Source organism: Lactuca serriola, chromosome 8 (genome assembly GCF_051521515.1).
Source record: "Lactuca serriola cultivar US96UC23 chromosome 8, Lser_US96UC23_V15, whole genome shotgun sequence".
Lineage (NCBI taxonomy): Eukaryota > Viridiplantae > Streptophyta > Magnoliopsida > Asterales > Asteraceae > Lactuca > Lactuca serriola.
Window position 1 is genome coordinate 115,975,031 of NC_136415.1, and position 121,873 is coordinate 116,096,903.

At 37.6% G+C, this 121,873-nt stretch overlaps 4 protein-coding genes and 3 long non-coding RNA genes across 8 annotated transcripts; 4 read left to right on the plus strand and 3 right to left on the minus strand.

The window, feature by feature from the left end:
* Window positions 1-11: 11 nt before the first annotated feature.
* Window positions 12-9,741, plus strand: LOC145071498 (uncharacterized). The gene is made up of 3 exons (XR_013690511.1): window positions 12-571; window positions 967-1,069; window positions 9,564-9,741. It is a non-coding gene; the product is annotated as an uncharacterized LOC145071498 (long non-coding RNA).
* A 15,997-nt stretch (window positions 9,742-25,738) lies between these two features.
* On the plus strand, window positions 25,739-60,899 carry LOC145067321 (L-ascorbate peroxidase, cytosolic-like). Its single transcript, XM_079014487.1, has 10 exons — window positions 25,739-25,791; window positions 26,657-26,722; window positions 26,811-26,864; window positions 28,924-29,016; window positions 29,293-29,467; window positions 29,548-29,610; window positions 60,015-60,229; window positions 60,305-60,407; window positions 60,498-60,556; window positions 60,638-60,899. Exons 1-10 carry the CDS (start codon window positions 25,739-25,741, stop codon window positions 60,651-60,653), a joined length of 897 nt encoding a protein of 298 aa, XP_078870613.1. The 3' UTR covers window positions 60,654-60,899.
* Window positions 53,622-55,036, minus strand: LOC145066244 (uncharacterized). Its single transcript, XR_013688671.1, has 5 exons — window positions 54,940-55,036; window positions 54,738-54,848; window positions 54,183-54,267; window positions 53,967-54,099; window positions 53,622-53,866 (listed from the first exon to the last, which is right to left on the minus strand). It is a non-coding gene; the product is annotated as an uncharacterized LOC145066244 (long non-coding RNA).
* On the minus strand, window positions 55,131-56,033 carry LOC145066245 (uncharacterized). Its single transcript, XR_013688672.1, has 4 exons — window positions 55,875-56,033; window positions 55,492-55,797; window positions 55,357-55,411; window positions 55,131-55,279 (listed from the first exon to the last, which is right to left on the minus strand). It is a non-coding gene; the product is annotated as an uncharacterized LOC145066245 (long non-coding RNA).
* Window positions 60,900-85,649: 24,750 nt separating the features above from the next.
* Window positions 85,650-88,051, plus strand: LOC145068430 (L-ascorbate peroxidase, cytosolic). Of its 2 annotated transcripts, none has more exons than XM_079015391.1 (8): window positions 85,650-85,782; window positions 86,380-86,509; window positions 86,795-86,969; window positions 87,058-87,123; window positions 87,217-87,431; window positions 87,516-87,618; window positions 87,719-87,777; window positions 87,865-88,051. In XM_079015391.1, the coding sequence occupies exons 2-8, from the start codon at window positions 86,391-86,393 to the stop codon at window positions 87,878-87,880; spliced, it is 753 nt and encodes a 250-aa protein (XP_078871517.1). In that variant the 5' UTR covers window positions 85,650-85,782; window positions 86,380-86,390; the 3' UTR covers window positions 87,881-88,051. The 2 variants fall into 2 exon arrangements, with proteins under 2 accessions (XP_078871517.1, XP_078871518.1); XM_079015392.1 differs by having other exon boundaries at window positions 85,668-85,782; window positions 86,375-86,509.
* A 20,049-nt stretch (window positions 88,052-108,100) lies between these two features.
* On the plus strand, window positions 108,101-110,705 carry LOC145071087 (mitogen-activated protein kinase 3-like). Its single transcript, XM_079018009.1, has 6 exons — window positions 108,101-108,435; window positions 108,564-108,693; window positions 109,193-109,330; window positions 109,500-109,832; window positions 109,910-110,093; window positions 110,171-110,705. Exons 1-6 carry the CDS (start codon window positions 108,278-108,280, stop codon window positions 110,338-110,340), a joined length of 1,113 nt encoding a protein of 370 aa, XP_078874135.1. The 5' UTR covers window positions 108,101-108,277; the 3' UTR covers window positions 110,341-110,705.
* A 1,366-nt stretch (window positions 110,706-112,071) lies between these two features.
* LOC145071086 (F-box/LRR-repeat protein At1g67190-like) lies at window positions 112,072-114,316 on the minus strand. Its single transcript, XM_079018008.1, has 2 exons — window positions 114,008-114,316; window positions 112,072-113,535 (listed from the first exon to the last, which is right to left on the minus strand). The coding sequence occupies exon 2, from the start codon at window positions 113,489-113,491 to the stop codon at window positions 112,232-112,234; it is 1,260 nt and encodes a 419-aa protein (XP_078874134.1). The 5' UTR covers window positions 113,492-113,535; window positions 114,008-114,316; the 3' UTR covers window positions 112,072-112,231.
* Between the last annotated feature and the right edge of the window lie 7,557 nt (window positions 114,317-121,873).

Consider the following 121,873-nt stretch of genomic DNA (forward strand, 5'->3'; position numbering starts at 1 on the left):
AGTTTTGAAATTAATGAGAACTCTTTTTGGCTTTCCTTCGGAAGGACAAAATACTTGAGGGTTGTCAACAATGAATAACGAATCCATCGTTCACATTCTTCATCTAGATCCACAGGTTTAGAGTGAATACACCCAAACGAATTGGGAATGTTGGTTCATTTCTGTAAGAAAATCGACGATCAGTTGTCGGAATCAAAGATCTTTACATTTACATTGCAGTTACCAATGTACTTATCTGATTCCTTCTACTCTTCTTGAATCAGAAGTAAAATAAGGAAATCCAAACCCTAGGATGACGAATCCATCTTCTGGAGCAATCAGTGCAGCCGCTAGATCACAGAAGATAAATGTTGATGATCGAATTTCTCTTCGTTGCTACTACTGTCTTGTTTTTCGACTTGCTTTTCAATCACCGATGAAGATGGGGAAGGAGATGTACAGATTAGTCTCGATTATGATTCTTAAATGATGCAATTCAAGATCTTGATGTTAGCAATTGCGAGCTCAAGCTCTACATGTTGAGAGTCTTTTGTCAGATTTTTCGATGATGATGTTCAAGTTAAGGACGAAGGTCAGATTTACTTTCATTTTCATTTTATTAAATTGATAGCAATTAAGAACTGGTAACTCGTTTTCGATTTTCATTTTCTAATATCAGATGGATTTCAAAAAAAAATGTAGTTAAGAACATATGTTAGCTTTTCAAAAAAAATGGAAGAGTTATCTTGATTAGAAAGTTGTGTAGGCTGATGGATTTTAGTGTATCTACAAAAATGTAGTTACTTTGAGTTAGATGAACTACAAATGAAAACATAGACTAATTAGGGATTTCAATATGTCTAAAAGTGTAGTTAGTCTATCTGGATTTTGTAGCTTGTATACATGAAACTTTCAACTTTCAATCTAGAGTTGATAGTTTAAGTTTAAGCTCAAACAATTTTCTTCTTCATATATCTTTTCCTCTAGATTAATCCACTGATGCAGATCGTGGGGATGTGCAAAAAGGAAGTGCAGGGATATTTTTATATAAGTAGATTTATGGAAAGAGGATGCGGCTCCACTTGTCTTTGTAAGTACCTTCTAAAAGGTACTCTGTTTCCTTTTTGTGTTAAATAGATCTTCATGTCACATAGGACACTTAACTAACAATGTTCTTGCTTTTCAACATTAAGTTGCTATCAAAAGGCTACATAGTTATTTATATATTCTCTGTTATTTTTGCTCCTTTTTTCATTACTTGTTTCCACCTAAATTTTTCTCTTTGATACAACCTAATGTTGTCTTGTGTCACACCCCCAGCCGACGGCAGAATCGTTGGGCGAGTGACGAAAATCGAATATCACAAACATAGTATATATCAAACATTAAGCAATCACTTAGAGTTTTACATCACATACGACATAGTTATATCTTACTTTGTTACATGTTTCATGAGCAATCTTCAACGACTCAAAAAGAGGACATAAAATGTAATTTATAACAAAAACATAAGACAATGATTCCATACTCCTCGCGTGGATTTCTTGCCTTAATTTCCTGAGAATACATGCTACAATATGTCAACATTAATGTTGGTGAGTCCTACAGGTTTTGACTCCGCATATTCTTAAAATAACATAAGATTTTTATAAAAAGAAATATAGAGATAGAAACCTTTATCCTTTTCAAAACATATTTAGACAAATTTTCACCAAGAAATGATCATTTTATTGTTGTATAGGTTGTACTAGCATTTCTAGTAAATGAGTCTCTATTTGTCAATTTTTCAAATGATAATCATTATTATCGGTTGTCATTTTATTAATCTAAAAACCAAAGGAATATTAAGTATGTTAAGATTTCTCTTATATATCTTATCTCTCTAACCAAATTACGATGGCAGTTAATCCCTGAGTGGACTGTAACATCCGGATTTCCAGGGACATTATCGTGTATGTTATCCTTGAGATTAAAGGAGGGACTCGACGAGTTGAGGGACCAACTCGCCGAGTCGATTCGAGTTGATCGCGTGAATTTAATGAATGGACTCGACGAGTTAGAGGAGGGACTCGCCGAGTAGATTATGGGCAGAGAAACCCTGATTTCCCGGGTTTGAGGCCTATTTAAAGGAACTTATAGCCTCATTTGCGGCTACCCTTCTTTGAGAGCAAACCCTAAACGTGTATGGAGAGCCATGAGAGTCTTAGAAGCTAAAACTTGGAGTAAACTAGTGCATCTCTTGAGGAGAAGAGGAGATCACCCATCAAGAGAGCTAGAGAATCAGTAGATCTGGTGTAACTTCGTGCAAGGGCTTGAGTAAGAGGTAAAGCTTGCACCTTTCTTGTTATTTTTCTTAGATCTTGTAGATATGGAAGATTAGGGTTTCTTCCACCATAATTGGGACTTTGTATGCATAAGGTCTCTCATGAGGCCTAGACTTCGGATCTGGACCTTGTAAGGTCCAGAGAGTCCAAAGATTATAGCTTTAGTTAACCATTGAAGAGTTATTGTGGTTAATCATCCTTGTTAGAGTTATATTGGCATTGTGAGCTTTATATGTCATGTTTAAACGTAAAGCTTGCAGCTTTACGTGACAATCGACCCTCAGGATGGTAGATCTAGTGTTTGGGGTGATGGATCTGCCTTAAATCGTCTGAATGAACTCGCCGAGTCGATGAGCCGACTCGACGAGTTGGTTAGGGTTTGTCCTGAGGAACTGAATCAGGCGATAGCTTGACGAGCTGAGCTGGACTGTCACGAGATTGCTGAGGAAAGTAAGTGGACTCGACGAGTCGCAAGGGTGCACTCGGCGAGTCGGGTCAAACATGGACTGTTGACTCGAGTTTGACTTCTGTTGACTTTGGGGCTTTGACCAACATAAGTAGTAGAGACCATGGAGGGGTAAAGTGGTCTTTTATCCACTTCAAAGAGTTAAAGAGAGGAAGAATAGCCTTCGGTCGTTAGAGTTGTGATTAGAGTATCACTTAGAGATATTCATCCCTTGTGTTAGGCGGAGGCTAGTTCAAGATTCGGGAGCGGGGTCTTTACTTGCTGCTAGTCAGGTGAGTCTTCTCACTATACTTTACCTAGAGTGGTAATTAGAGTTATATGACAGAGTATCTTGTATGCTATGTATGTGATTGTGATACAGTGCGTTATTTCTATGTGATTTATGATGTGTATGTTCCAGAGTTTACAAAGTTAGAACCGGAAGGTTCATAGAGTTAGGACCAGAGCGTCCACAGAGTTATAACCGCGACTGGCTAATATGTGTTATATGTGGTATTTTGGGGAACCCACTAAGCTTCGTGATTACCGTGTATTGTGATATGTGTCTCAGAGGATCGCGGGAAGGCACCGGCTTGATTGTACACACCAGAGAAAGAGTTATGTTTTGAGGATCCTGGATTATTAATGGAGTTGTGTTTTGTAATTTGAATAAACATTATTTCCATACAAAATGTTATGAAAAGTATGCGCTTTTAAAATGAAAAATTTGTTTGAAAAATTATGGTGTTACAAGTTGGTATCAGAGCCTTGGTTTGAGGGATTCGGACGCGCCTTCTGGTAAATCTGGACTCAAACTGAGGATTTGAGAAAAAATTTCAAAGAAATGATTTTTCTAAAGCGGACAAGAGTTTCTAAGAGAAAACAAGAAGGAGCAGTGTGTACAATCAGCCAAAGCCCGAACGGTGATTTCCCAAAATACCCTTACGTTTGTGTTATGAGATATTTATGAGATATGCTATGAGATATTATGCATGATAGAGATAGGCTAGGTATTTCATATGTTAGGACTAGAGTGGCCTGATTTGTGATGCCTTAGCCTAGGAGTTACTGTTATCTGTAATGTGCTTTTGAGTATGTGTTGATTAAGAGTATCTAGCAGGAATCCTTTTTAGAGAGGGATTTGAGTAGAGGAGTAATCTAGGAGAGATACCTAGATGAGCATTTGTGGAGTCTACTGAGAGGGTAGTCAGATGCCCACGTGGGGGTGAAGTCGCTTGAGTTCGGTGGTATCCTACATGTAGGAGGAGAGCAAGTAGGATAATAGCCTATAGTGGTTTTACATGTTGGTAGAGATTATTCGATGCCCGAATGCTGCTTGCTTCGTGCTTTGTGGACTCTTGATGACGAGAGTCAGCTACTAAGTGAATATGACGATATTCAGGAGGTAGATGGTTGGTATCATAAGGAGTTCTTCAGCTGCTGATGGCGGAGAAGTGTGAGAACCCAGGAATAGCCTAGGAAAGGGTGATCTTAATCAGATGAGTACACTAACCGAGTTGGATAATCCGCAGAGGAGCGAACACGCATGACGGGGTTGGTGATTGAGAAGGTCGAGCAGCTACTTAGGGACTCAGGGATGGTCCGTGTGGAAAGTATGGGTAGATGTGGCAGGTAGTATGGGCCCGTACTACTGAAAGCAGAGGACCCATACTCGATACAGGGAACATTCCGGAGGTTTGAAGTAGCAGATCGAGAGGTGATTTCATGGTTCGAGTACCATGATTTGCAGCAGATCGAGAGGTGATTTCATGGTTCATGTACCATGATTTGTAGCAGATCGAGAGGTGATTTCATGGTTCGTGTACCATGATTTGCAGCAGATCGAGAGGTGATTTCATGGTTCGTGTACCATGATTTGCAGCAGATCGAGAGGTGATTTCATGGTTCGTGTACCATGATTTGCAGCAGATCGAGAGGTGATTTCACGGTTTGTGTACCATGATTTGTAGCAGATCGATAGGTGATTTCATGGTTCGAGTACCATGATTTGCAGCAGATCGAGAGGTGATTTCATGGTTCGTGTACCATGATTTGCAGCAGATCGAGAGGTGATTTCATGGTTCGTGTACCATGATTTGCAGCAGATCGAGAGGTGATTTCATGGTTCGAGTACCATGACCCGTAGCAGTTAGTGTTATTGGTTCTACCAGTTATTCTGTGGTGATTGGTTAGACCGAGATCAGATGTGAAAGATTATGGGGCCAGAGGGCCATGAGGAACAAGTTTTAGTGGAGCATCCATTAAAAGGGAAATCGAGTTAGCTCCGAGGGATTGTTGGTGAGATGCCAATTGGAGTCACAAGACTCCGGAATGAGTAGAGATGGCGGTTGTGGAGGATTGTGGCATGAGTTGAGCAATCAGCCGATGGTGGAGATGTCACTTTCTGTGACCTGAGTGGTGCTATTTCTGTTCCTATGGGAAACACAGGAGGTATTGAGATTTTTGGTTTCCATGGTTAGGGGTGAGCCTTGTGGGGTAGCTTTGGTTACGATCTTTCATTAGAGTATTTGGGCAGTATATCTGCCGAGAGGTAATGTTAGAGCCTGAGCAGGTTGTCAGCGGGGACTGAGATGGTTAAGCACAAAGATACACCCTATCTGAGCATAGTAGGGCATGTATTAGCTGCAGCGGCAGACGATCAAGAAATGGATATTGGGGCGGTGGCTCTTATTGTCTATGATGGGTATCGAGTGTGGTAACGATGAATCCACTCTTATTACAACCCACATGATGGAACGTTGGTTGAAGAGTCGGGGATGAGGAATATGTTAGTTCGTTATTTTCAGACTGAGAGCCATGGTTACGAATGGACAATTGAGATGTCTGGTAGTGGGATGGTATGAGATTCTGAATGACTAGAGGTAGTGATGATGAGAAGTTTCTGAGGATTTCATCGGAGATTCGGAGTATTTGGAATTGCTTGACCTCCATCAGGGAGATCATCAAGCATTGCGTATCACCTTCCAAAAGTAGGTGTGATGTTATTGGTAAAACAGTCTGTGGGTTAGATTGTTGGCGAACCAATTGGTGATGGATCGAACCCTGAGTGGGGGAGAACCGGCTACTTTTGAGGAGATCAAAGAATTGTTCAAGAGCGGTTAGAGAATTGGATAGAGAGGCCTACGGTGCAAATTCCTGAGACCAAGGTTATTGGTGGTCAAGGAGAGGTGCAGAGCGAGATAATACATGTGGTACGTGTTTGAGAAAGGTTGAGTGTCTCCATGGCAAGTGGCCGTTGGTCGGACGCCTTGTGGTGGTAAGGAATCCTTCAAGTTTAAAATGGTGAATTCGAGGTGGTTGGCTTGCGAGGTTAGTTCGGTGGTTGAGAATTTCTGGTTCAGAGTATGGGCTATTATATGCAGTATGGGAAGGGAAGAAGTTGATTGGGCAACCAACTTCAGGGTCGTTATCAGTATTCTTGCATGAGCTTTGAGAATTAGAGGAGGAAGTTTCGGATTGTCATCTTCATGTTCTGAGTCGTTGGTAATTTCTCCGTGTTTTAATTTGGAAGATGGAGTATTCCGGTGTTACAACAAGAGAAAGATCGGTTGCGAGATTTCGAGGAAGCAATGCGGTATCTGAGTATGATGCCATGTGTATGAGATCAGTGGTGGAGTCAATGCACTGCGAGGCGTTGTGATGGTATTCTGGGGTATCTGAGTTTAATGTCCTAAATCTCAAATTATTTTGAGTTTTGAGTTTGAGAGGACGAGTGGTGTATCAAGTGTCTATGGTTCCGGTGGGGGCCCTTAAGCCAATTGACACCAAATGGATTTATATGAGAATGTGAATTGCATCGAGGAAAAGAGGTTTTGTCATGACGGTGGTTGTCTAATGTAGTGATGCTTAGTTGGATGGGTGTGTGTACCTATCTATGTTGGGCCGCAGAGCATGAGTTAATGATCGCGACGTGGTGTCAACCTGAGGATGAGATTGTGAAGTGGTAAGAGTAAATGCGGTAAGACTGTAGGGAGTTGCAGTTTCAATAAGTCAGTTCAGAGAGGTTGTGGTGATGCTACGGGGAGCCGTAGTACTCACTATTCAGGGAGGGGTGTGGTGATGCTACAGGGAGTCGTAGTACTCACTATCCAGTGAGAGGCTATGGTGATGCTACGGGGAGTCGTAGTACTCACTATTCAGTGAGGGGTGTGGTGATGCTATGGGGAGCCGTAGTACTCACTATTTAGTGAGAGGTCGTTATGATACTACGGGAGCCGTAGTACCCACTAGTCAGCGAGAGATTGTTGTGATGAAGTGCTCTCTGATCAGAGCTTGATGCAGAAGAGTCTTAGGCTTGGGTAGCCCTAATATTTGACTTGTGGAAGCCTGGGGTCGAACCAGGGGAGAGACTGGGGTCTCCATGTTTGTCGGAAGTCGTTATATTCCAAATGGAGTAGAGGTTTTCGTAGCCAAGGAAGTGAATTAGTGAGGTACGCATGGGTTGCGAGTCATGATTCATAAGTTGAGTGGTTCATTGGGGCGAGTGGTTCCAGCCCTGGGTCAGATCAAACTCTCGAGTTTGAGTTTGGCTCTGGTAGTGCGTTGAGTAGGTAGAATGAGATTCCGGATTCAGAGCTGAATCTCATTTGGAAGGGGGTATTGCTTCCATCTGGCGCCTTATACCTGAGTGGGTCAAGTTGTTGGTGTGAGAAAACTGCGAAGCGAATGGGACTAATGAGTAGTAGACAACAGAGGTCGAGGGTGATACGAACTCCGTATTCGCTCGAGGAAAAGTGAACTTCGTGACTAGTGTGTCACACTGGGCCGAGTGAGCTAGTGTGGGAAGGAAGTCAGTGAGACATGTTGAGGTATGCAATGGGTAACCCTCAGAGGATCAACTGCTAGGTCGGGAGATGACCTGGTACTTAGTGTTCAAAGGGATTTTAAGAAGGGAGTTGGGGTTTGATTATGGTTCAGTGGATGAGTCCCCGGTGTGATGAGATTCTTCCATTCCTTGATATGTGATCTAGATTGTTTATCATGTCTGGGACGAGTGATCGGTAGCCAGTCGGGGCATGGACTTGTTTTATCAGTTCCCACTAGAGAATCAGAGGGGCAGTAAGCTATCGGGGTTTGTTATTCAAGGAGCGAATAACGTGGAGACGTCTAGAATTGGCGGTCTGGCTGTGTGTCAGGCTACTAGAAGTTCCAGATTCTAGAGAGTCGGAAGGGGTAGCATAGGGCAGATGGGTCTGTCCTTTTCCAGGGAGGAGTTCCTGTTTGGATTCGGGTGTCCAGAAAGGAAGATATTTGTGTGGTAAGAGACCCTTTAGATGGTGTTGTTTGGTCATTTGATTAGATCTATATGTTGTGGAGGAGCGATTTCGAGGGAGAAATCTAATTCAAGTGGGGGAGAATTGTAACATCCGGATTTCCAGAGACATTATCGTGTATGTTAACCTTGAGATTAAAGGAGGGACTCGACAAGTTAAGGGACCAACTCGCCGAGTCGAGTCAAGTTGACCGCATGAATTTAATGAATGGACTTGACGAGTCAGAGGAGGGACTCGCCAAGTAGGTGCTGGGAAGAGAAACCTTAATTTCCCGCGTTTGAGGCCTATTTAAAGGAAATTATAGCCTCATTTGCGGCTACCCTTCCTTGAGAACAAACCCTAAACGTGTATGGAGAGCCATGAGAGTCTTAGAATCTAAAACTTGGAGTAAACTAGTGCATCTCTTGAGGAGAAGAGGAGATCACCCATCAAGACAACTATAGAATCAGTGGATCTGGTGTAACTTCGTGCAAGGGCTTGAGTAAGAGGTAAAGCTTGCACCTTTCTTGTTATTTTGCTTAGATCTTGTAGATATGGAAGATTAGGGTTTCTTCCACCATTGTTGGGACTTTTTATGCAAAAGGTCTCTCATGAGGCCTAGACTTCAGATCTGGACCTTGTGAGGTCCAGAGAGTCCAAAGATTATAGCTTTAGTTAACCATTGAAGAGTTATTGTGGTTAATCATCCTTGTTAGGGTTATATTGGCATTGTGAGCTTTATATGCCATGTTTAAATGTAAACCTTGCAGCTTTACGTGACAGTCGACCCTCAGGATGGTAGATCTAGTGTTTGGGGTGATGGATTTGCCTTAAATCTCTGAATGAACATTTGGTCTGAATGAACTCGCCGAGTCGATGAGCCGACTGGACGAGTTGGTTAGGGTTTGTCCTAAGGTACTGAATCAGGCGATAGCTCGACGAACTGAGTTGGACTGTCACGAGATTGCTGAGGAAAGTAAGTGGACTCGACGAGTCGCAAGGGTGCACTCGGCGAGTCGGTTCAAACATGGACTGTTGACTCGAGTTTGACTTCTGTTGACTTTGGGGCTTTGACCAACATAAGTAGTAGAGACCATGGAGGGGTAAAGTGGTCTTTTATCCACTTCAAAGAGTTAAAGAGAGGAAGAATAGCCTTCGGTCATTAGAGTTATGATTAGAGTATCAGTTAGAGATATTCATCCCTTGTGTTAGGCAGAGGCTAGTTCGAGATTCGGGAGCGGGGTCTTTACTTGCTGCTGGTCAGGTGAGTCTTCTCACTATACTTTACCTAGAGTGGTAATTAGCGTTATATGACAGAGTATCTTGTATGCTATGTATGTGATTATGATACACTGCATTATTTCTATGTGATTTATGATGTGTATGTTCCAGAGTTTACAGAGTTAGAATCGGAAGGTTCACAGAGTTAGGACCAGAGGGTCCACAGAGTTATAGCCGCGAGTGGCTAATATGTGTTATATGTGGTATTTTGGGGAACTTACTAAGCTTCATGCTTACCGTGTATTGTGATATGTGTTTCAGGTATCTCAGAGGATCGCGGGAAGGCACCGGCTTGATTGTACACACCAGAGAAAAAAGTTATGTTTTGAGGATCCTGGATTATTAATGGAGTTGTGTTTTGTAATTTGAATAAACGCGATTTCCATACAAAATGTTATGAAAAGTATGCGATTTTAAAATGAAAATTTTGTTTGAAAAATTACGGTGTTTCATGGATATTTTTCCGATTTCTTGTAAGATGTTGGGAATTTCTGGGATTTTAAATATGTTATAACCAAACTCTTGACACTGAACTTTATTATCGCACCGGCTCCATAATAGGGCATGCTAATGTCATTCACCCCATTGTAACTGATGGGTTTTATGCATAAGAACAATCTTATGTGCTCATACAAACCCTAATGCTCGGATCTAGGTTTCTCTATTGTACATGCTTTGAATTCAAGACTTACAAACCTAGATCTATCATATATAATTCGAAATTATCATTAAGAAAACAGATCTAAGTGTTTTACCTCTTTCAAGTAGCCTGAAATCCTTGTAGTCTTCTTGATCTTGAGCTTAGAGTCACCATTGTAACTCCTCTAATGGTTCACAAACCCCAAAAGCAAGAAGGCAATATGAGAGAGGGTGAGAGATGCTAAAAATCAGCCCTAGGGTTCTCTTGGAATCAAGTGTAGCCGATTTCCATAGCCTAGAGGTCTTATTTATACTGTTGGCTGCTAGGGTTTTAGTCTAAACCCTAATGGTCAGCTTAATCACGAAGCAGCCCATAGAACCTTCTAGATTAGGGCCTTTGGATGAAAATATGATGGATCGCCATCATAATTTCGTCCCCCCCCCCCCTTAGTCCATTAGGTTTCCCAGCCCAAAACTCAACTATCATACATTTGACAGTTTATACCCCTTTATTTAATTAATCTCTAGTCACCAAATTAATTCCTAATTAATTTATGACCAATACTAATTAAATAAATATGATTTCTCCTTTAATATATTATTCTTATAATATTAATAAACCACAATATTCTCTCTCTCCTTAAATTACATTATCAAGTTGCTTTGGAGAAGGCAACCCAAAAGGACCATGCACAACCGGGTCAAGTACATACCAAATATAGTCATAGCGTACATGATAGAGCCTATTGTAGAAGCATAAGGTACTCGGCTCATATCAGCTATCTCTGCCTCTACACTCAGGCTCTGAGTCTTACTCAACTTGTTATTGCTTTGGATTGGCAACTCCGCTTTCTTGGAATTTTCCATACTAAAACGCTTTAGTACCTTATCCAAGTATGTATCCTGACTGAGTCCTATCAGTCTCTTTTCCCAATTTCTTACTATTCTTATTCCCAGAATATAAGCTGCCTCTCCGAGGTCCTTCATAGCGAAACATTTCCCAAGCCAGGACTTGACCTCCTGCAAGGTTGGGACATCGTTCCCTATGAGCAGTATGTCATCGACATACAATATGAGGAAGCTCACTATACTCCCACTGGCTTTGACATATACACAAGATTCATCTTCGCTTCTTAGAAAGCCAAACTCTTTAACCTTCTCGTCAAAACAAAGATTCCATCTGCGATATGCTTCTTTCAATCCATAAATGGATTTCTCAAGCTTGCATACTCTATTTGGATGCTTCGCATCGACAAAATCCTCTGGCTGATTCATGTAAACATCCTCAGCCAACTTTCCATTAAGGAAAGTGGTTTTCACGTCCATCTGCCATATTTCATAATCATGAAACGCAACTATTGCAAGCATTACCCTAAATGACTTTATCTTCGCAACTGGTGAGAAGGTCTCATCATAGTCAACACCGGGAGTTTGAGTAAAGCCCTTCGCAACCAATCACACTTTATAAGTATGCACTTTCCCATCCATGTCGGTCTTCTTCTTGAAGATCCACTTGCACCCGACTGTCTTACGACCTGGTACATGATCAACCAAATTCCAAACTTGGTTGTCGTACATGGACTGAATCTCGCTGTCCATCGCCTGTATCCATTTCGCAGACTCCGGGCCTGCCATGGCATCCTTGTAGCTGCTAGGTTCGTCCAAATTTACTAGTGTACTATCATTAATAAATGTATCCCCTTCAGTAGTAATATGAAATCCATACAACTGGGGTGAAACACTAGCCCTAGTGGAACGTCGAAGAGGTAAGGACTCGTCAACAGGTTCAACAGGAGTTTCCTCCTCAAGTTGGGTGTCGGTGTCAGAGGTTCCTTCATTGCTTTGATCTTGAATCTCTTCAAGTTCAATTTGCCTCCCACTGTCTTCTTGGCTTATCAATTCCCTTTCTCGGAAAACTCCTCTTCTAGCAACGAAGACAACATTGTCACTCGGTCTATAGAAAATATAGCCAAAAGACTTATGTGGATAGCCGATGAAATAACACTTCTCACTACGAGGTTTGAGTTTGTCGTGAGTCTCTCATCTTACGAAAGCCTCGCAACCCCAAACCTTGATATGTGCCAACGAGGGAGCTTTCTCTGTCCATATCTCGTGAGGAGTCTTGGTAACCTTCTTGGTGGGAACTAAATTGAGGATATGGGCGGCAGTATCTAAGGCATACCCCCAAAAAGCTATTGGTAACGAAGTCCGACTCATCATAGAACGAACCATGTCCAACAAGGTCCGATTACGTCTCTCAGCCACACCATTCAATTGTGGCGTCCTCGGAGGCGTCAATTGCGAAACAATTCCACATTCCTTTAGATAGTCATGAAACTGAAGACTTAGGTACTCTCCTCCTCGGTCTGACCGAAGCATCTTGATTTTCCTGCCCATCTGATTCTCCACTTCATTCTTAAACTCTTTGAAATTTTCAAAGGTTTCTGAATTTTGCTTGATTAAGTAGATATATCCATATCTGCTATAATCATCTGTGAAAGTCACATAGTAGCAACAAGCATCCCTTGTGGTGGATCTAAAGGGCCTACACACTGTTGGATTAGTGTCTAAGTCCATAACTATTTTGGTATGTACTTGACCCGATTATGAGCATGGTCCTTTTGGGTTGCCTTCACCATAGCAATATGTAGGATGATTTAAGGAGAGAAAGGTTTAAATATGATTTATTAATATATTATGAGAATAATATATTAAAGGAGAAATCATATTGTTTAATTAATATTAGTCAAGAATTAATTGTTAATTAATTTTGTGGCTAAAAGAGATTAATTAAACTTAGGGGACTGAAGTTGTAATTATAAGATAATTATAATTGGGCTATGGATCACCTAATAATATATAGGTTGGACGAATTCTATGGGAAGCCCATTAGAAATCGTCCAAGGGATATGTTTAAGGAGTCCATGGGCTGCTTAGGGCCTAAGCAGTCAAATTAGGGTTTCCTAGTTGTAAACCCTAATAGCCTACATGTATATAAAGGGCCCCTATGCCCCAAAAACGTGGACAAGTCTTCCATTAGGGTTTCCAGCCGTTTTTGGGCAGCCTCTCTTCTCCTCCTCTTCATCCAAGTTGTATATGGTGTTTGTGACTCCATTAGAGGTGCAGCACTTGAGGCACTAAGCTTTCTAAGGCCAATCCAAGCAAGGAATTGATTGTTATTGCTATATAACAATTAAAGGTAATTCTATAAACCCTAATTCAGTTTATAATATGTTAGATCTAAGGTTATTAGTCTTGGATTCAAAGCATGTACAATAGAGAAACCTAGATCCAAGCATTAGGGTTTGTATGAGCACATAGGATTGTTCTTATGCATATAACCCATCAGTGGTATCAGAGCCTTGATTGGTTTCAGTTGTATGTGATGCTTAACTGCTTTATTTGCTGAAAAATCGTTTTTTGGCCTCTGCCCGACCTGACTCGGCGAGTCAGTGGAGAACTCGGCGAGTCTGTCCTTAACTCGGCGAGTCCAGTCCCTGACTCGGCGAGTCCAGGGGTCAGACAGAGGGAATTCCGGGTTTTTGCTGCTTTTTTGACTTGGATTTGATACCTAATTCGTTTTTTTGAAGTTAAAATCCGATTTTTTATCTTAAATTAGTGAATATCCTTGCCAAAACAATGGATAATTTCAAATCTTTTAAATATTAGTTGTTTATGTGATAAATATGGATTATTTAAAGTTATTTGGTAATTATCTAATGACTAAAATAAGATTAGGTCAAATATAGATAATGAATAAATTAATTGTTTAACTTATATTATTTGTTATTTGATCCCTTGTGATGTGAAAAAGTTTCAATTGCACCCTTTAGGTTTTATAGTTTAAATTTGAACTTAAAAGTTTTGTTTATGAAATTTAAATAAGCTAAACCCTAATGTTTTGAAATGTTTCAAAAACTTGTCCTCAAGTTTTGGAATTTTAAATTTGATTAAAAGTTTAATTTTGAAATGTTAAATTCTAAGGCCCTAGTAATTTGAAAAAATTCAAATCACACCCTTATGGTTTTATTAATTAATTAAAGTGTATAATTAAAAGTGATTTAATAATCCCATAAAGTTTTTGGTTTACATTTAATTAAATTAAAAGTATAATTTTACTAAATTAAACCATCTAGTATTTTAAAAGTGTAAAATACACCCTATACTATATATAACATTAAAAGTTTAGTATTATATATGTATGAGTAAACAGTCAGTCTTACCGTTAGTAGGCCTCATTCACGAAGCTGGTCTATAAGGGGTGTTTAAGGAAATTGCCTATAAAATGGCGATTGAATGGGTATCCACTCTTACCCACCGCACTCTTGACTAGTGGAGGGTCGTTAGCCGAACGGGTAGGATAGGACAGAAACCTTCCATTATAAGTATAATGAAGTACAAAGTAACTAAATGCTTTTTCAAATTCCCAAATCATAGTTACTTTAGGCAAAATGTGAAATTGCATGCTAACCCATGGAATTACACTTCGTACCCTTGTCAAACGTTAGTGGAGCGTGTGTGGTTAACCGGCACACTAATTTGGGGATGACATTGGTGGCGGAGGGTGGCTCGATGCTTCTCACAGATCAATGGAGCGTGTGTGGCTAACCGGCACATTGATTAGGTGATAGTAGCATTGGGTGCACCCCGTGATTCGTATGGTTATTCACACCTTGTTTGTGATCCTCGGCATCCCAGTCACAAATAGTAGGGCATAATCGAGATTAAACATGCCATTGAAAAGTTTAATGAATCTCAAAAGATCTAGGAGTTTCAATTCATTTAAAACTTAATCTTCCTTTTCGTTTTTCATGGTGGAAATTGGTAAATCGTCATTTACCTACCTTCAAATATTCTGCAACTAGATTACGGCATCCCTCTTCTAGGTTGTAGAGTATTGTGTTGGATCCTAGCTTGATGTTTCATTTGGGTGTTACATCAAGAATTCTAATCAACATAACTTGAATTTTCTCCCGTTTTGTAGATGTCTGAATCTTACAGTGGTCTTCCCAAATCCTTTGGAACAAGCTTTCCAAATGAAGATGACGTTCCGAGATACGATCAAGGAAATGAGAGTCATGCTTCACTTCCTCCACCTCCTCCAATTGTTCTCCCTGACCCACAAGTTCAAAGGCTTGAAAAGTTCAAGCTCACTCAAGCCCTTTTGGCAAGTAAACACGAAGATGGGAAACCTGTGTGTGCGCACATCTTAGAGATGAAGTCACACATTGATAGGTTAAACATGTTGGGTGTCGAGATTTCAAGTGAGTTGGCTGTTGACTGGGTTCTTCAGTCACTTCCTAAATCATATAGTGAGTTCGTTAGAGAGTACTATATGATGGACCACGACGTGACCCTAATTGATCTCACCTATTTGCTTATAGCTGCTGAATCAGCAATGATTTGGCGTGCTGGTCAAGCAAATTTGTCTAGTGAATCAAACTCCCAAACTTCAATGGACACTGGCAACATTGGAAGTCCAGAGAGAACTAAGTCTGTGATTGTCCGATGTGCTGTGCCAAAGGAGTCCATTTGCTTTTATTGCCAAGAGAAAGGGCATTGGAGACGAAGCTGCCCAAACTACCTGAGAGATCTAAGAGATGGGAGAGTCAAGACGTATGGCTCTACTTCAGGTAAAATCCATTAACCGACTCTTTTAAGTTCCTATTCTATATTCTTAATACATGATGTGATAAGATTACATTTTGATGTTTTGCAGGATCGAAGAAAAGAAAGGAAGCTTAATGAAGAAGCTGCTGAATCTGATCACGAAGAAATGGATTTCAATCGCATGGATTCAAAGATCAGATTTTTGAGCTGCCACTTAGGAGTTAGGGTAGATTGCTAAGAAATATGTAATAGCATAGTTTTTCAGTTGAATTGCATTGTAAGGACAAGTTTTTCCGCAATAAAATAAATTTTGATTTTATCTTATTTATCCTTCCAATGGCATGTATGAAAAATTGATGTTTGAATGTTTCTATTATTAGCAATAATGGATTTGATTCTTAATTGTATTATTTGTGGCAATGTCAAAAGTTTATCAAACAGGGAGAGTTTCTCATCGCCCAAGTTTCAAGTGGACAGAAACTTGGAATCATGCAATGTGTATTGTATGATGAATGAAAAACTTTCACATTTGGGAAACTTAGACTAATTCTTTGACAAAGTGTCAATTGAAGGACAAGGAGATCAAGTACACAAGGTTGTGCGTTGATCAAGTCCACCACAAGAGTGACAAAGATATTCGTCATGATTTACTAAAGTTTAGTAAATGTGATTATACTTATAAGGTTAAGTGTAATTCTAAGTTGATTGAAAGAGTTTCAATGAATAGTAGAACGAATAAAGAAGAATCAAGTAGGCAGAAAGATAAAAGTTTCTCTATTCTAAGAAGAAGGGAGAGTACCTTTTATTGTGTTTTATGATAAGTCTTTATGATTAAGAACCATGTCTCAATAGATCCTCTAAGTGAGTCTTAGTGCAATTGCATGTCTAAGAAGAGGAATCGAGTATTGTAGAAATGGTTAAATCAATAAGTCAATCATACTTCGTTCCAATATCAAGTCTTAGAGTCAAGATTGTGACATTTAGTGAAAAGTCTTAAGTAGGTTTATAACACTCATCAAATGTGGAACTTGGAAAAGTTTTCTTATTTGCACATTTGAAATTGGTAAGTTGTGCTGTCTTGGATAAGATAGAGACCAACTAGGACCAATTATGTGAAGTGTTTTGTCTTGATAAGAACTACACTAACTCTTGAATATTTGCTTTGTCAAGAAATGTTTCTTGACAAGAGAATCTTGTATGTCAAAGAGTCAGTGGGAGTCTTAATGGTCTTGAAAGGTTTCAAGAACAAATCAAGAATAAACCTTATCGATCATCACTAGCACACGACTTGAGGTTTACAACCTATCGTGCTGACATTATTTTGTTTCTATGCCATTCCAATTGAGTTAATTGTGTATGTGAGTTCTATGAGTACTCATTTGAATGCATACTAGAGCCTTAATCGATGGAAAGTACATTGATATGTAAGGACAAGTTACTAAACTACTTGGAAGACATGGTGGGCACTCGTGTTACCATAGGGCAAGAAATCAAGATTAAGAAAGTTCGGTCCATATGAGTTTGGATTTGTCGCAAACCTTGGTTTTGGCAAATTCACATGGATAGGAACTCATACACCATAAAAATCTAAGTGTCATAAGAGTCCCTCCTTCATGAAAATGACTGTGAGGAAATACTTTCACTAAGAGAGGTTTTAAGAAGATAGCAATTGTGAAAATTGTATTCTCACATTCGATTATGGTTACGGCATCCCTTTCCATAGTTCGAATTGTGAGATTTGGCAATTAGTTTGAACATTTGGAACTTAGTAACATAGATTCTAAATTGATTAAGCACACATATGAGCTATCTAAGGTAAAGGTGCATAAGTTCAAGAAGCTTAGATAAAGGCTTATCGAAGCATCTAGTATTAAAAATATGAATTTTAGAAATTCAACAGGCATTGTTTTTCTTGAAGTTCATTCGCTTTCTGAATACATGTCAAAGCTAGTGGGAGCATAAGTGTTATGCTTATATGATAATAATCATCATGATAGTGGGAGCATAAGTGTTATGATTGTATGATTATTATGGCGAGTATTGCAAGTTAGCAATATTAATTATAGAAAAACAAAGATTCAATTTGCAAAGTTGCATGGGTTGAAACGTTGTTTTGATATAATTAAGGGAGAGAATGTTATACTTCGTTTAAAAATCTAAAGCTTAGATTAAGAAATTTTAATATCTTCAGTCAAAGGATACATTGTGTGTTCTCAAATTTCGATTATGATTACGGCATCCCTCTTCATAGTTCGAATTGTGAGAACATGACACATAAAATATTATGGCAAAAGATTGGTAAAGTATCATATCTTTATGTAAGACATTATGCATCATGTCCCATACGCTTCGGGTATAGGATCGATTGCAAATGCTATAATATTTACCATTCTAAAATTTTTCAAATGTCTAGCGCATTAAGAGGGAAAAAGGACTAGAATGGATTTTGACTAAAATTATTAAACAACTATCAAAGGACGATCCAAAGTTCGCTGAGGATTGGTCGCTTATGAGTAGTTGGAAGTATGGTATTGGATGGACCATATCGACATTATTTTGAATAGACAAGATTCTATTAAGAATGAGTTGTCATATGGCAAATATGGAAATGTTTCCAGATTGGGAGTTGGATATTAAGAATCTATGTCTAGATTATAAACTTTTATGCAAGAAGGATGTTCAAAGGAATGTACTTTGAATGTGAGACTTCACGTCTATGGAATTGTCATGTAACAATTTCTAAGAAAGCACTTTGTAATTTCATTAGCCAAGTGTTGGTGACTTTTGTGCTATGACTTTACAAAAGGATCGTTGCGTAAAATGTTAGAATCTAGCATATTCTAGTAGTGCCAAGAACCTTGTGTTCTTACTCTAATAATGGGGATTGAGGAATTGTGAAATGAGAATCATTGGAAAAGTTTTCAATTGTTCTACTTCACAAAGCATGGACCATAGGAAACAAAGTGTGCATGCTTAGTGCATGGGACAATTGTTGTTGTAATTCAAGTAATGAGTTGATTATCCGAAACATTAAATGATGAGTGATCAATATGGTGGATAAATAGAAGTGTTTTATTTACTCTCACAAGTTTGGGGCCATATAGGATTAAGTATTATTGTCATGTTTCAGTTTGCATGTTTTGACTTCCAGAATAACTAGGTTATTCAAACATCCACAGTCGGTCATACGTTGGAAGTAAGTATGAAGGAAGACTGTCATGAATCTGTCTGTAGATTGTCTGAAGTGTTTAGACATAGCACAAGTTTGCTGCAGAGTTCATGAGTGTTTTGATAAGATTAGAGTATTGGATTAAACCCACGCTCACTTGGATCACTTCATGGTTTTATCACGAGTGATTAGTGAGACGATAATATTGTATATTCTTGAAACCGAGACGTATGAGTTGTTATTTGTTGGTCGGTTACACATTGATAATAAGTAAACGCACCAGTAACTTGGTGTTATAAAACTTATTGTTGTGTGTGATTCGATCAGTAAATGCAAGCGAGCATATGAGTCGAAGTTTATCCATTCCTTTTACCCAAAGTGGGATAAAAGCGATATCATTGGGCCTCTCGATGATTTAGTGATGACACCTAAGCGCTTGGCCAAGCCGGGACTAAGTTGATGTGTTCAATTGTAGTCTGTTATCAGTCGTCATAAATCGGAAGTCGGGAAACAGTATAGAGAGAATGATTGAAATTCATGTCTTTTGTCTATACGATATCTTGAGAATGGAGGAATATATAATCCCTTATCTAGAGGACACGCTATCTGATAAGATCAGAGTTGACAGCGGCTTTTGAAAGCTACGATTGCTGATCAGGTTCTGAAGTCATACGGAAAATAGTTATTAGACTTATCCAAGTGGGAGACTGTTGGATTAGTGTCTAAGTCCATAACTATTTTGGTATGTACTTGACCCGATTATGAGCATGGTCCTTTTGGGTTGCCTTCACCATAGCAATATGTAGGATGATTTAAGGAGAGAAAGGTTTAAATATGATTTATTAATATATTATGAGAATAATATATTAAAGGAGAAATCATATTGTTTAATTAATATTAGTCAAGAATTAATTGTTAATTAATTTTGTGGCTAAAAGAGATTAATTAAACTTAGGGGACTGAAGTTGTAATTATAAGATAATTATAATTGGGCTATGGATCACCTAATAATATATAGGTTGGACGAATTCTATGGGAAGCCCATTAGAAATCGTCCAAGGGATATGTTTAAGGAGTCCATGGGCTGCTTAGGGCCTAAGCAGTCAAATTAGGGTTTCCTAGTTGTAAACCCTAATAGCCTACATGTATATAAAGGGCCCCTATGCCCCAAAAACGTGGACAAGTCTTCCATTAGGGTTTCCAGCCGTTTTTGGGCAGCCTCTCTTCTCCTCCTCTTCATCCAAGTTGTATATGGTGTTTGTGACTCCATTAGAGGTGCAGCACTTGAGGCACTAAGCTTTCTAAGGCCAATCCAAGCAAGGAATTGATTGTTATTGCTATATAACAATTAAAGGTAATTCTATAAACCCTAATTCAGTTTATAATATGTTAGATCTAAGGTTATTAGTCTTGGATTCAAAGCATGTACAATAGAGAAACCTAGATCCAAGCATTAGGGTTTGTATGAGCACATAGGATTGTTCTTATGCATATAACCCATCACACACATCAGTGTGTATGAGATCCAATAGACCCTCACCCCTTTCACAAGTGCCAGTAAAGGGTAACTTGGTTATCTTCCTAGGTAAACAAGATTCACACGTGTCCTTGTCCCTAAGATCGAATGACTCCAACACTCCATCCTTTTGGAGTTGGGCTATGCGTTTCTTGTTGACATGGCCAAGGCGACAATGCCACAAGCATGCTTTGTCTAGACTAGTAGACAAATCAATATTCAAAACATTATTTCCTAAATTATCAACAACCATCACAGGTTCATAAATCCCATTACAAGGTAATGCATTGAAGTAAAAGACACGATTCAAATAACCATTAATAGAACCATTACTATTATCAAAAGAATATATGAAACCTTGTCTAAAATATCCATGAAATGAAATAATGTTTCTTGCCATATCTGGAGAAAAACATCAATTGTTTAAATCTATCCCTAACCCATTACTCAACACTAAAGAATAAACACCGACTTTGGTCACAGGCGCGATCTTCTGTTTCCCATAATCAGGTTCATCTTTCCATGTTCCACCTCCCTACTTCTTTTTAGGCCCTACATATCAGAACAAATGTGGTAACCACACCCTGTATCAAGAACCCATGAAGTAGCACATGATGAGTTATTAGATTTAATAGAATACATACCTGCAAAGGTGGGCTTAATCTTCCCATCCTTTATATCTTGTAGATACTGAGGGCAGCTTCGTTTCCAGTGGCCCTTTTGGTGGCAGTAGAAGCACTCTGCTTCTTTGGGATCAGAGGAGGGTTTAGCGGGGCCTGCTTTGGTCCCACTTGAGGATGAACCATCACAGGGCTTCCCCTTTTGGTGGCTCTTACATTGTGCCTTCCTCTTTTTACCCTTTCCTTGACCTATTGCCATCACAGGAGCGGCCACGGCAGGGGAAGATGCAACAGATTTGTCTTTGAGGTTGCTCTTAGCAGTCCTCAAAAGTCCTTGGAGCTTGCTCAAGGATACCTCCTCCTTGTTCATGTGGTAGGTTATCCTAAACTGGTTATAGCAGGAGGGCAAGGAGTGGAGGATTATGTCGATAGACAAATCCTCATCAAACTTAACATTAAGTTTGAGAAGACAATCAACATACATCTTCATTTTCTACGAATGAGAGGTTAGGGATTCTCTACTCCCCATCTTAGCGGTGATCATGTTAGTAATAATCTCATAGCGCTCTTGTCTCGCGCTCTGGTGATACAGATACATGTCCTCATAGGACTTTTGGAGTTCGAGGTTCATGGTGGCCAGCATGATACAGTGAACTTTCGTAGCATCACGCTCATGGGACTCAAAGGCGGCCAACTCTTCAGGAGTAGCAACATCTGGGATGATCTTTTCAAGCTTTTCATCGAGGACATATTCTTTGTCCTCGTAGCGTGTGATCATGCGATTGTACCTCATCCACTCGTTGAAGTTTGAACCATCAAATGTCACCTTTTGACATACGTTCATCAACGAGAATGACCCAGAAGCGTTGTTGTTGTTGTTTGCAGACATCTGAAAAAGAAAGGAACAAAGTTTGATTAGAAATGAATCCCTAATTAAACACCCCAAATGAGAAATTAAGGCTAGGATCCAACAACATTATTTACAACTTAGAAAGGGATGCCGTAGTCTAAAAGTAAATAATTTGAAGGTAAGTGAATGACGATTCACTAATTCTCACCATGAAAAACGAAAAATAGATTTAGGTTTTAAATGTATTGAAAACTCCTAGATCTTTGAGATTCATTGAACTTTTCAATGGCATGTTTAAATCTCGATATGCACATCAAATTTGCGACTGTGATACCGAGGATCGCAAACAAATTGTGAATAACCATGAGAATCAATATGGTGCACTCAATGTCTCCATCACCTAATCAATGTGCCGGTAAACCACACACGCACCATTGATCTATGACAAACATCGAGTCACCCTTCGCTACCAATGTCATCCCCAAATTGATGTGCCGGTTAACCACACACGCTCCACCAATGTTTGACAAGGGTACAAAGTGTAATTCCATGGATTAGCATCATTTTCACATTTTACCCTAAAGTAACTAAGATTGGGAATTTGTAAAACATGTAGTTACTTTGTATCTTACATTATACTTTTAATGAGTAGAGTGTTGCCCTATCCTACCCGTTCGGCTAACGACCCTCCACCAGTCAAGCAAGCGGTGGGTGTGAGTGTACACCCATTAAGCGCCATTTTATAGGCAGCAACCTTATACCCACCTTATAGACTGGCTTCGTGAATGACGCCTACTAACGGTAAGACTAGCAGTTTAAGTTATATATATATATATATATATATATATATATATATATATATATTAATTAAGCTTGTAATAATAAATAATAGTATAGGGTTGAATTTTAAACTTGTAAAATTCTAAGGGTTTGAAATTTAAATTATTCAAAATTAAACTTTTAATCACAAAATTCAAATTTCAAAACTTGAGGGCAAATTTTGAACTTTTCAAAACAAAAGGGATCAAATAACAAATAATTTAAATTAAACAATTAATTTCATAATTATCTATATTTGACCTAATCCATATTTAGTCATAAGATAATTACCAAATAATCTTAAAAAATCCATATTTATCATATAAACAACTAATATTCAAAAGATTTGAAATTATCTATTGTTTTGGCAGAGATAATCATTTAATTAAAGTAAAATTCAAGTTTTAACTTCAAAAAACGATTTAGGCATCAAATCCATGACAAAATAGCAACAAAATCTCGAAATCTCCTCTGCCTGACGCACAAACTCGCCGAGTAGGGCCAACTCGCCGAGTTGAGTCAGGCAGAGGCAAGAAAACTCGATTTTCAGCAAGCAAACAGTTAAGCATCACATACAATTGAAACCAATCAAGGCTCTGATACCAATGATGGGTTTTATGCATTAGAACAATCCTATGTGCTCATAAAAACCCTAATGCTCGGATCTAGGTTTCTCTATTGTACATGCTTTGAATCCAAGACTTACAAACCTAGATCTATCATATATAATTCGAAATTATCATTAAGAAAACAGATCTAAGTGTTTTACCTCTTTCAAGTAGCTTGAAATCCTTGTGATTTCTTGATCTTGAGCTTAGAGTCACAATTGTAACTCCTCTAATGGTTCACAAACCCCACAAGCAAGAAGGCAATATGAGAGAGGGTGATAGATGCTAAAAATTGGCCCTAGGGTTCTCTTGGAATCAAGTGTAGCCGATTTCCATAGCCTAGAGGTCTTATTTATACTGCTGGCTGCTAGGGTTTCAATCTAAACCTTAATGGACAGCTTAATCACCAAGTAGCCCATAGAACCTTCTAGATTAGGGCCTTTGGACGAAAATATGATGGATCCCCATCGTAATTTCGTTCCCCCCTTAGTCCATTAGGTTTCCCAGCCCAAAACTCAACTATCATACATTTGACAGTTTATACCCCTTTATTTAATTAATCTCTTTTAGTCACCAAATTAATTCTTAATTAATTTATGACCAATACTAATTAAATAAATATGATTTCTCCTTTAATATATTAATAAACCACAATATTCTCTCTCTCTCTCCTTAAATTACCTTGTCAAGTTGCTTTGGAGAAGGCAACCCAAAAGGACCATGCACAACTGGGTCAAGTACATACCAAATATAGTTACGGGCTTAGACACTAATCCAACAGTAACACGTGGTAATGTTCGATGATGCTAACGCCAGAGCCAAAAATCCATCTCGTCATACATAGTTGTAGCTAGCAACTCTGGGCGGGCGGTCATACCGTATAAGATCAATATTATGACACTTATACCTAGCGTTAGTCATTTCCTTGCGGATTAACGGTTATATAATGGAGGGTCTCTACTAAGTATTGAGATTTTAGCTTTCGCAAAACCGGGAATAGTTTATAATGAATACTCAAACGGATTGGGTTTGGTATTAGGAATAGGTATAATAAACGGAATTGGTATGATGACCCTATATGGATTAGGTATGATAAACCTATATTGTTCATTCTAGACGTGTAGTTATTCGCCATTTAGGAAAAACGATACCCAAAGTTCTTAAAACTTCAACAATTTATTATTCTAGATATGAATTTGATATCGTGTTATCATAATAGTTAATTTTTGAATTTATCCAAGTTTGGATCGACCGGGAACCTACATTCCCCATATTTTATATATCTCATGCGAGGTTATTTTAATACCTTTAAATTTTGGAAAATGATAAAGTCTTTAAATGTAATACTCGATAAGTATGTATTTCTAATGACTTTTATACCGAAATTTTATGATGTAACGAAACCACATTAACCTTTAACAACTAGGGTTAACTCTATAATTTACTAAAACTATGTCTATATATAATTATTCACTGAAGTTAATAATCATGTTAAGTTTAACGTGATTATTGTATTAATGCAATTTTTCGTTGGAGTCCTTAATAGTTATTGCACATATTAGAAGTTCTAATTTATTAGTATAATATAACTATGACCATTTAACCTTCTAGGTGTATTTATATTTAGTTTGTATTCTTTTCATATATATATATATATATATATATATATATATATATATATATATATATATATATATATATATATATATATATATATATATATATATATATATATATAGTTAGGTTATTTTGTTTTAACTATCTATTGTGTGCATGTATGATTGATTCTGGACCAATCATTTTAGTTATTTTAAGAAAGTAATTAATGCATATTACATGTTGAAGATATAATAGGTATTAATTACATCTTCAGCATTTAATATGCATTAATTACTTTCTTAAAATAATTAAAATGATTGGTACAGAATCAATCATACATGCACACAATAGATAGTCGAAACATTTGAACCTAACTCTATAAAGCTATACAAAATAATTATATATATGCATTTACATTCCCAGCATTTATTTATAACCATGGTTTTTAAAACTTACTGCCATATCTAATCGTCCATTCTCTTCATACGTATTCATATCCCATTTATAGCAATTTGTATAATCCAAAATCATTTGTTTTAAATCCATTTTAGCTATCAAATATTGACCAACAAACATGTATTCTCCCCCAAACAATGAAATCAGAAATGAGGGGCCATAGAACTCATGTTAGTTGCAAGAGTCGGGAGTGTCGGGAAGCTCATGTTCTAAGCGGGATCCGGAATGGAAGTCTTGGAGTTGACCTAAGCATTGCATGGCAGAAGAACAATGAAGTCAGGAGTTATATCCATCTAATCAGAACCAAACCCGCCACCGGGTCGTCCCGTCGGAACTGTTTAGGCCACCGGCCACCATGCAGGTGCCGACTGCTCATGGTGGTTGATGGACGTGTTTTGATCAGAAAAGAAAGGGAGTTATCTGAGATTGATGGAGGAGCAAGGAAAGGATGAGTGGAAGCTATTTGAGAGTCAAACAAATGTAGGCAGGAGGGAAATGGAGGTATCACCGCTTCTTCTTCTCTGATGAACTATGCCTATAGGGCCTGTTTATGATCGGGGAGGTTGCTTCAACTGGAAATGGTGGTGATCAGGAGGTATCTGGGTTAGTTTTACATCGAAGATATAAGGAAGAATAGAGGCTGGTTGGAGATGGCAACAACTTCGGTTGTTGTTGGGCTCTTTTTCTGGTGATCAGGGAGAACACGAGAGTTAAGGAGTTTGGGAAGATGAAAGGAGGAGTGAGTGAATACCTTAAATGAGTCCAGTGATGGGTTAAATAATTTGAAAAGCTTCTCTATGATCTCATTGTACAACTGTGAATCATTTGAGATATTGCGTTGTACATTTGCAATATATGCAATATTTTGTGCAGGTGTAGAATTTGTGTGTGTGTGTACCTTAGGTAAACTCGTGAGAAGGGAGGGTGATGAGTGAGGTAATTTATCATTCTTCCTGATATATTAAATCAGATTTCCTCACCTGATTCATTGTACAATTAAAGATCGAATGAGATATAAGAGTACATGTTTAAAAAAAACATTTTTATAAAAAAAAATCTAACCAATCACAGCTCAATTGGAATGACATACGGAAGAGAGGAGCACTGCTCTCTTGGAGTCACACTGCAGTCTCTACCGCACCAAGACCGCAGGGAGGGGCAGTGTTCCAAGCTGATGTGGCAAAAAAATGCATCCTCTATCGCACTCATTCCCTCAAGCCTTAGATCACTAGTCACTAATCACAAAAAAAAAAAAAAAAAAAAAAAAAAAAAAAAAAAAAACGTTTGAATAAATCTGTCCGTCGAATAATGGTTGACCATATACCACACAGATCCAACGGCTACAAGAAGAGATACTCGTTTTCTATTTCCTTTCAAGCACCTTCCTATAAAATCATTAAAATGGCAGTGTATTGATTTTGGATTTCATACACAGCATTTATACATCTGGTTTTATTTGTGTTTTTAGGATAGATTTGTTATGTAGGTTGGCCTCGGCTGTTTTCACCATTTTTCAATGTGCGATCAATGTATGGTAGGTAAAAGAAGTGGAAATGTTGAATTTGTATTTTTTATTAGACATGATCAACTCTCGTTCGTCTTATATGATACTGTGTATTTAGTTATCTCTTAGGCACAAATTCCAAGGGAAATAACTATCCAACTGTTAGCGAGGAGTAGGAGTAAGCAAAAACCACACCGCAACTAAAATTAACAGCAAAAACCGCATAAACCGTAACCGATAAACCGCAACCGCAATAAAACCGATGGTGAGGTTTTCTGTTTTTCAAAAACCGCAAATTTGCGGTGCGGTGTGGTTATTAGTTTTCAAAAACCGCAAAAAAACCGCACCGCACCACATATATTATATACAATTTTTTTTTATTAAGGGTAAATTACACGGATGGTCCCTGTGGTTTAGGTAATCTGCGTGTGTATTCCCTAACAACTTTTTTTAACTCGGACTATCCCTACTTTATATTTTTGTTGCACGCTTAGTCCCTATCTAACATAAAAATACTATTTTGCCCTTAATGAGTATTATTATTTTGTTAGTTCTTTTTATATTATTCCAGTTATTATTAATAAATTAAATTATTAATATATTGCTAGAAAAATGATTGATTCCAGCTTAATCCTCTACAGTTCTCACCACCACCTCCAGTCACCGGCACCAAATCTGGTCATCATCTCCGGGTAAAGATCCATACCACACAAATTACCCAAAAATCAACATAAAGCCATCTAACGTTCAACACTAAATCTGAATATACATCTATAACCAAACCTGTAACTCAAATTCAACACCAAAATAAAACCAGAAAATGATGATGAATCCTGGAAGAAAACCAGACTCAGGTGAATCCCCCTACCCTTTTGTCGATAGCAGAAGAACACCTTTTGATGCCTTCACCGCTTAACGTCTATCCAATCGATGAGGAATCCTAGAAATAACAGTGGTCTCAAAAATCAGTGAAAATAATGAAGATCGATGATGGGAAATCGACGTTTGAAACCTAAAGATTCAGTCTAGAGACCGACAATATCAATGGTAAACCAAATCGTTTTTTGTTCCATGTGAGAGAAGGGGGAATTCAGTGGGTTCGAAACTGAATAAAGGGGGGAACAAATAAAGACCCTACCGATCTTCAGAAACCCTAGAATCCATCTTCACCGTTGCCAAAGTTTTTTTCCCACGAACAGGAACAAAAATTGGTGGTTCAGAAACCCTAGTTCCCATCATCGGCTGCCATGGTTGAGCTTTCTACTATTTCTGACATATAATAACGAGAGAACAAGGTGTGAAAACCCTAGATCCCTTACCAGGTTGTGCGATTTATAGTTTATGTTTGCCAAAGAAACACCGACTTTCGACGTAGGTTCTTTTTTATTTAATATTGCATCTGATTGGTGGTGGTGGCTCGCCGGAGACTATAGAAGTGGTGGTGTTGCTGGTTCGTTTGAGAAGGACAGGAAAACGAGGGAGGTGGAGGGTGGGGTTTTATGGGAGGGGATGAGGAAGTGGGCCCACATATCAAATTAATATTTTTTTCATATATATTAATATTTGGTTTTAATAACTAATATTTTAAAAAATGGTAAAAGAAATCAGTAAGGGTAAATTAGTCTTTTTAGAACGGACAGGGACTAAGCGTGCAACAAAAATATAAAGTAGGGATCGTCCGAGTTAAAAAAAAGTTGTAAGGGACCAAACACGCAGATATTAATTTACCCTAAACCACAGGGACCATCCGTGTAATTTACCATTTTATTAATTATTAATATATTAAATATTAAAAATAAAACAAGTTTCATGAATGAAAGATGAATAAAATACTAGAAGACGAAAGTGTTGGTTTTTTGCTATGTTTAACTTTGAAAAATGGTAAAATTAGACAATTTTAAGAAATTTATTGTTAATTACTATTGATTTGACATTTTTAAGATATTAATTGTTTGAAATTTAAGTTAATTATCTTATACATTATGGTTTTTTTGTTATTACAAGTAATATGTTTGAACTTTTAAAACTGTTTGAGCTCTAAACTTTGGTTAAAAACCACACAAAATAACCGCACTAAATCCATGTGGTTAATAACCGCAACACAGAAAAAACAAAACCGCACCGCAAAAATAACCACACCAATTGGTTTTGAAAATGGATTAACCGCATTTGCGGTTAGTGGTGATGTTTTGGCTAATAATTGCATCGAACCGCACCGCGCTCACCCCTAGCGAGGAATACCAAAAGGCTGTTGAAAAGGCCAAGAGGAAGCTCAGAGGGTTTATTGCAGACAAGAAAATTGCTCCTTTGATGCTCCGTCTTGCGTAAGATCTTACTTTCCTTTTGTATACATCATTTGTATGCGTCTACAACCATTTTTATGCATCTAGTTGTAGAAACTAGCTTTCTAACGAATTTAGTATGAATATATTTAACTAATTTGTAAATCGTTTAGAACTTTATGTATGTTTGTGTTTGTCATCTAGAAATCCTTCTAAGGGTAATTAGTTCATATATATTTACAAATGGCAATCCAAAACGTACCTCAGTTTTGTAACTAGTACCGAGATCTGTACATGGACTGGTGTTTTGTGATATAGATGGCACTCTGCTAGTACATATGATGTGAAGACAAAAACCAAAGGTCCTTTCGGCACCATGCAATACAATCTTGAGCTAAGCCATGCTGCCAACAATGGCCTTGGCATCGCTTTCAGCCTACTTGAGCCTATTAAGGAACAGTTCCCCATCATCTCATATGGTGATTTCTATCAGGTAAAGCGTTGGTTTTGTTAATCTGTTACTCTCCCTTTTGTCTTGATTAAATTTTTTTCCGACATGATCTCGTGATCTAGTTGGCTGGTGATGTTGTTGAAGTTATCGGAGGCCCTAATGTTCCCTTCCATCCAGGAAGAAAGGTTAGTAGGCTTGTTCACCTAAATCTGCTAACTATTAAATATTTATTTGCTTGGTTGACTTTGATGGATTTGTGGAAATGCAAATGTATATATTTTGTATATATAATATAGAATGTTACAAAGGGAACGCACACTAATGACAAAATGGACATATAATTTAACACATTTATCATGTTGTTAACAAATGCTTAAACCGTGTCGAATAACTAAGTAGGAATTGAAGTCCAATTGTAAAAATATTTGCGAACTGATGAGCTCATGGAACATGCAAAAGACGTACATGTCTGATCACAACATGTTCCCAAACAAAATGTAAATCTATTTCCACATGTTTGGTTCATTGTTTGTAACGTCCGTAAATCCGGGCTAGTCAATTTAGAGACAATAAACATCAAAAATGAGTTTTTGATGGAAGATTATTAAGAAGGATTAATCTTAACCAAGTTGTAGTATATGTTACAAAGGTTCAGTACATATAAAGAACGCCGAAATCCGAGTTATAACGAAGAAGTTATGACCCGTCACAATTTTTCGGCAAAACCGGCACGGCATCGGGAGACGTAAATAGTGAATTTACGATAGAAGAATTTTTAGCCTTAATAATCTAAACAAAAGTCGTATAATATGTTAAACTAAGAGCGTCCATAAAAAGAACTCCCAAATCTGACTTCGAGTGAGGAAGTTATGAATTTTCTAACATTTGGCATAGCAGTGCACGACCCGAAACTCAAATTTTAGTTCGAGCGGTTTTTGGCCTACGTGACCTAAATGAGAGTTGAAGATCTCATTAATAGGAACTCAACGGTAAAAGGACAGACGAAAACGGAGTCCGTGTGTAAAAGTTATGAATTTTACGCGGATATTTAACAGTATAATCTCCTCCTATTGTTGAATTTAAGATTGGTCAAGAATTAGCCGATGGAGTCTAAATGAGAGTTTTAGATCCTGTTTTTACCTACGCACGGATATAAATAATGTCGAGAGTAGAGCTCTTATGTTAAAGATATGGACGAAACTTGGTCCCTACTCTTCGAGCATGATAAATTCGATACAGTTTTGTAAAACTTAGATAGAATGAGAATTAGCTGACGACGTCAAAATGAAAATTGTAGTACTCGTAAATATCAACACATGGATATAAAGAACGTCAAAAATAGATTTCATATGAACGAGTTACAAGTTATAATAGCATATTTACGTATTAAAATAAAGTATAAATCATATATACGTACACATATATATACAAATGTATATATCATCAGAAAGGTATTGACGATGCGATTATTATAAGACTAGTGTTGAGTACTTTCGACATTATTTTAGTATAAATATCGTTAAATATATTTAAAATAGTATTATGAAGGGGTGTTTAGTAGTTTATATAACTATAAGGTCATTAAGTAATTATGGAGGATAGATTTTGTAAATTCAATTACTATAAATAGAAGGCGTCGGCTCTCATATTTCTTACACCATTCTCTTAATTCAAGAGTCTTTCTCTTCTTATCCCCTGAGCATTTCGGTCCCTCGTGATTCAACTTCTCCTTCTGTAGTTTTAGTATAGTAAGGTGAGCGCTGAAGCGCTGCACGAATCTTTCTTAGAAAGATTCACCCGACTCCTAGCTAAAACCTCCCTTGTAAGTAAGTTATGATTACCCTATTTTAATATAGCTTATATTTAAAATTAGTATTGTTATTATGAACTTATAATAAATATTTGAGCTATTGTTATATAAGTGTCGTTATAATATCTTTTTAACTACTCGCGGTACAGGGAATCTGGTTTAAAGGGTCGCATAGGGTTGTTGGATTTCAGAACTGTTATATGCCAAAATGGTCCTGCCCTCCGGTGTTTTATGTCTAGCCCTGTCTGTACATAATGGTTGGAAAGTATTGTTTAAACGCTTATATAATAATAATAAGACTAATAATTAGTCACGGTAAATATTAGACTAAAATCTAGTGGTAATAATACTAGGTTTTGTCGAAGGAAATTATTTTAAAGTAAACGAAGCGTTGTCCGAGTACCGAGTCACCACTTTATCAAGTGAGTGCATGGTCCCTTTCATCTTACACATAGATATGAATTATTTTATATAAATTACGTGCTATGTGTGCATATTATCTGTATACTTGTTGTCTATGCTGGATGAACGATTTTATACAAGTTTTATATGATTTAAATTGTATATGTATGTAACGACCCGTTTCCGGTACGATGATTCCATAGCATTTAATTAGAAGGTTGCAAGAGGGACTCGGCGAGTTCATAGCCTGACTCGCCGAGTAGGAGCGGGATTTTTGAGCACGTGTTAGTCGGCGACTCAGCGAGTCCATATTCGGGACTCGGCGAGTCTACCTGCCTGGAAGAAACCCTAAATCCCCGGGTTGTTCACTATTTAAACCACCCTATTGATGGGTTTTGAGCATTCTAACACTTCCTAAGTGTATATGCAACCCTAATAACCTTGGATTTATGTTTGTCTAATTATCATGCAAAGTTGAATTCCAAGGTTATATTCCTATCTAGCATACATGGGGAACAATTTTAACTTGAATAATAGATAGAATAACTTACCTTGTTGTTGCTTGTGTTCCTTGAAACCTTGTGAGCCTAGCACCCCAAATGTGATGCCTCAAATGCTTCACACAACACCAAATGCTCTTGGAAAAACTTATGAGAGAACAAACACTTCTTGAAATCGGCCAAGCCCTCTTGTTTCTTTGTGTAACCGATTTTGGTGGAGAATATGATTCTTATATAGTGTTGACACATCTAGGGTTACACCATGTAAACCCTAATTTGTCATGACTCTTCATTTCCATGACCCATGGGTTTGTAACTCTCATGGAGCATCCATGGAGCATCCTATGGGAAGAACCCAACTTGATAATCCATGGAGCCTCTTAGCCCACTATACAAGATATGGATGATTTACATAATCAACCCATATATTTAATTAGTTCTCTTTTGACCACTTAATTAATTCTAAATTAATTATTGATCAAACTAATCAAATATTATTATTAATATATTAGAACTTATAATATATTAATAATCTCCAAATGTTATTTCTCTCATTTAGTCTATCCAATTGCATGGTGCCATGCAACCCAAATGGACCATGCCAGGTCGGGTCAAGTACATACCAGAAATAGTTATGGACTTAGACACCTTATCTAACAGTCTCCCACTTGGATAAGTCTAATAACTATTACTGCAGTACTTCAGGAACCGACCGGCAATCGTAGCTCTTTCAAGGTCTCTCGGAACTGAGAAGATGTTGATACGCCATTTAAGATAAGTGATCATATAATCCTCCGTTCTAGATATCAGCCGGACAAATACATGGAACACTGTCTTGCTTATTGTCCAGCATTTGTTTCTCGATTTCCGATTTGTTTGACAAAGAACTTAATTGAACACATCAACTTAGTTCTGACCGGGCCCGGTACATGGGTCAAAACAAAATCATCGAGGGGCCCAGATATCAGCTTCTAATCCAAGAAGGAACAGATAAACTTCGACTCATATGTTTGTTCTACCACTCATTGAATTACACACAAGACCACGATTTATAACACCGAGTTACCAATGCGTTTTCGTACAATCAATGCATAACCAACTTGTAAGTAACAAATCATATCTCTAGGTTTGAAGACTTATACGATATTACCGTCTCACGATCACTCGAGATAGAATTCCATGAAGTGATTCCAGTGAGCGTGGGTTGAGTCCAATGCTCAGGACTTATGAGCACTCATGATTGCTGTAGCCTTGTCCAAGACCTCTACAACCAAACATGACAGTCTTGATTCATACCTACTTCCGACATATGACCGACTGTGGAGGTTTGAATAATATGTTATACCAAACAAAAATTATTCTGGAAGTCAAAACATGCAAAAGAAATATAGTAAACGATCGACAAGAGATAGCAACACCTTACTCATAAATAAAACATTTTTATTCATCATCAAATGTCAATTACACTTTACAAATTTCAAGGTTATCTAACTACTAAAACTAATATCATCCTTCAGCCCTATGCTCCGAGCATGCTGAAGATGCTTAACCCGAGTCAGTCCCTTTGTGAGGGGATCTGCTGGATTCTCATCTGATGATACCCTCTTTGCCACGAGGAGTCCTTCTTCGATCTGATGTCTGATGAAATGGTATTTTCTGTCGATGTGTTTGGATCTCCCATGATCCCTTGGTTCCTTGGCTAAGGCAACAGCACTTTCACTATCACAGAAAATTTCCATTGGCTCTTTAATAGCTGGTACAACTCCAAGGTCTCCAATGAAGTTCTTCAGCCATATCGCCTCCTTTGCTGCCTCGCTAGCTGCAATATACTCTGATTCATAAGTAGAATCTGCCACTGTCTCTTGCTTGGAACTCTTCCAAGAAATTGCTCCTCCGTTTAGGGTAAAGACCCAGCCTGACTGAGAGCGGAAATTATCCCTATCAGTCTGGAAGCTAGCATCACTATACCCTACTACTCTCAAGTCATCACTCCCACCGAGAGTAAGGACCCAGTCCTTAGTCCTCCGTAGGTACTTGAGGATATTCTTTACCGCAGTCCAGTGTGCCTTGCCAGGGTTCGCCTGATACCTGCTAACCATGCTCAGGGCAAAGGCTACATCGGGTCGAGTACACGTCATAGCATACATGATCGATCCTACAGCCGAAGCATAAGGTGTTCGACTCATTTCTGCTATCTCAGCCTCAGTGCTAGGGCTTTGTGTCTTACTCAATCTGGTGTTACTCTGGATGGGTAACTCTCCTTTCTTGGAATCCTGCATGTTGAATCTCTTCAGCACCTTATCCAAGTAGGTACTCTGACTAAGTCCAATTAGTCTTTTACTCCGATCTCTCAAGATCCTTATCCCTAAAATATAGGCAGCTTCACCAAGGTCCTTCATAGCGAAACACTTCCCAAGCCAGGACTTTACTTCCTGCAGGGTTGGAATGTCGTTTCCTATGAGTAGTATGTCATCCACATATAATACCAAAAAGCTAACTATACTCCCACTAGCCTTGACATACACACAAGATTCATCTTCACTCCTAGTAAAGCCAAATTCCTTGACCTTCTCATCAAAGCAAAGATTCCATCTGCGAGGTGCTTGCTTTAATCCATAGATGGATTTCTCAAGCTTACACACTCTATTAGGGTACTTGCTGCTGACAAAACCTTCTGGCTGACTCATGTAAACATCTTCAGTCAACTTTCCATTAAGAAAAGCGGTTTTGACATCCATCTGCCATATTTCATAGTCATGAAATGCAGCTATGGCTAACAGAACCCGAATAGACTTAATATTGGCTACCGGAGAAAAGGTCTCATCATAGTCCACTCCAGGAATTTGAGAGAAGCCCTTTGCAACCAGTCTCGCCTTATAAGTGTGTACTTTACCATCCATGTCGGTCTTCTTCTTGAAGACCCATTTGCACCCTACTGTCTTACGACCTGGTACATTTTCAACCAAGTTCCAAACTTGATTGTCATACATGGATTGTATCTCGCTATCCATAGCCTCTTTCCATTTAGCAGACTCGGGGCCTGCCATGGCTTCCTCGTAGCTGTTAGGCTCATCTTGACTTACTAGTGTCCCATCACTAATAAGTGTCTCACCTTCTGCAGTAATATGGAATCCATAGTAATGCTCAGGTGCACTCCTAACTCTCGTGGAACGCCTCAGAGGTACAGGTTTATCAATTGGCTCAACAGGAGTTTCCTCCTCAAGTTGAGGGCTAGAGTTTGAAGTTCCTTCACCACTTGATTCTTGAATTTCTTCAAGATCAATTTGCCTCCCACTGTCTCCTTGGCTTATAAACTCTCTTTCTCGAAAGACTCCTCTTCTTGCTACAAAGACCACATTGTCACTAGGTCTGTAGAAGAGGTAACCAAAGGATTGTTGTGGGTAACCGATGAAAATACACCTCTCGCTTCGAGGTTCGAGCTTATCATGAGTCTCGCGTCTCACGAAAGCCTCGCAACCCCAAATCTTGATGTGGTCTAGTTTAGGTACTTTACCAGTCCACATCTCGTGAGGAGTTTTGGCAACTTTCTTTGTAGGGACTAGATTAAGAATATGGGCGGCAGTCTCTAAGGCATACCCCCAGAATGAGATTGGTAGCGTAGCTCGACTCATCATGGAACGAACCATATCTAACAAGGTTCGATTACGCCTCTCAGCCACACCATTCAACTGTGGTGTCCTGGGAGGTGTCAAATATGAGACAATCCCACATTCCCTAAGATAGTCAAGGAACTCTGAACTAAGATACTCACCTTCTCGATCAGATCGAAGCATCTTAATGTTCCTGCCCAATTGATTCTCGACTTCCTGTTTAAATTCCTTAAACCTCTCGAAAGTCTCTGACTTATGTTTGATTAAGTAGACATATCCATATCTACTGTAATCATCAGTAAAAGTCAAATAATAACGATTAGCATCCCTTGTGGCATGTTTGAATGGTCCACACACATCCGTGTGTATAAGGTCCAACAAACCTTCACCCCTTTCACACGAGCCTGTGAAGGGTGACTTTGTCATTTTTCCAAGTAAGCATGATTCGCAACTATCATCTGACTTAAGGTCAAACGACTCCAAGACTCCATCCTTTTGGAGTTGGCCTATGCGTTTCTTTCTTATATGTCCAAGGCGACAATGCCATAATGATGCTTTATCCAAGTTATTATTAGTAGTAGAATCAATACACAAAACATTATTTCCTAAGTTATCTACAACAGACACAGCTTCATACACACCATCACAAGGTAATGCTTTAAAATAAAGAACATTATTAAAGAAAGCATCAATAGAACCAACTTCATTATTAAACGAAAAGGTAAACCCTTGTTTGTACAAAGCATGAAAGGAAATAATATTTCTTGCCATTCCTGGCGAGTAACAACATTTATTCAAATCTAAACTAAACCCACTATTTAGCGATAAAGTATAAACTCCAATCTTGGTGACAGGTGAAGCTTTCCTATTCCCCATGATCAAGTTTATTCTTCCTTGCTCCACATCCTCACTTCTTCTTAGTCCCTGCAAGTCACAACAAATATGAATACCACAACCGGTATCAAGGACCCAAGAATTAGAATGGGGTGAGTTATTAGAAATGATAGTGTAAATACCTGCATGGTTGGGTTTGACTTTCCCATCCTTCACATCCTGCTGGTACTTTGGGCAGTTCCGCTTCCAATGAGCCTTTTCATGGCAATAGAAGCATTCAGCCTCTTTTGGGTCAGAAGAAGGAGTAATGAAACCTTTCTTGGTTCCACTTGAAGAAGAGCCATCAAGGGTCCGAGCCTTGGTACCCTTCGAAGATCTCTTTCTCTTCCTCCCTCGACTTTTCCCGATTGCCAAAACCGGAGTTGAGTTTGGAGTAGGAGTGATAGCAACCGACTTCCCCTTAAGACCTGTTTCTGCGGTCTTGAGAAGTCCCTGAAGTTTGCTGAGGGTGACTTCTTCCTTGTTCATGTGATATGTCATGCGGAATTAATCATAGCACGATGGTAAGGAGTGCAAAATGATATCTATTGCAAGATCCTCAGGGAAGTTCACATTAAGCTTCAGCAAACGATCCACATACCTTTGCATTTTCTGCATGTGGCTCGTGACGGATTCCCCATCCTTCATCATGGTTGTTATCATGGAGCAGATGATTTCATACCTCTCTTGTCTTGCACTTTTATGGTATCTTTCCATCAAATCTTGGTGCATTTCATAAGGGTAGAAATCCTCATAAGACTTTTGGAGTTCCGCTGTCATCGTGGCCATCATGATGCAAGCCACTTTCGTAGCATCCCTTTCATGTGCCCGAAAGTCAGCGATCTCCTGAGGAGTTGCAGTGGTCTCATCAATCTCCTTAAGCTCCTTGTCAAGGACATATTCTTTGTCCTCGTAGCGGGTAATCATCCTGATGTTTCTGATCCACTCATTGAAGTTGGATCCATCAAAGGTGACTTTCCCACACAAGTTCATAAGGGTAAAGGAGCCATTAGGATTAGAGCCAAAAGCATTGTTGAAAGACATCTGAAGAAAAGAGAACAAGATTAGTTTAGATATAAGAGAGTCCTTAATAAAACACCCAAATGTAATATTAAGGCTAGGATCCAATCACAATATAATATAACTTAGAAGAGGTATGTCGTAATCTAAGCTATATCATATTTGAAAGGTAGGTGAATGACGATTCACCAATTTCCACCACGAAAACCGCAATATTTTAGTATTAGGTTTTTGAATGGTTCTTAGAAATTCCTAGATTCTTTGAGATTCAATGAACTTTTCAAAGGCATGTTTTAATCTCGAGTGTGCCCTCCAAGTTTTGTGACTGGGATACCGAGGATCACAAAACGAGGTGTGAAGTAACCATGCAAATCACTTGGTACCCTTAAAGTTTATCACTCAATCGATGTGCCGGTAAACCACACACGCTCCATCGATACTATAATAAACCCTAAGTCACCCTTTACCTACCTTGTTAAGTCCAAGTTAGTGTGCCGGTTAACCACACACGCTCCACCAATGACTTAATCAAAGTGTAAAGTGTAATTTCATGGAATAGCACCTTATTCACATTTTTCCTAAAGTAACTAAGATTGGGAATTTAATAAAACATTTAGTTACTTTATAATATTCATCATACTTTGAATGAGAATTTGTAAGTCCTTGTCTTACCCGTTCGGCTAACGACCCTCCACCGGTCAAGCAAGCGGTGGGTGAGAGTGGACACCCATTAAGTCACCATTTTATAGGCAACAACCTTATACCCACCTTATAGACCGGCTTCGTGAATGAGGCGTACTAGCGGTAAGACGACTTTGTTCTTATACATATATATAATTATTAAATCATAATAATATAAGTATAAGGGTTGAATTTTAACTTTTAAAATTCCAAGGGTTGGAACTAAAGTTTTAAATTAACTTTACTTGTTCCAAAACTTGAGGGCAAGTTTTGTAAACTTTCAAAACTTTTTATTTCTTGTAACTTATGAGTTTAATAGAGTAATAAAATGAAGACTCTTCACTTTTCTAACTCTTGTGTTCTTTTAATGGTTTTTAATCCAAGAGACTTTTGGTTTTCCATAACTTGAGGACAAGTTATGGACTCCATTAAAACACATTATGGATCAAGAATTAAACTACCACATAGGTTACAAATAATTCCTATGATCATCTAAACATCATAAGAACAAGAATATGAATATGAACATGAACACCTTCAAGAATCAAAATCACATTTAATCTTTGTAATTTTGATAACTAGTTGTTGTAAATGAGTTAGAAAAGACATTACACCTTCTAAAACAAGTTTTCAAGTACCAAAACAATTTAGGGTAATGTTTCTAATCCATTTCCAGCAACTGAAGTCGAAATTATGCACTCTGTCGACCTTACTCGCCGAGTGCATAAACCTACTCGCTGAGTAGGTTGAAGATACAAGTGAACTCGACGAGTCCTCCCCATGGACTCGCCGAGTCCATCAGTCAGACAGCAAGATTTTCGACTTTCTTCAACTTTTAAGCACAAATAACAAGCAAACAAGCCTAGGCTCTGATACCACTGATGGGTTTTGAGCATTCTAACACTTCCTAAGTGTACATGCAACCCTAATAACCTTGGATCTATGTTTGTCTAATTATCATGCAAAGTTGAATTCCAAGGTTATATTCCTATCTAGCATACATGGGGAACAATTTTAACTTGAATAATAGATAGAATAACTTACCTTGTTGTTGCTTGTGTTCCTTGAAACCTTGTGAGCCTAGCACCCCAAATGTGATGCCTCAAATGCTTCACACAACACCAAATGCTCTTGGAAAAACTTATGAGAGAACAAACACTTCTTGAAATCGGCCAAGCCCTCTTGTTTCTTTGTGTAACCGATTTTGGTGGAGAATATGATTCTTATATAGTGTTGACACATCTAGGGTTACACCATGTAAACCCTAATGTGTCATGACTCTTCATTTCCATGACCCATGGGTGTGTAACTCTCATGGAGCATCCATGGAGCATCCTATGGGAAGAACCCAACTTGATAATCCATGGAGCCTCTTAGCCCACTATACAAGATATGGATGATTTACATAATCAACCCATATATTTAATTAGTTCTCTTTTGACCACTTAATTAATTCTAAATTAATTATTGATCAAACTAATCAAATATTATTATTAATATATTAGAACTTATAATATATTAATAATCTCCAAATGTTATTTCTCTCATTTAGTCTATCCAATTGCATGGTGCCATGCAACCCAAATGGACCATGCCGGGTCGGGTCAAGTACATACCAGAAATAGTTATGGACTTAGACACCTTATCTAACAGTCTCCCACTTGGATAAGTCTAATAACTATTACTGCAGTGATCTAAGTGTTCTTGTGTTAAATTTTGAAGGCTTGAAGAAGGAGAAGAAGAAAGGAGCAAGGAGAAAAGGTGTAGAGCAAAGATCCAAGGGCAAATCAGAGTTCTTTGAGGTATTCTTCGGATTCCCTCCTGTTTTATGCTTTTAACCTCTATTAGAACTCTTCTAGATCTAGTTTGATGCTTTCCTCAAGCCTTATGATTGTATGGATACCCTATTATGTCGAGATATCCTTAGATCTGTTCATTTAGGAGTTGTAGAGCCCAGATCTATTGCCTTTTTGAAGTTACCTTGCATGAAAACCCTAGATCTACTCTTCTAAGTGCCTTTTTAGCCTATATCTCCTTTTTCATGTGTATGTACACGTAAAGTTGGGAACTTTACGTGGTGGATCAGCTTATTGGACTCAGATCTATCATTTGTATGAGTTGGATTCAAGCAGAATCGAGTTTAGAGGAGTTGCATGGATGTGACTCGGCGAGTCGGAAGAACGACTCGGCGAGTCAGGTCGCGAGTCCCGTTTTTCCCCTTTTGAGTGTTGTCGAGTGGAAGCCGTGAGTAGTAGAGTGGACTCAGTGAGTTGGAGAGCAGACTCAGTAATGGAGGGACTCGACGAGTTGTTCATACAACTCGGCGAGTCCAAGGCAATCTTCTTAAGCTCAAGAACAGCTCGTCGAGTTGTTCATATGACTCGGCGAGTCGGATGCAGATTGTATGAGTTCTTGGATCGAGAGAGTACTCGTCGAGTCGATGCCATACTCGACGAGTAGCCACGAATGGGGTTGTGAAATGAGATTAGAGACTCGGCGAGTTGGCGGCCCAACTCGGCGAGTCAGGTCAACTGTGGGTTGACTTTAACCGAGAGGGTTGACTTTGACCAAGGGTAAAAGAGTCATTTTACCCCAGTGCAGTGTTTAGTATTTGATTGAGTGTGTTTATGGACTTGTAGCCGGGGAGATACCGGAGCAGCAGCAGTTAGCTTCTAGAGCCATTCACACAACAGCCAGTTCACGAGGTGAGTTTCCTTCCAGTAGTAACGGGTCTAAGGCCACAATGCCGGCCCGTTTAGCTAGCATCCAGCTTCGGACCTCGATCCGATGTAGTAGTTAGCATGTTTGATGCCTTCGTGGCTCGGATAGGATTTATGTGTTATGTGAGCCGGGCTACAGCCCGATATAGTATATGTGTATGTTTATGCTATGTTCAGTCAGCTTCGGACTTCGGTCCGATGTGGGGGACAGAGGTCCAGTCAGCTTCGGACTCCGGTCCGATGTAGGGGACGTAGGTCCCAGTCAGCTTCGGACTTCGGTCCGATGTCTCAGTCAGCTTCGGACTTCGGTCCGATGTCCTAGTCAGCTTCGAACTCGGTTCGATGTAGGGGATGAAGGTCCCAGTCAGCTTCGGACTTCGGTCCGATGTTCCAGTCAGCTTCGGACTTCGGTCCGATGTAGGGGGCAAGGCCCCGGTTAGCCGGACTTCGGTCCGATGCAGTGGGCAAGGCCCAGTATGTGCTTAATATGTTATTGTGTGGTATGTGGTAGTTTGGGGGAGCTCACTAAGCTTCGTGCTTACAGTTTCAGTTTTGGTTTCAGGTTCTTCCGCAAGCAAAGGGAAGAGCTCGGGATGATGGCATCGCACACACCACAACTATAGTTTTTATCCTGGGAGTTGATCAGATATCTTAGATATGTTTTGATACAGTCGTGACACCGTTTTCTCAGTTGTATTTTAGTATGGATTTGAGATTTGCAACGCATGGTTTTATTATGATATACTCCGTTTTATGATTTTAGTTATATTAAAAATGAAATTTTTGGGTCGTATTTTTGGGTCGTTTCAAGTTGGTATCAGAGCCCTGGTTTGAGGGATTCGGATACACCTCCAGGTGCATCTGAACTCAAACTAAGGGAAAGATAAAAAGATTTTCAAAAAGAAAAATGTTTTCGAACGAGATTTTGAAAAGCACTTAGAAAGAAAAGAATTTTTAAACAAGATAAGGGTGTGGTGCATGCGATCAGCCGAGCTCAAGTAAGTGCTCCCAAATTACCAATACAAGTTTTATTATTATGATTAATTGTTCCAATTTCAGTAGAACAGCATGCTAGTATAGGACTAAGGATCTAGGAGGATGCCTTATGTGCCTGCTATATGTGTTACAGCTTTATGAGAATTGCATGCTAGTATTGAGTAGACAACAGTAGGATAGCCTGTTTAGGTTATGCCTGGTAGCGCGAGCTTAGCATTGTATGCTAGAGTAGCTTCTCGTTATGAAAATAGTTTTGCCTGAGTATGTTCCCTTATCCGAATGCTGCTTGCTTTGTGCTTTGTGGGACTCTGAGTGGTGGGAGTTAGCCATTAGGTGAATACGTCACATCACATGTGATCAGGGTTGAATAATCTCAGAGTGCTGGATTTGGCCCTATTGCACAGCTCTTGTCTGCGTCCAACCGTTGTAGGGACGAGTCTTTTACTCGAAGGATTATCCGAGCCTCATTGCATGTGATGGTATTCAGGTGGTGGCTAATCAGCATTACAAGGAGGCCTTCGGCAGCTGAGGACTGGTATGAGTGGAGTCAGCGATTTCCCTAGGGCAAGCCTAGGATGAGAGTAGCAGAGATCAGTAGTAGTAGAAGTGACTTGGTGGAGTCAAGGCGGTTCTTGAGGAAAGTACGGATAGATGTGGAAGGTAGTATGGGCCCGTACTACTGAAAGCAGAGGATCCGTACTCGAATCAAGGAAGGCCGAGACAAGACCAGGAAGCTAGTAGTAGTATCAATGATCCCTTGAGATATTTCAGTTTTCTGATATTGCTATGATGTGTTTCAGAATGGTGGTTTTGTGTCCGAGGGCAGCAGCCGACAGTGGAGGTGCCGGGGAGGGATCGGGATCAGGCTCGGGGAACGAGCACATGGATGAGCAGACCAGAGAGCTTCTCTCTTTAGAGATTACTCGTATCATTTTAGAGCAGACTCCTGTGATCTTCGGTTCGATCAAGGAGGGTATCCTAGAGCTGATGGATGAGAGATTGGGCACCTTCTGTGCCGAGGTGGCGGCCATGATGGGGTCGCGCACACTTACATTCAGGGAGTTCAGGGCATGTGGAGCTCCAGACTATTATGGGGCGCAGGACCCCATAGCGAGCACTAGATGGTTGGCGGATGTGGCCAACGCGTTCCGCACTAGCAGGTGTCCCGAGGGGGACAAGGTCAGATTGGCGTCCTGTCTTCTGAAGGACAGGGCACGGGATTGGTGGGAGGAGGTCGGACATACCATGGGAGATGATGCAACATTGGATGCCATGACTTGGGTTGATTTCTCTACCAGGTTTAGGGCGGAGTTTGCACCAGTTATTGAGGTGCAGCAGTTAGCCAGAGAGTTTCAGGACCTCACCCAGACTACGGAGACCGTGGCGGAGATCACCGCCAAGTTCAGGGAGAGGGCTCTTCTTGTTCCTCAGTATGCAGCCGATGAGGAGATGAAGAAGGCCCGTTATCATGAGATGTTGCGGAGCGATATCCGCCAGTTTGTGAGCCGGTCCAGCTGTAAAACGCTGGACAACATGATTGCTAGGGCTCGAGAGAGGGAGATTGATCTCGAGATGGAGAAGAAGAGGAAACCGGAGGCGGTTTCGGGTTCAGGAGCTTCGGGCAAAAAGCCCAAGGTTTCAGATCACAGGTCCAGGTCTCAGCCGAGCCACAGTCGATGTGGCAGGTGTGGGAAGATGCACAATGGGGTGTGCAAGGCAGGGAGTTCCGGCTGCTTCAAGTGCGGTCGGACTGGGCATTTGAGCAGGGATTATACGGCCCCTGCTACTGCTGTTGCAGCATTAGATCTGATTTGCTTTCAGTGCAATCAGAGGGGACATAAAAAGTCCCAATGTCCGAGTTTAGCTGCAGTAGGGAAGGTGGCTGCACCTGCCCCTGCTACCTTGAGGATTACAGATGGTCGGCAGGGCCGAGCTGAGGCGCCAGTGGCGAAGAGTAGAGCGTTTCATATGACAGCATAGGATGCGCGAGCGACTCCTGATGTGGTGACGGGTATGTATCTTCCCTTCATCTCTTTATTTTATTGTTTGATTATTGCTTATGATTGTATGTTTTTATAGGGTCGTTCTCTGTGAACGGCATCTCTGCTATGGTATTATTCGATTCGGGGGCTACCCGATCATTCGTATCGCTTGCGCTTAGCAAGAGATTTAGCAGAGCTCCAGGGGAGCTGGATTGTCCATTAGAGGTTGAGATAGCAGATGACAGGACCGTGAGGGTCGGCAGAGTGCATAGAGGGTGTTCTCTTCAATTGTTTGATGAGCAGTTTTCGGTGGACCTGGTTCCTATTCCCCTGCGAGGGAATAAGGTTATTGTGGGCATGGATTGGCTAAGCCCCAATGGGGCGGTGATTGATTGTGAGCTTCAGACTTGGAGTTCCGGGTGGGTGATATGGTCCTTCTGAAGGTCTCACCTTGGAAGGGTGTTATCAGGTTCCGGAAGAGGGGCAAGTTGGGTCCCAGGTTAATTGGTCCTTTCAGGGTTTTGGCCCGGGTGGGTCGGGTTACTTATCGGTTAGATCGTCCTGAGGAGCTTAGTCAGATCCACAACACTTTCCATGTGTCTCAGTTGAGGAAGTGTTTGGTGGATGAGTCAACAGTCGTTCCCCTAGAGGATATTCAGGTTGATAGCAGCCTAAATTATATTAAGAGGCCGGTCGCGATTCTGGATCGGAAGACAAAGACCTTGAGGAACAAGGAAATTCAGTTAGTAAAAGTGCAATGGCAGCACCGGAAGGGGTCTGAGTGGACGTGGGAGGCTGAGGAGGAGATGAGAGAGCACTATCCGGAGATATTTGCGGATTCAGCCGTAGCAGACTTCGAGGACGAAGTCTGAGACAAGTGGGGGAGAATTGTAACGACCCGTTTCCGGTACGATGATTCCATAGCATTTAATTAGAAGGTTGCAAGAGGGACTCGGCGAGTTCATAGCCTGAATCGCTGAGTAGGGGCGGGATTTTTGAGCACGTGTTAGTCGGCGACTCGGCGAGTCCATATTCGGGACTCGGCGAGTCTGCCTGCCTGGAAGAAACTCTAAATCCCCGGGTTGTTCACTATTTAAACCACCTTATAGCCCCTAATCTCGCCTCCTTCACCCTCAGAAAGCTGTGAGAAAACCCTAATCCATCCTTGAGTGATCTAAGTGTTCTTGTGTTAAATTTTGAAGGCTTGAAGAAGGAGAAGAAGAAAGGAGCAAGGAGAAAAGGTGTAGAGCAAAGATCCAAGGGCAAATCAGAGTTCTTTGAGGTATTCTTCGGATTCCCTCATGTTTTATGCTTTTAACCTCCATTAGAACTCTTCTAGATCTAGTTTGATGCTTTCCTCAAGCCTTATGATTGTATGGATACCCTATTATGTCGAGATATCCTTAGATCTGTTCATTTAGGAGTTGTAGAGCCCAGATCTATTGCCTTTTTGAAGTTACCTTGCATGAAAACCCTAGATCTACTCTTCTAAGTGCCTTTTTAGCCTATATCTCCTTTTTCATGTGTATGTACACGTAAAGTTGGGAACTTTACGTGGTGGATCAGCTTATTGGACTCAGATCTATCATTTGTATGAGTTGGATTCAAGCAGAATCGAGTTTAGAGGAGTTGCATGGATGTGACTCGGCGAGTCGGAAGAACGACTCGGCGAGTCAGGTCGCGAGTCCCGTTTTTCCCCTTTTGAGTGTTGTCGAGTGGAAGCCGTGAGTAGTAGAGTGGACTCAGTGAGTTGGAGAGCAGACTCAGTAATGGAGGGACTCGACGAGTTGTTCATACAACTCGGCGAGTCCAAGGCAATCTTCTTAAGCTCAAGAACAGCTCGTCGAGTTGTTCATATGACTCGGCGAGTCGGATGCAGATTGTCTGAGTTCTTGGATCGAGAGAGTACTCGTCGAGTCGATGCCATACTCGACGAGTAGCCACGAATGGGGTTGTGAAATGAGATTAGAGACTCGGCGAGTTGGCGGCCCAACTCGGCGAGTCAGGTCAACTGTGGGTTGACTTTGACCGAGAGGGTTGACTTTGACCAAGGGTAAAAGAGTCATTTTACCCCAGTGCAGTGTTTAGTATTTGATTGAGTGTGTTTATGGACTTGTAGCTGGGGAGATACCGGAGAAGCAGCAGTTAGCTTCCAGAGCCATTCACACACTAGCCAGTTCACGAGGTGAGTTTCCTTCCAGTAGTAACGGGTCTAAGGCTACAATGCCGGCCCGTTTAGCTAGCAGCTAGCTTCGGACCTCGATCCGATGTAGTAGTTAGCATGTTTGATGCCTTCGTGGCTCGGACAGGATTTATGTGTTATGTGAGTCGGGCTACGGCCCGATATAGTATATGTGTATGTTTATGCTATGTTCAGTCAGCTTCGGACTTCGGTCCGATGTGGGGGACAGAGGTCCAGTCAACTTCGGACTCCGGTCCGATGTAGGGGACGTAGGTCCCAGTCAGCTTCAGACTTCGGTCCGATGTCTCAGTCAGCTTAGGACTTCGGTCTGATGTCCTAGTCAGCTTCGGACTCGGTTTGATGTAGGGGACGAAGGTCCCAGTCAGCTTCGGACTTCGGTCCGATATTCCAGTCAGCTTCGGACTTCGGTCCGATGTAGGGGGCAAGGCCCCGGTTAGCCAGACTTCGGTCCGATGCAGTGGGCAAGGCCCAGTATGTGCTTAATATGTTATTGTGTGGTATGTGGTAGTTTGGGGGAGCTCACTAAGCTTCGTGCTTACAGTTTCAGTTTTGGTTTCAGGTTCTTCCGCAAGCAAAGGGAAGAGCTCGGGATGATGGCATCGCACACACCACAGCTACAGTTTTTATCCTGGGAGTTGATCAGCTATCTTAGATATGTTTTGATACAGTCGTGACACCGTTTTCTCAGTTGTATTTTAGTATGGATTTGAGATTTGCAACGCATGGTTTTATTATGATATACTCCGTTTTATGATTTTAGTTATATTAAAAAAGAAATTTTTGGGTCGTATTTTTGGGTCGTTTCAATGTATTTATATCTACATAATATGTTGGGTAAAACATGGGTAGATGAAGTATGAGTTGGATGATGAGTTGAGAAGTGATATAGACCATGAGGTAAGGGTGAGAGGTGGACGATGTGAGAAGCCTTGTTCCCAAATGTTGGGCCCGTCATCTAGCAAAGTATGGATGACAACCACAGATTATTCTAGACAGTCCAGTGGAACACTAGCAGGCTCGCAACCTGTAGGTGTTGTGAACGATGTGTTCACCGTTGTACTCTAAAAACCCATTGACATGTATTGTGAGTGGACTCTCGAAAACGATACTGTCAATAAACGAGATAACCCTAGCAGCTGTGCTCGAAGGACAATACTGGCAGTTGCGCCTCATATAGAATGTCACAATTATGGCAGTTGCGCCTAAGTGATAGAACTAGCAGCTGTGCTTGACAGCTGTGTCATTGACAACCATGGACTTCGTACCTATTCCTTAGGAAAATCCTTAGGAATGAATGAACGAGAAATAGCTGATTCTTAGGGTAGATCCTTAAGAGTAAAGAAGATAATGGGGATGGGTAAGTGGGTTAACTGTTTGATGATTAAACATAATAATTATATTATTGTGGGTTGAAAACCCTATGTACTCACCAGGTTTCCCAACCTAACCCACTCAGTTTATTTATATCACAGGTGTTGATATGAAGTCACATTACACTGAGAGATTAAGAAGATATAGATCACTAGTGATACTGAATTTAAGTTCTATTTATGCTTATGTGTCTATATTGACGATGACATCCCAATGTTTTAAATGAATAAAAATACATTTCTTCAGAAATGCTTTGATAACGAATTGATCATGTTTTACTGGGTACAAATTTCGCAACATTTTTTATTAAAAGATGTACTTTGATTTTTATAAAGCATAAACAAAATCGGTCTTTTTCTGGCCATGAAAATGGGGATGTCACATTGTTGCATTAACCGGTTTTGAAGCTAAATACATAGCCTCACATTGCCGCAAAACATAAGTGTGGCTCTAGAAAATGGACAATATAACTTGAGTATAATATTGCAAAGCTAGGCAGCTTCGGCAACAACATTGGCTACCCTCGATACTCAGCTTCAACCGAGGAACGAGAGACAATGTGTTACACTTGGAGAACCACGACCCGATATTATCATCAAGATAGACACAACCCCTAGAGGTGGACCGACGAATCTAAGGACACCCGACCTAGTCCTCTTTAGAGTAAGAGACCAAGCGATTGAAAGAGGACGGACGAAGGAAGAGGTCATGTGATAGAGTACCATGAATGTAGCAAAGGATACACTTGAGGGAAAGAAAATGTGGTTCACGCATACCATGCATTAAAAGACAGATTGGTTGAACAACACATGCAATATCCAAGCAAGTGTAGGTCAGATACTGTAGTGCCCCTACAAAGATCTAGTAGAGTGTATGATCAGCCACTGGAGAACCCTCATGAGAGAGCTTGGGCTTCGTGTCTGTCGGAGTACTAGATTGATTGCATGTCAACATGTTGGCACGAGAAAGGATTTCTCAAGCAAAAGAAGTTTGGGATAAGAAAAGTCCATTGTCAGTCTGTGAAGCAGAAATGCTAAGAAATGGGAAATAGGTCCTAAATCCATAAGAAACTCAGATGACAAGCGAGTAATTACCTATGTGATGAGAAAAGATGAGGATGCTATGGGAATAATATCATCAACATATAAAAGAAGGGTTGCTTTGAAAGCCAAGAGAGGTAATGAAGACAACAAATCATGGGTTTGGGGATGCTAAAACGATATCTTTTATAAAACAATTTTATACTGCAAACGAAAGACTTTAAAATAATTAGTTTATTTTTAAACCATTTTAAATAAACCACCAAGAGGATCCAGTTACATGAACTAGAATTATGAAAACCATATGATGTTAAGAATAAAACTTTTGAAGATTTTGATCCCGCTTGGTTTTGTGGAGTTGATGAAGATGGAAAAAAACTCAAGAATACAATTAATCTATGACGTATCCACAAACCAGATTAACCCACCAAGAATGACAGTTCTCTCTTGTATGAAGTATTTCTTAAGCCTTTAAGTGCTTAACGCAATTAAGCAATAAGGGAGAAGCACTTTTAAGCACCAAATCTTCAACTAGCTTTAAAAGACAAGAAGAGATGGAGAAGGGAATATACCGACGGTTCTAAGAGATAAAAGAGAAAAGATTCAAACAACTAGTCTTTCAAATGAAAGCCTTACTCTCTATGTATACTAATCCATGAGATCTACATGCCATACCCCTTCACAAGTCAAAGGTAAGGTGCATTAGAGGTATGAAGTATGTAAAAGGGAGGTTGCCAAGCAACCTCCCATACTCTCTTAAAAGCTATGGTTTTGAGGTAAGAGTAAGATATGTGATGTTTCCAATTAAACAGGTATTATCACTTCGATGTACAAGTTATATATAATTTATATAAAAGAACTACCAAAGTTCCAATAATTTGTACACTACATATTAAATCATACCATATGATTAAATAGCTAGTTTTTTCTCAAAATATTATTTTCATAAAATAATAATAATTTTCTAATTAAATACAAGAGTTGAATATATATATATATATATATATATATATATATATATATATTAACAATCAAATAATTTAATAAATAATCAATAAGTGATTGATCGGCCATTGTTTAGGGATAGAACATAGCTAAGGGTTGTTTCATGTAGACTTCATCGGAGAAATCACTGTGTAGAAAGGCATTTTTGACATTGAGGTGATTGAACGGCCATTGTTTAGGGATAGAAGTTCTAAGCACAATAAGAATAGTCATGGTTTTACCACAAGACTAAAGTAGCCACCGAACTCAAGATTGGGTTGTTGATAGAAACCATGAGCAACAAAGCGACCCTTATAGAGTTCAAGGTTACCGGAACTGTCAAACTTGTGACGATAAAGTCAATGACAACCAATAATGTTAGCATGAGAAGGGAGAGGAGCGAGATTCCATGTGTGGTTTGAGGAAAGAGCATGCATCTCGTCCCGACTTTCAGTGAGGGTCACAGAGAGCTTGAGCTATGGGTTTAGGAATGAGATAGACATCTGAGGTAGCCAAAAAGGATGAAGTTTTTCTAGATTTAAGAGAACCAGTATGGGAGTGAGTGGCCATATAATGACAAGAGGGAAGGGGTGGGTGGGAAAGGTGGAAGTAGATGTATAGTGACTTCCTTAGGAGTAATAGTATCTTTAAGCAAAAGATGGATTGACATCAAGTACGAGAGTGCTTGAGGAAGGGGGAGCAGTTGGAGATGCCACAAAAGAGGCAGTCGGGATAGGTAAATGGGTGACGATATGTTGAGGAGGAAGGTCATCAGAGACGAAATTATCATAATCAGATGTTTAAGGGGCAACATGAAATTCGGGAAAAGGGAAAGGATCTTCATCAAATATGACATGATGAAAGATAAGGACACAGTGTGTGACAAGATCAACACGATGATTGGAAGAGGGGCCGAGATAGGCACATGCTAAGATCGATGAGATAACTTGTGGGAGGCTATGAAAGAGGTGTTTTGATAACAAAGCATCTAAACAATAGTCAAGAGAGCTTCCGCCCAAAATTTTGGTGAAAAAGATGCTTAAAACGGAAAGGTTTGAATGATTTTGTAGATAAATTGTACATCATGCACAATTTTTTGGATTTGTTATGAAGTGTAAGGACAAGAAAACCTAACTTTAATGCCATTTGACAAAAAAAAGTTAATAAAAGTTGATTATTAAATTCTCGATCATTATCACACTGAAAATTTTGAATGTTATGATTGAATCGTGTTTTGACATATGCATGAAAATTAGAGAAAACACTAAAAACATCATATGCAACATGAAGTGGAAACATGCACCTATAAAAAATGAAAAAGATCGTCTAAAAACAAAATATAATATTTGAAGCCACTAATACTTGAAACACGAGATCTCCAAAAATCATAATTAATAAGCTCAAACATACATACGAGAAGTTTTTGTTTTAGACAACTCAAATGATAAACAATAATGTTTCCCAAGCTGACGGGCACGACAGAGTAGAAGTTTTTTAGCAGAACTAGAAATTAAATGTCTAGAGTGCAAAAAATCTAAAAATAGGAGATCAAAATGTCCTAGTCGACGATGCCGTGTGGGAAGAAACACTTCCTCTAGAAATGTAGTCGATAACAAGGAAGAAGATGAAGGAAGGATGGGGTAGAGATCATCGACACTGTCACATCTTTGGATGAGTGTACCTGTATCAAAGTCCTTCATAGTGAAAGCAAAAGGGTCAAATTTAACAGAAACCAAATTATTGACCGTAAACGACGAACAAACACAAGATTTGACAATGTGATTTGAGATAAGTATATTATTTAAAGACTAAACTGCATAAATGGTCCCTATGGTTTGCTAAAAATTGCCACTTTGGTCCAAAAATGTTTGGACTAGCACCACAGGTCCAAATTTTTCATTTTATTGCGAGTTTGGTTCAATTTACTTTAAACTTTTTTGAAATGACGATTTTACCCTTCTTTTTTGTTTTTTCAGTTTATTTATTTATTTATATATTTTTATGATTAAAAAATTAATAAAAATTTATCCCCTCTCTCTCTCTCTTAAAAAAATTAATAAAAAATTACCTCTCTCTCTCTCTCTCTCTCTGCAAATACAAAACACTCAAGAACACATATTGAAACTCAGGAACACATATTCATATGAACACATACACAAACACTCCATATTTTTTAAGTTTATTCTCCAAACACGCACACTCAAGAAAACATACATGAAATCAGATCTGATGAAGGGTTTTCTAATGAACACATTCAAGAAGACGAAATCAGATCGAGTAATGGGTCTCTGATCTCATCCTTAGACGACGATCTCCTCCTCCTCTTCCTCCTTTTAAAAGAAGCCCTAGCAAGAAACTCTACGATCCGGTCATCGTTAACAACCATAACGAATCAAGATCTAGTATGGGGTCGAAGGCGGCGGCGGCTAGGGTTTAGACTTGTTCCCTCCTCGTCGCTGTTCTCAGTGTAGATCTATCCAACCATCGTGTTTCTCCTTATTGCCCCCATCTCTGAAACGAATATGTAACAGGTTAGGGTTTGTAATGGTGGTGAGCTGAAACCCTAGTAATGGCGGCGCTGGACTCAACCTAATCGATTGAGGTGTGGCGACCACCACCTCTTTACGAACCCTTCTCAGATCTTACACCGATGAAGGTTGACGCTGAACTCGACTGATGTCCTTCTAGTTTTTTGAAACCCTAGCTATTTAGATGTGTTGTGGTGTTTGTGTGTTTAATCTCTCGTTTGTCTTGTTCGAGTGTGTGTGTGTGTGTGTTTAATATGTATGTGTATGTGTGTTTGTGTGGTATCTGTTGAAAAATCGATGGATGTTTGTGTTGATCTGTGTTTGCTCATCAGATTTCGTTTTTATGTGTGTGTGTGTTCATCTGATCTGATTTTGTGTGTGTTCATCTGATTTCATTTAGGTGGAGATGGATATGGCAAATTGTGGTTGTGGCGGACGGTGGTCAAACAATGGTGGTGGAGGACGACGGTCGAATAGTGGTGGTGGCGGAAGATATTCTTCAGCGTTCTTGAGGAAGAAGAAGAAGATGTGAGAGAGAGAGGGAGAGAAAGATAGTATTTTCTTTTTTCTTTTATTTTTAATTCTTTTTAATTGTTGTAATAAAAGAAAATTAAAATATTAAATAATAAGGGGCAAAATCGTCTTTATAAAAAAGTTCAAACAAAATCGGACCAAATTCGCAACAAAATGAAAAGTTTGAACCTCTGGTGCTAGTCCAAACATTTTTGGACCAAAGTGGCAATTTTCAGCAAACCACAGGGACCATTTGTGTAGTTTTGTCTTATTTAAATCCAAATGAGTATGAGAATGAGGAAAAAATATTTGTCCTATGTACACTACAAGAAAATTTCTATTTAGCTACGGAAAATTTCGTAGCCAAAAACTGAAATTCCGTAGCTAAAGCTGAATAACTACGAAATTTGTTACGCAAATTTTCAATTAGACTCCGTAACTTTATTTCTTGTAGCAAATTGTTTAGCTACGGAATTATAATTCTGTAGCAATTTTGCTATGACGGTTTCTACGACATATATTCCGTTGTAAATTGAGTTCCATAGCATTTTCGTAGCAAAATCGATAACAATTTTTCCGTAACAAATTCCTTTGCAATGTTTCCGTAGCAAATTCCGTAGCAACTTTTCCATAGCAAATTCCATAACAATTTTTCCATAACTAATTTCGTAGCAATATTTCCGTAGCAACTTTTCCGTAGCAAATTTCATAGCAATTTTTCGGTAACTAATTTCGTAGCAAATTACATAGCAACTTTTATGTAGCAATTTTTACATAACTAATTCCGCGGCAATTGTTCCATACCATTATTCAATAAATTTTGATTATTCAATTAGACTATTATATCAATTTATAAAAATGCAATTAATATAAAACCACAAGTAAAAGAGTATTTCTATAAAAACTAAAAGAAATATCCAATATATCAAAAGATGCATATTTCAAAATCAAAAGTGGCTACTAATTAAATATAAAATATTATTCGATACATAATATTCTATCATTGATTAATAAAAGTTTTAACCTACTCATTCAAAGCTTGTGCAAGTTGTTCAAACTTTGCTTGAACATCCATATTTTTCTGTTGAAACTCCACGTTCTCTTGTTGACCATCCTTATATTTTTCTGTTGAATATCCTCATATTGTCCGTGTTGCATCTCAACTAAGGTAATTTGGTTTAAGACATAAGTCTTTCTTTTTATGATCCTACAATATTTCAATATAACCAGTAAAAACAAGAACGAATGATTAAACAAGAAATTTGACCGTTAAATATTATAAATGATGTAAAGCACAAAAAAATTACCTCAAAAGCCTTTTTCAAAACATATGATTTTTTTTTCATATTTTTGTCTAGCAGAACCAAATCCCACTGAAATGGCGTTAAAAATGGACATCGCCTTTTGCACAACCTCTTCATGTGCTTCTCTCATTGCAACCTATAGTGATTTGAGAGACGATTTTATAAAGGCTTGTACATTGGTTTATATAAAAATCAAAGAAAATAATGAATCATACTTACTCAGGTGGCCTTTGTACGATCAAAGATTGACACATAGAGATCACTAGCCAACCCATATGCCCTTTCACACTCTGCTTCTTCAACACTTTGTAAAATGGAAATAGTTTAGTAAAACACAATAAGAACTAAAAAGAAAATTATATAAAACTAACATGCCATGAGAAGGTTATTGTAGGCACTGGTACATTTTACTTGTGCAAAATTTCTTCGAAACCAAGAAACATTAGAAACATCCATACACATGTAGGAATGGAAAGATTCATTATGTTTGGTTGGTTTATAGAAATAGAATAAATTTTCTTATGAATTTACAAAAATCTTCCCTTCGTTTTGGATTTTTATCGTGTTTAGTCCAGAATTGAAACCTTTTCCACAAAGGGACCACTTTTGTAGTTAATTGTTTTTGTGTTATATGTGAATATGATGTAGGGTAAAAATTATTGAATTACAAAACATGATAAAAGATTATTAAAACACAAATAAGATTATAATAAAGCATATATAACTCTTTGAAAAAAATGGGACTTGTCTAGATTTTGAAATTCAAATTCTTACGGATAATGATGTATTTGAATCTTGCACATCCAATTTGTAAACAACACCATATTGGAATATGAATAACCGTAGGCTCAAAATCGTCTCCATAACCCTTCTTCGAATATGAGACTACAAAAGAATCACATTTTATCATAATTAAGAATTGTATATAAATACATGGTAATGGAAAAACAAGGATATTTTTTAAAAATTGTAGTACCAATTCTTCATCTCACCAAGCTTCCCAACTTTCTTCTCCTTTAACACTAATTCCACCTCTATAGAAGAGCTAATTTGTCCAGTCTTTGAAGTCCTCTACCGTCCTAAAATTGGAAAACAAAAAAAAAAGTATAAAATATAAAGATGATGTCATAAATTATAAAAAGGAAAAATAAACTCACTTTTGCCACTTGAAACCGGATGGATCGAACAAATAAGGAGCAAAACGCCATGAAATGGCCATAAACCAACTGCTAACACTTAGAAGAATGTAGCCTACTAAACTACCTGCATTGTATACATATGCAATGTACACCACTAACAATAAAACCATTTCCATTCTGTTTCAATAAATAAATAAATAAAATATTAAAACCATGAGAGAGAGTGATTATTCTAGAGAGAGAAAAAAGAGTACCCTTTGACCAAATGACTTCACGAATATGTACACAGTGACCACTGTTAAGTGTTAACTGCATATTAAACCAAAAAATTTGTTAGCCGTTTAAAAAAAATAATACTATAAATTAATAAAAAAGAGTGTGTAGTCTACCATGGTGTAGAAGTAGAATCTAACGGTTATAAACTAGAACAAAAGCATCCGGAAAAAGTCAAAGAGTTCCCAAAACTTGAACCTTTTCCTTCATAATCCATCTTCATTCCCTGCTACCTTCTAGTTTTTGATGAAGAAGGTGATGGTGATGGTCATGTTGATGGTGATTGGATCAGTTGTTGCATAATGATCTTAATAATTCAAGAAATTAAGAATCCATTGATAGGTCTGGTTTATTTGTTCCACCAAAGTTGTATAGTCTTTTTTCAAAGAACTTGCAGTGAATCATTCCAGTACTATGAGCACCTGTAATGAAACTATATAGATTAAGAACTGAAGCAACTAGAGTAGAGAACTGAAGAATAGATGATTGAATTGTGTACCTAAAAGAGTGACTGTTTCTTTATCAGTGAAAACCCCCTGTTGCAAATCTTGCAATATTTGTAGAAAGATCATATAAGGGACTAGGAAGCTCATAGGAGAGTTGAGAGAAAGATCGATTGCTGTCTTTTCTACCTGTGTGAGCTGGATAAAATGGTCCACCAGCCTGTAAAAGAAATTAGATATTAATAACCTAAAGTTTCATGTGTTCTTGAATGATATGAAGAGGAAAAAGGTGAAAAGGGAAATGATTGGGAGATGAATGTGGTTACTTACTAGAATCACACTCTCATAAGCCGCCATCACAAGAAGATCAACACAAGAAACTACACCAGGGCATGCATTTTCTAATTCGGCTTTGATGATGTCAAGATGTTCAAAACATTTCAAACAATATATGGAAAAATCATATTTAGACAAAACTAAAAACAATAAAACTGCTACAGCATCATAGCCATAACTCTAAATCACTATGTTAAGAAGATAGAATTTTTGTTCTTCTGTGGTGGGTGAGGAAACGAGTTTGTTGATTATACCAAGCACGACGTATCTTAATCTCCCAGTCATGAAAAGCGTAAGGTTTGATTTCTGTAGGTAAACAAAACTTCCAAATCAAAATGAAAATTCAATCCAGAAATCAAAGTGGAAGTTAATTGCTGATGGATACATTGTTCAAATATTCACAATTCTAATTTTAATTACCGTTAACCAATACGAATTATCAAATTAAACCTAAAACTCAATCGATGTAATAGAAAAAATAAGTTAGGGTTTTTTTTACCAAAACTTGGAAAAAAAAAAGCTGAAATTGGATCGTCCACCAGCTGCAGCAGCGACTTCGACGGTGGTGGCGGCAGCAAGAGAGAGAGAGGCGATGTTGATCTTCGTTCACACTGTGAGAAAGAGGAGCAACTTTACTTGTTTAAGGGGTGGTGGGTTGCATGTCGTACCGACAGTGGAAGGGAGAATGTATGTTGCGTCGACGGCTTTGAAGGAGCTGGAGGGATTTGCTGCCGACAGTGATGGCGGAGGTGATGTCGTTGGCGGAGGCAATGGTCGGCTGGAGGCGGAAGGGATGGCCGACTGATTGCAGATCGGGGATGATGCAACCTGAGGTATCATGTGATTAGATAGAGAAGAGGGAAAGTGAGAGTAGGGCAAAATCAAACCCACAACGATTCGGTGAAGCTCACCCTGCAACATTCTCATATTTACCAAATTGTCCCTACTACTTAAAAAATAAAAAATAAAATCAAATATTACCAACGCACATTTCCGACCGAACGGAAAATTGTTGATTTGTGTTGGTAAAGGGTCGGCAGTTGTTCAGTGGATAATGACGTAAACGGAGATGGGGGAAAATTGAAGAATGAAGAAACTGAGGAATGAGGATGGTATGTTCAGTAGTTTATATTATGGGTCCTCGTCCTCCTATTTGCCCTTAAAGTTTGAAAACATCACAATCTGTCACAACGCATTACCAATATCGACCATAGATCCTAAAAAGATGGAGGGTGAAATATCACTTGATATGAAACTTGAGGACCTTCTTGCAATTTATGACCAAGAAAAACTCAAATATTTGTCTTCGTTTGTTAGTCAGGTTTGAATTATTCATCTTGTAAACAAACATCGCTTTTAATGTTTAGAAACGATTTGAAGATGTTTGACTTATGCAGAAAGTCAAAGTCAACGTGGCCTTGGCTGATAGAGGATCGAATAAGCTAATATTTTCTGCAAAACCAAAAGAGAAAGATGAATCGGTTGACTTTTTTGTTGTGTTTTACATCTTTTTTATTTATTTTAATTTAATATTTTTATTTTGGTGTAATTGGATGAAGATATTGGGCAAGACAAGCCTTTGAGAATTGTTTTATGTTTTTCTCTAAACTTAAAGCTGAGGGTATAATCGGAAGTACAATGAATTCCTCTTCTCTTCTTCTATAGCAAGATCTTGCTCTTCTTTTGTAAACTCATGATACTTCACCTATGTCTAAAATTTTTGCTAAGTTGACTATTTGACCATTTGATAGTTTGACTTTTTTTATTTTTGTTGTTGAGTTTTCAAAGATAATTGTGTATTTTTAATATATATTTTTTTAATAATCTTCTATATTTTTGCTACGGAAACATATTTCGTAACTACTTAACTACGGAATTTTCCGTAGTCAAATACCTATGGATTTGGATTTCGTAGCTATTTTGCAAATTCACCTTTTTGTAACAAGTTTCATAATAGATTAGCTACAAAATTTTATTTTGTAGCAAATTTTCCTAGCAAAATAATTACGGATCTTAATTCCATAGCTAACTAGCTACGTATTTTTATTTCGTAGCCAATTATATAGTCAACTAGCTACAATCATGGATTTTGTAACAAGTTTTATAGAGAAGTAGCTACAACCAAAAAACTTGTAGCATTATTTGTAGTAAACTAGCTACGAAATTTAATTCCGTAGCAACTATTCAAGATTTAGCTACGACATGCAATTCCGTAGCCATTTCCGTAGCAAATTAGTTACAACCAACCATTTTGTAACATATTCCGTAATAAATTAACTATGAATTTAGATTCCGTAACAACTTTACGTAGCTATTTACGATTTAGTTACATAATGCAATTCCGTAACCATTTATGTAGCAAAATAGCTACGACAAGTCGTTGCGTAGTATATTCCGTAGTAAAATAGCAACGGATTTTGATTCCATAGTAACTTTCCGTAGCTATTTAGGATTTTTCTTGTAGTGGTAAGTAATCGGAAGTATAACACCATTGCCAACTATTATAGATTTAGATTCACATGATGGTAAAGAAAGCATGTTACCTGAGTTAAAAGAAATGTGAGATCTAGCACCAGAGTTTATATAATAGTTGTTGTCAGGTGGTTTCTGAATTGACATAGCTTGAAAAACTGAGGCTATATCAGTATACTGATGCAGAAAAGCTTGAGCATGACCACCGAAAGAGAAAGGTGATTATGGTTGATTGTTGTGAGGTTGCAAAATGCTGATATGGTGCTACTATTTGCGTTAAGGAAGGCAACAACACTTGGGCCGGAGTGAAGGCAATGGGTTGTCTAAAAATGTTTGGGTTGTAAGCAAAAGTTGGGCCATACTCGGCTGAAGAAAACCCGGTCAGAAGGGGCGTCATGAACCTGCTGGAGTGTTGGACCAACGTGGATCTGTAGTGGGCTCATAGGGTGTTGTTGCATCTTTTGTCGTCTAAATCCACCAAGTCCATGCCACCATGATCTGTAACTTGATTTTGTGTAGAAAAATGTGGGGAGACTACAGAACCAAAGTAGGATTGACCATTTCCTAATATTTTGTGGTTGATCAAGAACATTATGTCCCTTCTTTTAAGGAATTCTTGCTACTATTGCAATTTTTGAACAATTATTCCTCTGCTTTTTAGTATTGTTAGAAGAAGAGTACAAAGTAGAGCTTTGAGATAAGTTATTGTCAAGAGACAAATATGTAGAGGATTCCCTAGATTCGTGCAACAGGAAGATATTTTTGCCCTCGAGGAACGAGGAAAAAGGCTCGGTATTAGTGATGACGTTTACAATGTTGTGGTATGAGGGAGGTAATTGTCTAAGGATTTGCAAAACTAATTTAATATCAGTAATATTAGAGTCAACATCTTTGAGATCATTAACAAGGTTTTTGAGAGTGTGAAAGTAGTTAGTGATAGAACTTGATCCATTTTTGTTATTGTGAAATTATTCTTGCAGTTGCAGTTGTAGCATGCAAGACATTTTATTGTTGCGAAAAAATTCATCCAATTTGTCCCGAAGGTCTTTTGCAGTATAATAATCAGTGGAACAATGGGAGGTTCAATGGCACATAAGAGATTAGGTACTATAGCAGACAGAGCTTCGCGAAGTTCTGATGTGTTGCGAAACAATGGCATGTTCGACGGCATAGGAAAGATCGCTTGTAGAAATGGACACGAGAAAAAATCTTGTGATCATTCTTACGTACGGTAGTAAACACATAGCCCTAGCTTAAACCCCTTAGGGATTGTAGATGTATATTTTAGTATATATAATACAAAATGTTACAAAGGGAACCCATATACTATATAATAATGACAAAATAAACATATAACTTAACAAACTTACCTATGTTTATCATTTTAGGACAAAAAAGAGATCCCAAATGAAGGGCGTCTTCCTGATGCAACCAAAGGTAACGACCATTTGAGGGAAGTATTTGTTGAAACCATGGGTCTTGAAGGCATAGACATTGTAACTCTATCTGGTGGTCATACTTTGGGAGGTGCACATAAGGAAATATCTGGATTTGAAGGACCATGGACTTCAACTCCTCTTATCTTTGACAACAGCTACTTTATGTGAGATTGAAAGTCCTTTTTATTCTTGTAGTTTGTTGGTTTTATTTCTTATAGCCACTAAATTAATACAAACAGAGAGCTTCTTGCTGGTGAGAAAAAAGGGTTTCTCAAGCTACCTACTGACAAGGCTCTTCTTGAAGACCCAATATTTCGATCCCTTGTTGAGAAATATGCTGTTGTGAGTCCATTCCCACTTAATCACTTCATCTTTAAATATTGATATTGTGTAAAATTGGATGCTTATTTATTTTTAAATTTTTTGAAATAGGATGAGGATGCATTCTTTGTTGATTATGCAGTCTCCCACATGAAACTCTCCGAGTTGGGGTAAAGTTTTGAATTTTAATCTTTTTATCACATCTTATTTGTGTTAAGAAATTGAAATTTATGATTTATTATGGCTTTCAGATTTGCCAAGGCTTAATCTCGCATAAAGTGGGTGGATGACGTGATAAAAAACTACCTTACAATTTATAGTCTGGTGAAAATTTCATTGATAATCTTTTGATGTATTATATAATGTTCATGTCGTGAAATACTTGTTTTTACCATAAAGTCATTAAAATCTAGAAATTAAAGAAAAATTCTTACAATTTTTGATGAAAGCCTTGTTAAGGATTTCAAAACTTGAAATCAACAATCCTTTTGACGTTTTTAATGTAAAATTTTAGATAAAGAGTCGGTTGTTGTTTCTATGTATATGGTCAAGTTTTAGTCTTTTTGATGTTACATATATGGTGCTTTTAGTTAGGGGTGTTATTCGTCGGTATTTTCGGTTTAATCGATTTAGTTTTATCGGTTTTTTTATAAATTAAAATTAATTATAACCAAACCAAAAAAAAAAGTTTGGTTTAATCAGTTTTGGTTTATTCGATTTAGTTTACTGGTTAAACCAGATAAAATTTCACATATAAAAACAAATATTAAACTAAAAAAACTTACCAAACTTTTACCTAATAAAAAAATACACTAATACATAACATATTATATTGGTCTTTCACGATATACATGCATATTAATATAACTTTAGTCATGTATAAAGAGGAAATAAAAGAATGTAGGTTCATTGACATTTGGTTAATTAATCGTAGTTTTTAATACAAAAATAAAACAATTATAAATTTATAATGGTTAATAATTAAATAATAAGGTATGGAAATCATTTTTAGTAACTAATCTATATAAAATATTAATTTATAAATATAAACTATAAAAATATATATTAATTAAATAGTTTATTCGGTTTAACCAAAGTAACGAAAATTTAATCAAACCAAACTAAATAAGGAAAAATATATATTAATTAAATAGTTTATCCAACCAAACCAAATAAAGCAAACATAGTTCGATTATCCATTTTCAGTTTTTTGTCACTCCTTTACTTCTAGTAAACAATAAAAAATTAAAAAAAGAAAAACAGAACCTAATCAAGCGATTGCAAATTTTATCATAACAAAATTTTGATTATATGGATGAAAATTTTCATTTTGATGGCATTGTTTTTATCGACAATTGATTTTTAGCCGACACGTGCTTTTAGCACGATTCTTTAGTATTTTGTTGTACTTTTGTTGTATATTATATATAGTTTTATTTTCTCTTTGCATCCTGGTTATAGAATTACGGTTTTGTTGTCGCCTCCGACGTCAGCATGGAATTTAGAAGACTATTTGGATTTAGATTGCTACATGCTTGCTGGTGGGATGCAAAAATGAAGACTTGAGAGATGGGGTATGATGCATAATCTAATGCCTGAGTGCTCTAGTTTAAAAATGACAGTAAATGGATAATTGGAAGCTCACACATCTTATGAAATGAATACATACATGAGTGTTTGAGTGTCTATGTAATCGTGTCCTTTCGATTGGGACGAACCTGGCTTGTGAGACTTACTAGGAGTTATCTTATACCATGACTCTACGTGTTTTGTGCTATGTGCTTAGTGAATTTTATGCCTTTATGTGTTTTGTTTTAGAATGTGGTATATTTGTTGTGTGCATGAGATATAAAGTAGCAATTCTTTGATTATGATTTTGTTGTCGTTATGGGTAACCTAAGGTATTCTTTCTTTTTGCTTTTATATTCTTGCTTTATTACTTTTCTTCCCAGGGTTGGATTGAATCTTATTTTCCTTAAGGACAAGAAAAAGTTTAAGCTTGTGGAGATTTGTCAAGTGCATGAAATGCACTATTTTTACATGTTTATTTCATGTCATGCAGTGTATTTTGGGTTAGTTTATGCATATATTTTATCTTTTCCAGTACAATTATGGAAAATTGTGTTGGAAAATTAATTTCATTAATTTCTAAAAATGGATTTTCTCCATTTTTGAGCACAAATTTAATACTCTAAATATAATCAAAACGAGTTATTGGTTATATATTTGTGTTCTCCTCCGTGGTATCTACGTTTCGATATATCACACGTCCAAAACGGATTAAAAATGAATGAGAAATTGCTTGTCAAAGTAAGGCAATTGAAGAGAAGATAAAGGAGTCAAGTGGGTTTTTAAAACTCATCCCACATTGGTGCAAGAAGGAAAAGAAAATTTGCTTATAACTACAAAGACTAGCTATCTTTGTAAGACTAATTAGAACCAAGGCTCTTTCTTGCACGCACACGCAGGGGGGGTGCAAATGCGAGCCAAATTAGCTTCGGGCCACTGAACTTGTGTGCGAGCGCGCGTCCTGCGGACACGAATGCACCACCGGTCGACCAAAAAAGTTCAAGGACCTTTTTTGCGTTTTTTTTTCTTTTTGGTTAACTGTTACAAAACCCAATTAAGAGCTATTAATCATAGATTTCAGTTTTATTCTTTGATTAATTTTCTTATTTAATTGTGACAGTTACGATTTTGTTTTAATGACATCGGTTACATTGGATAGTATATATACAATCCCTATGTGACTGGTTAAACACACTGAATGAAACGAAATCAATCTCTTCCTCTCTTATGCTTCTGCTTTATCTTTACTTTCTTGCTGCAACCAAGGTATAATCCGGGCCAAGTGAGGGTTCGGGCAATCTAGAAGAATTGTTTTCTACTGTTGTATCCTGGGAAACAAACACCCATATAGGGCGAATTTGTTTTAAGGAAATTGTGTTAAACACAGGCCTCAGTCAAGAAATTTTTGCTTTTGTTCTTTCGTACAATTTTGGGTTATATTTTCCTAACAGTCTTAAAACAAATCGTTTGTGCGAAACGAACCTGTGGGAAAAAAAAATTATTGTCTTGGTTTCGTCTTACAGTGTTTATAAAAACGAAATTTTTTTCCTTCCCTCAGACTTACAACATCTGTTTTCAGAAATCATTTTCTAAGACATTTTCTGTTTGTATCTATCTGTTTAAGTTTATTGCATCCATAATTTGTTACTGTTTTCAGAAACTGTTTTATAAAACAGTTTTCAGATTCTTTCTTCATTCCAAAGCGTTCCATAACTTGTTTTCTGAAAATAGACAATACTTCACAGTATTAGTTGTTATTGATTTTAATCTTTAACAGTTTCACAGTACTCCTAATGCTCAAGGAGCCCAAATGATGACCACGCTTGCCAATCATGCTGAGAAACCCGAGAAGTTTTTTAGACTGAACTTTAAAAGGTGGCAGCAAAAGATGGTCTTCTATCTTACCACATTGAATCTTGCTAGATTCTTAACTAAAGAGGCTCCTCGAAAGCCCGAGGGAGAAGTATATGTGCAAACTTTAACTGCTATTGATGCTTGGAAACATTCTGATTTCTTGTGTAGAAATTATGTTCTTAATGGACTTGTTGATTCACTTTATAATGTGTAATGTGTAACAAAGACAGACAAAGAACTATGGGACTCATTGGACAAAAAGTATAAAACTGAAGATGTCGGGACAAAGAAATTTGTGGTTGCCCGGTTTCTTGACTATAAAATGGTCGATGGCAAAACTCTTATGTCCCAAGTCCAAGAACTACAAGTCCTCCTACATGACATGCATGCTGAGGGTATGGGGTTTAATGAGCCTTTTTATGTTGCTTCCATGATTGAAAAGCTACCCCCTAGTTGGGTTGATTTCAAGAATTATTTGAAACATAAGAGAAAGGAGATGTGCATTGAGGACCTTATTGTTCGCGTTCGAATTGAAGAGGACAATAAGATAGCTCAAAAAAGTAGTTATACCCCTACTTCTAAGAAAGCTAATGTGGTGGAGCATGGTCAAACTTTTGGGAAGAACAAGTCTGGAAAGGGAAAATTCCAAAAGAAAGGCAAGGGTTCACACTTGGGAGCCAAAGGTGGAACTTTCAAGAAAAAGTTTCAAGGAAACTGCCATAACTGTGACCAGCGGGGTCATCGGGCTGCAAACTGCAAGCTTCCAAAGAAGGCTAAGGAGGAAAATGCTGTGGAGAAGATAACCAAAGATGTGTCTGACATCGATCTTGCAATGGTTATTTCTGAAGTGAATCTTGTGGAGTCCAATCTAAGGGAGTGGTGGATTGACACGGGAGCTACCCATCATGTTTGCTCGAATAGAGAATGGTTCAGAAACTTCAAGGTTGTGGATAATGGTGACAAGTTGTTCATGGGAAACTCGGCCACTTCTAAGATCCAAGGTGTTGGAAAGATTATGTTGAAGATGACGTCAGGAAGAGAGCTGACATTGAATGATGTGTTGTATGTACCCAAAATTCGAAAAAATCTCGTCTCGGGTTGGTTGTTGAACAAGCATGGTTTTCGCTTGGTGTTTGATTCAGATAAATTTTTGTTAACCAAAACTGGTGTGTATGTGGGTAAGGGATATGCTGATAGGGGTATGTTCAAACTTTGTGTAATGGCTCTTAAGCTAAGTGTCAATGATAATGAAATGAATAACTCTTCTACTTAATTGCTTGAGTCTTCAAATATATGGCATGCTAGATTATGACATGTTAATTTTGATACTCTTCGTCGTTTAATTAAACTCAATCGCATACCACATTTTCACATTGATTCAAAATACAAATGCAACACGTGTGTTGAATCAAAGTTAACATGGCAATCTTTCAAGTCCATTCAAAGGACAACCGAACCACTTGGATTAATTCACACCGATGTGTGTGACATGAAATCAATTCCATCTAAAGGTGGAAATAAGTACTTTATGACTTTTATTGATGATTGCACTAAATTATGCTATGTCTACTTACTTAAAAGTAAAGATGAGGCTATAGAAAAATTTAAAGTGAAGTTGAGAATCAACTTAATAAGAAAATTAAAGTGCTAAGAAGTGACCGTGGAGGTGAATATGTATCACCATTTGCGGAATTTTGTGCAACTCATGGTATCATACATGAGCTTACTGCACCTTATTCACCACAACAAAATGGCATGGCAGAAAGGAAAATTCGGACCTTAAAGGAAATGATGAATGTCATGTTGTTAAGTTTTGGGTTGCCACCCTCAATGTGGGGGGAAGCTATACTTTCTGCTAACTACCTTTTAAATAAGGTCCCAAGAAAGAAATCGGATAAAACACCATACGAGTTATGGTCAGGCCTAAAACCATCCTACAAATACCTTCGAGTGTGGGGGTGCCTTGCAAAGGTGGTGGTACTTGCACCCAAGGTGGTTAAGATAGGACCCAAGACTGTTGATTGCATATTTGTAGGATATGCACAAAACAGTAGTGCGTATCGATTTCTTGTGCATGACTCAAAAATTCAAGAAATTCAAAAAGTCACAATAATGGAGTCAAGAAATGCATCGTTCTTTGGGAATGTGTTTCCATGTCTCCATAAGATTGAGACAAATGTTTCAAAGTCAATTGAGCACAATGAATCCTCCTATGAAAAAGAAATAGAGGAAGAAGCAGAGCCCCGTAGAAGTAAAAGGGCACGAGTGGAGAAGTCATTTGGAGATGATTTTTACACTTACATGGTTGAAAGAGAGCCTCAAACTTTCAAAGAGGCGGTCACCTCTTCCGAAGGACCTTAATAGAAAGAGGCAATTAAAAGCGAAATGGATTCCATCTTGCATAACCATACATGGGAGCTAGTGGATTTACCTCTTGGTTGCAAACCACTAGGCTATAAATTGATTTTCAAGAAGAAAATGAAAGCGGGTGGAACCATTGACAAGTACAAGGCAAGACTAGTAATAAAAGGATATAAACAGAAAAGTGGCCTTGATTACTTTGACACGTACACTCCTGTCACATGTATTACATCCATTAGATTGGTACTTTCAATCACTTCTATAAAAAATCTTGAAGTACATCAAATGGATGTTAAAACAGCTTTTCTAAATGGGGATTTAGAAGAAGAAATCTACATGGAACAACCATAAGGGTATGTTGCCCCAGGACAAGAATCAAAGGTTTGCAAACTAGTGAAGTCATTATATGGGTTGAAACAAGCCCCAAAACAATGGAATCAAAAGTTTGACCATGTGATGTTAGAAAATGGATACAAAATTAATGAATGTGACAAGTGTGTTTATGTTAAAAACACAAGTGAGGGTTATGTTATATTGTGCCTTTATGTTGATGATATGCTTATTGTTGGTAGCAACGATAAAATGGTTCAATCAACAAAGGACATGCTAAAGGCAAGATTCGACATGAAAGATATGGGTTTGGCAGATGTCATCCTTGGTGTGAAGATCACAAGGACTGTAAATGGACTTACATTAAATCAAACCCATTATATGGATAAAATTCATGAGAAGTTCAACTCCAGTGATACTACTGTCGCTAGGACACCAATTGATACAAGTCATCATCTAGGTAAAAATAGAGGTAAAGGAGTTGCACAAGTTGAATATGCAAGAATTATTGATAGTCTAATGTATCTTATGAGTTGTACCAGACCTGACTTAGCTTTTACAATAAGCAGACTAAGTAGATATACCAGTAATCCGAGTGATTCAGATTGGAAGAGTATTAAAAGAGTATTGCAATACTTAAGGTACACTCGCAATTATGGGTTGCACTATGCAAGATATCCCGCGGTCATAAAAGGGTATAGTGATGCCAATTGGATATCCGATATTAAAGATTCCAAGTCAACTAGTGGGTTTTTGTTCACACTTGGAGATGGAGCTATATCATGGAAATCTTCAAAACAAATAGTTATAGCTAGATCCACCATGGAATCAGAATTTATAGCACTTGATAAATGTGGAAAAGAAGTTGAATGGCTAAGACAATTTCTGGAAGATATACCAGGATGGCCTAGACCAGTTTCTGCAATCTCAATCCATTGCGATAGTCAATCAGCAATTGGACGGGCACAAAGTGCTATGTATAATGGTAAGTCTCGATACATCCGTCGAAGACACAACACCATTCGACAACTACTCTCAAATGGATTTATATCAATTGACTACATAAGGTCGAAGGATAACATTGCGGATCCGCTAACCAAAGGGTTAAATAGGGAGTTAGTTGCAAAGTCGTCAAAAGGAATGGGATTAAAACCCATGAACGAATAAGTTATTGCGAAGGAAAACCCAACCTAGTTGACTGGAGATCCCAAGATCTAGGTTCAATGGGACAACCTACTTGCATATAACATGTGTGGATCACTGTGGGGGTCAACCCCAACCCATTCCTATAAATAACAGTGATGCGGGTTAAGCTTATAGTAGTTGGTGATAGGTTGCAAATCATCAAGCTTTAGCTTTTAATGATTATGTTATAATCACCTATGTGAGAGAGAAGTGGGGTCGCTTCAAAGGGAATTGAATGGGCAAGTTCCTAAGAGCTCTTACAGAACCATGCAAGTGTCCACGACCAAAACGGACACATCAATGAGAACCTAACTAGGTCAGGGAGAATCATGTGAGACATAGATTGATTATTTACACAAATGGCAGAACAGTTCAAGGACATCGAGTCTACTGGTCTGCTAGTAAAATAAATATGTATCTTAAGGGAAGGTTTAAAGGGTCAAACCTACCTATCATGTGAATGATTCAACTGCTGGATTTTACCTAAAGCATCTAGAAATTGCGGGTGCTGAAGCAATTTTCATTCATGTGGGGGATTGTTGGAAAATTAATTTCATTAATTTCCAAAAATGGATTTTCTCCATTTTTTAGTACAAATTTAATACTCTAAATATAATCAAAACGAGTAACTGATTATATATTTGTGTTCTCCTCCGTGATATCTACGTTTTGATATATCACACTTCCAAAACGGATTAAAAATGAATGAGAAATTGCTTGTCAAAGTAAGGCAATTGAAGAGAAGATAAAGGAGTCAAGTGGGTTTTTAAAACTCATCCCACGTTGGTGGAAGAAGGAAAAGAAAATTGGTTTATAACTACAAAGACTAGCTACCTTTGTAAGACTTATTAGAACCAAGGATCTCTCTTGCGCTCGTACGCAGGGGGTGCAAATGCAAGCCAAATTGGCTTTGGGCCACTGAACTTGTGTGCGAGCGTGCGTCCTGCGGACACGAATACACCACCAGTCGACCACAAAAGTTCAAGGACCTTTTTTGCATTTTTTTTCTTTTTGGTTAACTGTTACAAAACCCAATTAAGAGCTATTAATCATAGATTTCAATTTGATTCTTTGATTAATTTTATTATTTAATTGTGACAGTTACGATTTTGTTTTAATGACATCGGTTACATTAGATAGTATATATACAATCCCTATGTGACTGGTTAAACACACCGAATGAAACGAAATCAATCTCTTCCTCTCTTACGCTTCTGCTTCATCTTTACTTTCTTGTTGCAACCAAGGTATAATCCGAGCCAAGTGAGGGTTCGGGCAATCTAGAAGAATTGCTTTCTACTGTTGTATCCTGGGAAACAAACACCCATATAGGGCGAATTTGTTTTAAGGAAACTGTGTTAAACACAGACCTCAGTCAAAGAATTTTTGCTTTTGTTCTTTCGTACAGTTTTGGGTTATATTTTCCTAACAAATTGTTTAGTTTCACACTATTGGTTGCTTTTCTGGTTTCATTTGAAGACCGTATCTTGATTAGGACATTGTAAGGAAGTTGTGAAATAAAATTAGATTTTTCAGACTAAGAATGAAGGAGTTATGAAATCGAAGAAGCATGTTTTCAGGCTATTACATGGTCATGTAATTGTCAGTGTAAATATTACACAATTTTGTTTTTGTGGAAAGTTGATAATAGAAAAAGCATTACACGACCGTGCTTTCTAAAGAAGAAAAAATACTTGATTGTGTAACCGAAGAAATATCACGATTTGAAAAATGTACTTTTGGAATAATTTCTAACAATGCAACGTACTTTCAATATTACATGACCATGAAATTTTCGATGGAAAAATTACATGTTTGTGTTTATGTACTTTTGGGTCGAAGGCCCCAATGTGGCTGTTAATGTATGGTCCATTAACATGGTACGTCAAGACTTTGTGTGCCATCCTTGCCTGACACTCTCCTGGTGCTCGCCTAGCAGCCTTGTCTAGCACTCGTGCCTGGCGACCCTCGGGTGCTCGCCTTGCAACCTCAAGAGGCTTGGTCCGGCTTCATTGATCGATGGGCCCAATTTGGGTTGGCCCAAGTTGGGCCGGCCCAAGTTCTGACCTAATTATCCCCTATAAATAGAATAAGTCATCCTCCTTGACGGGGCATCTAAGAAAAAAAACCTAGATTTAAACCTTGGGGACTTCCCCTTAGTCTCTTAGCCTCTAACCAGCCGTCATGGCAAAACATACCCTCCACAACACTAAGGTGGTTCTCACTGGCTAGGAAGAACCATTTATTCTCTGCTACCCAATCTAACTTGATAGTTGGGGCTTGCTCCCTGAGTACAATCCTTTGGGAAAGTCTAACGACTTTGATGTGATGTAAGCTCAGGTATCTACCTGGAAACCTGCTGACGGCACCACCTCCATACCTCCGACCCGAAACCAACACGGAAGATCCAACGACTTGAGCACATGTCACAACAACTAGTGCCATCTGTGGGACCAAGAACGAATAAATGTCGTCTCTTGGTATCAACCTCAATTTCACATCTGATCCGTTCAGATCTGTTGTTCTACGCCTTAGATTTTCTCAGATCTGTTCGTTTTACCCATTATTTGTTCAGATCCGTTTGGTTCTCGCCAATATCTATTTAGATTTGCTACCCAAACGTTCATACATCTAGATCTGCATCGTTTCTTCCCTCAGATCTCTATATCTACTTCATTTCTTGCTCATTTTGAACATTTTCCGAGATTGCAAAGATCTTCTCAGATCCATTTTCGTTTAAGCTTTGGTAGTTTGTTCAGTAAGATGGGAAGAAAATAAGTTTGTATAAGCTTTTACCCATTATTTGTTCATATTTTGGTGTTTTATCCAAATAATTTGAGAAGAACAAAAGTTTTCATAAGTTTTCACACCATTTTCAGTTCATATGACCAACAAAATTCATTTTTAGCTCATCAAAACGTTTTTTAAGCATAAGAAAAACTTATCAGGTCGGTTTTCATTCATGTTTGGGTTATCTATTCAAAAATATGGGAAGAAAAAAGAAAGTTTTATGAGTTTTTAAACTTTAATCAATTCATACTACAAGAAAAACACTTTTAGTTGATAATTTTCTATGCACAAAATCATTCTTTGAAGTTGTTATTTGTACACACAGCTTAAATGCTTGTACAATACATTAAACCCTAATAATAGTTTATCCTTTCAAGAAAACATTTTCAGATAATCAGTTTTCGTTCATATTTTGGTGACTTGTTCAGAAAGGGCAAATATCATATTAGCCAATCGAACTTTTCGCGTTCTTTTAAAAGGTCACTAAACTATTTTTTTTGTACATTAAAGGAATATCCTTTCATTTGACCGTTTTAAAATACCCTTATGTAACCTTTTACCGGGTTGAAAGGTAATGTACATGTCACGAGGGAAAATGTCGGTGACACGTCATTTAATGAAATTGCCACGTGTGGTACACTTATATTAATTTGTTATAAAATTAAATTGTTTGCTTTATACAATCCTCTCCCCCTCATTGAAGAAACCTCTCCTTATTGAGAAAACCCTCGTCCCACCATAGTAACTGAAGATCAATTGCTATATTCCTCTCAATCAAAGTTCATTTCCAAGGTGTGTTCATGAACAAACCTTTTTGCTATTCTGATGGTGTTCATCATGTGTCAGACAACATCGATATTGCCGGTATGTCATATAATGAGTTTGTGGGTTTTCTTGAACGATTCACACAAGAGAAGTGTGAGAAACTTTATTATTATCAACCCAATTTACAAATTGCAGAAGGTTTAACCTTGATTTCAAATGAACTTCTATATCAAGAATTTATAGACATTACTTATCAATGTGGAGTACAAGTTCCTATTTACATGGACCATTTTGGTACTACTGTGCACGTAAGTAAGGCAAATGAAAATGAAAATGAGGATAATTGTCATGTGAAGTCAAACATGTCAATCGAAGGGGAAGAAGGTATTGACCTAATTGACTTCATGAGTCCACAAGAAAGCAACATGGAAGGAGTAACCTATGAAGGAGTAAGTCAGGAAAATGGAAACGAGGAGGTCATAGAAGGTGATCCAAAAGATGATGAAGATGATAATGTCCCGGATGTGAAAGGAAAACCTATGTTTAATGAAGACATACCTTGGAAGAAGCAGTTGCCAATTCTAGGTATGAGGTTCACCAACCCTCAACAATTAAAATTTATGATTTGTAATTATGTTGTAGCAAATGGGTATCAATTGTACTTTGAAAAAACGACAGTACAATGTTATTGGTTAAGTGTAGTACTGGTCAACGCACATTTAGGTTGTGGGCATCATGGATGAGTGAGGAGCAGTCATTCCAAATCAAGTCCCTTATCATTAACCACAATTGTGCAAGAAATTTTAAGTTAGGGTCAATTGTTAATTACAGATGGATTGGTAGTCATTTCACCAGGGAAGTTCCTGAGAATCAGAAATTTAATGTTAGGATGTTAAAGGAGGAAGTAAAGACTAAATTTGGCATAGATGTTAGTATAGGACAATGTAGGAGAGCTAAGCAACATGCAATATCTCTTGTTGAAGGTACCATATTGGAAAATTATGCAAAGTTGTGGTCCTATGGTGAAGAGATAAAAAGGTCTAATCTAGGGTCAACAGTCAAGTTGTTTGTGAACTCTATGCCAGATGGGAAAACTTACTTTAGCAGTATATATATATATATATATATATATATATATATATATATATATATATATATATATATATGTTTTCATGCACTAAAGGAGGGTTGGAAAAGTGGTTGTAGAAGGATAATAAACTTAGATGGGTGTTTTCTAAAAGGAATGTGTATTGGTCAGTTATTATGTGTTGTTGGTAAGGATGGTAACAATCATATATACCCAATAGCTTGGGCTGTAGTTTGTGTTGAAAATAAAGGCAACTAGAAATGGTTCTTAGAAAACTTGCAAGAAGATCTGCATCTTGAAGGTGGGTTTGGTAATACATTGATGTCATATCAACATAAGGTATGTTTCTAATTTATAATGTCATACCTAATTTCTTTCAAATGTGATATACTTCTGAATATTATGATGATGTAAATGCAGGGGATAACTGAAGCAGTTAAAGATTTATTTCCAGATATAGAACATAGGCAATGTGTCAGACATGTTCTTTCCAATTTCAAGAAGAAATTCCTTGGGGCTCAATATGAGAAGTTATTTTGTAAGGCTTGTAAGGCCTCAACTGAACCTTTTTTGAATTCTGCAATGAAAGAGATTCAAATGATTAGCCCTGCTACTTATGTGCATGTTATGGGAAGGAATCCAAACTCATGGTCAAGAGCATTTTTTCAAATAGGAAGGGGGTGTGATGCAGTTGAGAATGGGTTGTCTGAAAGCTTTAACAATGTTATATTGGATGCTAGGAAGAAGCCAATTATTACAATGTTGGAGGATATTATACTATATGTGATGCAGAAGAGGTGTAGTTTAAGGCAGAAAGGAAGTGGATGGGGACAGTTTATTGTATGTCCAAACATAAGGCTTGCCATAAATAATTGAATATCCAACAAAGGTACTTTAATATTCACCATAAATGAATTGAATATCCAACCAATGTACTTTATTAGCCCTGCTAACTGTGATTATTTGTAGGTACTAGCAAGTGCTTCCTAGTGGCCTGAATACATTTGAAACAAGAAACTTAGGAGAGTCTTATGGAGTTGATTTGGAAAAGAAAACATGTACTTGTAGGATTTGGCAAGTGAATGGGTATGGGTGTGTACACTTAGTGGAAGCCATTAGTTATGTAAATAGAGATGTAGAGGCATTTGTTGATCCTTTATATCGTGCTTGCATATATATGAACACCTACAAGTACTCAATAGGAAGCATGAATAGGAGTGCAATGTGGCCCTCAACAGACTACATACCACCTTTGCGACCTTTGGAAAGGAAGATTCCAGGGAGACCCATTACTAAGAGAAAGAGGGACAGTACTGAGGTTAGTGGATCACACAGAGTATCTAAGGCAGGGAAAGAGATGGTATGTGGTGTTTGTAAGAAATCATTCCACAATAAGTCAACATGTGATGCAGTGTCAAAGGCCCAAAAAAGTCAGATCAAAAAAGGAAGGCAGAAGGTGAAGGTGAAACTAGAGCATTAAAGAAAGGGAAGGGTCAAGGGCAAAGGGCAAAGGGGGAAAAAGGAAAGGGTGAAGGTGATACTGGAAGTGGAATTGGTTTCAAAACGGGAGAAGGTGAATGTGGGTCAACAAGTGGTGTGACTAAGAAGAATGGTAAAGAAGTAGGTACATTGAAATTAATGAAAAAGTCAGAGAGGATACTAAAGAAAAAGTTGGCAAAAAAGGTTGCAGACAAAAACGGTGAAGGTGATACATTAAGCAAACCAATGGACTTGGATTAAAGGTGTTTTGTTTTTGGAGTATGTTAGTTACAATGTAAGGTCTTTATTAAATGTTTCTTGTTGTTATGGTCTTGTTTAGTTTGTTAACATGTCTTTAAAACACCAAGTTATGACATTAATGAATGCATGTATGTATGATGTTTGTTATTCGTTTGAAACATGAATGTTAGTTTCTTTAGTTTAAAACATAACATGAATGTTTGTTTATAATTGTACTTCCAAGGTAATTCGACATAACAAAGTACTTTCATATAACAAAGTACTTTCATATAACAATGTACTTCCACATAACAATGTGGTAGCACATAAAAAAATGGGAAAATGTCATAAACAATTAACATAAGATCAAGTCGATTAATAACGATAGAAAAGCAAAACTTGAACAAAAGGATAACATCAAATTATGGTACATTTCATTACAAAGCATAACATCATATGCAAAGCAAAACAATGTTTATAATAGGAACTACATTTCATTTCATTCATCCATTACAACTGAGGTTATTGTCTTACCAAAAACCCCCAAAAATTTGGTTCTAAAAACCCATACATCGTCAATGGGCACCACTAGTCAAAATAACCAACAACACATAACCTAATACATACATATAATACTAGCAGATGACGAAATTAGACAAAAAGAAATAACCTTCAACAACCCTGATAACCCAAAAGAGACTAATCGACATCGTGCTAGCTACGAACTAAACTACACCCACAAAAATCCCCATCCACTGCAGTCGACACAAACACGAACCCCCGATCAACGACATCGCTGCAACTCTAACAACACCCATCATGCTCACCATCCTTTTCAAGTATCATATCTCCTCCCTAAAATCGCCAAGCAATTGTCGCACCTCATCTCTCAATTCCTCCATCTGCACTTGGATTTCCATGGCGTGAAGTTCGGAATCAATTGGTAAGTCTAGTTCTGAAGCTCTAAAACCACCATAAGAGAAGCTTTGTTCTGAGGCCATCTCCTTGACTTATAGGTGGGAAAAAACGAAGTCGGTGGTATTATGTGAAGGTTACGGATTAGGGTAACAAAGTGGTGGGGAAGACGGATTTATAAAGGAGACCATTAACGATGACTTGGAAATTCTTGTGGACAAAGATTACAACAGTAATATTCCATGGTGGTGCCACATGTCATGAAAATATGGGATAAACCTTTTACAATAGGTAAAAGGATGTAATTAAATGGTCAAATGAAAGTATATTCCTTTAATGTGCAAAAAAAAATAGTTTAGTGACCTTTTAAAAAAACGCAAAAAGTTTGATGGGCTAATATGACATTTGCCCATTCAGAAAGTCAAAGGGAAAAGAATTTTTTTACCTTTTTTATCAGTTCATTTTCGTGATTTATTTAGAAAAATGGAGAAGAAATAAAGTTTTATGAGTTCTTAAACTCTTATAAGTTCATATGAAATGAAAATCCCTTTTAATTTGTCATTTTCGATGTAAAACTTCACTATTTGAATTGTTGCTTGTACATACAACTGCAATGCTTGTATATATCATGAAACTTAGCAAAACCCCATGAATCATGTTCATCTTCACCACTTTTTCCAAAATACATCTTATTTCTCAAAAAGAAATGAATCTCGAAAATTACAACTCTTAAGTTGAATAAACTTTTTTAAAAAAACACAAGGAAAGTACATGTGTCTCTCCCATTTCAATGGACAAAGGCAAAAAAAGAGAAACCAGCTAGTCTCATTCTTCGAAGATATTGCCTGTAACAAAGCTTTGATGTTTGTACATCTCAAAAGCCCCAAAATGATTTGTTCATTCACCAAGAAACATCAGATATTTTTGAAAGAATGAATTCAAAATTTTACCCCGCATATTTACATTTTAATACATGGTAAAAAAGGGTAGAAGAAATTGTACATGTTGCCTAGCATAAACCTCAAAAATATAAGTTTACTGCTAATTATTGTGCAAACTTCAAAAATTACCATTTACACTCAAATGTGTACAAGTGATTCACAAAAATACAAGAAATGGTCCTATTGTTTCTCTCCAGCCGACAAACAAGGCAGTACACAGTGTATACCATAAACCAAAAGATAAGCATTTATGGCAGAAAGGAAAAAAATCACATGTGACATCCCCAATTTTACGGCCAGAAAATACCGATTTGTTTATGCTTTGTTTTATAAATCAGAGTAATCGTTTAAAGAAAACAGTTGCGGAATTTGTTACCAAAACAAAATATGATAAGAATTTATCAAAGCATTTCTTTAAAGAAATGTATTTTCATTATATAACAAAATCCCGGGATGTCATGTTCAATACAGACCAAAAGCATAAACATAACAACATAGACCTTACACAGTTAATTATAACTATGGGCCTATAATCCATATCTCTTGTTACGTCAACAAACTTATGCTCTTGTGCCACAACCTATAATACAAAGAAAACTGAGTGGGTCAGGCTTGGAAGCCTGGTGAGCATATAGGGTTTTCATCCCACAATGTTATATCATATATTTATAAATATAGAACATTCAAACTTGTAAAATTTCACCATATAAAGGCAACTCTTATCCCACCCCATCGATCCTCACAACGACACGATCTAAACTCTCGTATCTAAAATTTTCCTCTTTACCTGATCCCTACTCACGGATCTAAAACTAACCTTTTCACCTGATCCTTACTCACGGATCTAAAACTACGTGATCCATACTCACAGATCTAAAACTAACCTTCTGATCTGATCCATACTCCCGGATCAATAATTGTACCCAATCCATAATCCCGAAATAGGGACAATTAACTATACCTTAATCCTGATCTGATCCATACTCCCGGATCAATAACTGTGCCCAATCCATACTCCCGGACTAGGGACAATTAACTTAATCTTAATCCATACTCCCGAACTAATAACAAGTTTTATCTCTTTACCTGATCCATACTCCCGGATCTAAAAGTAACATCTTGGTCTAATCCATACCCACGGATCTAAACTAACCTCTTGATCTGATCCATACACAGGGATCTCATCTACACATGTCCTACCCAACATATTTGTAGTTACAAAATACATACACAGTTTAACTCATTAAAACCTATATAGTTCATCCATTCCACCAGCATCTCAAATAAAACACAATATATAAAAACATAGCACGTATTTCATAGCAAATACTTCATACTTATGTGTTAGAAGAAAGTAACCATACACTCACTTGATCATAAGATGATCGGACAACACTACGGCTTGTAGAAGTAGTATTCTTCGGTAGATCTGGAAGATCTTCACAAAAACCGGGCTCCTTGCAGGCAGAGCTTCGGCTCGGGAATTTTACTCCTCGGGATCTTCGAGGCTTCGGGATTTGCTTCAGGGCTCGGGATTAATACCGGGGCTTCGGGATATTTCTTGCACGAAAAACGAGGCAAAAACGCGAGAGAAGGAAACAAAATGAGCAAAGAAACTTGGCGGCCTCGACTTCCTTTTATAGGGGTTGGAACCTTCGATTACGCTGGGCGTAATCTTAGGTACGCTGGGCATAACCTGGATAAGGCCGTTGACTCCCCCACCGCTTCGGATAGTATCGGAATTTATAATTAAATTTAATATTTTAATTATTTAATAAACTTCAAAAATTCAAATCTTCCTCATACGAACTCCGTTTTCGACGTTCTTTATATCCATGTGTAGGTGAGACTACGCTCTACAATTTTCGTTTAGACTCTGTCGGCTAATTTTGAATTTATTTTTATTATTTATTTTTAGTAGGTCGGGACAAGAAAACTCCATTATAAATTCATAACTTCTTCATCCGACGTCCGTTTTCGTCTGTCTTTTTACTGTTGCACTACTATCAACACGATTTTTGATTCTCGTTTAGATTGTTTCGGCTAAAAACCGCTTGAGGCTGCCGAGTTCTTTGCTCCATTTCTCTTCTTTCTATTGCGTTTTGCCTTGTTTTTCGTGCAAGAAATATCCCGAAGCCCCGATATTAATCCCGAGCCCCGAAGCAAGTACCGAAGCCCCGAAGATCCCGAGAAGTACGATTCCCGAGCCAAAACTTTACCCCCAAGAATCCAATTTTTGTGAAGATCTTCCAGATCTACCGAAAAATACTACTTCTACAAGCCGTAGTGCTGTCCAATCATCTTCTGATCAAGTGAGTGTGTGGTTACTTTCTTCTAACACATAAATATGAAGTATTTGCTTTGAAATACGTGTTATGTGTATATATTGTTGTTTATTTGAAATGAGTGTGGAATGGATGTTTTATATGGTTTTTAAATGAGTTAAACCGTATATGTATTTTATATCTACTAATATGTTGGGTAGAACATGGGTAGATAAGATAGTTGGTATGTGATAAAATGATGAGGTAAATGACGAGGTATGTAAGATGCTTAAAGAATAATATTGGTAGATGCACCAAATAGAGAATGTCATAATACTAGTAGATGCGCTTGAGAATAATATTGGTAGATGCACCAAATAGAGAATGTCATAATACTAGCAGATGCGCTTATAGGATAATCCTAGCAGATGCGCTTATAGGATAATGTCAGCAGATGCGCCTAAAAGAGAATGTCATAAACCTGGCACTCGCGCCTCATAGTGTATGACGTAATCCTGGCAGAGACGCTTAAAGGATGATGTTGGTAGATGTGCCTTATGTAGCAATAGATTTTATGTCAATTCCTTAGGTCAATCCTTAGGAATGAATGAATGGCGGGTAGTTGAATTCTTAGAGTAAAATCCTAAGAAATAAAGAAGATAGTGGTGATGGGTAATTAGGTTGATTGTTTAATGGTTGAATATAATAATTATATTATCGTGGATCGAAAACCCTATATGCTCACCAGGCTCCCAAGCCTGACCCACTCAGTTTTCTTTGCATTACAAGTAATGGCACAAGAGTATAAGTTGGTGGACTTAACGAGAGATTTTGGATTATAAATCAGTAGTTATAAATGACTGTTGTAAGGTCTATTTTTGCTGTTTATGCTTTTGGTCTGTATCGAAACATGACATCCCGAGATTTTGTTATTTAATGGAAATACATTTCTCTAAAGAAATGCTTTGATAAATTATTATCATATTTTGTTTTGGGAACAAATTTCACAACTGTTTTCTTTAAAAGATTACTCTGATTTTAAAAACAAGCATAAACAAATTGGTCTTTTCTGGCCGTGAAATTGGGGATGTCAAAAACCGTCCAGGACCAAAGCAAGAAAGTTTAAGACAACAAACAACCCACTAACTCTGCAAGAAAAAAATCAACCTCGCCCAAAGCGTTCACGCGCCACGACCATGCTAAACAAGATACGCTTTCAGAATAAGTGCTACAGCCCAACCCACTCAGTTTTTGAAGAAAAAAAAAGGAATGGGGGAGCAGTACACTACTACTTCTACTCCACGAAGCGTTTTGAAGCAATCATGACCGAAAATTTGAACCAAATTATAATTTGATCGTGTCTTCTCTTTGGATAACTGCTCTAATGTGCGACGGTCAGAGCCATACCATCAAGCCTGAGAATCCGCTCTTAATTACTAAGTACACGTTTTCAAGACAAAGTTGTGAGAAACTCACAGATTAAGCAAAGCACAAGTGCTGTCGGCCTAGACATCCAAAGTTAAGTCTGAGAAATCTCTAAGGAACCTCACACATCACAGTCACATAACAAAGCTCGGTCTGAAAAGCATTTACAGGGGACTCGCGAAATGTGCATTGTTGACCAGTCACCCAAAGTTTCCCCATGGGCATAGAAATATAACCAGCTACCCGGCGCTAGCCGCAGACCTCGTCCCCCATCACCGAAGCATGCACATTTTCCTCAGCGGTGTTTTTATGGACAATTTTCAGGCGTGACTAGGAGGCAGGAATCATGGATTGAGTACGTCATAGTTGCTTTACGAACTTCGAAGCTTGATACAACAACTACGCCAAATAACAATTTCAGAAACTGTATGGTGAGTTCGTGCTTCATAACTACCTTGGCCTAACATATTATCGACACCATTATCATATAGCATCTCGACTCTACATAGCATTAGTAGCATCCTTGCTTTGCATAACGTCATTAGCAACCTTGTATTGCATCACATTATCAACAACAACTACATTGCATTGCATCGATCAAATCAAACTCAGGAGGAGAAAGGAGTATCAATCCAGCTAGTGCTGCATAAGCCCATTACGCAACACCATGTCTATTGTGGTAAAGGTTTGATCGTTCCTTTTATCTCTTTAATGCATTATTGCTTTGACTATATCCAGTCCAATGTCATTGGCCGCTCACTAATCACATCGGACTGGGGGGGGGACATTTTAACGTATGGTCCATTTACATGGTCCAGACGTCAAGACTTGGTGTGCCAGCCGTGCTTGCCACTCTCCTGGCGCTCACCTGCCAGCCCTTGTCTAGCGCCCGCGTCTGGCGGCCTCCGAACGCTTGCATGGTAACCTTAGGAGGCTTGGTACAACTTTATTGATAGATGGCCCCAAGTTGGGCTGGCCAAAGTTCTGACCTAATTCTCCCTTGAACTAATTGTCCCCTATAAATAGAATAAGTCCTCCTCCTTGAGAGGGGGAGGGGGCATCTTAAAAAACCTAGATCTAAACTGTGGGGACTTCCCCTTAGTCTCTTAGCCTCTAACCAACTGCCATGGCAAAACATACCCTCCACAACACCAAGGTGGTTCTCTCCGGATAGGAAGAACCGTCTCTTCTTTACTACCGGTCTAACTTGATCGTCGGAGCTTGCTCCCAGGAAACAGTCCTTGGGGTAAGTGTAACGACTTTGTTGTGATGTATGCTTAGGTATCTACCCAAAAACCTGTTGACGGCACCACCTCCAGACCTCCGACCCAGAACCAACAAGGAAGACCCGACGGCCTGAGCACATGTCAAAACATTGGCCCAATGAATCATGTATCCTGGTTAGAGGATGTTGCTATGTTATATTAAAATGTTAGAATTGAGTCCTGGTATATATGATATTGCTATGCGGTAGTGATCCGTAGATCTACTTGTTTTCCTATTAACTGGTTATATGATATATGTTATGTATATGCCGATATGTTTTAGTTTTGGGTTGAGGCTTTACTGCTATGTTATATTAAAATGTTAGAATTGAGTCCTGCTATATATATGATATTGCTATGCGGTAGTGATCTGTAGATCTACTTGTTTTCCTGTTAATTGGTTATAGTTATATGTTATGTATATGCCAATATGTTTTGGTTTTGGGTTGAGGCTTTACTGCTATGTGCGTGAGCAATAGACCGAGGGTATTCCATTTCGACAACCGAGTGGACCCGAGGGTATTCCAGTCCAATGACTTAGCAGACCCATCGTATATTGGCATTCCAGTCCGATGAATGAGCGGACCTGTCGTATATTGGCATTCCAATCCGATGACTGATTGAGTCGGGGGTTTTCCAGTCCAATGATTGATTGGACCCAACATGCAATGTTGTATATGTTATATTGTGTGGTGGTACTTTGGAGAACTCACTAAGCTTTGACTTACAATTTCAGTTTATTGTTTCAGGTACTTCAGATGACCGTGGCAAGGCAGATGTGTGATCGTACACATCCTTCGATGATATGTTTTCGGAAATTTTATGTTACCCTAATCTTGAGAATATTTGTATCTGACACTTGAATTGATTCAGTTTTTGTTTGAAAACAATGAATTATTTTAAGTTAAAAACGAAAAAATTTATCGTGTATTTTTGGGACGTTACATAAGGTGTGCGCCGTTTTTGAGGTTGTGTATATTTTGATTCAACATGATGTATATATGGTTCTAAACCTTATTGAATACAGTGCATAACTGAGAGTACAATCGATTAAGGGTGGCAATCCAACCCAAACCCGCCAATCCAACCTAAACCCAACCCAATAAATAACAGGTTGAGTTGGGATTTTGAACTCATTTAATTAAATGGGTTAACCCAATAAGTTTAGTTAGGGTTGAAATTCCTAACCCATTTACAACCCGCCAACCCGTTTAATATTTTTAATTTATATTTATTTGGTATTATTATTTAGTTCATTATTATATTTTGATTATTTTTTATTTATCAAAAACCATGGGTCAGTAACCGTTACTGGAATTCGAGTTGGTAAAGTGATAGTTGATTTGTCTAGAATTTAGAAATTAAATATTTATAATTTTTTTCATGGTTCTAAACCCTTATTTGTGTTAGTGTTACGAGCCTATAAATTTATTTTTGTATAATTTTCAAACTTAAACAATTATTATAACTTTTAAATTGTATGTATTTTTATTTGATGGAATATTTGATTTATAAGGGTTTTTTTTGTGAAAATTTCAACACGTCAACCTGGGTTTAACATTTTTAGTAAATAGGTTGGGTTGGAAAAACAATAAACATGTCAACCCGATTTCAACCAATTTACTAAAAATGTCGGGTTGGGTTGGAAATTTCCAACCCATTTACTTAAACATGTTGGGTTGGGTAGAGATTTTCAACCCGTTTAATTAAATAGGTCAAATTGTTTATGACCCAATCAAACCCATTGTCACCCGTACAATCGATCCCAAATTGTCCCTCCCCCCACAGATACTTACGACATAAAAAATGCACACTTAATTTTGTAAAAAACATTAGCAATGATAATTATAATTTTGTGACACGATACCCGTTGAATTCATCAAGGTTGGATACCAAATCCAAAGTCTCATCTTTCATAGATTGACGAGACAACCGCCCATTGAAACTCTTCTCTAACAGATATAGAATACATACTCGGACCACATTCTCATTCGATAACTCATTAAACGCTCCATCAAACACATCAATGATATTTTTTTAATTTGACGGAGTCATTCTTATTAACCATACGAAATATATGGGATTGGAAGGCCTGGACGGAATCAGAGGCACCAAAATATTCACCAAACTGGAAGTCGGTGACAATACATAATTCTCTCTTCCCGAAATTCAGCTCGTACCTATCGATCTCAAAAGCTATTTCCTCTACTTCGCTTCGAATGTCTGTCACAACTTCTATGCAAAACATGTAATGTAGAAGTAAGGATCATCTTCTACCCCACATGGATATCGAACTACCTACAAAACAAGTATTTTAGAACATAGTCTCGTGTGACGGTCTGTCCATGAGTTTCGCAAGAATATCTACATCAATAGCTGGTTTGCAAGATAGTGTAACTAATGCATCAAAAATCTTGTCATGCTGTAAATAAAACCAAACAAATTAATTTTAAGGTAATTCAGAAGTTTAAACGATAATTGTTTTGCACATTCCGAACATGTTCTTGGTGTTTCAAAATGGTTCTTCACATTCTGGACATTTGGACATGTTCGGAATTGCTTTTGTGTGTTCCTAAATACCAAATTTCAATGTATAATAGCCTAAGATATTATCTAAACTAAAGTTTGCCCCAACACATCAACAATAGTCTACAATAGTCTAGAACAATAGTCCAAATGTCCAGAATGTGTTCTTCGTGTTCCGAGACTGTTCTTCGTGTTTCGGATAAAATTAAACAACGAAAAAGAGTCAAGAACTTACACGTAAAACTTTCAAATCATCGGAATCGTGTGCCATGGCTTCTTTGATTATTTAGTCCGAAATGTGTAGATATTCCGGAATAAAGTTTTTGTAGTTTGTGCTCCAGAACACGTTGGATTGAGCTGTAATGGGAATTCTGAAATGTGTTGAATGGGCCAGGCCAGATTCACAGTTTGAAATGGTTGTCAGGACGACCCAATTTCGGATAAGATGATTGGTTATTTTTTATAAAAACCAATACAAAAGTGGTTAGTCTATTTATTTTCTCTCTCTCTCTCTCTCTATATTTTTTTAAAGTACAATGATTTTCATAAGATTTGTTCTTATTAATTTTTTTTTAGAACGACAATCTACACTACTCCTAATATCATCTATGTCTTCAATGAGACTTAAACCCTCAACTTCTAAGAGGGAGGGCAACACCCGGTATCACTGGCTAGAAGCCTTTTGGTTGGTCTTGTTAATTAACACTTCATATTTGTTTTAACTATATAATAAATAGGATTAACTATATAGTAGGATTTTAATGCCGACGTATAAAATAGTAAAATTATTATACAATTTTTTTGATTCGGATGCTCTCCTTCGTAGACCAAGGAGAAGCCGGACGGTTTGGCGCCCCGTTTTTGACCAAATATATACCTTGATTTAAACCGGTTTGGGTCGTCGTCCCGGCCTGTAATCCTTGTTTGTTTACATGTTTTACAAAAATTGGTTTTAAATGTCTTGGTCCACAAAAAGCATGAAAAGTTCTCTAATCTCACGAGTATGGTCATTTTCTTAGCCTCACAGACAGGTTGCTGATCCGTTCTTATTGGTCTGTGACATTTTTTATGGTGTTACTTACCATCATTTTACGAACGGATCTTTTCACTTTGCAATGCGTTCACACTATAGAACCCCGACGTTGAACTGTAAAATGACATATATACCCTTTTGTGACATTGGGAAAAGCACATGACATAACCCATGCCATGATCCCCTGTTTAAATAAGAATATACATAGTATATTTATATAACTTTAAGTGAAATTCTAGATCATGATCATGATAGTTAATATACAAACAATAAGCTTGTTATCTTACCTCGTTAGAAATTTATTAACGATTAACGATTAATGATTATTTATGTTAAATGATTATTAATAGATGAAATGATGAATTTCACATGTCGATTGTAAAAAAGGCATGATATATCTTTATTTCTTTCAAAAAAATTTAATAATATCTACCTTTTAATCTTTTCTATCCCTACTCAAACTATAATTATTTTGTCCAAGTTGTAACTCTTTTAAATAATACTAACTTGATATATCTAACAATAATTGTAAATAAAATGAACTAACTCGTATATAATAATTTTTTGTTTTATATGGTTAATATAATACAACGTCTTAAAGTACAAATTATTAATACGAACTATTTAGTAAATAAATATCATTATTTTTATACTTTAATAGTTTTTATTACTTTTATTTATCAATAACATTGGCATGGATCGTGATTCGTGAATTCGTGATATTAGTCAACATTTGTTACGACTCGTTTAAAATAGTATCGTTCACACAACGATTATTCAGGTAAATTGTATTTTGAAGCTATGGTCTGTGATAATATTAGCCTCCATTAAAGTTCCAAAATGATTTGATATACCAAAAACATTATTTTGTCTATCTTACGAATAAAAATCATATGACAATAGTTTTTAAATCACATGACCGTCCGCAAGAATAAATATATGATTATTTTATGTAAATTCTTTTTTTAATAATATTGACATGCATGCGGCCGCACGGTGTTTTAGTGCACTGCACGACGCCCTACGATCACGATTCACGAACACACAAGGATATTTTAGTCATTTCGTATAAGCCTCATAGTAAATGAAAAGTACGTTACTTTCCACACCAAAATATGATTTCATTTCCACAATTTCCACCAAACCCCATCTAAATAAATCCGTCCGTCGATTACTGCTTGACCACAGATTACACAGATCCAACGGCCACGAAAAAAGATGCTCGAAACTTCTATTTTCCTTCAAGCATCCCCTATAAAATGGCAGTGCTTGTGGCTCCCTCGTGCCCACTCATATAACACTCGTCCGGTCATCCTAGGGTTTCTCGTCGCTCATACTTGATTATCTTATCGTCCGATTTTCAAAAGGTTAGTAATTTTGCTCACGGATCTAAGTTTTTAGTTAAACAGAAAGCTTGTTAGGTTTGTTAGTCCTGTTTGAATCGTGATTATGATCTTCGATCGTCTGTTTATGAGATTTTTACTGTTCATTAAACTCTACATTGTGTTATTGATTTTGGATTTGGTACGCAGCATTTATACATCTGATTTTGTTTGCGTTTCTAGTGTAAGTAATTAGTTGTGTGATCGGCGAATGTGTACTGCTTGAGCTAGTGTTTTACATGCTCTGACTTAGGATTTTCACAGATTCAGTTCCACTTTGCTGTGAGTGAGTGCAAGTTTGTTTGGTTTAGCTTGATCGTTGTCGAATTGTGAAATCTGCGTCGGCGATCGAAGTGATTTTTTGTTCATGATAATTGAATAAGTGGAAGTGTTGTTTTTAGACCCGATCATCGTTAGTTTTATATGATGATGAGCATTTAGGTGTATAGTTTTCGTTTATCGGATGATCCGATGCGAAGATTGATGTTGAGTCGTGTTTGTTTGCTTTTGAGTGTGTGTTGCGGAATACACCTAATTCATCCAATCTGATACTCATACTTTTTTTATTGAACGCTAGCTCAGGTTTCGATTCCATGGGGAAGTGCTATCCAACTGTTAGCGATGAGTACCAGAAGGCTGTTGAAAAGGCCAGGAGGAAGCTCAGAGGATTTATTGCTGACAAGAAATGTGCTCCTTTGATGCTCCGTCTTGCGTAAGATCTGCTTTCCTATTTGTATATTAATCAGAATCATTTTTATGCATCTGTTGTGCTGATTTTCTTGTAGACACTAGTTTTCCGATGATTCTAATTAGAAAACATTTGTCATTTTGTTATTCGTTTAGAACTCGCTTGCATGTCTGCGATGATCATCTAGAAAACCTTCTAAGAGTATTTAGTTCATATTTACCAGTTGCGATGGTTTTTCATCCTAAACGTAGCTCAGTTCTGTAACTAGTACTGCGATCTGTACATGGACACTGATGTTTTGTGTTACAGATGGCACTCTGCTGGTACCTATGATGTGAAGACAAAAACCGGAGGTCCTTTTGGTACCATGAAGAACAAAGTCGAGCTAGGCCATGCTGCCAACAACGGTCTTGACATCGCTGTCAGACTACTCGAGCCTATCAAGGAACAGTTCCCCATCATCTCATATGGTGATTTCTATCAGGTAAGCATTCCTTCTGTTCGTATAGTCATTTCCCTTTTGTCTCAAGTAATTTTTCTTTGCCTGAAATAGTCATAATCTCGTGATTTAGTTGGCTGGTGTTGTTGCTGTTGAAGTTACCGGAGGCCCTGATGTTCCCTTCCATCCAGGAAGAGAGGTTAGCTCTTTTTCACCCACATATGCTAACTAATGAACATCTATTTGTTTACTTTAGTCAAGTGGTTAACTGTATTCATATATATGTTTTCAGGACAAAGAAGAGCCCCCAGTTGAAGGTCGTCTTCCTGATGCAACCAAGGGTAACGACCATTTGAGGCAAGTATTTGTTGAAACCATGGGTCTTGAAGACATTGACATTGTGACTCTTTCTGGTGGTCATACTCTTGGAGCTGCACACAAGGAAAGATCTGGATTTGAAGGACCATGGACCCCAAATCCTCTTATCTTTGACAACAGCTACTTCACGTGAGAGAGATTTTAGTCGTTTTTAGTGTTTTTGCTGTTGGTTTTATTTATTATAATTACTGAATATAATGTTTCATATAACAGAGAACTTCTTGCTGGTGAGAAAGAAGGGCTTTTGAAGCTGCCTACTGACAAGGCTCTTCTTGATGACCCTGTATTCCGACCTCTTGTTGAGAAATATGCTGCTGTGAGTACATTTCCTCTTAAATCACTTCCATCTTTATCTACTGCTGTTGTGTAAAATTGGATATGCTTATTTGACTGTTTTGTTATATTTTATGAAACAGGATGAGGATGCATTCTTTGCTGATTATGCAGTGTCCCACATGAAACTCTCTGAGTTGGGGTAAAGTTTTGAATTTTAATCTTTTTTTTTTACGACTTATTTGTGTTGGGAAATTGAAATTTACAATTTATATTATATGGATTTCAGATTTGCCGATGCTTAATCTGGTGTCAAAGGAGAGGGGTGACCTGATGGGTGCTGCATCATCTTTATTTTGAATTTTTAAGTTTTTATTTTATGGTCTTGTTATGAGGGGGGAAATGAACTTGAAGGTTAAAACTTAAAAAAACACATTTGTGAAGGAAGTGGTATTTTGGTGCAGCTTTATTGGAAAGATGTCATCCTGTTTTTTTTTTGCTTGAAAACACTTTGGTCTGGTGATGAATGCTTAAAAGGTCGAGTTTGAAAGTTAATAATATTACAACTCAACGTATAAAAATAATAAGCAACTTTGTGCCTAAAATGTGCACTCGATATTTTTTGAATCATTATTTCAATACCAAAAAATTTAAAAGACTTGACTTATTGTTGTCTGAATCATAATTTCAATGCCAATAATTTTAAATGACTTTGAATTTTTGGTGATCATTAAAAAAATGATGAAAACATATACGACTATAATCCGACCCGTTTTGATTTATTTCTACGGGATGAGACAAAAAAACGTCCAACTACCGGCGGCTTGTTTTTACTTTTTTGACATATAATAATTCCATATCACCTATCATAGTCTATGTTCCATCACATCCATCATGGACACCTTTACACTTAAATAATTCGCCACTAGCTCCGACCTTTTTTTCTATAATGTATGGGCGATATTATTATAAAATAAATCTGTCTTGATTTTTAATCATGAATAACGACTTTTTAAATTTGTATAATTGGCAAAAAATAATAATATCTGCATAAATTTCATCACAACGTAACAAACTTTGATAACCATTCGGTTTGTAGTGAATACTTGAATCGGCAGTGAAGAATTATATGAATGGTGTATTTTCATCATATCTTCTTCCAAAAAAGAATATAAAATCAGTGGACCGCTTCTAGTCTACCTAAACAAACACTGATGTTTTGGAACAGTTGTAAATCGATACGAGTGGTCCCATGACCCATCAACTACCATTCCCAAATCATTTATAAAGTCAGTCAAATATGTTCAGTAAGCTACATATTTTCACGATTCGTAAATCGGTTAATCTATTTAACACATAAAGTTATGTTAATAATCCATTCCTAACTTCCTTTCATACAAAAAAAGTACATCATCGTTAGAAAAACAAAATATGACACAAATAGAAAATTTCAAACCAACACACTTAATAAATCACCAATAGCTCTAAATAACTTTAGAGTAAAGCTACATGGGTCATCTTTTTCCATTTATTTGGATTTTGATTGTGTCATTCTTGTATATCATCTTTTGGATATTTAATGAAACAACGGTGGTTGTTAAATTACCAATTGTCATATTGTATTGTTACTTTTGTCAATTATGTTGGATATTTAATAAGTTGTGATGGTGGTTGTCAATTTCGCAAAACACCGTTGGTTATACGATTGTAACATTCATTCAAAGACATATCAAATGTACCATTCATTCATACTAGTATTTGTCAATAACACAAAAACGCATTCATAACCAAATAAACTATTCATCCATACCATTTTTACTTAAAAACCATTCAACATTGTTCAAAATAACCATCAACATACTGAAACTAGTAGCACATATTACTTAACTATTACCACAAACATTAAACCATTGCATTTTTTTCCCTTCTACCCACACCACTACTCCTAGCCTAGGATCCAACTACTGATTGCCCTTTACAGATCCTTTAGTTATGCTCAATATTTCCACACTTTGAGCATGTAAATGATTTGGACCTTATAGACACACTATCACCATCATCCTCTGTAGCAACTATTTTTCGTTTTCTTTTTTAGGCTACCAATAGGCACATGATGCTTTGGTGGCAATAACATGGTTGGGTAAGGTCTTTTTTCCCACATGCTCATCCCTATTAGTTGATCTAATTTAAAGGCATGCATCTCCTTACATGTCTTTAACCGTGGTGAACTCATGTTTTAGGCATCCAAACATTCCTATTTTTCAGCATCACGTCCCATATAGATGTAATAGTATGCTTGAAAGGCATGCCGATGACATCTTATTTGCTACATGCACATGTTTGTTGTCCCATGTCAACCACACATTGGTCCATAGCTTGGCATGTTACCCATTACTTTCCATCGCCACAAAACACAACCTTATACTCTACCGCTTCAGTTTTGATCTTTTCTAAAGGTGGATGTAGGAGCTAATGAGCCACAAGTTTTTTCAATTCTCTTTTAGACAATGACAAGTTTTTTCATTAAATACTCCCGAATAACTCCAAGCAAGTGATAATTGTTTTATCAAGGCCCTTTACAAGCGTGAAATTCAATGAGTCTCATATGTTGTTTAATGATGCCTCACATTGTACTCTTTCTAAATACTTACGATTTATCATATGCATATGAACTTAAAAATTAAGTATTTTTTTTAATGTTATCTATGACTAACATGTGAAGTGAGGCATGGACCAATGCTTGGGTGGAATGGCTTTATGCTACCCATATCTATCCTTGTTCAATTGTTTTAGTTCACCTATGGAATTGTTGAATTGAAGGATAATGGTTAATGTTGCACATGTCCATATATAATCCTTAAACTCCTTGTCCCACAACTAAGGGGTTTCACAACATAAGAGGTCCTATAATAGGTTCAAAAATAGGTTCACTAGGGGGTTCCATACTTGGTTCAAAAACATAACTACTAGGAGTTCTACAATAAGTTTCGTTAAAGAAACAAGACTGTGGTCACCAATTCGTTCAATCAATGAAACAAGACTTTGATATATACTAGCTTAATTTACATAAACATGGGGAGTTTAGGAACACTATCCCTTGTGGTTGTATCAGTCCATTTTAGAAACAGTCTTCTAGAACAAGAAGCGGGTTCAATTATTTCTTATATCTTAATTTTTGATGGGTTAGGGTACATGTAATGTGTATGCATTGTGGTATGTTAAACCTTTGTATAAACTTCTATTAGCTTATGTTTGGCAATGTATGACCTCAATTGGTTTACATCTTGATCACATCCCACAACAAGAAACCCAAAATCTATATCCACAAATAGTTGTTTAACGTGAGAATACATAAGCTTGCCTTCTTCAACACACCCTAATTCCTCCATCATTTCATCAATGTCGTGGATTAATAATAAGTTAATGTCGACCAAGTTTGTATATTTTTGCTTACCCTTGATGTATTTTCTCATAGGAAATTATGTAAACTCCCCTCTACAGTACAACTTGTATTGTAGATTAAAAATTGTTTGAGTACCATCTTCAAAATAAAAAGAGATATTGTTTCAGTAATCGTTTTCAATGTTGAAGAACATAGAAAAAAACATCTCTTACCATAAGAACGTTCGACATCGATATGCCCTATTTATGCTTGTATATGTCAACACACCATCATTAGCGTTTGAGGGAAAAACTAGGGTTTTTGTGAGTTATGCATTACTTTGATCGAGAATGGAGTATGCAACATTTGGTTATACCCGATATGGCGCCATACATACTCTTTCATATTAAAAGTGTTATTAGAGTCTTCTTTCCACCAAATCTTTATATTTTTGGTTTTTCTTATTTTTCCAATTTTCTTATTGTGTTCGACATCTTTTATCGATAGTGTTATTCGAATCTTCTTTCCAAAAAATCAAAAACCCAACCTTAACATATTTATTCTAATCGATTTTGTTCTCGCTTTCACATCACATAGTTGCCTTCATTTTAATAGTTTTCATTGCTATAAACCTTCCTACATAAAGTGATTTTCATCCTAGACATGCATCAGGTTATATGTATTTTCTTCCAAAGTTTATATAAGAAGTATAAGCTTCTATATTTAGATCGTGAGATTATGTTTCTATTATAATAAGATGAGAGTATTACTATCTCAAGTTGATTATGTTGATATATTAGAATCATTTAGAAGAAACATTCATATTGACTTTTCTAGAGTAGATGGATGTTTGGAATTGTCCATAGTCCATAAAATTGCATTGTGAATTACACTATTTTAGAGTCTCAGGCTATTGCACTTTCAGTTATCGCATGTATTATGGATTTTTCTTTGGATTATCCATAAATTTTGGTAGGTACTACATACTTTTATAGGGTTTTTGGTTTTGGAAGTTTTGGGATCACGGGATCCTCTCACTCGTTAGATGAAGATATTTTTGAAGACTGTTCGACTTGTTTAAGCATTTGAATGCATAAGGTCTTTTTGGCGTATTTAACACCATATAGTATTTGTGTTGCTCTACAATTTTTTGGTCGGAAGATGTTTAAGCTTCATGACATGCAGTTTGATGTTTTTACTTCTTTAACGCAACATCTCTAATGTGGCATGATCTTATTTGGAGCAAGATATCAGGTTAGTTCGTTAGTGTATTTGGGAGCATGTTATACATTATGGTATAAAGACCATTCTAGCACGAGCGGTTTGACATTGTTAAAAATTTTTGATGCATTTGTAATACTTGAAAAATATTTTTGAGTAACTTGAGTTTGAATGTTCATATTCGGTGTCGTTTTGTTGATTTGATCTACCACCATGTTTTTCATATATGTCATTTGAGAGAGATCTCAATGTGGAGTTTCGTTAGACGGTGTGATACGAATTCCTTCTTGTAGGGAGAGTTGTTGGCTTGGTTACAAAGTTTAATGTTATTTAGGAATTCTTCCTTTTACTTAATAGTTATTTGACATCCCTTAGGATATGTGTGCAATAAAAGCTAACTAGTCATTAGCTTCATTTCTCTTTTCTCTCTCTCTCTCACACACACACACACATACACGTACTATTCCCTATTAATTTGTATAAAACATAAGCCATTATCTTTCATTGCATACTTTCAAGAATTAAATAAAAGTACAACCTGGTGGGGTTCGAAGGGGCATCTTCCCTGACGAGTTCTACAGACAACACCCCTAGTGTGGTTTAACAGGCAAAGCCCGAAAAATAATCCATATACAGAAAAGATGTTCCCAACTAGATTTTCTAGCCTAAAAACCCAAATTCGTGTCCATTCCTTGGGGTGTCATTTTCACTCTTAAAAAACGTCATCTTCTATATCTATATAATATATTAGAATGTTGTAGAAGATGACAACGAAAACCGATTCTTCTCTTTGCACTTTTGTCTATTGAAAACACATTCAACTGAAAGATAATTTTTGTATTTCAAATTTTGGAATAGGAATGCATTCCAATTTGATTTTTTCTTGGATTATCCCAAATCAGATTTCGTGATACCCCAAGCGATTGGACCAAAATCAAGATTTTGGAAACTGTTTCTCATACATGACCTTTGGATTATCTAAGTAGATTATACTGATATTCGAAACCCCAAATCTAACATTTGATGTTTTTGTTAAACTACATTTTGATGAATGACTACATATCATAAAGTTTATAGCAACCATAGTATACGATTTTTTTATAGATAATTAGGTGTTACAACAAGTGTCGCCTCAGTCAAAATGCTATCGACATACGACTAATATTTGGGTTGTATCAATCAATTTTGTTTTCCATGTTTTTGAGCGACATCATTCAAGTTTGGTTTACATTAACTGGTAGTATATTTTTAAGAAATTTATCAACATATGAAGATTAGATTACATCAAAATAGTTTACATGACCATTCATCATTCATGTGTGTTCTTTTGGGGAACGATATGAACAGCTCACCATGATGTATCTTTATGTTGAAAATGTTATCGTATACTTTTATAAGAACCAAAAGAATAAATAATCGAAGCTCTACAAACATATATTTAAGGGAAAAAAAGGGAAGAATACAAGTTGTACATGTGACTCACAACTTGTAACATCCCAAAAATACAGGCCGAAAATTTAATTTTTAAATACGTCATTATAAAACCAACAGTGTAATAAAACATCCGTAATATCATGTCATGTCAAAACCAAAGTAGAAATAATCAAACGTGTAATCATAAATTAATATCGGAGTGTAATCCCAAAGTGTCACACCCCCAAACCAAGGATGGCGGAAACGTCCGGGGGTGGAGGACTTCATGTACAGTATCACACCAACGTATATAATAGTGCTCAAAGGAAATACAACCATCATAATTATAATTGAAAAATTTGCACCAAAGTATATGTTTACATGTTTCAAAATCAATTACATTATAATGACAAAAGTAAATTGTTGACGGTTTAACGTCCCATCCTCAAGGCGCTAAAGTTTTTCCTGTTTCACTGATTTCCTGAGAATACAAGTAGTTTTGAAAAAGTGTCAACAATTAAGGTGGTGAGTTCATAAGAGTTTTGTTTGAAGTAGAAACCGTTTTCCTTGTAAAATCGGTAGAGTTTGATTTCCAGAAAATCCAATATTTTCTTAATGAAGTATGAATAGAATATTCCTATATGATGTGTTAATGAACCCTAGAATGACCCGTAGACTTCTCCTATAATCGTCCAGTGTATATAAGTTATATAAGATTTAAGTTGATAAAACGTTGAATATAGTGGGTCTGCCCTAGGTCCACAACCAAACGAGGAACAGGAGATGAGGCGGGCCCCACCAATTCTAAGCCAATCAAGACTAAATTCTTATATGACTCAAGCATATACGCTCAGCGGTTATGGTTGAAGTCTAACAATTCTAGATGAAATATAGTTTTAATATCATAATAACTATTCTATGTGAACCCGGTACTTTGGAATGTACTCCATTTAAATGAAGACCTGGTACTTTTCCTCAAAATGTGAAATGTAAGTTTCTATGTTATGAATTAGTGCATCCTAGAATTCCCTATAGATTCCTTCTATAATTTCCTTGTGTATATAAGTTATATAAAATTAAAGTTAGATAAAACGTCGAATGTAATGGGTCTGCCCTAGGTCCACAACCCAACGAGGAACAGGAGATGAGGCGGAACCACCAATTGTAAGCCAATCACGACTAGGTTCTATTTAACTCTAGCATATACACTTAGAAATTATAGTAGAAAACTAACAATGCGAAATTGAATGTGGACTTAAATCCAAAAAAAAACGGAACCAATCCTAGTGTAGTGTACGAAATAGTAATAGTGGCTGCGAACATAAACTATACATATCATAGTTCATCGGATAGTGATAGTGACTAGTGAATATGAATTATGCATATTATAGTTTACCAAAAGTGGTGGCGATGGTGAATATAACCTATACATATCATAGTTCATCAAATAGTGATAGTGGTAGTGAACATGAACTATGCATATTATAGCTTATCAAAAGTGGTGGTGATGGTGAATTCCTTTCTTGTAATTAAGTTCGTAGTGTAGATGAAACATAAACTATACCTATTATAGTTTATCACTTTGTTTGTAATATATATATGCCATACTATACCGATTTATAACTAGCGTGTTCGTTTGTGGGGGTATAATGGGTTTAACTATACTTATTATAGTTTATCATAATTATTCATAGTGGTAATAACCATTTTGTATGTGTAATACCTTTAATAATGTGTTTGTTATGTAAATGAACCCTAAACTATACCTATTATAGTTTATTAAATATTTGTTTGGGTAGTGAGCATAAGCTATACTTTTCATAGTTTACCAATGTTTGTATTTTAATGGATATAGCCTTGTAATGCCATTTCTATATTTACTGTACTTATGGAGGTAAGAATCCATTTGTTTTCTGATGTATGTCTATATAATAAGACAAGATGACATATATGGTAATAACATATCATCACATGAAGGTACACACCTTGCTCAACAAGTTACAAGGTGTAAATGTAATTGAAAACATTTTTCTAGTATTTCCATTTCTATTCTGTTTTTAGAAAATTCATAGAAAAATAATTAAAGGTGCAAATCAGAATCCGTAAATTCTGAGAGTTTGTAAAATGAGTCTAGTTTGTTCATAATTTTTATTATAAATTTTAATGACCTCTTACTTGTGTGAAAAAGTCCATAATCACAGACTGGTCCGGGTTGATGTTTGAAATGATAGGCGGTTTTGTAAAAATCACCATAAATTGTAGAAAAATCGTATGGCGATGTGCAAGTAGTCATTTTAAAGATAAGAACTGGAACTAATTACACCTAAAACAGTTTTGAAAACAAAAATGTTTAAGTTGGCCAAAACAGTCAGTGAATGGAGTTGAACTTTTCTGATGAAGGCTGTTAGAAAAGTTTAGTTATGTTCTTGGTGTTTTAACTTGTATTCCCCCCTAAAAACTTGAGAAAACATGAAAATGTAGGGGTATGAACTCACCTTGAGTGATTTCAGAAGATGAGTGTTGAAGAAGAGAAGTGTTCAACCCAAGAACACTTGAAGAATCACTTGAAGATTCGAAGATCTAACATAATTATGATGGAGTAGTTTGTGTAAGATATCCATGATTTGAGTAGAAAGAAGTGAAATAATCATAAAGAGAATGGATTTTGCTTACCAAATGTGGAGGAAAAAACCAAGATCAGCCCTTGAATCTCGAATTCTAGAGAGAGGAAGTGAGAGAGAAAAGAGTTTGATCTTTTTGGTGAAAAGAGAGAAAATGAGAGAAGTGAGGAGAGAGGAGACTTTTCTAGCCTTTGACCAATTGTGTGGTTGGAAAAAGGTGGGAAAAGTACAATGAAGTGACTAGGTAAGGGCTGATGGGGAATAGTGACATGGAGTGGGTATGGGAGGTTGCTTGTGTCATAAAATAATGGAAAGTCAACACTCCACCTTTGTACTTCACCCACTCTTTTGGATAAGGTTTTATCCTTAAAAACGTGATAATTTAATAATTATGGGTCCTTATATGTTAAAATAAAGTTTTGGGTGAAAATCCCACATTAAAACAATTAAAAACGAAGCTAAAATGAAGTCGTAGTCGAAAACCGGGAAGAAAAGCACTTCCAGCGAGGCTTCTCGGAAAGGGGTCGGAGGTTCGGTCCTCCTGAGGCTAGGTCTGAAATGAAGGGAGGCGAGGAAGCGAGAAGCGAAGGCTCGGTCCGAAGACATCAGAATCCGAATTGGACCGAAGGTTCGGGTTCGGGTGTGGCATGCGAGGTTCGGGCCCGAAAGGACCCTTCGGGTTCGGTTCCCTTGAGCGAGGTTCGGCCCTAAGAGGACCTTCGGGTTCGGGTCTTCTTGGTTTCGGTCCCTAAGAGGACTTTCGGGTCCTAAGAGAGGCTTCGGGTCCTAAGAGAGGTTTCGGGTCCTTAAGCCCTTTTTGTCCGTTTTTTGCTCCGTTTTAAGCCGTTTTTTACCCGGTTAAGGGTCGGAATGACCCGAATGACTTCAAAAAGTTACGGAAACTTTTGAGAGAAATTTGGGAGAGATTTCACATACTTAGAGAGATTTGGGAGAGATTTGACATGCTTGGAGATATTTCTCATACAAAGAGATATTTGGGAGAGATTTCACATACTTAGAGAGATTTGGGAGATATTTGACATGCTTGGAGAGATTTCTCATACAAAGAGATATTTGGGAGAGATTTCACATACTTAGAGAGATTTGGGAGAGATTTCTCATAGAGAGAGATAGAGTGAAAACGATTGAGAGAGGTTTCATTGGTGACCTTTTTTAGTGTTCGGCTTCGCAATGCAAGGTCCGTAAACCCTGTTAAGCCTTATTTAAGGATCTTACACCCTCCCGATGAGTATGTAACATTGATTTATCTACTTGGCTCGCCAAGTACCACAGTCTTAGGTTAAGGAGATCTAGATGTACGCACTTTTCGATTTATGATCTCTCGTTAGAATAGCGAGTTGTTTAGTAAATACATAACGTAAGCCCTAGTACACAAGGGTTACTTGAGTTGACCGGTTTGACTTGTTGACTTTATTTGACTTTGAATTGACCAGAATTTGACGGTTGTCACATCATCCCCCCGTTAGAGGGAATTTCGGCCCGAAATTTGCACTTCGAGTGGGGATCCAAGAATTCAGAGGAAAGATGGGAAAAGCTTTTCGCAGTACGAGAAATTGATTATGGTGAGGAATAACCCGCCTGATGTCACATGACGGCCTTGGAATCTCTTATTGTTTATGTTCTCAGATTAATCCTTGGCATTACTACTATGCATGCTTTAATCGATGCTAGATTTAACATATAAAGAAATTTAGAATTTAAACGTCGATGTTAGAAACACGTACTGATAATTGCAGGCAGTTCTGGGGTGGTCTCTCCTTCGGTGATCGCAAGCACCCTTCCACCACCACTGGCATCTCTTGCGCTTGGGCAGTTCCTCTTCAAGTGCCCCGTTTCTCCACACTTGTAACTGATTGGGCTTACTCCAAAGTCGGGGAACTGGTTAATGGGTCGTACTGGTGCCCTACAAAAACGGGTAGTGTGCCCCTTCCTATTGCAGTTCATGCAATGCAATTCTCTACAAGCCCCAGTGTGATGGAAGCTACACTTGTTACATTTCGGAAGGGTTCCAGCGTATTGTTTCAGGGGAGTTGGCGTGGTGAGGGTTGTGGTAGCATGAACAGCAAAAATTGGCGTAGTTGTCGTAGTGTCATGGCTGGCACGATGGTCGATGAGTTGTTGTGCCAACTCCTTGGCGCTGTCGAAGGTAGTTGGTCTTGAGGCCAATACATTATCATGAATCTGGGATGATAGACCCCAAAGGTATCGTTCTACCTTTTTCTCCTCTGGGGTGACCATTGCGGGACAGAGGAGTGCTAGGTCATTGAATCGGGCAGTATAAGCTTCGAGATCCGTCCCCGACATTTTGTGGTTCCAGAGTTCCTCTTCCAGTTTTTGTACTTCGCCTCTTGGGCAATATTCTTTCAGCATCAATGCTTTTAAATCCTCCCAGCTTATAGAGTTAGCCACTGCATGAGTAAGCGACTTAACTCTGCCGTTCCACCAAGTAAGACCTTTTCTTGTGAAGGTGAATGTCGCATACTTGACCTTGCTCGCTTCAGGACAAGCACAGATTTCGAAGACTGCTTCGGTCCTTTCGAACCATTGCATCAGCGCAATGACGCCCCCGCTTCCATCGAAAGGATCGGGTTTGCCATTCGTGAAGTCTTTGTAAGAACACTCCTTAGTACGCCCCGTGTTGTCCCCCTGATTCGAGTTAGTATTCCCGGATCCGGAACCGTCGGAACCATTTGTACCTATTTGCGACATTGCTGCCGCCACGGCTGCTGTTACTGCAGCCTGAAACATCATAGGGTCAAACTCCGGAGGTGGTGGCGGAGGGGGCGGTGTTGTGCTACCGGAGGGTCTGGACTTTTTCTTTGGTGGCATAGTCCTGTCATAAGTTGGTAGAGACGAACAGACGATAATTTTCTAATAGTAGTGACAAGTCAGATGTTATCAAGCCATACTTGTCTGTATTATGTTCTGACTTAAATGTATTTTGTATGTAATTCATAACAAAGCCCCTATGAATGAATTTAGTGGTAGTGACTCAAATGCAACTTGTGATTTGTTTCGTGCCTGAGCCCCTCCTAAAATCACTTGGTATATATTAAGAATTTCTTGGAGTTACCATATGTAAATTGTTTGTAATATAGGATTCGAGGAAAATAGGTCTACATTTCATCAACGTAAGGAAAATCTTGTACAATGCTACGGTTCCCTTGAATAGTGTAGTCTCTGGATTCTGAAGGATTCGAATGTCTCCATTAAACAGCCTAGGTTGGTCGTGTTCTTCGCTCCAGGTTTCCAAGCACTCTACCCAAGGAGGCGTCGGGCCTTAAAAAACCGGACGAGGGTTAGGATTCGGAACAAGGGTCATCGGGGGTAGGTTCTCCACTTCAGGTTCGGAGTCGGAACCGTCAGCAAGGCCTTCAGCTTGGTGACCATCCACAGGGATTGGGTAATCATTCTCTGGCTCCTCTTCGGACCATCCAGCTTTGTCGTGATTGGGGTAGTACGGGTCGTCGTGGGGATGGAATCCAGCCATGATATCTTTGCGAGAAATGGAAATATAAGGAATAACTAAGTAGACGTACTAATTAGATAATTTTAAGATGATCTTTATCAGGTACTTCAATACCTTGTTTAGTGCATACTAGTCATATGTATTTGGGACAGGATAGACCTTCGAATAAGCGGTCCTAACTCTAAATCCCCAATCCAACGAGAACAAGAAGTAAAGCAAAGACCCACAGATTCTAAGTCTATGACGTCCTGGATACATATAATTTTAATGTATCCACTAGGCAATTATTGAACTATTGATAAAAATCTATTTAGTTCTCAGATAAGTAATTATAATAACACCAAATACCCCTATGGTATTTCATTGTGGTAGTGTTGGTAAGTTTTTAGACTTGTTACAACACCTACGACCATTCCTGGGCATATGCTAATCACTTCTGGGTGAGACATAGTTGATCAGGCTATGCCATTCCCAGACCTGACTATACATCCCCAAGCCTACTCGTATTGTTCAACAATCACCACTTTTGTCCCATCCCACCATGATACTGATCCTAGTGTGTGTGTGCACATGCTCCTACTTTTACCGAGAAATTATTTGTTTCTAAAAGTATAGTTGCTTTGAAAACTTTAAATCAGAGACTATCTCAGTGCTGCCCACCACTCGTTGCCCTACCTATCCCCAACAGATGGGAGTCCAACACCTCCTCCCATACAACAACTCAAAGGGAGGCATACCAATGCTCGAATGGTGACTGTTGTTATAGGAAAACTTAGCCAACGGCAAATACGTATCCCAACTCCCTCCGAAGTCCAACACACATGCCCGAAGCATGTCCTCGAGCGTCTGAATCGTCCGTTCACTCTGTTCGTCTGTCTGTGGGTGGTAAGCGGTACTAAAATGCAGCCTCGTGCCTAACTCCTCGTGGAGCTTCTTCTAGAACCTGGAAGTGAAACGTACATCCCGATCTGACACAATCGAGATCGGCACTCCATGTCGCGATACCACCTCCCTCACATACAACTATGCCAGCCTCTCTGCAGAAGAGCTCTCACTGGTAGCAAGAAAGTGAGCGCTCTTCGTCAGTCGGTCGACGATCACCCAAATTGCATCGACACCCCTCGCGGTCCTCGGAAATTTGGTGATGAAATCCATAGAAATTTGTTCCCACTTCCATTGGGGAACCTCAAGCGGCTGCAACTTGCCATGCGGATGCTGGTGCTCGGCCTTAACCCTGCGACAGCTCAAGCACCTCTCAACAAACCATGCTACATCCCTCTTCATACATGGCCACCAATAATCTTTCTTCAGATCCAGATACATCTTAGTGGCACCGGGATGGATTGAGAATCTCGATCTATGCTCCTCCTCCATCAAAGTGGTGCGCGCCCCGCCGACATACGACACACAAATCCAACCCTGAAAGGTCATAAGCCCGCGGCTATCGATGACGAACTCAGGTACCTGACCAATCACCCGCTCTCTCTCTTGCGGTTCTCCGGTCTCACAGCCTCTGCCTGGGCCTCCCAAATGGTGTCCAACACCGGAGTCATCACTGTCAACCGCATATAAATGTCTCGAATCGGGGCACTCTCCGCCCTATGACTCAGGGCATCAGCTACAACATTAGCTTTGCCCGGGTGGTACAGGATCTCACAATCGTAATCCTTTACCACGTCCAACCATCTCCTCTGGCGCGTATTCAGATTGGGCTGATCCATCGAATATTTCAAGCTCTTGTGGTCCGTGTAGATGGTACACAGAACCCCATACAACTAGTGACACCAGATCTTGAGGGCGAACACCACTGCCCCCAACTCCAGATCGTGGGTGGGATACCTCTTCTCATGAGGCTTTAGTTGGCTCGATGCATATGCTATCACATGCCCCCTCTGCATAAGTACTGCACCCAACCCCGATATCGATGTGACACAATACACCAAAAAATCCTCCATCCCTTCCGGGAGGCCTATCACCAGGGTTTTGCATAATATATGGCGAAGTGTCTCAAACGAGGTCTGCTGCTCCGGACCCCATGAAAAAGCAACACCCTTCCGGGTCAATCTGGTGAGTGGCACGACGATCTTGGAGAAATCCCTGATAAATCTCCGATAATAGCCGACCAATCCTAGAAAAACTCCTGATCTCGGTGGGTGATCTTAGCACCTCCCACCTCATAACCGCCTCAATCTTGGCTGGATCGACCAAAATCTCATTCTGGTTGACGAGATGCCCCAAGAACTGGACCTCTCGTAACCAGAACTCGCACTTGGAGAATTTGGCATAAAGCCTCTCCGACCTCAATACCCCGAGAATCTCTCTCAGATGCTCCTCGTGCTGCTCTTTAGATCTCGAATATACCAAAATATCATCAATGAACACGATCACCGACCGATCCAGCATCGGCCTGCACACCCTGTTCATAAGATCCATGAACGTTGTCGGTGCATTGGTGAGCCCAAAAAGCATCACCACGAACTCGTAATGCCCATAACGAGTTCCGAACGCCGTCTTCTGGATATCCTAATCCCGCACCCTCATCTGATGATATCCTGACCTCATATCAATCTTGGAGAACCAAGACGCTCCCTGCAACTGATCGAACAAATTGTCGATCCTTGGTAAAGGATAACGGTTCTTGACCGTCAACTTGTTCAACTCCCAGTAATCAATGCACATCCGGTGTGAACCATCCTTTTTCTTGACAAAAAGGATTGGCGCTCCCCATGGTGAGCTGCTCGGTCTAATAAACCCCTTCCCCAGCAGCTCTTGAAGCTGCGAGGATAACTCCTGCATATCTGGCGGTGCAAGGCGATAAGGCGCCTTGGCGATAGGCGTTGCCCCCGGAACCAAATCGATACAGAACTTTACCTGCCTCTCGGGAGGCACACCCGGAAACTCCTCAGGAAAGACATCCGGGAACTCGCACACTATCGGAAACTCATCAATCGAACTTGGCCTCCCAGTGGCCACTTGTGTGTCCATCACATAGGCTACAAACCTGCTGCAGTCCTGCTGTAAACTCTGTCTCGCTCTGGCAGCCGAACAAAACGTTGATCCACATCGGGTACCCTTGCCGTACACCATAAGTACTCCCCCACTAGGGTCTCGTATCGTCACCAACTGACACTCGCAGTCTATAATAGCCCCAAATCGGCTCAACCAATCCCTGCCCACTATGACTAGGGGTGTCAAAAAAACTCGAACCCGATCAACCCGACCCAACCCGGACCCGAACCCGAATAAGGTAATTAGGGTAGGGTTTAATAGGGTTAGAACTCTTAATCGGGTTGACCCGAAACCCGAATTGTTTTGAAAAAATCAACCCTAAACCCGACCCTAATTCGGGTCAACCCGAATAACCCGATTAAGAATTTATTACCAAAAATTTTTTTTACTGCGTTGAATGACATGAATTCAAGATCCCATGAGATTTTACAACTAATACATATTTCTTATTTAAACAAACCAGATAGTAAAATTACTTTGTATAGAGATGTATAAAATAACATAATTTTCCTCTCTTCCTAATGTAGTACGGTTGTGTGGTAACAGTTTTACGAATTTTATTCACTGTTTACATTACTAATATGGTAAAAGAAACTCCAAAAATTCATATGGTATACCAACTTTACAATTTAAGTCTCTATACATGTAGATTATGTATTAAAATAACACAACATAAATTCATCTTACATTTCAACCTTAACCCGACTAACCCGATTAACCCGACCCTACAAACCCGAAACCCGATTAACCCGAACCCGACTAACCCGTACCTTATTAGGGTCGGGTTTGGGGTGAATAGTTTTTCTAAAATAACCCGACTAACCCAACCCGTTTAACCCGAAACCCGATCGGGTTAACCCGATTAACAACCATAACTATGACACACACGTCTCCCACTGCAACCGGGACCAGATCTATTGGGAACTCCACACTGAAGATCTCGAGTACACATCCTCGAATCACATCAGTGGCATACACCGCTCGCTCGTCAGCTATAGAAACTCGCAAAGGTCGACTCAGCGCCTCTCGTCGGATACTAATGTGCTGACTAAACGCAAAGCAAACAAATGACCGACTCGCACCCAAGTCAAATAACATCAAAGCAGGTACATAATTCACAAGAAAAGTACCTACGCATATCATAATATAAGCACAACACCTTAAACTCAACATAAATAAATGAAAGAATACATACCAGCCACGACATCGGGCGCTGCGCGGACCTCCTCCGCTGTCAACTGGAAGGCTCTCCCATGAGCCTTCGGTGCCTCGGCCTTCACCGGCCAAACCTCAGTAGCTCACACGGCGGCAGAGGCAGATCCCTGCTGTGCTCCCTGTGATGTCCCCCACAGCTGCGGACACTCGGCCTTCCGATGGCCCGTCTGGTCACAATGAAAGCAAACCATGAATCCCTTGGGGCAATCCTTGGCTATATGCCCCTCCTTGCCACATTTGTAGCAAGCACCCGATCGACGAACCCCCTCATGTCCCTTGCCGCACTTTCCGCAAGTGCGGCCCTTCTGGCCTCCAGATCTCGAATCGGCGGGCTTTTCCCGCTTGGCTGTCGGTTGAGACTGTGTCGACTGCCGATCCATCTCCTGAGACTCGGCCTCCTCCCTGGCCTGAGTCTCCAACTCAATCTCCCTCTTCCGGGCATTTGCTTGGAGCTCGGCAAATGTCCGGTAAGTCGAGTTCGATACGAACTCCCGAATATCCCTCCTCAGAATGCCCAAATACCGGCTCATGCGTGCCTGCTCAGTAGACACCTGATCAGGGCAGAACATCGCCCTCTCATGAAACTTCCTGGTAACCACAGTAACATAATCAGTACCCTGCTTGAGGGTCATAACACATAATGTAAGGGTATTTTGGGAAATCACCGTTCGGGTACTGGCCGATCGCACACACTGCTCTGTTCTGCCTTTCTCAAAATCTTTTACTCTCTTGGAAAAATTGTTTATTTTATGAAAAACTTTCTCAAATCCTCAGCTTGAGTTCAAATACACCCGAAGATGCATCCGAATCCCTCAAACCAAGGCTCTGATACCAACTTGTAACGATGTGAATTTTCAAAAAAAAAAAAAATCATTTTTAAATCATATTTTCAATCATCAAAAACAATATCAATCAAACTGTATCCAATGTCATGATAACAAACAAATCCCAGAATCTCAAAAGATTTCAAATACATAAATCCTCTCAGTGTGTACGGATCATGTCGGCGCCTTCCCACGGTCCTCGCTAGTACCCAAAACACCCAACACAACAACTGTAAGCATAAATGCATAGTGAGCTCCCCAAAATACCACACACAACACATACGCCTTTCCAGGCTATAACTCTGTGGGACCTTCTGGTCCATGTGTCTCAGGGGACTTCCATCCCAAATCCCGGTAGACCTTCCGGTCCTACCCGTATCGACCTTCCGGCCCGAAACCTTCTAACCTTCCGGTCCATGTCCTCTTGACCTTCCGGCCCATATCATCTTGACCTTCCGGTCCTTATCATACATAGCATACATAACACATACATATCACATATCAACATATAGCACATACATCTCATAGCATATAAGACCTTCCGGTCACACATAGGTACCCTTACAGGTATAATATAGTGAGAAGACTCACCTTGGCTATCTCGGATAATCTCGCACACGTATATACTGATCTAGTCTCCGCCTAAACACATAAACAATTATCTCAAATCAATAACGGCTCTTTAGGCTAGACTAGTCTCTTCTACGTCCTCTAAGAAGGCTAAAAGACCATTTTACCCTTCAAATGGTCCATAAGTCCAATTGTTGACCAAACCCTAAAAGTCAACAAAAGTCAACGGTCAAACTTTGACCAGACTCGTCGAGTGCACTCGTGTGACTCGGCGAGTCCATGCATGTCCTCTTCGCCCCTGGTCCTCACTCGACTCATTGAGTCAACCCTACACTCAACGGGTTATCACAGGTCGCGAATCACGGGGCAATCCGACTCGACTCGTCGAGTCCCTTATGGGCTCGACGAGTTCCTCCCATGAAAACACTCAAATGATCTTTTGAGGTCGGATCTGCTTCACCAACCAGTAGATCTAACCTTCTAACACTCGAAAGTCGCGTAAAGGTTCAAACTTTACGTTCATGCAATGCTTATAAGACCAAAAATGGAGAAATAACCTTTAAAATGGGGTTCTGCTCTCAAGGCTCACATGAAACCCCAGAAAGCTGGAAGCTTGGGACCTTTTGGACCTTTCAAGGTCTAGATCTATCATCTATACCCAAAGGGACCTCATATGCTTCACAATCTAACTCAAAATTGTGCAAAGGAAACCCTAGATTCAAGGAATCTATCAAATACATGAAGTTGGAAGGAACTTGTACCTCAAAACGTGAATCTCAGTGTGAACAACACAGATCCAAGCTCCACAATCGATCTAGCTTGGATTTTCCCACTCCTTCTTGCAAGATCACACTAAAGGATGAAGAATTAGCCTCCAAAATGCTCTCTAAGCTCTCTAGGGTTTTCACAAGGAAGTAGTGGCCACAAATGACGACCATAAGGGCCTTTAAATAGGGCTCAGGCCCTTAGATTTAGGGTTTCACTTTACAGCGCGGACTCGCCGAGTCCACTCATCGACTCGTCGAGTCCGGTCATTAATCCAGACAAGAATTCGCGATTCTACTCAGTGAGTCTGAGCGTCTACTCGCCGAGTCCCTCCATAAAACTCAAGATAAATAATTAAAATAAGATACCTGGGAATCCAGATGTTACAAACACAGACATGTTTATAATCTGTAGGTGATGAACTTCGTTCCCAATTGATATACTCTACCCTACTCACACGTATTGCAGAGAAATCCCTGTAACAGTACTGTCAGCATCGATTATTAAGATGATCCTTAGGAATGAAAGTAGAAAGAAAACCTACTGACACATATTGTGGAGAAATACCTGTAACAGTATTGTCAACAACGATGACTATGATGACCCTTATGATAGATCCTTAGGGAATAATAAAGAGAAAACGGGGATGAGTGATCGGGTTAATTGTTTGATAATTAAACATATTAACTATATTATTGTAGGTTGAAAACTTTGTGTACTCACCAGGTTTTCCAACATGTCTCACTCAACTTCTTTGTATCACATGTAGTAGTACAAAGGTACATGAATGATGAGAGATTCAAGGAGATGTAGAATGATAGTCTAAGATACTATAAGGTTTGTTTATGTTTATGTTTTGTATCAGTTATGACATCCCAAACTTTTATAAATCAATGAAAATATTTCTTCGGAAATACTTTTAAGAGACCAAATTTCACATTTATAAATAAACTCTGTTTTAAATAATCATAAATAAAAAATTTAAAAGAGTCGTAAAAATGAGGATATCACACCATCCATATACCAAAGGGAGGAAAATAAAAGGGATATTTGAAATGAACAAAATTAACCCCACGTCATATGCGCATGTTGGGCTTAACAACAACATAATAGTCATTATATATCAAGTGACCAAAGTTAGAACGAAACTTTTAATTACTGATAAAATTATAGAAAAATAAATTCTTGTGGACTAAACTTGATACTTAGGAAAAACCACCATATATTTTAGTCTATAGTTTATATCTATCAATTAAATTCTAAAAACAATCAAATATCACTCAACTTTTACTTGTTATATCATCTTTATGTGTTAACTTTTTAGGGCTTTAGGTATGAGAACATTTTCACTACAAGAATCATACGTGGATGAGATTTTCACTAGTGAACACTGCCATGAAGCATAGTAATTGTGTTGTGGAGTGGGAGTGGTCACGGATGTTCACGGAGGTATTTGTGAGTTGACTCTCTCTCTCTCTCTCTCTCTCTCTCTCTCTCTCTCTCTCTCTCTCTCTCTCTCTCTCAATACATGTTCTGATGTTCACTAAGAACACCGTCTCCAAGGCTATTAAAAATATGTGGAGTGGTTACTTTGATGATGCGGCATGCTCTTCATTAGTAAACATCTTGTGATGATATTGGATAACCTTAATACTTTTATCCCAATGAAATCTTAACAGTTTCAACAACGAATTAATTTATATTTCTTAAATTATACTATTTAAGATTTATTAAGTTTGTTTTAGTATGTATAAAGCAATACTTCCTTCATGATAACGATGTTTTGTTTACCACATACATTAATAAGAGTATTTAAACTAATCAAATTTCTCTATATTCTTTCACATGATTGTTGTAATTGATTATTAATAAACGAATATAAATATGAATTAGAATTTAATAAAATTATATTCATTTAAAAATTGTTTTAAGATGAGTGATGTAATTAAATAACTAGAAAATTTAGATAAAACAATTGCAATTCCATTTCCAACGCGTATTCGCTTTGTTTTTTTGCCTTTTTGGCATCTTCTTCCTTGATTTTCCCCTCCATCTCTACCCCCACCCTCAGCCCAATCTCGCCACTTGCTTTTATAATAATCCGACATTAACTCTCTCTCTCTCTCTCTCTCTCTCTCTCTCTCTCTGCATTTGCATAGGCTGCAATCGGAAGTCGGTCACTGTGTAAAGTAATGGCAGACGCTAGTGGAGGGTACACTGAGTTTCCCGCAGTGTCGACTCACGGAGGCCAGTTCATCCGCTATAACATATTTGGTAATGAATTTGAGATCACTAACAAGTATCGTCCTCCAATCATGCCTATTGGTCGTGGTGCTTATGGAATCGTCTGGTATGTCTATGTTTGATTCACTTTTTCCGATGAGGTTTTGAGGTCGTTGACTTTTTCTTTTTGCTACTATGATTGTTGATTTGTAATCAGATTAATTTGAGTTACTGTGTGTTTCCGATTTTAATCAGCTCGATGTTGAACTCTGAGACGAACGAGATGGTTGCTGTGAAGAAGATTGCAAATGCTTTTGATAATTACATGGATGCTAAGCGGACGCTTCGCGAGATCAAGCTTCTTCGACATTTGGATCATGAAAATGTGAGTTGTCCTTCACTACAATCTTGTTTCGTTCATAAATTCCATGTAGAATCGTACAACTTCTAAGCTCTACTTGATCACTAGCATCTAAATCATATGATGAACTTATTAACTCTGAATCACTAAATCCTCAACGCTGCTTTCAGATCAATTAGCTGTAACCTATACATATAATAAATCTAAGAACCCTAAATTACTTATGAAAATTTGCTTCTAATCCAGTTAAGATTATTTGTAAAAATCATGTCTCTTGCTTCAAGATTGAGCATGAATATGGTGAGATAAGTTGATACGATACTTTGATTGCTTTATATAGTGGTTTGGACAATTTGTTGATCTGAGCTCACAGTACAAATCAAGCAACTATTTTTGCTAAATTTGAGATGATATGCCAGTTCAACATATCTGTGCACTTACTTAAAGAGGAAAGGAATAATCTTTTTGGTTAAAGTTGTACATATATAGTATGCTATTGATTGTGATTTGAAGCATTATTCAGATAATTGCTATAAAAGATATAATCCCACCACCTCTAAGGAGAGAGTTCAGCGATGTCTACATCACCACTGAGCTTATGGATACTGACCTTCACCAAATCATTCGATCCAATCAGAACTTATCAGAAGAGCATTGTCAGGTATTCAATCTATTACACTGTGCAGGAGTAGACTAGACTAGACTGATGAAACTTTCTATGACTGGACTAGCCTTTGACCGATGGGTCTATTTGACTTGACTTTGACTGAACAAACTTTGCAACTTTTGTGACATTTCAACACAGTGTTGTAACTTGTTGTATCCTGCAGTACTTCTTGTATCAGCTCCTACGAGGGTTGAAGTATATTCACTCTGCCAATGTGATTCATAGAGACCTGAAGCCAAGTAATTTGCTACTGAATGCAAATTGTGATTTAAAAATTTGTGATTTTGGGCTTGCACGAACAAGTGCTGAGAACGATTTTATGACTGAATATGTTGTGACAAGATGGTATCGGGCCCCTGAGCTCCTGCTTAACTCTTCAGATTACACTGCAGCCATTGATGTCTGGTCAGTTGGCTGCATCTTCATGGAGCTCATGAACAAAAAGCCTTTGTTTCCTGGTAAAGATACTGTCCATCAAATGCGCATATTAACAGAGGTAATGTTATATTCATTTCTTCATTTCCATATGTTTTTCTTATTAAAAACATCTAATTCCAATTTTTTTGTATTTAGCTTTTAGGTACCCCAACTGAATCTGATCTTCGGTTTATTCGTAATGAAGATGCAAAAAGGTATCTTGCTCAACTCCCTCAACATCCTCGCCAATCATTATTAAAGATGTTCCCACACGTTCATCCATTGGCTATTGATTTGGTTGACAAAATGTTGACTTTGGATCCAACTAAACGAATCACAGGTAACACCATATCTCAACCTTTTCATTTTTTTTTTTTTGTTAAAAAAAAAGGTAACCAGAATTCATGTTTTGAGCAGTTGAGGATGCATTAGAACACCCTTACCTTGCTAGACTACATGATGTAGCCGATGAGCCAATTTGTTCGAATCCTTTTTCATTTGAATTTGAGCAACAAGTTCTGGGAGAAGAGCAGATTAAGAACTTGATATATGAGGAGGCATTAGCACACAATCCGGGGTTTGCTTAAAGGAATGGAATTCAGCACTCTACAATATAATATGCTAAATAAATCTGGTATGAAAAAAAAGATGTCTCCATCTCCATGCTCCAAAACTGGAACTGCAAATGTGTTGTAGTTAGTATGTATTATTGATGTAAACCAATTTGCAGATGAATCTAGTGGCTGATGAGTCATGAGTGTTGTTGTTGTTTAAATTTGAAATTGTTTTATTGCTTTTTGGTTGATGGAAGGGGTTTGGTTTTCAGACTCCTTTTTGATACCTTATGGGTTGTGTTGATGAGTTGTTAAAGTAGGATGGATTTAGGATATGGTGTAATGCAATCTATAGTTGATTACTTAAGATCTATTTATGTATTTTCTTTCTATGAGAATTGCCACTTGTTCCTCTTTAAATTTCACATTTACTTCCACAAATTTGGGGCTTTGAGATAAAAATGGGTCATTTTCACATTTACCATCAACATTTGTCTTTTTGGTTATTTTTAGTAGTTGTTATATTGGATGTTCGTTGTTGTTATGCATGCGTGAGTTATTACTAGTATAAACAAATATGTAATACGGAGTACTAGATTTTTGGGCTCTTTTAATTTACAAACAGCATACACAAATTGGGTATTGTTCTTCATGTTTTGTTTTGTGCCTAAACACACAGATTTTCTCCACAAATTAACATGAAAAACTATAATATTATAATTATGATATACTTTTTTTTTTCAAAATAAAACTGCTTAGAATATTAACTATTTGAATAGGCTTTACATGAGTGTCAAAGAGAATTTAGGTTACGGTCTTGGTCTTATATGAGTACATCCTCTTCTTGACATTATGCGTTAATGCATTCTTTCCACATTAAGTTGAAAGAAACATACGAAAGATTAATGCCTCGTTTGTTTTTCTACAAAAGTACTTTTTGAGCACTTTTCCCTTCTAGCGGGTAGACGTTTCGCAAGTGCACGTCTTCTTCCGCAAACTTGGAAAAAGACAAAAGACATTTAACCACTTCCAAAACAAACAACACCTAAGTCTATCAATAACTCTGAAATTTTTTTTTCCAAAATCGCATATGATATATGGGTAAGAATTTGACCCAAACTGGATCGGAAACAACATCTAAGTCTATCAATAACTCTAGAGGGGGAGTTAGATGAAGACACCTTTATCTCCACCCAATTATAGATAAGAATTTGACCCAAACTGGATCGGAAAAAACCAAAACCAATCCCAAACCGGAATTACATATCATCTAGAATGGTTGAAGAAAAAACATTTTGTGAGCTAAACAAGGTTCTAGAACCAAAAACCCGTATATTTTTATGCATTTCGGTTCTAGGTTATTCATTTCCCTAGTTACAACACATTGCCATTATAGCATCATCACTTTTGCAACTTTCATGTGTCTTCTTTGTTGGCCAATATTCGGGTTCATACAACATTAACCTCTACATTCCTTCATAGACCCCAAAAACTCTCTTTATGTCCATTAAGTTGAATATAAACAACACCAAAGTCAAGCAAGAGGTTTAACCTCTTGTTCAAGTCTCATTTAAATGAACACATGTTGAGTTGTGAAGTCTGACTGCAACCAAGCATTCATCTTTCAACCACATGATGTTAAGCCTAAAGCTAGCAAAGAGCTTATTTAGTTGAAAAATATTTAGTTGAGTTGTGGATTTTTAATTTTGCTTTTCGACACAAGTTGATTCAAAGGGGGCATCCAAAAGAGAAACACAGAGAAAATATAATGAGATGTTGTTTGAATTATAACTAATACCACAAAATCTACATTATGTGTAAATCAATAAACTTGGAGGTTGAAACCCATCAAAATATCATTTACCTGCTTCTGGAGACGAAATACGATGAGAGACTTGAATTTACACGAAAACAAATCCAACCGTTATTCATATTCAAACTGAACATCAACATGCAAATACCTCCGCATTAAACCAACGATGGATGTGGTAAAATTAGCCAAAACCTGGCATTCTTCATGGCTTTTAGCCTCTGACACAACTCCATTAATAATCAACTTCTTGAGATTCGGGCACCTCTCCAAAAGCCCACCAACCCACTGCGAAAACAAATCAGTAATCACCGTCCACCCCAATTCCAACATTATCACATTCTTCAACTCAAAGCATCTCTGCAAACTGTACTGAAGCGACCCCTCTTTCAAATCATAACACAACGATAAATGCGTCAACTGAGGAAAACAAATGGAAATCGTCTCCATGTCCACCACTTCATCTTCATCGTCAAACACAACTCCCCATAGCCGAAGCCCTCTTAACTTTGATGCTTTCGAGATCATATGATGAAACTTCGTCCACATGATTGTGAAATTACTAACGTCCACCACTTCAAGATTCTCCGTGTTCTCACCGATATCCAGATGAATCACACTCACATCATCGATTTTAAGAAGTTTTAACGTACCTTTGCCAATGAGTTCAAAAACTTCCAGCGTGCAATCTTTCAGTTGTAACTTCTCCAGATTATCTGCTTCCAGAATGAACTTTTCCAGACTTATGGCTTCTGCGGATAGATCTTTTAGAGATGGAGAGTTCAATTCCATTGATGTTTGGGCATCTGACATTGCGATGTCGAGGCTTAGAAGTGTCAGAATCTCGATTTTAGGGCAGGCGGTGAGGAGGTAACTTAGATCGAGAGCAGAAATGGAGATGTGACTTAAGGAGAGAGATTTTAAGCAAGGGAATCGTTGATAACTTGGTTCGACTCCGGTTATGGTGTTGTGAGATAGATTTAAGATTTCGAGTTTTTGACGACCGCATTTTTCTATGATGTTGATGGTGGGTGATGTTCTTACGTTATAATGTAGCTGACGCAAGGATTCTCGAGTGTACATGAGCCAGGCGATGACAGGCGCGGCGGAGAACTCGTCGACGTCGTCCATGATGATTGAGAGAGATTGGAGGCCGGTGGTTTGGAAGATTGTTTGAGTGATGAGGATTTCGAGTCTGCTTGTTGTGAGTTCGTGATAAACAGGCCAGTCGTTTGAGTTGAAGGAGAGTGTGTGAAGGTGGATGCGCCAGGCTTCTCGCCACTTCCGGCAAGTGGCAGAGGCGATTACGACGTCACGAGCGGCGCCTAGACGAGAGAGGATGTTGCCGATGACTTCCACCGGAAGATGCTCCATATTCGATCAATCAATCAATCAAATCTGATCTCGTCGGTGAAACCCTGCAAAACAGGATCGCCAAATCATCATCTAGCCCCGTACGCAAACAATCAGTTTTCAAATCCTCACATCCATAAAAAAAAACCCTAAATGAACAGAAATTGAGTATCTGTTGTACATAAAAGGCTTGCAAATTGCAAACAGAGAACATATCGCAATCCCCAAAAACAAAAGGAAATCTAGATTTGAGAAAACTGTATACACAGTAACCACACCAATCCAATAAAAATAGAGAGAGAACACAGTACAACTTTTTGAGAAGTTGTAAAATCTAATGCCCTAATTCAACCAACTAAATGGATCAATCACTTCGCGTGCGAATCAACGAAGATCCGACATAGATTTAAGCATACTGAACACACCTAAAGGCATCTTCCTGCGTCAATCGAATGATTTAAACTACAAATTGATCAAAGATTACACGCTCATCAAGTCTCTTTTCACTAAAATCAGATCAGGGAAAGTCAAACATACCAGGAGGGAGGGTAATCATGAAGAATCTCTAAGCAAACCCTGGGAAGATTGACGAAGAAATGAAGTGGGTGATAGGGTTGAATCAGTGAAGAAATAGGGGGGAGTTGATGGATCGAGGGTTTAGTGTAGAAGATGTAGGGATGGAATCTAATTTGTGTGAGTGAGGGTAAGACGCAAGCGAAAGGTTGTCTCTCTCTCTGTGCGTGTTGGTGATGGTGGTGGTGGTTTGTAGGTACATCCGCTCTGGTGCGTGTGCGAATGGGTTGCACGTGAGAGATCTTGCACTTAATAGTAATACCCTCTCATTCATATACCTGAGGGGCTTAACCAATCATTTTATGGAGCATTCTTGTTTTTCTTGGAAATATCTTCAAACAAACAAAATAAAAATAATAATAATAATAATAATAAGTCATCCTTTTAATGATAATAACAGCAATTACTAATTTAGCCAAATTAAAAAAGTCATTAGTAATTTATAGCCAAAAATTAGTAAATGTCCAAATATAGCCCACAAAATCGTAGGTTTCGATATTCGTCTATTGTTTCGTCAAATCGTCTACTGTTTCGTGTTTTGGATAAACTTTTTATTATTTTTTAGGATACAAAACCGTATGTTTTTTAAAACCTACGGTTTTGGGTGAAAAAATACGTTTTCTTTTTCTTCTAAATTTACTGTTTTGAGGGTTTTAACTACAAAAAAAGGGATATCATAGGTTTTAAAAAACCTATGGTTTTGTATCCTAAAAATGATTTTTTTATACAAAACACGAAACAGTAGACGATTTGGCGAAACAGTAGTCAACCTACAGTTGACTACTCTTTTATGGGCTATTTTTGGCTAAGTTTTTTTTTTCGCTATTTTTTGATAAGTAATTAAGGATTTTGACTAGATTTGTATTTTCCACTTTATTATTTTATTATTTTATTATTTTATAAGTGTTTTGTAAATTTAATTATGATTTTAAAGTTATAAATAAGTGGGATTTTATATATATAAATGCTAAATTTCATATATTATGAAACTTTTAAAATATCATATTTGTCCAAATAATATTTTTAAATATTTTTTAATTATTTTATATTAGTTAAAATAATTTTATTATTAAAAAATTTTCGATTGACCATAATACACTTTCAAAATAAATTGCATGACTACTACTTCTCATTCCAGAAACACCTACCAAGTATGGAACTCAAATTACACAATCATCTAGCGTTATTCTAATCACCAAGGCTTCCATAATCGTTGTAGGTCATTAGGTTTTATCTGATCATACGAACTCGAGTTGTTTTTAAGATTTATTGTGAGAAATAAAAATTATGTAATTACTCATTGATTTTATATTGCAATCCCCTACCATTAATTTACGGTTTTCAACTTCATTTATGGTTGGTCTTGATATGCCTTTTGCTTCAGACTCATTCCATGTTCATTACCCATTGACTTGAAATTCACCAAAGTAATCGTCAAAAGCAAGCCAAAACAGTTCCATAAAACCCGAAAACTTTGGGTAAAGATTAGTTAAATATCGATCTTTATTTCAAGATTCGAAAAGCACACTCAAATTTGTGGAAGTTAGGATCAAAATCAAGTAGTTTTAAGATTCAGGAACTTAAAGGAATAATCCCACCAATCATTGCATTAGGATAAATTAGTAATTTTGCATTTTAATTAATTTGTAACATATTAAAATTAAATGATAATCTCCTAAACTCTAGTAGTTGCCTTAAAAAACCTAATGGTTTTTTTTCCTTATTTTTGTTAATAGAAAATAAAATTGATTTTGATCAAATTTTCTTTCAAAATGAGAAAACAACTTTTTTTTTCTATGACTTAATTCTTAAGGAGTACATTCATAAATGAAGAAACTACAATTTAATTTTATAATTTTGTTAAATTAGTTTTTTTTTAATTTGTTTTTTAGATGCAAATTCCAAATACACTTGTAATTATATATGCATACATTTGTAACTATAAAATAAAATGAGCATAACATAAAGATAAAAATTTCAATGTATTTGTAATCATAAATGAATAAAAACACAATATATAGATAAAAGAAATACAATACACTCTATCATATATGATTAAAAGGACAATGTATTGTTAAAAAAATCAACTACAGTTATAATTATAAATGAATATAACGCAATGCAAAAAATTACAATATAATTTTAATCATAAATGATTAAAGCACAATGTATTGCAGCTTGGAATCGTTTGACTTGTAATGAGCAGCTTTGAGAAGAATTCTTTTTGTTGCTGAAATTCACTTACTTTTGTAACCAGCATCATTGATACCTAAAAAAATCTTAGCATCCCTCATTTCTTTAATGAATCTATACAAAATGACAATAACATGTAAATACAATAAAATATTTAATATAAAAGGAAATGGGAAGAAAGAGATTAGATTTTTCTATTAGAGATCAAAACCTGACAACGGAAAATTCTCATATTCGTTATCAAATAAATACGCACAAAAAGGATAGATTTGTCTAATTTCTTATTGTGGCTCAACCTCATGCAAGTGTCATATAATCGTTAATGAATTACACATATATTTACCAATTAATACAAGTGAATATCATACAACTGTCCATATATTTATCAACGAATATAGATGGAGAGGAAGAGTTATTTGTTAGTTTATGATTAATAAAAATGTTAAGAAAAAATGTGAATAAATTCACTCAAAGTGTCGACACAGGCATCATAGATATGCAAATCCTTAGAAGAAAATACCCTAAATCATATTGTTCAAGAACCTAGATATAAAACCCATAAACTCCATATGAAAACTCCTATGTGCTGAAAAACTTAAATCACACCTCAAAATAGTCAAACAGTATGCATAAATAATGAATCCACTTCAAAAGTAACAAAAAAAACATACAAAAACAATACCTAGATATTAAAAGCGCTAGTCAAACCAGATGTGATATGTGATCTACTAAAGGAACTCGGTGTAAACGATTAATAGGGTTTGTCCTCTCAGAGATAAATGATGAAAAGGGGAGAGCTTCCAAGTGTGTGTGTGAGATGAATTCTAAAAAGAATTTGAACAGTAAGAAATTGAACATGGTGTTTGCGTTCGGCTGTGGTGTTAATTTCGATGTCCGCCTAAGGTTTTTTAGATCTATAGGGTAGAAAACACACCTATAAGTTGTTTGGAGGAGATTTGACAGCTTACTAGATCACTTCCTTTCGCTCTCGATATTTCTCCACTCGAATTAATTCGAAAACACTTCCGATGTTCGTGGGGTATAGTGTTGGTTTTGGTCGCGCATGATGAATATTAGGTCCTTATGGGTTGAAGCGGGAATGAAACGTAAGAAGCTAATATTTAGGAATCAAACAAAATTGTAATCCCCTGTATACCCCTAACACCCCTAACGTATTTATTCAATTTATATTTAAATAGATTGACATAAGACCCATGTTTCTTGCCATTGATTTGAAAATTTAAAGGGTTGTGATTTGTTCTCATATTCTCAACCTTTTAAGTGTTCTCAATTTAACTTTTATATATATATATATATATATATATATATATATATATATATATATATATATATATATATATTTCTTCTAATAAACGACTCTTCTACTATTAATTCCCGCTCAAAGTTTCTTTATTGTCTAACCTTATTTTTTGGTGCTTAAATTCGATTTCAAACATTCAACTTTATATCCAAAAAATCAGCAAAGAAATCATAGTTTCTGTTCATTTTACTTATCAGATTGTTGCTACAGCAAAACCTATGGTTGTTGGTTATCATTATATAAAACATTAGAAGAAAGTTTTACATTGACTTAGCGGGTAAATGAGCAACAAGCTGTGTCGTAACCCCTTTTTGTAATATGAATGTAACATCCGGAATTCTAGGTATCATATTTTAATTATTTAGTTTGTGTCAAGAATAGGGACTCGATGAGTTGATGCCTAGACTCGTCGAGTAGGATCGCGATTGTTGACTGGATTTAATGAATAGACTCGACGAGTTGGCAAGTTGACTCGACGAGTCCGCGTTGTGGACAGAAACCCTAAATCCCCAGTCTTGTGCCCTATTTAAGGGATCTTATGGCCCTCATTTGCGGCCACCTTCACCCTTAAGAGCACCAGAGAACCTGAGAGCATTGTGAGTGAGGAAAGAAGCCATTTTCATCATTTCTAGTGTGATCTTGCAAGAAAGAAGGAAGGAGGGCAAGCTAGGCAGATTGAGGAGCTCAGATCTACTACCATTTGATCAGAAGAGGCTGCTAGAGGTATAAATCTGTGCTCATTCTCGTGTATATGGTGATCTACTTGGATCTAGGGTTTTCTTATGCCTTCTTTAGCTTGAATTCAAAGCATATGAGGTCCCAAGGTGGAATTCTTCTTAGATATGGACCTTAAGAGGTCCAGAGAGTCCTATCTATCCTGCTTTATGTTATTCCTTTGGAGATATGAACCTAGGTTGCCATTTTAGAAGCTATTTCACCAAAAAAAAAGCCCTATGAGTGTTGCATGAGTGTAAAGGTTGGACCTTTACGTGATTATTGTGTATTGAAAGGTCAGATCTATAGGTTAGAGAAGTAGATCTGACCTCAGAAGGTCTTTTGAGTGTTGCCATGGAGGGAACTCGCCGAGTCCATAAGAGGACTCGACGAGTCGAGTCGTGTTGCCCCGCGATTCGTGACCAGTGGTAACCCGTCGAGTTAAAGGTTAACTCGACGAGTCGAGTGAGGATTTATGAGGATTAAGAGGACACACATGGACTCACCGAGTCACACGAGTGCACTCGACGAGTTTGGTCAAATTTTGACCGTTGACTAGAGTTAACTTCAGTTGACCTTATGGTTTTGGTCAAGCTGGTTCAAGAGAGGTCAGGGAGGGGTAGAATGGTCTTCTACCCATTCTTTAGAAATGAGGACAAGAGAAAGTATTGATTAGAGATGTTATTATGTTGATAGGAGGAGGCTAGGTCGGGTTATATATATATATATATATATATATATATATATATATATAGAGAGAGAGAGAGAGCTAGGTTCAAATGTTTTTAACAAGTATTGTGTGCCTAAATGCACCAATGAGAATTCAAGAAATAATAAACAATTAAATAAATCATTTAAGGGTAAATTAGTAATATTGCTTGTATATTAAATAAATTCCAAAATTAAAATCAAATCAAATCCCTAAAAAATTGCAATAAGTTTTTAAACCCTACAAAAACCACTATACCACAAAAGTAATTGACGTATTCTTTCCCCACAGCAGCCATCAAACACCAAATCACAACCATTGACGTCTCTTTCTTCATCGGAGACAATCGCATCCGAAAAGTGTATTATGATCAAGGGTATTTTTGGTACCAGATATGAAGCAAGACACAATCTCGATCTACCACCGCCTTGCCTCCTCAAGATGGCGCTTATTGCCGCCACACCTACAGATGGTGTCGACTCAATGTTTTCACAGAGGGTGTCAACTCCATGTCTGCAACATGATGCGAAATTTTATAACAGGTTTATTATTTCATCCTACTCTCTCAGTATTGTTGGTTTCTTTAATCAATAAATTTATTTGTAAATCACAACCATTGCTGGAAATTATGTTTATAGGTAAACTATTGCAAGTAAATCAAATATGGTTTTTGGCTTGTTTGATGATAATGCCTAACAAGTGTTTGTTGAAATACCTGAAAGAGAATTTAAAGAATTTAATCTTGTGGTATGCATTCTGTCAGAATTACTAACAACACATGTTTTATGTAATTGTTTAAAAAGATAATTAATTTGTCTGTGTATTATTTTGGTTCAATTTGTGATTTTGAATTCCAATTTCTATTGTCTCTCGTTATTGTATTTTTGAAATCTAAAATTATATTAGCAGTAAATACAATACTCTTGAATGTATTCTATTAGAATATATTCTACCAGAATAAAATCGATGTATTCTGTCAGAATATATTATATGTATTCTATCAAAATATATTAAGTAATAGTTAATTGCAAGTAACATGTTTTAACAATTATTGGTTTTTGTTGTATTTGTGATAGGAATGGCTGGAAGAAGACGTTGAAGACCTAATAAGAATAACTTGAAGAACGAATAAAGTTTGATAATACTCATAATTTAAGAATGTTGTTATTTTTTAAGAATTTTAATCATTTTTGTTGATATTCTTTTAGAATATGTATAATTATATTAAAATGTATAAGGAGTTTAGTCTGTAAGAATATGTATGAATTTGTATTTAAGTTCGGATGTATAAGAATATATTAGAATGTTTGTTATTTTTCAACATCTGATTCAAGAATTTTGTTTTTCTTCAATAATATTCTATTAGAATAAAATTCTGAAAGAGCATCATTCTAACAAAAAATATTCTGACAGAATAAAATCAGTAAAAATTGAAATTGAATTTATTAAAAAATTCAGATTTGTTTTTTTAAATTAGGAGAATTAATCATCCCTAAAAATCCGAAAATTTCCTTTTATAAATGTAGTTAATTGTCCAAAATACCCTTTTGCTAAAAATTGTGTGATTATATGGTACATGTTACCCCATTGTAATATCATACACTCTCAAATCATGTCCATTGATTAATTTCATCCGTTGGTCCAGATCTGTGCATTCTGGCACACAATACTTAGTAAAAACAAAATAACCTAGCCCTATATATATCTACCTATCTTAATAAAAGAATCCTAACTTTGCCACTTGTCATTTTTTAATAATTTTCAACTTTTTTCACCCCGTCTTCTAAAAATTACACGTGTTCTACTGTTATTGTTTTCCCGCTTATTTGATGTTCCTTATTCTTGAAATTATTTTATTCTCCTAAATTCTCGCATATTTGTTGTGAAGTTCCTAAAATTGATACGATTGTTCATTAAAAATTCAAATCAAGTTATGTTCCTCCTTTTTCTAGACAAACCCTAGATGACCACCGTCATCGTCAATGTCGCTGCCTGCTACCACCTTCGCCAACTCCATCAACCATCTGTGGCACCCTTGAAACCATCCTTATCATCGTCGTTGTTTTCTCTCCACTACATAAACAAGAAACACACACAAACATACATCTTTGGCTCAATTTATTTTTGTTTGTTGATTTGTTATCCTCTGGCCTTCATAAATTTCGTGCTTTAAGTGGAAACGTAACTATATTGATGGATCCATGAAGAGAAAAAGCAAGGCCAGAACCCTCTAATTTTAGATCTGTTGCAACATTCTTCATCACTAAGAAGGGGAACTTCAAACTTTGTTAGTTTATCTGCCATTTCGAAGAAGATGTATACAAGGTAATGTGTTTTTCTTCTATTATTTTCTTTTATAGCACTGTTGAAGCATTTAAGGTGTTGAAATAATATGGAATTGTTCTACTGGACTATAGTGATGTTCATAACATGTTTAACAAAATGCCTCATATAAATTTCTTTAACTGGAATATACTTATTTGTTGTAATTTGATATGGACAGGAGCAATTCGCATCTTTGTATTGGAAAAAATACCTGATCTAAAGCTATTTATTTGGATTGCCTTCAAAAATTTATATGTATATGGTACACTTCCTGAACTGTTTTCAACTAATTCACTATACATAAAAATGATCCTATTGTTACTATTAATGGTTATCAAGATGTCTCAAAGAATGTTGGGTATTCATTCAATGTTGTGACACATCAACCAGTTGTATGCCCTGGAAAGCATTGAGGACGGGGAACGGCCAAATGGTAAATACTATTGATTAACATGATTACATATAAAATGAATTCACAATAGTATACCTTTTATTTTGATTCATTGCTGATCTTATTAAATGAATATTACAGAGTAAGAAAGCTTCTTGTGTCTTTGTACTATGGACT

What these genes read in the sequence shown, in the direction of transcription:
- LOC145067321 (XM_079014487.1), top strand. Translation starts at nt 25,739, where the DNA reads ATGATCGGGGAGGTTGCTTCAACTGGAAATGGTGGTGATCAGGAGGTA. An exon ending in CCTTCCATCCAGGAAGAAAG is followed by an intron (nt 29,611 to 60,014) that starts GTTAGTAGGCTT and finishes TTATCATTTTAG; the next exon opens with GACAAAAAAGAGATCCCAAA. An exon ending in TTGTTGAGAAATATGCTGTT is followed by an intron (nt 60,408 to 60,497) that starts GTGAGTCCATTC and finishes TTTTTGAAATAG; the next exon opens with GATGAGGATGCATTCTTTGT.
- LOC145068430 (XM_079015391.1), top strand. Translation starts at nt 86,391, where the DNA reads ATGGGGAAGTGCTATCCAACTGTTAGCGATGAGTACCAGAAGGCTGTT. An exon ending in CCTTTGATGCTCCGTCTTGC is followed by an intron (nt 86,510 to 86,794) that starts GTAAGATCTGCT and finishes TTTGTGTTACAG; the next exon opens with ATGGCACTCTGCTGGTACCT. An exon ending in TTTGACAACAGCTACTTCAC is followed by an intron (nt 87,432 to 87,515) that starts GTGAGAGAGATT and finishes TTCATATAACAG; the next exon opens with AGAACTTCTTGCTGGTGAGA.
- LOC145071087 (XM_079018009.1), top strand. Translation starts at nt 108,278, where the DNA reads ATGGCAGACGCTAGTGGAGGGTACACTGAGTTTCCCGCAGTGTCGACT. An exon ending in GACATTTGGATCATGAAAAT is followed by an intron (nt 108,694 to 109,192) that starts GTGAGTTGTCCT and finishes AGCATTATTCAG; the next exon opens with ATAATTGCTATAAAAGATAT. An exon ending in TCCAACTAAACGAATCACAG is followed by an intron (nt 110,094 to 110,170) that starts GTAACACCATAT and finishes TGTTTTGAGCAG; the next exon opens with TTGAGGATGCATTAGAACAC.
- LOC145071086 (XM_079018008.1), bottom strand. Translation starts at nt 113,491, where the DNA reads ATGGAGCATCTTCCGGTGGAAGTCATCGGCAACATCCTCTCTCGTCTA.